The following is a 125,496-nucleotide window of genomic DNA, read 5'->3' on the forward strand; positions in this document are numbered from 1 at the left end:
TTTGGCACTAATTCATGTCAAGTACCTGATTCCTTTAGTACCTGATTCCTCAATTACTTCTCTCCTGAGTAGAAGGAAGCTATGGTTTGATTATGATATTTAAGTTCCATGAATTTGCATAAGGGGTTTTTTTAGATATATGAATCTCTTCTGTAAACTGTTTGTTAGTCTGGATACTGCTAATTCAGAGGGGCTTGACAGAACTCAGAGATCTGATATGGTCTTTGATTTGTCTTAATATGTGATATAATTAAGGTGACTCAGCATAGAGTGAAAGATCTCCTCCACCATTATTCAGAACAATGTTCTTCACCTGTGGTATAAACTCTGTGGCCTCTATAATCTTCTCCAGTCCTTTAGTGAACATGAGCATCTATCCTGGACATCTGATTTCTTTCTGCTGAAATGTTCTTACTGTCATTGTCACACCCTGCTTGGAAGAAAATTATGTATTGAAATGCCTCCCTCGTTTTCAGTAGGGATTTACCAAGAAAGGTTGTGATGCTGTCTAATCAACAAACCATATGTCATGTTCTGCTTTGTTTGAAGAAGCATGAAATAATAAAACATTCCTGGTGTGAGTCTCCAGAACTGAGTGATGTGTGGGGTCACAGGTTGACAATGTCTGTATTTTTAATAATTTACTGTTGTGGCTGAATGTGGATTTAAAGATATTTTGTCACAGGCTCAGCATCAGCTGGACTCATTTCTCAAAGCCCCATTCCTCTTTAGAAAAGAAAATTACTGTTGTCAAAATCTCTCTTTCAGTTTAAACTGTCATTATAAGTGAAATCCAGGTGTCAAAGATGATTTCTTCTTTTCAGACAGCAAGCTCAGCCAAGCATTTCTATGGAAAAAGAAACATTTGGTATTGCTGAATTCCCTGACATGTTGGGTATTGTTGGTAATGTATGTGTTTTCTTCTTTACCCTATATGTTCACGTCTCTGCCTTCTCCAGAAGTGACTAAACTCTAATTTTTATTTTGAAGCTACTTTAGAAATACCTCCAGGTTGCATGATGAGTCATCCAGCTTTTCTTGAGGCATTATATTGGTCTTCTGTAAGGAGCAGACAGCACCATTATCCTTTTCACATTGTTTTCAAAAGATTGCCTATTTCTTCACAGTCAGGAAAACTTCAGCCCCTGCAGTCTTCATTTTACTGCTAAAATGTCTTTAATTCACATTAAAAATGGCAATACATTTTGTTTTGGGAAGATGCCAGTCCTTATTAATTCTGTTTCTTACTTCCCAATGAGAAGAACCTGTGTACCAAGAAATTGTGCACCCATTTTCCGAATTACCTCAACTAAAAAAAACGGTGGGATTCTCATTTATGCCATCAAACAAGATATTGTATAAAAATTGTCCCTCCTCTGCTCTTGTCCATCAAGCTAGTCATCTCACTGTAGAAATGCAAAAGCATGCATTATTCTCTGCTTTGTATGCTTCAACTGGTTCTGGGTGGCCCTGTCTGAGCAGGGGGATTGGACCAGATGACCTCCAGAGGTCCCTTCCAACCTCAGCTGTTGTGTGATTGTGTAATTCTGTGAAATTCAGAATATTAAAGATCTTTCACAGACTTGCAATGCAATTCTACTCATTTCTCAGAATCTTTTTTCCCCCATAAACTGATTATTATTGTTAGAAACTCTGGTGGAGACATTTCCTGTTTTACATAACACACAAGAGTCTAAGATGCAACCACTGTTGGCACATTCTCGTCTGTGAATTTCAACAACTGAAGATCCTATCAAATTTTTTGTTTGTTTTGGCCACGAACCACATATACATGCAAAACACGTAATAGTGAGTGTAATTATGTCCCTTTTCCCAAAATGCTCATATCTTGGAAAATTCCCCTTTAGATAAATGTGAAATAATAGATTACCTTAATTTCCAAATTTGTAAGGAAATGACTGCAGGGCAGATGAGAGCATTGACACTCCTTTTCTGTAGTCTTTCAAATACTTTCACACTTTCTATAGTTATTTCAAAATGTGTGAGGTTTTGGGGGTGCGGGTGCTGGGAGGACCAGATATCAATCGAAGACTTACATATTTAAAGCATTCTTTCGTACTTTTCTGCTTGCTCAGTTTGTTCTTCACAATGAAATTTTATACTGAAGTATCAGATCATTCCTGGGAGTTTGGCAGAAATTCTATGAATGTCTCTGTTCTCTAGGCCCATCGTTTTTCTCTGAGGTGAAGCTATTGGAGCTGTACAGTCTGATTTCCCCCTTCACCAAATTTCAGATCATCACTGGCTGATACAATCCACTATTGGATCTGTCATACTGTGTTAGTGGTGGAAGATTCAGTTCTAATATTTTTCACATAACTTAACATTCTCTGAACTTTTCAAGTCCTGTTCCTCTTTCAGATGAGCAGTTAAGTTTCTCTTTGCTGGCACAAAGTGCAAGTACCTGATGTCTTCTTTCCTTTTTGCTGAATGGAAGTTACACAACATTTATTCCAGGTTTCCAAGTCATCAGCTGTAGTGGAATGAAGCTGGTTAATTAGCATTGATAATATACAACTGTGGGTTGGCTTCAGGGGCGGTGGGTTGGCTGATGTAGATAAGGTGCAGCTGTGGCTGGTTCTGTTAAGTGGTTGAGAGTCAGTGAAGAGGGAGCAGCCGAGGAAGAGAAGGTGAGAGAGGAAGAAGCAAGAGGGGAGAGAGCAGACACCCTGGATGAGGAGAAGGCAGCAGAGGGACTGTATGAAGAGTGTGCTGGTATGAAGTGGTAAAAGACCTTGTTACAGCTTGATACTTTGGAGAGTGCTGTGACAATCAACTTTCTTAATTTTCAACTGTAACATTGTAAAGAAAGGCTTGCATTGTTCTAGGCTAAATAAGAGGTAGATCTTGTTCTCAGTTCACTTTCTTTCCCATCCACTCATGCTTTCTCAGAGCTTCCACTGATGAGAGAACACCAAACTGGCAATATGTTTGTGGAAACACTTTCTTGGTCTGCATCTTCCATCCCCCACATAAACACAAGCATATTTCAGGACATATTTTGTTTGGTACTTTTTTGCTTCTGTGGAAGGAGGTAGATTGCAAGAAAAATTATTTCCCTATAGCTTGCCCCACCTTGGGTACTGAAACTTCCTTTTTAGTTTTTTGTTTTCAGCAAAGCAGTACAAACTTTCCTCATTACTGGTACTCAGGAGAAACTGCATGGCCCAGAGGAAAGCATGGCTGTAATTTTCATGCACGCAGCTGTTGCTTGCTGTCTTAGTGATGATGGCTGTAGGGCAGTACCAATCTGCTCATGGATCTTCTGGCTTCTTGTCTACCTCATAGAGACCAGACTTTGATACCCCCCACACCCTGAAAGGTGGGTACTGTGTTTTCCTGCACATACTATGCTCTTTCCAGTTGTCCTTTCCACTCTTCCACATCCTGAATAGGATAATGCATTTTTCTGCTATGTGGGGAAGGTGAGAAGATGACGACAATTCTGTGGTTGTTGCAATAGATTTCTTCTGTCTACAGGGAGAAAATTATGGTTTTCACCAGCTCCTTTAAACTTTGTCCTTGCCTCCATGCTGTGACTGATCTTAGCCCTAAAGCCTTGAATTTTCCCCTGTGATCCTACTAGTATATGTCCTCCCCTTTGCTTCACATTTTCTTTGTTTCATTCAAATTTCTTACAGCTAATTTCACCTAATTTCCAGTTCCCCTATAATGGCAGCAGAGACACAAAGTATCCCTCTGCTTCTGCACTATACCCACCTGCCCTTCCCTCCAACACTCACCCTCCCATGTTTTCTTTACCAAATCCTTCCCACGACTGAATCAGACTGACCATGTCTTCTCATTCAGGATTGGAGTGAGAAGTTGACTCCACTCCAGCCCTTCAGGTATGCATAGAAGAAATCTTCTCCAGTGTTATTTATCTACAAACATAGAATGGTAAACATACAATGGTGAGGCAGATGTCAGTTTTATTAACTTCATAAGAAGACTGTGTGCGGATGCTTTCTTTCTCCTGAACCAAATCAAATCTGTATGTTGCTGGGATTTAAAGAGCTGTCAGACATAAAATCTTCTCTTAAGATATTGTTTGCATCCTAAACCCATTTGATTTAAGACTACAGAATGAGAAACATGGTATATTGCAAAATATTCCCTTCCCATTTACTTAAAATATCCCAAAGTCCCATTTAGGGTCTTTTATCAGGTATTTACAAATGCTGTATGTGTTTGCACATAGATGCATGCTCAAGGAGGGTGTTTTTTTTCTTTTTTCAATAAGTGAGCACCAGGCCAGGTTCACCTTCTCTCCTTCCTAATGTCAGTATAATGACTGTGACTTTCTAAATTAACTTGTTTCCTAAATTGTCCAATATTAATGCAGGTGCAGTAAGCATCATGTTAGTCACCTCATCTCTGTCATTCCAGAAGGGTGTGGGTCTCCTATAGGTCCAGTGTCATATCTGTCTGCCCTGTATGGATATGTCAGATAACTTAGATTGTCTTAAATAGCAACAGATGCCTATTTTTAGGCACCCAAACGAATCCAACGGAGACAAGACCTGGATATATACTACTGAATAATTAAGAAACTGGCAAACTCAACAAGGTCTGCAAACTCACTAACACCTGCCTCAGAATGATAGGTGTCATTGCCCTCCAATTCAATCATTTACCATATTAGTAGGCTCTCTCCCAGCTGAGCTTATATGTTGCAGGGTATTACACTTAACACATCACTTATGATTATTCCTAGTTCCTGGTTCCTAACTAACATGAATTTAGTTTTTTAAAGAAAATTCTTGGTCTTCAAAATTGGAAATCCCTGTTGGCTGCTTCTTCTATGTTTTGTCTTCTGGGTAGTTTTTGATTAACTTGTTCCACTAAGAAAAAACACTGTTAAGTAGCACCTTGGGAGCAGAGATACTCACCCACTGTACGTAGCTGGCAGCTTCAGAGTCTATGACCCATCTGCCCCAGGGAGCAGACTTTATCAGTCTTGCCCAGCCACAAAGTTTGACTCAGTGGTAGATTTGGATTCATTTTTAGGACTATTTTCCAGTAGCAAGGATTACAGCATATACAGTTCATACAGTTGCTGAACGATGAATAACAGGGTTCAACTTCCCAGTAACTTATATTCGAAGAACCCTTGCCATGTCTTCCTTTTTTAGATATTTGATAAGTTCCCCACATTTTGTTATTAATTATTATTTTCCATTATGTGTCCGTTACAAACTTTTAGAATTCTTTAATTACTTTTTAAGTGTGCACTCACAGAGGGGTACTCCGGGATCTTCAAGTGCACTGACACATTCCTTCAATTGGATCCATTGTATCACAGATGTTCTGCCACTGTAAAATACTGTACCCATATAGCCCTGTAGCACAGGATAGCCATTGGCCATAGGCTTTGTACTGAGTTCGTAAGGTCTCAGGGCTCATGTTTGCTCTGTCTGAACTTTTCCTGACCCACCTGCAACTTTGTGTGACTCAGTTTAGCTGTGACAGCAATTTCTCTACTTGATCAGGTGCCTGTTGCTAATTTTTCTTTACTTTTGTTTGTAGTACAACTGTAGTTCTATACAGATAGCAGTTGTTCCAGGTAGAATGAGATATTTAAGACTAATACAATGCAGAGAAATTCTGGCAGGGGAGTGTAGGCAACAGATGGGGCACAGCCCAGCACTGTAGACCCCACACTATACATTCAGTAATAGTCGATTAAGAAAACTGCAGATCTGGGGCTGGAAAGAAGCGGTTTTAGTGGCAATGAAAAGAACAGGGAAATAACATATGTCAAAGGCACCATATATAGTGCATTTGGGTGTAACCTGGTACTGCAGACCAATGAAGAAAGAAAAGTGTGAATATGTATATACACACACATACAAAAGAGAAGCGCTTTCTTTTTGCCCATAAACAAGATTTTGAACATAACCATGCAAATATAAGGATCTATCAGAATAATAACTGGGACTCTGATCCACACTGCGATCAGCCGACAACATAGCAGGAGGCTTAGAATAGAAGTATGTTATTTCAATAGGAATCAGATAACAGTTATCCCTAGCTTAAATTTTGTCTGTTGTTCTGCTCTTAGCATTAAATAATGTAGATTGCTTTTTGCTTTAAGTCTTACTATAAAATAACTTCCAGTTAGTATGAATTCCTATGAACATTTTTTTCTGCTACACTGTCTATTCTCTGCCACTGTCTATGTTTATACTGAATCATGCATTTTCTTGTATGAGTACAGTAAAGATGCATCTATTATTGTGAAATAATTTGAAAACAGGATATTTATTGTTTGCATTTATTTTGGAACATCAAAGCAGAAGCATTTCTGATTGATTCTCTCAATTTTCTAAACATCCAATGCTGGGTTGCTTTTTGTAGTAATTTCTCCTCATTATTTGTAGACGTGAAATGCTGTAGTTTATTGTACTGACAAGATTCAATGGAATTTCCTATAATTTTGTCTTCCCAAGGGAAACTGTAATCCATAGCATTTTTTCACTGCAATTTTCATAAAAGTACTTGTCTAGAAAGTTTTTATGTAGTAGTCTATTCTAGTACATAGTTGCCAGTGTCATGGTTTAACCCCAAATTAACTAAACCAATTAAGTACCACACAGCTGCTTGCTCACTCCCCTGCCAGCCCAAGTAGGATGGGGAGGAGAATCAGGAAAAAGGCAAAATTTGTGGGTTGAGATAAGAACAATCCAATAATTGAAATATAATAATAACAACGATAACAATTGTAATGAAAAGGAATGGGGAGAAGAGAGGAATAAAACCCTAAGCGGGGGGGGGGGGAACCAACCAAAACAAGGAAGTGATGAAGTGATGCACAATACAACTGCTCACCGCCTGCTGACTGGGTCCCCGAGCAGCAACCGGCAGGTCCTGTCCAACCCCTGCAGTTTATATACAGAGCATGATGTTCTATGTTATGGAATATCCCTTTGGCTAGTTTTGGTCAACTGTCCTGGCTGTGCCCCCTCCCAGCTTTTGTTTCCCCCGTCACTGGAAGAACATGAGAAACTGAAAAGTCCTTGACTCAGAGTAAGCACTACTTAGCAACAACTGAAACATCAGTGTGTTACCAACGTTATTTTCATACTAAATCCAAAACACAGCATTGTACCAGCTAATAAAAAGAAAATTAACTATCCCAGCCGAAACAAAGACACAAAGAGAAGCAATAAAGTTACTTAAAGCTCAAAACTGCACACTCTATCTTCCTTCAAAAGAGCAGAGTAGGAAATATTATTTATTCCCTTTTACAACAATTAAGGAATCAGTCAATACCCAAAAAGCAAAACAGTAAATGTAGATTTCTCTAACTTATAAATAGTTTGTAGTAATCCACAGCAGAGATATCTGTCCCTTGTAATTATTTTCTTTCCTGAGATACATGTGCTCTAGGAGTATTTCATTAAACTTTCTGTGATGGGATGTTTTTATTGCTGTATTAGATGCAATTGTGAACTGAGCCAGAAAAACAAAGTAAAATTAATCTTTAGGTCAATTTTACAAGTATTTGTATGTATGTGTGTGAATCTGCAACTTATATATATTTATTACCACATGCATTCAGTATAAATTACCATACTATGGCATTGCAATTCTAGATATAAATCTTTCCATAAACCATTTTCTCATAAAGTATTCTACCTGTTTGTTTCAGATGTAATTTCAGACACTCCTAATGAATGCCACCAACTGCTGGGATCAGTCTTTGAATGTTCCAGTCCCTTGACTGGAACAAAGAGATAAGAATACATAATTTAATTTATATACAGGATAAGTATTTCAGTTTTACTTATTTTTATAGGACAATGTAGCATCTTTCATCTTCCTGGGGCTGAACAATCACTGACAACTCTCCTCTGCATTTTCTACTTTAAATACTGCTGTGAGATCCAGGTAGAAAAGAGCTTCCACTTCTTGTGGATGGTGAGAACCATAGATGCAACTATACAGCTGTTTCAGATGTTTTTGGCAGAAGCAAAAAGCATGGTGAACATTTCTTTGGCAATTGCCCTGGTCATCACAGTGGAAATGAGACTGAGAAGTCCATTGTCATTTGGGCCTTTATCATCTGGCATTTTGAGGAAAGTCATCAAGGAAATGAAAGTTAAGAGCTTCATTGTGAGTTAAACTTGCATATCAGCTGGGCTTTGGTTTAAACTATGCTTAAAAGAGGCATAATTCCAAGTTAAGATTAAGTACAAGATTAAGACACCTACCTTTAGGCTACATTAATGTTACCAAGTAATTTGTCATAGCAGGAGTAGATCAGTAGTATGAAACATGTCATACCCATCTACAAGAAGGGCCCAAAAGAAGACCAAGGAAACTACAGACCCATCAGTCATACTTCAACCCCTTGGAAAGTAATGGAATGAGTTCTTCTAGAAAGTATTACTCACCAAATGAAACAAGTGATTGGGAAAAAACAGAATGGATTTACCAAGGACAAATCATGCCAGCCTAACCTGATAACCTTCTACAAAAAAATAGCATCTTCTATTGACATGGGGAGTGCAGTGGATGTTGTTTATATGGTCTTCAGCAAAGTTTTGACACTGTTTCCCAGAGCCTTCTGGACAAACTGGCAGGATGCAGACTGGATGCTTGGCCTGAAAGTTGGGTAGAAATTTGGTTCACAGACCACACTCACAGGGTGGCAATCAATGGTTTTTACTCAGGCTGGTAGCCTGTACCAAGTGGGGTCCCCCAGGGATCGACACTGGGCCCCATGATGTTCAACATCTTCATAAAGGATCTGGATGTTGGTACTGAAAGCACCCTTACCCAGTTTGCTCATGGTAGCAAACTGGGTGGTGAGGGAACACATCAGAAGGGAGAGCCATCTTACAGAGGGACCTGGACAGGCTGGAAGAGTGGGCTAGCAAGAATAGCATGATGTTTAACAAAGACAAGTGCAAAGTCCTGCACCTAGGATGGAATAACCAGAGTCCAGTACAGGCTAGAATCTGTGTGGCTGGGGAACAGCTGTGCTGAAAGGACCTGAAGGTCCTGGTGAACAAGCTGAATGTGAGTCCCAGTGCACTGTTGCAGCAATAAAAGCAAATTGGATCCTGGGCTGCATCTGCAGGGATGTCATTAGTGGAGATAGAGACACAATCATCTCACTCTATTCAGAACTCAGGCTGCACTGGAAGCACTGTCTCCATTTAAGGTCCCCACAACTGAAGAAAGATGCAGACAGACCGAAGAGGGTCCAAAAGATGACCACTAAGATGATCAAATGGCTGGAGAACTGCTCTGTGAGGAAAGGCTGAAGAAGTTAGGTCTCTTCTCTCTGGAGAAGAGAAGGCTCAGGGGGGACCTCATACCAGTTTTCAGTACTTAAAAGACAGCTAAAAAGAGGATGGAGGCTCTCTCCTCACAAGGAGCCACATGGAGAAGACAAGGGACAAGAACAAGTTGCACCATGAGAAGTTTCATCTCGATGTAAGAAAGAAATTTTTTACAGTAAAAACAATCACTCACTGGAACAACCTCCCCAGGGATGTGGTAGAGTCCCCATCACTGGAGGTTTAAAGATGTGATTGTACAGGGTGATAGATAATCTCATACAGGCTCCCTTTCCCATGGAAGGCTTTACCAGATGATCTTTTGAGATTCCTTCCAGCCTAGGCTATTCTGTTGTGACAAGCACTTGCAAATTCTTGGATCTTACGCATTGTGACATAAATATTAGGTCATTCTATAAATCCACTTTACATTGCTTACATCTATAAAATGTTATTAATTTGCTGCACAAGCTAAAATGTATGCAGTCAAATTGATATACATAAATTAAACTATTGTCAGCCTGTGAAAGAAGGTAAGTAAACCAATAAAGTCCATGAGCATATGTAAGCAGTGAAATGGGCATAAACCTCTTTTACCCGTGCTGTTACCTATCTCCAGAAAGCAGTCACACCCTCTCCACAGACTCTCTGGTTTATCTACACACTATAAACACATTGTGATATTCAGTCCGCAAGACATTAAAAATGGTGTGGTCAACTGACAGCTGTTCTGTGTATATGAGGCCACATCTTAGGTCTACTGAAGTTAATCGGTACGTCTGTGGAGAGATTTTGAGGGTAAACTTTCTACCATTTTTGTTTAACATCATTCTCTTACACAGCCCTGTGTATGTGCATCGAAGAGTATTAACTCTAGCAAATGGGTTCAAGTATCCTATTTTTGAAATGCGTGAGACCAGCTGGGAAGAGATAAAACCATTGTTGATTGTGGAAAATTTCTTGATATCTTTCATAACAAAGTCACAGTTATTTTGGCACAGTACAAAATGATATTTTTCAGCTGTCAGTGATGCTTCAAATAGAGAAGAAAAAGAGTTGAGGCTATCATTATCACTGAATCACTTCAGTTTTACAACTCTAGCAACAATAGTTTACTTCATAATTTCTTTAACTAAAAATGAAACATTTGTGAAAGAATGTGCTCCTAGCTGGCTCCTGTCTCTGCATTTTCCATTTACAAAATGAAAGGAAGAAATATTCAGAAAACAAATTTTCTTTATAGGAACAAAGCATTCTGTCTGAAAGCATTACACATCCACATCTTGCAACTTTTCCCTGAAGACCTGCATATTACTTCTAAAGTAGCTTCTTGATCAATAATGAGTATTATTTTGCAAATTTGCATTACCTTTAAGTAGACCTTTTGCCATATGGAGGTAGCTCCATTCTCACCTATGAGGAAACAAATCTGTATCACACATTTTCATAATTTTTGCAAAGTCTGATGAGTCATAAGCAGATGTCCTCTGTCATTTGAACTGCCATCTGTTTTAACTGACTGGAAGATGTTTGGCTATTTCTGTCAAAGTGTATAAACTTTTTTTCTGAAAAGCCTATTCCTTAGACAGCATGTGTTAAAGAGTAGCCCTAGAAAGACAGCTGCTTTTTTTTTCAGAGCCTAGCAAGACTCTGTTTCTGTTAACTTTTTTCCTAGTCCTTTCAGAATGGAAACTGGTTGCCATTCTCATTCATCCTTAAAGGTTTAAGGACTGCCCAGGCTGTATAATTAGAATTTCTTCACCACCATCTTCTGCTGCATGGCTCACTACCATTGAAACAGATGGAGTCATAACAGCCCTCTGAGTCATTCTTAAGCTGGTACAATGTCATTGATGAATGTCTGTATGCGTTTGATGTGATTTTTTCATCATGTGGTCGTGCCTTTCTAGTTGAAGAAGGTACTGCGTTAGCTTGTAAAATGAGTTTCGTAAGCATTATGGTAGGTAGGCACTTTACGTGAATGGTATGTCTATTATTTGAATATGTCTATCCACATTATTTCAACCTTTAAAACAAGACTTTAGAGGTGTCACTAACTTTCTAACTTGCAGAGACAGCAATATAATTTTAGTATGTACCTGAGGTATTTTCAAAGTCTTGGAGCTTTCTGTATTGCGCATTGTTCTGTATGAAGCTTCTTACCACGACAGTGTCCACCCAGTCTGGGAGCTCTCAGGATTGAATTGCACCCATGTTACTGTTTTTCCCTCTACACAAGGAATGCATTTTCTGTGGTCTCCACTCATCCTGCTTTCTCTGCTTAACACCATAAATTAGATGCCAGGGAAAGATAAATTACAGTGGTACTTTAATTGTGAGTAAGAACACTTGTCATAAATATTGCCAGTTGCTTCAGAAAATCAGGGACAGAAGAAATCGTATCTTAACTGCTGCTTAAAACCTTATCCTAAGCTTTCACATAGCAGATGCTCTAAATACCATTGATCCTCTGTTCTTTTTAATCATTCACAGAAGTACTGCCCTGTGGTCCAGTGACTTTGCAGAGCTAGGATTTATGTTATATATTATATAGCAGTATTTCATTTGCTAACCCCAGGGAGTTACAGGTTATCACTTCCAAAGAGCATAGCTTCACACCATTCCCTCACATCAAGAGCTAACTCATCACTTCTCAGCAAAAAAAGTTGATTCTCTACATCAGGGAAATACTTCAGGGAGCTTGGAACTCACTTGCTTTTTGATTTCCAGCCCAGTGCATAATTCTGCAGCACTGTATTTACTTCTTTTCTGGTTTTAATTTCAAGTCTGTGTATAACGGAGAACATTTATGTGGCATATATTAATAACCAAAATTAAAATATTTTTAACACGATATTCTAATGTGTATTCTTCAGGTTTCCACATATGCCTATATACCTGTCAGCCCATCCATTTGTCCATCCATCCATCTATCTATCCATCCACCTGTGATGATGGAAGCAAATGCATACAACTTGGAAAGAGAAAGTTGTGTCTTTCTCATGTTTACAGAATATTATTGTATTTGAATAGGATTCTGAAAGATCAGAGTTCACAATAGCTCAGAATATTTAATACTGTATTACAAAAAATAGGTTATGAATAACATTTTTAATCCAATATTCATACCCACGTAGTCATACAGGTTTTCTGTAGGGAAGACTTTGTAATATGTTTGAAAGAACAGTAAACATAAAAATAAAGATATGAACATGTGAAACAGAGATACAACCTGAGAATTAAAAATGAAAAAAAGAAAGAGAAGGTAGAGAAGAAAAAAGAAGTTGGGAAGGAATAATTCATCAAGAATGGGAAGAACATATTTTGAAATTTTGTAGTATTTCTTCCTCCTGTTCATACTTCTATGTTAACAAGGTGAATCACTTATTCCAGGATCAAAATATTTTTGCTTTTGCATTGACAAAACATAGCCACAGACTTAAAGTTTAGATAACTTCAGACATTTTGTTTGAAGGAATCAACAGCAAAGAAGGAAGATAAACATCTGCAAGAGATCACAACTATGTATTTAATTTTGTAAGCCCTTTCCACATATGAGTGGCTAAGGCCTAGAAGTATAAAAGGTCACTAGAAACAAAACAAAAATACCAACTATAACTTCTTCACAGGAGTTAATGGAAAGATTTGCTTTCGACTCAATAGACTCAAGACAATGAAGAGAATAAAGAAGTGTGATGCATATGGCACTGACAGAACTGAATGTCCTTTGAAAGTGAGCCAGGCTAGTACAGCCAGAGAGAATGTTGCTGAAGTGACCAGAAGCAATGAAAAGTAGCAATGCTATTCTGGATCCTTACCAACCTAACCAAACCATTGCTTTAGCTTTCCTTAATTGTTATAGGGCAGAGGAGAAGTTCTTCCAAAAGCTCAGATCCTTCCTTGTGTCCAGAGACTTAAGAAAGGGTAAGATAATATGCTTAGCCTGTAAGTCACAGAAAGCTATCTGGGGACCTGAAGTGCTTTTTTTCAAGCCTCAGAAAAGTTGGGATGAGGATCTAAACACCTGCCAGCTGCTTGGATTTGTTGGGGTGCTGCAATAGCCTTTAACCATCCAAATCTCATATTGTTGAAGTGCAGTATCATTATTAACTAATTATATGCTTACCATCAGCCTGTGGCATGGATAAGCAGATGTGACAGCTTTTGTTTTGTCAGAGGAAAACCAGACTGTAGGGGAATAATGAGCAGTCATAAGTTTAGACTTTAGAGCTTTACAGTGAGTATACCTATGTTTCTGCTCATTTACTGTTGCTACTAAAGAAAGAGAGAAAATAACTCTTCTACCTTCAGGTCAAACACCTCAAGATTTTTTACAGCCTCTTGGAACTTACTTTACTGCCTTGCAGCATGCTGTGATAATAGAGTCTGTCTCTGATGCACCAAAGGTCAAGTTCAGTTGTAACTCTTCAGCCAGGTGGGTTTAGAGTTTATTGGTGGTGATGACCAGCACTTGTTAACAAAAACATTCTGTTGTCCTTCCTACAGTTTCAGCAGTATCCAAAGAATTGTTTAAAACAGGAGGAAAAAAAAGACTTTTTTTTTTTTTTTTTTTTTTTTTAGTTTCAATGTTACCATGAGCATCCTGGCAGAACTGAGAGAGCAGGGGACAAAGAGTCACTTTAGCGTCTCCTATTGTGTTTAAGCAGTTTCTAAAGCTTTGAAAAGATTAATGTTTTTTAATAAGTATTCATTTCTTCCTCTCAAATGCTGTGTTGATAAGCTTTTTAGATTAGCAGATAATGTATAGGACTTCAAAGGCTTATGCAGGCATTCCCAGTTGGCTTCCTGAATACAGCTGGGAGTCAAACTAATTGGCAGTCTGCAGCGAGGCAATTAGCCACAGGATGAAGTAAAATGGAGACAGAGACCTAACATTATATATGCATCATTACTTGAATATATGCTTTGTTTTGTGTGAGTGAAACTGTTACCAGAGTATTAAGGTAGATTTAATACACAAATAACTGAAATTCATCGGGGTGGGGAAGGGCTGAACCCTCCATTTGCATCCTGTGGGCAAACTGGCCATTTAAGTAGAGTAAACCCACTATTTTCTAAAAAGATCTATTTGCACTGCAGACTTCATACTTGGTAAACCAGTACTAAAGGAGGGAACTGAGGGAGGTCCTGATCTCTGTCACACAGTAAAATGCAAAATAATTCTATTGACTTCAATTATGTTTTTCTGGTTTTCTTCTGGGGTTAGAATCTAATTCATCTCTATTATAATCACATTATAGTCATACAGAAAGAGTGCTAAATAAATTTTCCTTGGGTATATACTGGCTGTAATATAATAGGACTCCTTTCCTTTTTTCCTCCTCTGAGATCACAGAGGCTGCAGCAAGCATTCAAAGAGTAATATTATTTTATAAATGTAAAAATGTAGTGGTACCATTCAATGTGACAGATTAAAGGATTCAAAATGTCATAAGACTGAAAACATTTTCACACTGTTATCAGCAATGTTCATCATAATTGTTCTCTGGTCTTCAGGGTATTGCTCTTTTGCAACGAGAGCAAGGATAGCACTCCTTGCTCAGAGACCGGACCGCAGAGCAATTGGACTCATTACCCTGAATCAGGCAGATTCAGCAGAACACAGAATCTCAACTTGAGACAACCGCAGAGGCTCAAAGGAAAATATTATTTGACCCCAAGGATTTTTTGTAAATAAGGAAACATCACTACTATGCAAGCTGGTTCTGTGGCCTCTAACTTCTTTGGCTTTTCAGGAATAATGTTTGTATTTTCCGTACAAACACCTTTACATTCCACTGGTAGGTGAGGTGTTTCTTGCATATGGTATGTGCAGGAACTTGTATCTGCAGATTTCCATGGGACAGCTGTGGAAGTCCAAGGAATTAAAGAATTTTTTTCCTCAAATTGAAGGAGACATTATTGATGCTTGTCCATTAAGTAAAAAGGCTGCAAATGCAGAAGTGGAAATCTGACAGCAGCTTACAGCTGAGAGTAGGACTGAGGCCCTGATCAGGGGAGCAAACACTAGAGCAGGAGCAGGAATTCCCTACTGTCTCATGGCTGAGTTACAACGTGTACTTCCCTCTTGCTTCTTCTCTTGCAGCTCTTCAGTGTTTTGCCTCCAAAAGAAGGTATGATCCATATTCTGCCCAATTCATAAATAAAAGTATGTGGCTGAATCTCTGTTTCTAAGCTCTGGCTATGATATAGGGTAAGTTCACTGCTGCTACTCCTCCCTTTCCTTCCCGTCCTAAGCTGAAATGAAGCACTCTTTTTGACCTCTACCTTAGACTTCTTGATTTCTCAGTGTATGCTTCAAGTGTATATCCCCTCTCTTCCTCTCTCAAAACTTTTTGGGATTTCAATATTTAAGTTTTCTGCAAGTTTTTTGAACTATCTTTCTAAAAATTTGCTGTCATAACTAGTAGTGAATAGATTCATACAGCTTTGCCAGTTTAGGTGGGAAAGAAGTAGTACAATAAACACAATGACATGTGGGTTGATGAGATTATGCACCATGTGGTGGCAAGTGATATTATGAGCTTGCCATCACCAGGAAGTTAACGAGGTTTTCTAGATATTATTCCACATCTAGTTTGGAATTGCCCTCAAATGGCCACTGCATTATGAAATCAAAGTGGTGTAATCCTGAAATAGACATTCTTCTCCTGAAGTGGCTTTGTACATTTCTGAATTAATTACTTTTATTTCAAAGCAGAAAGCCTACAGGGTTTGTACAGAGAGAGCCAAGTTGATTGCTTTCCACAATGAATCGTTAATATCCTCATTGCTTTTTCCCACCCATTTTTCCCCCTTGAAATTAATTTCATCTATTTAACATGGTTTCTAGGGTTGACTGGGAAATATAGAGTATTGGCACGGCCTTGCTGCCAAGGATAGGGAGTCATTCCTTCAAGCTGTGGCTTGTCCCATAGGTAGACTAAACTTATCTATAACAGGACAATGGAAGGGGAAAACCATGTTGTGGCATCTGAGGTAGATGTAATGTCATCCTCAAAAAGAGAAAATTAGTTTAAAAGTACAGAACTCTCTATGCATAAATGACTCCAGAAACACAAAAAGTTCTTTGCAGTGGTTTATGACTTCAAATTAAATTACGACTCTCTTAGTTGCTGCTTGAGTTTGAGGCATGACCATGCAGATTGAAAGTTAAAATGCTTTGTCAAAAAATGTTGTAATAAAATATTGGAAAGAACAGACAGGCAACATTTTAATGAAACTAAAATGGCACTATCGCTACAGTTCTGAGGTACCTGCTGTTTGAGTCCTTCAGTTTTGTGATCAATCACACAGGGAAGACATCAGCTCTGCCACCTCATTGGCTTTGCAATAGCACCTCAAAAGCTCTAATTCTACAAGCTCAGAGAGTTTTGACTGGTAAAGGAAACTTACACTTTGAAACATATCTACTTTTTCTCAAATACCTGATCTTAATTACACCAAATGCAATTGGTACCCAGAATTTTCAACCTGATATGATGGTGAAGAATGACATTGCTGGCAAAATTCTTTGTTCAAGGGGTAATCTTTAACACTCCCACACAACTGTGGGTTTTGTGACAGTGAATTGGGCCTTTCTAGGTTTACAGTCCTCCTAAACTATCATTGCAATATGTATACCACCTGTACATGTTACTAAGCCCACTTTACCAATCAGATCACATAGAATCATAGAATCATTTAGGTTGGAAAAGACCTTTAAGATCAAGTCCAACCATAAAGCAAACACTGCCAAGTTCACCACTAATCCATGTCCCTAAGTGCCACATCTACAAGTCTTTTAAATACCTCCAGGGATGGTGACACAACCACTTCCCTGGGCATGCAGCCACCACATCCCATTATGTCTAACTGCATTTATTAAAAAGGCAAATATACTTCTTTCTTTGTGCCTTTGAAAATATTTTATTACACCCTGAACACAGATATGCCATATGTGGAGTTGCACACATTAAAGGTTCCAATAGTAGATTAACTTGTGCTACACTTCCCCATTTAGCTTTTTAAATATTTGTTTGGATGTTTGTTTCTGCAGTGAACGGGATTTAAAATGATATAAAACCAATAATGAAGCAATAAAGTGCTCCCCTGTGCAGAGTTCATACCACATTTAATTGGCACAATGGAGCACTTTACGGCAAGTATTCTTGGGTGTGTGAAAGTTTACTGTTATTGTGCTGCAGATGTTTCTAGGTAACCTTTAATAAGAGTGGGAAATATAGATCTTTGAGATTGCTGCTTGTGCTTTATGAGCATATTTTATAGAAATCTATAGAGATGAGAATGACACAAAATAACAGTGACATTATTGCCTAAGAGCAGGGCACCATTAATGTGTCTCAATGGGAGTCCAATAAACCCCACAGTCATGGTGCAGCTTAGTGTGAAAATCAAGTTTGGGTTTTGCAGGCATGGAGACCTGCAGAGAATCAGCAGAGGAAAAAACTTACAGCCAAGGTTGGAAGAAGGAATACTGAAGCTAATTCAGAGACAAGGTAAGAGAGTGCATTAATTGTAATATTATTCTAAAATGTAAGGCAGCTAGCTATATGTATTTATGTATGTACACATATATAATGTATATAGTTCTAAATACTTTTTAAATGTGGTGCCCTAGCTGATAATGACAGCTGCTTAAAACCAGCTGTGGGATCAACTGGGTGAAAATGTTGCAACATAACTATCTTTTTACTTCTGTTGTAGTGTGGTCTGAACTGTTAGTAACTCCAATATAACCTGTCTGAAGTCTCTAGAAGTCACCAAACCTGAAATGATTAGCAATGGCTGAGATGTCAGCAGAAAAGATCTGCAAATGGAGTTGTCTGGGTATCTTAGGAGAGCTGTAAAATCTTCAGGTTTTGTTGGGCTTATCTCTTCATGCTTTTTCCCTATGGTGCTACATTTCCCTGCTAACCATCTTTGCCATATCATTAACGAACATCTTTACCAACATGGAGTCCAGGATGGCTCACTGGCACAAGGTGCAGCAGTCCAAACTCAGGTGCAAGGAACTTCAGTATGAAGTGCTGTAATCCTGGAGAATAGGTACACCCATGTTCTGCCACGGAAAAAGAAAAAAAAAAAAAAGGATAGAAGGCATTGGGGATATTAACAACTGGGTAGTAAGTCAGATATCTAAATATAGGTATCTAATGCCCTGATATTTATGCTTGGTGTTGTCTTCTTGGAAACAAGAGAGAATTGTTCAGTTTTCTTTGTGTGAGCAGGGATTTCAGCACGGGTTTCTCATGTTCTTTGGTTACTACTGTATGAGTAGATGTGGAGGTGTGTAATGCACCAACCTCTCTCTGTATTTCCTTGAATTTTATTACAAGTGTCACACAAACAAACAGACAAACAAAACAACAACAACAACAACAACAAAAGCATCACTGCCGGAAAGTCAAGGCAATACATTATGGATTTCTAAAACATTTTGCCTATTTTGTTTCAGCTGTAAATGCCCAGTAAATTTAACATGAATTTGAGAAATTCTGTGATTGTTCACAGACTGCAGCGGTTTAACATACGTGGCAAATAACTGGTTTATTATGGTGAACTTGCAGAAGAAAATGACCAACGTAGTTACACACAGCGTCCGCCTGAGAGAGTTTTCCTGTAGAAACGAAGTCCACAAGTCTGGGTTTGGATGCATTCCATTTGAGCTAGAGAACCCTCACAATAAAGGTACATTTAACTTTCACTACTTTAACATTTCTAACCTTATGGGATATTGCCTAAATCAAAAGCATTTTTCATTAGATTTAGCAGTGAAAACCATCCTTAATAGTTTTCATTGCATCTTTGAATCAAGATGAGAGAGATATTTTCTGCATGACTAGAGAGATCTTTGCTTTCAAATTTCCATCTCCCTGCAATGACATCTATGTTTCTGTTCCTAATTTCCTTCTGGAAATTTGAGTTAAATTTGCTAGGGGAACTAGTCAGGAAAGTGTGCAAGCATCTCTGCAGAGTAATTCAGGAGATGATTCCTGAATGTATCCTAAATGATCTTAAGAGAGGTAAAGACTATAGAGCCAGACTCTTCTCCAAGGTGCACAGTGAAAGACAAGGAGCAAATGCAACTTCCAACAAGGGAAAATTCAAAGTGAGGTGGTGGTGGAATTGTTTCAAAGCTAGAACTAGACAAGGCCCTGAGCGTCCTCTTTTAACTTCGAAATTAGACCTGATTTGAGGAGGCAGGTGGACTAAATAGGATCCAGAGGTCACTTCCCACCTAAATTATTCCAAGTAGGAATCTGAACCCTGACACAATGAAAATGTTTGCTTTGGCCAGGAATGGGCTGGTTATTTTCTTGTTGTTCCTCCCTTCAGAATTTCAAAGCCTCCACAGATATCGCAGTCTGAGAGACCTCTGTGCATGCTTTCAGCATTATCACACAACTGCCACACAGATTATTACCAAACAACCCTGTTCTGCTCAATTTTCAGAGTTGTCATAAAAATAAGTAGCTTTATTCTATATAATATTCTGTTCCTTTTCTGCAATACTATCCAAACTGAAAGACTGTAAAAGGTTTTATACATATAGGTTGCAATCACACATTTGGATGTACAAGTCGATTAGAAAAGGGATCGAATAGGGCTACAGGTAGTAAGAATTAGGTTTTCTTTGACAGCAACCGCAGTCATCCATTCCCTTAACACATCAGCTTCATGACTGAACATCTGTCCTGCATTATTTTGGTTCTGCATGAACAGACACTAACCAGCTAGATTAGCTCTGCACTAAACATTGCTTCATAGTCCTCCTTTTGTTTAAAAAGTTGAAGCATGCTTTTCTTCTATTACTTCAACACTTGCACTAGCTACCTTTAGAAAGTGAACAATAATGAATTGTTACACATTGCTAACTGACTTGTGTAGCTTCAGCAATGCATGTTGTATTTTCTGTGATGCCTGTTTGGGTTTTATCTTGCTTTTGTCAAAGGTAAATTCATCTTGTCTTGATTAAGTTTTTTTTTCTCCTAATGTCTACAATACTGACACTGATACTTTTTTCCCCCTAAGATCTCCATCATTTAAATAACTTCATGTACATTCATTTCCACAGGAAAAAATCAGGCATTTTAAAATATAAATTTATCTAGCTTTTTTTTTTGCTTTGTAAAGTGGCACACCCTATATTCAGTACATTCAATGAATATGCTCCATATATTCTACCTAGTTTAGCACTTCAGTCTGCCTGGCCAAGGGCTGTGACTTAGAGGTGGGATCCCTGGCTGGGATGGACATTAATTAGACGTGACAGCCACCCAACAGCCTGGCTCGGTGCAGATCCTCCAAGTGTCAGGAGCTCAACATATTACAGTGGGAGCTTCTGTCCTTGACAACAGAGAGTGGTGAATACTAATCTAACATGCTTGAAAAGGAGTTTGCAATATTCATTGCTTAAAATTGATGGGAGAAGTACCATCTCATTAAGAGTGGGATTCTTTAATTGTTTCTTGCATTTTTAATGTGATAAGTAAGACTCCCACAGTACAGCAAAACAGGAATATGTTAAGGCAGAAGTGATAAATGGCTCTGAAAGTCTGTCATACATCCAGCTACGCAGCACAGGCAAATGCAGCCAGATGTTTAAAATGCCTGTGCAGGAACACAGATAGAGATGCCTCAGCGGGAACTGCAAGCACAGGGTACCTTTCAAGATGAATTTATCCCTGGCCCAGTAGACCTGATTCAATGAAGCATTTGGGCGTATGATGTCTGGGGATGTCTCCAGATTAAACGTCTGCTCTGGGTCATCATAATATCACTGAGTTTTAAGTGTGGCTTTCAAAGTAAACACATTTAAAGGCACTGAGAAGTGGGTTTGTAGAGAATGAGAGGAAGAAATGAATGTCAGAGAGTATAAAGCCTGGAATCTTGATTTAGGAGAGCACTCAAATTTAAACGCAAGCCCAAAGCACTTTTCAGCACAGGATGTGTGGGATGAATCCATGCATTGCAAAGTATGGCATAATGCTTAGTAGAGTGTGAAATTAATAACAAAACATGACTATTTAACGCTTGAAACAAGTGTTTTAATCTTTTAATTCCAGCATTAATAATGGTTTAAAGCTTCACAGGTTGGAGTGGTTTCTTGTACTCTAGACTCCTTTAGTTACCTAATCTCAGCTAAGGAATGCAAAAAGATGCTAAAGGGAAGACAGCAGCACACCTTCTATTAACATTGGCAAAAGCATCAAATCTTGTGTAAACAATCCTGGTAAGAGTAAATATTTATACATGAAGAGACACAGCCAAGCGGAGGACAGCACACAGGGTGCGAGTCCTTCATCTTTCAGCATGTCTGTTGAGTCATATTTATTTAATATTTACAAGGTGAGCAGGGCATTTTATGCTTTTCATACATTACATCTGGTTTTATAATGTAGAAAAAATTAAATTTAAGAAATTTAGGAAAATTCAGTGCTGGATACTACGGAGGGTTTTCTAGTCTGTCACACTGGAAAGCTGTAGCTCCTTCCAGAAGGAACCGTCATGAAGACAATACAGTGCAGGACTACTGATTATTTGTTTTTCCCTGAAGTGATGCATGATTAGGAAAAAGGAGCCACACTGTGAAAGAAGACCACACACACATCTTCCTCTGAGACAGGGAGCGGAGGATTTGGTTGATTTTGAATGGAAATGATAATGGTTAGGAGCAAGAGTAAGGCTGAGTATGAATGTCCTTCCCTTCCATATTGACTCCTGTTTTCTTTTGGAGAGGTCTAATCAAGAAATAGTGTGTCTTTGGCAGCAATTCTGGTGTAAATTATCTCCTCTTTCCTCTAAAATTTTTATCAAATTACCTTTTTTTTTAACTTAAAGTCAATCACAACATTTTTCATTGAAGATTTTAGGGGGGGTTTGACCTTGGTATTTTTTTTTTCAGCTTGTGATATTTTTTGTAAGAAAAATGTAATCAATTGCAGGTTACTTTATACCATGAATCAGAAGTGCATTTTAACAGAAATATTATGAGGTGATCAACTTATTTTGAAAAAAAATCATATAGCTAGGCATGCATTTTTAAATTGGTAGAATGCATTATTGTTCTTTAAATGTTAGTTTCCAGTGTTCAGCACAGACTAGAAATGAGGTTCATTGTGGACCTGCAATGGTGCCTTGTATTAGTAACACAAAATATGAAAGAAAAATGAGCTGTAGCTATTTTTGTTATTATATAAAATCTGTTTTGCAGCAGCTTGAAGAAGCACTAGTCATAAACCAGCCATCTTTTGTGCTAGACTTGCTACAAAACCATAATAAACGCTCCCAAAAGTCTTCTGGATGCATTCATGCGTAATGTTTGAACACAGTGACCTAATAGGACAATATGTGATGTAAGATGTAATAGAATGGGAACAGATGATCCAAAATTTCCTGTCCAATCCTGTAATACATGATTTCCTCATATTAGCCTGCTTATGTCTCCATTTGTTACCTGTTTTTTTCAGGTGGACATTGCTTTTTACTGTGTGGTATAACCAACCCATAACCATGTTTATATATACTACAAAGGTGTTGTTATTTATATTATTATTTAAAATTATGATAATAATAGAGTGTTAATCTATTATTAGAAGACAACAACCATGACAAATCCATTAGCTCAGGAGTATCCTTGATAGTTATTTTCATGGCATGATGTCAATTCTGTTCTTCCTGTGTTTATTTTTCTTCCAATGATTTATTGGCATGGATGATACCTACTCAAAATGTGCACAATGAAACATCTTTAAAAAGCAGACCAAATTGGAGACCACTGCAATTAATCAGATGGTAGTCAGTTAAAGCAACCCAGTTTTATTTCTGAAACATGGTGTAAATCTAAATTTAGATACTTGTATGTGCATGGCTTGATCTTTAGATGTTTGGTGTCATTCAGTGTCATTTTATGCTATTCACAATTAGTATCATCTGGAAGAACTCGTATCTGTATTATTGTTCCTCTTATAAACCTCACAGAGTTTTATAGTTGTAATAATTGTGGAATGAAAAACATATTTTACGAGCCAAGGAAGACAATAATCTCATTTATAGAATAATGAAGATGTATCTCCTGCAGTTTGAAGACTTTGTGCTTTCTCCCCCAGACTGTTCAACAGCACACTGGATTCATGGTTAATACTACAATATGGTATTTGCTATACAATACTCTCACTACAATAGCAAGAGTGCCTCTGGAGCTGAAATTAATGCCCTGTACAAAGATTTTCCTGAAAGTTGTATCCATTAAGACAAGTAAATTCTTCACCATGGGAAATTTTTCTCTGATGATCCCGGGGCAACAGAAGGGTACTTTAAAGAGTTCCAGGTGGTTTTACCAGTTGTTCTTTCAGCAAGTAGGCTGCAATACTTTTGCTGACCGCTTCTTCATTCCCTTCATGTAGGAGGAAAAGAGGGGGTGTATGCTCATGTGTGATGTAGGAATAATATACAAGAGATATTCTCCTGCATTTCTCCACCCAAGTCAGCTTATTATCTTCAGATGCAGACTGATGATTTTGTCCATCTTTTTGAACATTGGTCAAACAACTGAATGTAGTTACTGCCTTTCACTCAAGTGCTGTGAGAAATCTTTGAGCTCCCTTGTGGAGGAAAGTCCCTGAAATATTGTGAAATCCTAAATATGGACACGTATCTCCACTCAAATCAGAAAGCAATGCAAGTTCACTGAGGAATTTTAATAATTTTGGAGGAGATGCTATGGGTTATTCTTGCTCTCTGTGGATAGAAAGGGGAAGGTGTAGGGGTGCTCCACAGCCACATCAACCACAGCCACAGAAGCACAAGAAAAGAGACCCTAAGAAAAAGCTCAGAGCTGGGGAACTGCCCAGCTGATTTGATTTTTCCTGTTTTCAAGATAACAGTAATTTGTACACAAACCAAAATATTCCTGTTTTTATCACCTTCTGCTAACCAGCACAACTCACAATTTCTGTATAGTGACCTTGGCTTTTCAAAGGGCCTGACGTGAAGCTTTGTGATGGCATTCAACATAACGGAGCAATCACCCAGAGAGTGTGCTAGAATGAAAGTGGTGCACAGTTAGAGAGAGAAAAGTTCCCAGTGGTGTCCTTTCTGTCTGACTTCTCATCTTTGATTGCAGTCCAACCAGAAAGAATAGACTATTTCTGTTAGAAGGGACCTGCAATGATCATGTAGTCCATCCGCCTGACCAATTCAGGCTGACCAAGTTCAAGCTCCCAGGGCTGCTCATTGTGAAACTATTCTGCCAAATCAGATGCAAATGGAGCATACAGGAAAGCCAGTAATCAGCTGAGCTAGTCCTTTTCATAATGCTTGTTTCTGTGATGACTAGTTATTTCTTTTTTATTATTAGAAATATGGCAAGATCTTTCAATTCATGGATGACATTGTTTGGAGGGAGGAAGAGGCAAAATCCACTGGCAGATCCAGCTTTTCTGGGATAAAGTGAGGTGGGACCTAACACATTAGGGATGAGGTCCCTTGCAAAGTCTCCGTTGCCTGTTCTGGTTGTAATGACCATATCCTTAGCAGTATCTGCTGATCTAGGCAACTATCCTTTTCCTCAGGAAGCTTTTCTCCAGCATTTTTTTCCTGAAGGTTTATTGTTCCCCAAAATTCAAATGTAATATGCTCACAAGAAGGCTCCTGGGGAAGTGTTGGAATCGAGATAGATCTAAAAGCAATTGTACTTCTTCCATCCCTTCCGCTTGCAGCTTAGAGGCAGTGCAGCACAGAAGAAAAGTATACTCAGTTCATTGTGAAAATGAAACTGTTTCAGTGGTTAAAACCTGTGGTGAACATAGGAGTGAGCTGAGCTCAATGTCTCTATGTGTCCTAGAAAAATAGCTCTTAAATGCCAAAATATGCATTCCCAGAAGCAAAGTGTGGGAAACTGGAGATTCCTTTAACACCTCACCCTAAAAAGACATGAGCACGTTATTCTATCTTATAAAGAGATTTCTCTTTCAACTCAGTCATCTGCTCTTCGTGACCTGATGGGAGCTGGACAGAGCAAGATGTATGTGGGTAGATCAAGCCCAAGAGGCAGATAATGAGAAAGCAGCACCCTTTCCAGTTTAATGAGGGCAGAAAGGAAAAGCTTATGAAGTAATCCATGTGATGAGTGTCATGAGAATGTCTTTTAAAAAATCCCACAATGTTTCTTGCTGCTAAGGCACAGTGGGAGTTAAAATCTGCATTTTAATATAGCTTGGCAGATCATTCACAGTGTCAGCATTTCTTAGTGTATGCTCTGTATCAAGATGTGTTTCTGCCACCATGCCTTTTATCTTACTGAGAAAACCACTACATTTTACAACAGTAGGTTAGATTGTTCACTTTACCTAGGTGCCCAAGTATTCCAGAAACACGTTTCATAATCTCATTCACCACACACAACATACATGGATACAAGACATTTCCTTATCAGAAAATACAGTGAACTAACATTTTAATACCATTAGAATTTTTGTAGGAAGAATAATAAAACCAGATAATTTGAAAGAATTACCCAAAATACCTGCAAAAACATTTTTTCCCACTAAGAATGCTCAAAAAATATTTTATCTAACGTACTGAAGTATTAAATTTTTTTTTCAAATCTCTGTGTAACAATAGTTTATCTTAAAGACACTTAAAACTGTGAAATCAGGTCCAACAATGAAGTGGGTGTGTAAGCTTACTGCTGTCACACTTGTGTGGCCTCATACATCATGTGCAGCCAGTAATTATACCACAAGTTCTTTGAGACAAGACCTGTAACTTTTGTTTAACACCTTTTAGGGCTACCTCCATCGTGTATAGCTGAATAATAAGAGATATTTTACCCCACTACAGCAGGCTGTTGATCCACCTAGTGAATAATAGCGTTGTGTTTGTGTATGACCAACTCTTGGGTCTCTGGAAGATTAGTGGATTTGTAAGCTTTGAAGCTCTGTTGCAAAGAAATTCTGAAAACTACCCTCAGGAAATCAGTACTTTTGCCGTTTCTAATTTACTTAACATCTGACTGGTGGCGTGTGATGGCAGAAGGGTGGTTTTCACTAGTTATAACCCAGTTCTTTCCAAATCTCCCCTTAATGACTCTATTTCTAGAACTTCTTGTTAGGTAGAACGCTGAGCATTAGAGAAACCACAAAGCAGGAGGATGCTAAATCTGACCTAAGAAGTGGTGTTGAAATGCAGGATAAGTGCAGTGAGATTCAGTATTGTGCTAGCTTGACTACATTTCTATCAGGTGCATGAAGCATAAGGAACATCATGTGTCTACTCAAAGTGTAACTCACACACCTGAGCTGATATTTATTCATGTAGTGCAAAGACAGCATACGACTTCTGAACTAATTATGAGGCTTAATGGTGCTGAGATTTTGTGTTCCTGTGGGAAAGGGTGCCTCCCAGCTGGGATTTCCATATGCATTTATCTTGGAAAGTCACACAAATCAGGCAGCTGCAGTGCAGACCTGTACATATGAAAGAAAATCTACTTACACAAATAAGCAGACATTACACTAAACTGTGGCATCACTGCATATAAATTGTTACAAAGTTAAGAAATGAAAAAGTTAATGTTCTTTACAGGATGTACTGTTAACAAAGGAGTCCAACCAAAAAATATCTGAATTGCTTCACGTGTCCACACTGAAGATTTTCCTTTCTTGTTTCTACTGTACTGAAGGAGAGAAGACAAAAAGATTTTCCAGGGTAAGGTGAAAACTGAGCATGTTTTATTCATCTTGATAAATATTCCAGGTCCCTTTCAGCACATAGGAAAAAGGAAGAACAACGAAGCTCTTCAAGCTTGCAGGCTGTTGTTACGTACTTCAGACTAGGAAAATTTACAATTCACTTCATTTGACAGCTACTGTGTTCATTCTATTTGCCTGTACTAAAACGAATGTTCTTTGGGCATGAAATATGCATATAATTTGGTTTTAACCTGATGGAAAAAAGGCTAAGTCTCTAGAAATTAGAAGACTGATTTCTAAAGAATAGAAATGAGTTTTGGTGGCTAAGGCTTTAGCTGAACCGATTGTTCAAAGGAGCTTAACATGTGGATATAATTTGCTAAAGGATTTCCCAGAGGGCTAATGTGGTAAAAGAAGTCAGATGTGTTACATGATTAATACAGCTGCTTTGTCATCATAATTCAAGTGGTCATCAATTAGATCAGTGTAATAGGGTCAACCACAAACTGTCAAAACTATACAGACCACAAAGAATACAACCACTAAGACAAAGAGGGGGAAAACCGGAATGCAACAAATGCAAAACTTACATCAATTTGTAGGCTGATAGAATGTTTTCTTATTATAGATTGACTAGCTAAAGCCTCATAAATGAGTTATGACACTATACTCTTGTAGTAATTTAGAAGTTGTAGTACACTTTCTATCAAATGACCTGGAAGGCAACATTTGCTGCAGCATGGATATTGGCTACAATTGGCAAAAATTTCATTTGGAAAGGAAAAAAAAAACATCTTCAACATCTATTATTGACTTTGACAAAAGATAAGATATAGGGAGGTAAGATATAGCCAAAGAAGAGTCAACTGACTATTAACAAAAAAGAAGCACTGGTAAACTCATATCTTACTTTGTCTTGTTAAAGGACATTGAAGAAGATGTAGGCAAGACAAGCTATTCCAAATACCAAAGGAATCTAGGAACAAATGGACAAGAAAATAGAAATCTGAACTCATCTGCCTCATATAAAATCTATAGTTCTTGGGGAAAAACAAGAAACACGGTCAAAATGAGGATGGGGCGGGTTATTAAAATGCTGTTACATGAGTTAATGTTAGCCTAAAATTATTAGAAGGCAAAGGATTTTTGTACATTATCTACTTTTCCACGTTTATGCTAGACTCCTTACCTTTTATAACATTTCACAGTTAAACTTTCCTAGGCTTCATTTCTGTTTGTTGAAGGCAGGTTTATTAGAACATGTAATATGCTTCTCACCCAAATTTTTGTCTAAAAGTCAACCAGCTAGTTATGCTGGTCATGTGTGCTTCTGCCACAGCCAATGTCAAATCATATCCAAAGACTGTTCATGATTCCCTAAGAGAGTTATCTAAACAAGGGAGATCTTCTCTTGGGATATCTGTCTTGCTTTCCAGAGTCTAAAGGAGAAAAGGAAACAAGCTTAGATTAAATGTTGACATCTTAGGAAACAGTAGCTGGTTGGGATAAATCCAGCCACTGACTGGAAGGGGAAAGGAAAACATAGACCAAGCCATTTGTCATGTCAGAGACAGGTTTATTTGGTTTACATGGCAAGGTTTTGGTAGCGGGGGGCTGCAGGTGTGGCTTCTGTCAGAAGATGCCAGGAACTGTTGCCATGTTGGACAAAGCCAATTCTAGCCAGCTCCAAGACGGACCCACTACTGGCCAAAGCTGATCCCATCAGCAACACTGTCAGCACCTCTACAGTTATTTAAGAAATGGTGAAACACACTGCATAGGAGCTGTGAGAGTGAGGAGTGAGAAAATGTGAGAGAAAGAACCCTGCAGACACCAATACATGGTGAAGAAAGACAGGAGGAGGTGCTCCAGGTGTCAGAGCAGAGATTCCCCTAGAGCTTGTGATGAAGACCATGGTGAAGTAGGTTGTTCCCCTGCAGCCCATGGAGGTCCACAGTGGAGCAGATATCCACACTGCAGCCCTTGGAGGACCCCACGCAGGTTGATGCGCCCTGAAGCAAGCCATGATCACCGTGGAAATCCTGTGCTAGAGCAGGCTTCTGGCAGGAACCTTTGCCGCTGGAGAGGAGCCCATGCAGAACAGGTTTTCTGGTAGGACCTATGGCCCTGTGGGGAAACCATGCTAAAGCAGTCTGTTTCTGAAGGACTTCACCTTATCAAAAGGACCACAGCTTGTGAAAAGGACCCATGCTGGAGCAGTTCTTGAAGAACTGCAGCCCATGAGTAGGACTCACATTGGAGAAGTTCATGAGGGACTGGGTGAGATCCTGCCGGAGCAGGGGAAGAGAGGAAGGAGGGGGAACTGGCAGACATGAAGCATTAGGAACTGACTATAAGCCCCATTCCCTGTCCCCCTGCACTACTTGAGGGGAGGAGATAGAAGGGTTGAAAGTAAAGCTCAGCCCAGTTAGAAGGGAGGGTTGTGGGCAAGGTGTTTTAAGATTTATTCTTATTTCTCACTATCCTACTCTGTTAATAACTGGAAATAAATTACATTAATTTCCCCAGGTCAAGTCTGTTTTGCCTGTGATGGTACCTGCTGGGTGATCTCCCTGTCTGTATCTTGACCCACAGGGTTTTCCATCACACTTTCTCCTCCTGTCCTGTTGAGGAGGAGGAGTGATAGAAGAGTTTGGTGGGCACCTGGCAGCCCGCCAAGGTCAACCCACCACAACATGTTATGCAAAGGAATATTTTACATGAGGCTAAGAATTAAAATGCCAATACTCAGGATGTCAAATCGCTTGGCTCCAAGTGATTACTGAAGAGAAGTTTTCCTAATGTGCAGTGTGATTCTTGATGAACACAGGCCAAAAAACCTGTTGCCCGATTACCCTGGTTTCCTACGAGATGAAGGCTTGCAGTCCCCCAAAACATTTTCAGCTGACTTCATTCCGCTTACTGCATGACATAAAAAGATTCCTCCTGAGTCAGATCAAGGGTTTAGTGCCCTATTTCCACTAATCATCAAACACAATGAGAGCAGAGTAAGAAAAGTGCAGTTCCTTGTTGTTGTCTCAGCTACCAGCTATTCTTAGCGTAAGAATCTCTCAAGCTGCGTGTGGTTCAGTAGATCCAGCTTCCACTAATTTGTCTTGCCTCTGAGGGCACATAAAGTCTTCCCTGGCTCTCTTGCAGTCTTGCTGCCCTGCCCTCCATTCTTGCTTCATTAGGGAGAAGCTCTGAGAGAAACTAGAAGAATGATCTGAGAAAAGCTTATTTTTATTGTCATTGTTACAAGCAAATGAAAAGATTTCTGATTAATGACCGCAGTCTTAGACAGCCTAATGACTCAATTGATTGCAATGACTTCTGTGGCTGCCAGACCACCTCTGGTTTTAGTGAAGCTTTCTGTGAGGCCAGTCATTATGTGGCACAGCAAAAACAGGCACAAGAAAAGGTGAGAAAAAGGGACTGAGCTGCTGGGTTGATGTGTGGCCTCAGGGAGATGGAGATTTAAGTACCTTACTGGTGGTCTCCTAGGGAATCGGCCTACGTGCTGATGGGCACACTCCAGGGGCTCAGCTGCTGAATCTTCCCCTTGGTATTTCTGTGTTCCTTACCCAGAAAAGATACATTTGGGACTTAGAATCTAAGAGGATGGTTTTCTTTGATCGTCACCCTATTAGAGGCATTGCTTTTGTATAACAGTCACCAAGGAATAGGGAAGAAACTATACTCCTCCTGCAGCATGCTGAGATTGATAAATTCAAAGACACTACAGTGAACTGTCCTTCCACACGTTTTGTGAAGGTGCTTCAGTCAGTGAGCTATAGTATAAAACACTGCCTTCCATTGATCCACCCTATATCTGCTTTCATTCCCTGGATCTGTCCTGGTTTTCTGCCTTTAGAGATCTGGCTGACTGGTTTTAGTCAGCACAAGCTCTTGCTAGGATTTTTAAGCCCGCCACAAAAGTTGTCCTACTAGGAGAAGCCAGGAAAGGGCAAAGCTTGGCCACCATCTGGGGTCAGTCAGAGAGCAGCCAGTCATGGCCGGCCAGAGATGGGGCCTGGCGTGGGCTGGCGGGGCTGTAGGACTTGGGCAGCACAGGGCACCGGGGCAATGGGCTGCGTAGCGAGGGCAGCTCTGAAGGAAGGAGAAATGTGGGAGGAATGAGGGAATTCTGTGATGGAAGGAAAGGTGGGGAGGAGGATGAATTCTTTTGGGGCTGTACCAGGGCTGCGTGGCCGGGTGTCGGTGCCGCGGGCAGCTCCCCCCGGCCGGCAGAGCCGCTGCCCCCCGGCTCCAGGCCGGGCCCGCCGCTGGCCGAGGCCGAGCCCCGCAGCCGCGGGGGCAGCGCCGCGGGGAGAAGGGGCTGAGAAGGGGAAAAACCCCCGCGGGGGGGAACAGCGGCGGCAGCGAGGGGGGCCGGGAGGGGCGAGCGGCAGCCCCGCAGCCCCCCGGGGCAGGGCCGGGCCGGGCCGGGCCGGGCCGGAGGAGGCCGGGGGGGCTCCGGGCGCCGCAGCAGAGGCTCCCCGGCAGCCCGCGGGGAAGGGCAGGGCAGGGCAGGGCAGGGCAGCCCCCGGCGGGGCAGGCTGTGCCCCTCAGCCCACGGAGCCCGCGGGGGAGCAGCTCCCCCCCGCAGCCCGGGGCAGGGGGTGCCCGCAGGGGGCTGTGACCCGCGGGAGCAGCCCACGCAGCAGCGGGCTTATCTGGCAGGAACTTTCTTTCCCTTTGGAAATTTAGCAGCCCTACATCTACAGTTGCACACGTATCTCTAACCGCTGTATGTTGTACTAAGTAAGCTGCATAGATAATACTGTACATAAATCACATATACTATATGTATGTATTCTTTCTATAAATACTATATATATACATGCGACTGTATGTTGTGATAAGGCCAATGTTTTCAGAAATGACAGTTGAATTTGGACAGTCACTTGAAGCTGCTAATTAACACAAATCAATGGCGATCCTTCTGCTGAGCTTTGTTAATCTCCCAGTTTCTGGAATCACATGAATCTGTGAGAATTTTGTCTTTCGTTGTCTTTTTTAGAAAAAGGATTGTTCCAGATCTTGCTTGATAAGAAAGGCTGGGAAGAAAAATGTATGAAGCCCTTAGTGTTCAGGAATCAGAGAAAAAGTTTTTATTTTGCTTTTAAAAGAATCTCATGACTCTGAAACCAACATGCCGTTATTTGGGGATGGTTTTCCTTATGACTTTTGAATACTTGAAAATCATTGTCGTCAACTTCGTGTTTGCTGTGCCTCCCTTGTGTGACAGTACCACACCGACTGGCAGCTCAGCAGGAGCTGCAGGGCTCCCAGCGTTCCTTAATTCAGGCTGGTTTTACTTAATTCTTTGCTGTAGGTACTCCAATGCATCTATTCTGTGGGCATTAAGCATATACAAATCTGAGACCTGGTCTAAATTGTTATGATTTTTGGTTGGCATTTGCAGTCCTCATTTCCCTTATAAATACCATACCTTCAGTAATTTGGTATTGCTGATATACCTTTACTGAATGTGTCACAAGATCTACAATGCCTTCTTGTTTACCTTGTGAGTTTGCAATGTTGTCTTTCTTTACCGTTTAAATAATTCTATCATGTTATTTCCTACTTTCTGCAATTTTTCTTCAATCATTTTCAACACATTGCTCCACTGTGTTTTTGCTAACAGCCCTTTGTGTTTGACATACGCTTTTATTCTGACTTGCAATTGTTTGCTTAATGAGAGTATACTTTTATGAATCTCCATTGTAAGATTATCTCTTATACTTCCTTAACACTTAAAAACATTTTGCGATTAATTTGTCCCGGTTTGCATTTTTTAATTTGCATTTTTTATTTTCTTCCTCAATTTCTTCATTAGGTGGTAGATCACATGACAGAGGCATTTATTGTTATCAGTGCAGAAGACCGATGTTCATCCAGATGTGTTTATAGGTTTTGCATCTCTTAAATCAAACCTGGCTTTACAGAAATGTAAGTGCAGCTATTTCATTTCTATTCACAGTTTACCTGTGATGCATAAACACACAGAGTCAATATATAAAAATAAGAAGAGACAGCTGTTATAAAAACACAGAGGATATTTAATAGATTTTACAGAACTTGCACCTGTAAACCTTGATTCTTAACTTTTCCCACAACAATCCTCAGATCACCAGGCGATGGGCTTTGTAAGCTGAGGCGTAAGGCTCATGAAAGCTACAGGGAAGGACATTCACCCTCTGTCAAGCAGTTCAGGATTTATTAAGGAAAAGGAAACCTGTGGCAATGTGGCTTTGTACCATGTTGGTTATTGCATCCAGCCAGGAACGGGAGAGATAGGAGTTCCTCTCCTTCTTTCTATTAAAAAATCCATGGATGTTGCGGTTTAACCCCAGTTAAGCTAAGCTTCACACAGCCACTCAATCACTCCCCACACCCATGGTGGGATGGGGAAGAGAACTGGCAATGTCAAAGTGACAAACCTCATGGGCTGAGATAAGAACAGTTTAAAAATGGAAATCAAATACTAATACTAAGAACAATAACAACAACAACAACAACAACAATAATAATAATATTGTAATGAAAAGGAAAGTAACAATCAGAGAGAACTAAACCCAAAGAAAGACAAGTGATGTAAATGAAAACTGTTGCTCACTACCCACAGACCAACGCCCAGCCAGTCCCCCAGCAGTGGTCCCCTGCCAACCTTCCACTTACTTTTATTGCTGAGCATGACACCATATAGTATGGAACATCCCTTGGGTCAGGGGGGTCAGCTGTGCCGGCCGTGTCCCCTCCCCGCTCCTTATGCCCCTCCAGCCCCATCGCTGCTGGGGTGGGGTGAGGGGCAGCAAAGCCCTTGGCTCGGTGTGAGCGCTGCTCGGTGGTAATGAAAACAGCCCTGTGCTATCAATGCTGTTTCCATCACAAATCCAAAACACAGCCCCATAGCAGCTACTATGAAGAAAATTAAGTTCATCCCAGACAAAACCAGCACAATGGTCTAAAATACATGAGAGTGTGTCAAACAGGGAAAGCAAGTCTTTGCACACTTTCCAAGTGAGTGTTTTTGCTTCCATATTTGATAATATTTTGACTAATTCAGTCTAAACCCTGATCCTAGAATGGTTTATTCTAGGTAGGGAACAGTTCTATTGCTTGCTCCACCTCAGGGCAGCATCAGCAGGGCTTTGAACCCCAGCAGGAAGAAAAGGTTGAATATTTTAACCAGTGGGCTATTACACAGAAAAGTGGGTGGCAGTAACACTTTGAAGTTGTATAAAAATGTGTAATGAGGAGCTGTGTAGCTGAGGATTAATTGGGTACTAAGCTGCTCACCACAGAGGCATCCATGAGCATGCCAGGAGGCAGAGCTGAGGCACCTGGAGCACTGCTGCTGCCAGGAGCTGAGGCACTGCAGAGCTGGGCATCTCAGGGCTGGCAGCTGCCTCTGTGTTTTGAGAACTGCAGTTTTGGATTTTGAACTGTATCCTCCACTGAGTGCTTAAGTCCTCTTTCACATCTGGCTTTCTTTTCTTTAAAGATTTCAAGCGGTGGTGGGCAAGGCTACATCTAAAGTGGTATGGGGCTGTAATAACAAAGCCCAGGTGGGACTTCACAGGAGCTGTAAACTGCTGACTTCCATGGCATGTTGAACCCATTCACATATGCTGGCTTCGTCAGAAGATAGGATTAATGTCCTCTTCAACTGCATGCTTGAGCTGAGGTTGTGTGGCATCCATCCTTGTTCCCATTTGCCAGGAACCCAGGGCACTGAATGGGAGCTGAATTTCCCCTGCACAAGCAAACGAGATGAGCTACAGCACAGAGAATCTGCCACAACACCCTGAGCCCCCGACTCTTTCCCAGACATGTGTTTCTAAGTGTGCTGCTCTGCCATCCCACATCAGACTGCAGCTTATGGTGTGAAGATGTAGGATGATGCAGTCAAAGAATGCACATGAGCTTATTGACAGGGAAATCCTTAAATGATGGTCTTTTACATAGAGCTAGATGAGTAAATGCTGCAGGAACGGGCATATAAAATGGGTAGATAGGGAAGTAGATCTAATCTATGTGATAAATGTACATCTAGCTTTCTTATGCTAGTCATAGAGTTCACAATATTTCCAATCACTGTCAATATCTTTTTGAATGTTTAGATTATAAGCTTCTTTGGGTCAGGAGATTCCACTGTGTTCTGTTAGTCTAACTAACAGTTGTACTTGGATGGAGATGGAGACAGGAGGAGGAAGCTCAGTTCTTGGCCTTGCAGACCTTAGGACCTCAAAGGCATCTACTGTAACGTCAGATTCTTAATATTGATAACTGAGACCTATGAAAAGGCAGACTTGCACCCCTACTTCTGCCAATTTGCTCTGTTTGTATAGTTTACAATAACCTCAGGGAACCCCACTCAGCAATTTCTGTGAAGGGTTTCTGCTGGCTGGATTTGTTACAGTCTGAACTACCTGAAATGAAGAGTTTTTATAATCCATTTGAGATAAGAGTTTCTAGAGACTGACCCCTTTCCTCCTCTCGGCTCAGCTCCTTCCTGAGTTTCATCACAAAGGTTGCTGGGGGAATTCCTCCCATTTCCATTCCACTGTGTCTGTGTTGAGAGTGTCACAGTTTCATCACCTCTCCCAGACAGTGGTTTTCCAAAGTGAATCTTTTCTGACAGGTTGAAGTTGAAAAGACAAGCAAAGGCATAACGAAATATCACTGATAGTTACCCAGAACCATTGGTGTAAAATAAGACATTTTATCAGACTCTATATTTATTTACTGGTTTGTGCACATGAAAAATGTAATGCAACAATTTCTCCATGTGTGAATATATATCCGGCAGTCTGATGTTACTATTAAGTAAATGTTAAAAATGCCACTATGTTGCATATTTTTTTCTTTTATTGCCCTTTCTTGCTTCTTTTTTCCTAACTGATCTGTGTGCCCAGATTGCCCCAGCTGCTGTTCCCTTTCTTTCCATATGCTAGGTCTCTTTCCTAAAATTATAAAATAATTGAGGTCAGAAAGGGCATGAGAAGGTCTTGTAGTTCAGCCTACTTTCCCTGTTGTCATCATCCTTCTTTGTTCCTTTGTCTTTTATTGCTAAACCCTGGTATCCTTTTGGAGTCTCTATTACCCCTAAGCTCCCACGTCTTACTCCTGTAATGCCATCTCCTCTCCACTGCTTACCTTCTACCCTACAGAGAAAGGGAGCTGAAATGCCTGAAGAATCCTGACTCACTCATTCTCTAAATTACAAGTATCGGCATGGCATTTTCTAGCCCTAAAGAAGACACTTGAGAAGTGAGCCCAGTGTCCTGCATCACCATTGGGCTTTTTGAGGTCTGTTATCTCAGTATTGTTCCATCAAAGCAGTGTTTATGGACCTGATGAGATCACATGAGACACATCTAGTTTTCACAGAATCATAGATTCGTGCAACGGTTTGAGTTGGAAGGAACCTTTAATGATCATCTAGTCCAACCTGGACAGGGACATATTTCACTAGATCAGGTTGCTCATAGCCCCATCTAACCTGATCTTGAACACGTCCAGTGATGGGGCACCCATAACTTCCCTGGGAGACCTGTTCCAGTGTCTCCCCACCCTCACTGTAAAAAAAGTCTGCCTTATAGCCAGTCTAAACCTGCTGTCTTTCAGCTTAAAACCATTGCCCCTTGTCCTGTCACTACATGTCTGGGTAAGAAGTTTCTCTCTTCTTTAGGCTGGACAATCCCATGTCTTTCAGCCTGTCTTCATAGGAGAGGTGCTCCAGATCTCTGACCACCTTCTTGGCCCTTCTTCAGACTCACTCCAACAGGTCCCTGTCCTTCTTATGTTGGAGGCCCCAGAACTGGATGCAGTACTCCAGGTGGGGTCTCACCACAGCAGAGTAGAGGGGCAGAATCCCCTCCCTTGACCTGCTGGCCACGCTGCTTTTGATGCAGCCCAGAATATGATTGGCTTTCTGCGCTGCAAGTGCACATTGCCAGCTCATGTCCAGATTTTTGGTCACCAGAATCCCCAAGTCCTTCTCCTCAGGGCTGCTCTCAATCTATTCATCCCCCAGCCTGCATTAATACTGGGGATTGCCCCAACCCAGGTGCAGGACCTTGGCCAGCACTTAGCCTTGTTGAACTTCATGTGTTTCTCATGGGTCCGCTCCTCAAACCTGTCACCATCCCTCTGGATGGCATCCCTTCCCTCTAGTGAATCAACTGCACTACTTAGCTTGGTGCCATCTGCAAATTTGCTGAGGATGCACTCAATGTCTATGTTGCTGAAGATATTAAATAGCATTGGTCCCAGTATGGGCCCTTAAGGGACACCACTTGTTTGACCTGCACAATGAATGTTTTGAATTAGTGGTCAGCTAAGTTAAAATACAACCAGACTCAGAAACTAGGGTACAAGTAAGCTGGAGTGTCACTCATGGAAGGAGGAGGAAACACCCACATGAAGATCTGCGCTCCACATACCCTTGTGCCTGTTTGCTCCTGGATTAGGTGATTCAAAAGAAGAGTTCCAGCTGGTGCTTGTAGGGTGATCACTGAATCTGGACTCCAAGGATATACCAGAACTCTGTTTTATTACCTCTGCTGAAAAATCACACAGCCAGTACTGCAGTGCTAATCCATGCTGGTCTGGAGCCTCCGTGCCATGCCATAGCAAGGAATATAGACTTACACACATGATTGCTTCTGTCCGTCAATGACCTGCTGGTCAAGCACAGAGCTGATTAGCGTGTCCTGCTAAACTTTGGCAAAGATGCTGCATTCCTGGGAGCCTCCCAGAGCAACACCATGACCTGGGATGCAGCTGGAGGTGCTATCCCTCACCATGACCCTGACAGAAGGCTGACTGGGCATTCTGTCCCCAGCTTGGAATCAAACCTCTCTCCATGCAGCTGGTGAATCTGGCGGTGCAGGCTGGTTCCCTTGTGCCATGCACATGTGCTTCCCGGCTGCAAAAGCGGTAGCTGCCAGTCAAGCAAACTGACAAAACAACTTCTTTTGAACTGCTAATTTCTCTCTTCCTTTCAGCATTTGCTTTGATTTGCTTTTCATTTAAATTCCCCCCTCATTCCAAACATGGTTGATTCTGTTTACTTCATATGTCTAAATAGCTGATGTACTGTCACAGCCTCCAAGGGCACCTTGGTAAGTTGTCTCATTTTAAAGTCACTTAGACCGAAACTGTGCCGGCCTAGCCTCCAGACAACCTTTGCACAGATGGAAAACATACTTTATTATATTCTGCATTTCAGGCTGGTTAAAAAAATTGTGGACCTTTGGTGTTGTGTTTTACAACAGAAGATTCATATTCTCACATGCTACTGAAAAGGTCTATTACTGTAAAGGTTAATTATTCACGTTGGCTACTTGTACAGTTCAGGCCTTAGGGTTTAAGCTGCCTAGGATGCGTGGATACACACACAGACACAAACACAAACACACAGACACACAGACACACAGACACACAGACACACAGACACACACAGAGACACGCAGAGACACACACACACACACTACCAATTATGTACGTCCTATTTATAAAACATCTAAAGAGAGTGAGTTGTTCTCATCATTTATTAACCCCTCTTCCTATTGCAGTGCTTAGGTGGAAGATACCTTTCCCCCTTGCCCAGTTAACCAATTCAGGCTACCTTTTAGAAAGAGAAATATATTAGCCCTAGCTAAAGAAATTAGAAGTTTATACTTTATGAAAAGCTATGCTTTATGAGCTAATTGACCAAATAAGCTAATAATGAGGTTTTTTAATGCAAAAAATAATAGGTGTAACTCCTGTTCATTTTTCACCTAGCAGATACAACTAAAGCAAAGTATAAAGCAAAGTCTAAGCTATGTTTTCTCTCCAAAGCGCAATGATATGCCAGGAAAGGTTTACTCCACCACAACAGGTATAAGAAAAAAACAAATCCCACAGCTTCCCTTTGTGTTTTAATTATAAAGGGCTCCAAAATTTGAAGACAAATCCAGGCTACATAGCTGTGTATTTGCTGTCATGTACCAAGCCTCCCATTGCATAATAAACACATAGCTATCAGAAAACAGGGAAATGAGGTGCTCTTTAACAATCTATCTGTGGTTTGAGACGTCTCTCTGGACTTCACAATATATGCTATAACTGGCCTCTCAGAGATTTATTTCTGTCTGGAAATAACTTTTATGCACACGGATCCCAGGGAAGATACAGGATCCTGTTAAACACTCCACTTCTGACAGAAGATTGTTTTTTTCAGGGGAAATTGAAGACATTCATATAATGATGCTGCTTCCCCCCACTCTGCCCATGCTGGTTTTGCACTGTGTTTTCCAACCTCTACATCATGCTCAGATGTGGAATCAAGGTTTTCCTCCCAGACTTACAATCCCCAGGCTAGATCTGACATGCTAACCTGGCCCAGATGAAGCCTTAAAACACCCATTACTTGTCTGCTGCCCAGCAGCAGACATAGACATCCAGGGGCAGTTGCCTTTGGGAAACCTCTTTTCAGGTTTCTAGCTTTTTTGGTTTATTCAAACACCAGGTACACTCAGATGAGGCACATTAACATACTTTGCCTGCAGACTCGTTTATGGATTGTTTAAAGTATCTTTTGTCTTTATCAGCAATGTGTTAGAGTAATATTGACTGTCACCGGTGATCAGAAATGCTAATGCAGGATGACACGGGGCCTTGGAGGCATCATTTGGATGAGCCTCTGTGCTGGTTTTGGCTGGGATAAAGTAAATTTTCTTCATAGTAGCTGCTATGGGGCTGTGTTTTAGATTTGTGATGGAAACAGCATTGATAACACAGGGATGTTTTCATTACCACTGAGCAGCGCTCACACCGAGCCAAGGGCTTTGCTGCCCCTCACCCCACCCCAGCAGCGAGGGGGCTGGGGGGGCACAAGGAGCGGGGAGGGGACACGGCCGGCACAGCTGACCCCCCTGACCCAAGGGATGTTCCATACTATATGGCGTCATGCTCAGCAATAAAAGTAAGTGGAAGGTTGGCAGGGGACCACTGCTGGGGGACTGGCTGGACATTATTGTTTCATTTACATCACTTGTCTTTCTTGGGTTTTAGTTCTCTCTGATTGTTATTTTCCTTTTCATTACAATATTATTATATTATTATCATCATCATCACAATCTTTATTATTGCTATTATTACTATTATTATTATTCAATTATTAAACTACTCGTATCTTAACTGCGAGTTTTTTCACTTTTAGCATTCCAGTTTCTGCCCACACATCCTGCTGGGTAGGGGAGTGAGTGAATGGTTGTGTGATGCTTAGTTTCTGCCTGGCGTTAAACCATAACAACCTCCATCCTAATGACTCTGTATCCTGGTTTCAGCTGGGCTAGAGTTAATCTTCTTCTTAGTAGCTGGTGCAGTGTGGTGTTTTGAATTTAGTGTGAGAACAGTGTTGGTAGCACAGTCATGGTTTTGGTTGTTGAACTTCTTAGTTTCTGAGCCTCTGCCAGCGAGGGGGCTGGGGGGGCACAAGGAGCGGGGAGGGGACACGGCCGGCACAGCTGACCCCCCTGACCCAAGGGATGTTCCATACCATATGGCGTCATGCTCAGCGTATAGAGCTGGGGGAAGAAGGAGGAAGGGGGGGACGCGGGGAGTGATGGCGTTTGTCTTCCCAAGTCCCCGCTGCGCGTGACGGAGCCCGGCTGCCCTGGGGATGGCTGAGCCCCTGCCTGCCCGTGGGAAGCGGTGGGTGAGTCCCTTTTGCTTGCGTGCACAGCTTTTGCTTTACCTATTAAACTGTCTTTCTCTCAGCTCATGGTTTTCTCACTTTTACCCTTGTGATTCTTCCCCCCATCCCATTGTGGAGGGAGTGAGTGAGCAGCTGTGTGTGGCTTAGTTGCTGGCCAGGGTTAAACCATGACACTGGTAAAAGTGCCTCACCAAAGTTTGAAGACACAGAGATGAGATGGTACCAAAGGCCAAAGAGAGAGAATTCCTGAAAGAAACCAGGCATTTTTGGCAAGGTAGCCAGTAAAGAAGCAAGTTTCAAGGCACACAAAGTAAAAATATCACTCTTTGTGCCCTAGAAAATTCATAAACATTTAACTGATAAAAGCTTAACCACTGCGTCAGATTTTCACTTAGCAATTTCTGCACCTTGCTGAGGAATTTGCTGAGCACATTTCATTGTCCTTGAGTGCTTCTTGAATTGGTCCCGGACCAGTCCCAGATGCTTCTGCCCACCCTGACTCTGGTTGCATTCCTTGCCTCCTCATTCATTATGTTCATCTCCTTTGCAGGACTTTGGATGTGGCTGAAACATCTCTGCCAGAGGAACATCTTGCAGTGACCCTTGCTGTGCACGGCTTGTGAAAGACAAAGGCATGAATTCACAAAACCAGAAGATACATGGATAGATTAACATGGGAGCTACATACCCAAAATTACCTGGTATGTACCCAAGGAAATATTTAGGCACCCCTGACTTTTAAACTTTTAACAAAGATGCCATTTCTGAAAGGAACTGTGGCTTGTCTTTTACAACTGCTTAAACTCCGTAGATGCCAGGTGCAAATATTACCAGTTGCTGTAGAACTGAGCTTCTATGGCTTAACTGAAATAATTTCCTGGAAGAAACCAGGCAAATATCACACTAGAACAACTTTCTCCTGCTACTGACATGCAAAGAAGTCTACCAGGAGATGTTCATTTGCTTAGCTCCCACTCTAGGGAGTCGCATGCTGTGGCTTTGCTCTCTTTAGTATCTTATGTTTGTAAACTACTGTTACTACATTTGAAATATAAAACGTGGAGATTCCAATCTTAATTAGGCAGCTGATGCACTGCAACTTTAAAGGAGGTGATTTTCAGGAAATGAATGTTCCCAAATTGTGCAAAGATATTTCCTTGTGATGAGCTGATTGCTCAGTGTAGCTGCAACAGTGTCACTCAGTGCTGGGGATTTGGTTGTGGGTCTTGAGGTACCTCCAGCCATAGGGTGGGAGAATGTCAGGTTGCATTATGAAAAAAGGCAATAAACCCAGAACGTAAATTTCTTATTTTGTTGTTTCAGAAAAGCGAAAAACTGTAAAATAAAGACTAGACTTACACTGCAGACAAGTACTTTTTTTAAAAAAAAAAAAAAAAAAAAATAAAACAACCTATATATTTCCAGGGAATCATAAAAGGTCAAGTGTGTAACAGTGCTGCAGGTACCAGCTTGCCCTGACAGCTAAAGACAAATGTAGTTACTACATCCTAGACATGCAGCTGCCCAATCTGCAAATGTAGGCCATTTATTACCCAGCCAGACTTCCAAGAATTAAGCATGTGGTTAATAATATGCCCCCAAACTGATGATACACCCATCTGTGAGCCAAAAATTCTGCCTGTAAAATCAGACTTTGAACTGAGGTTCTTTGAAGAGCTGCAGCCATAAAAGCTGCATCTGGAATTGCATATCAAATAGGATGATGAAGGGAGAAAAGGCGGAAAGTTTCTGTCTCAGATGTGTAACCCTTTAATCAATGTCAAACACCAACCTGGATGGTTTAAAAGAGAGGTTGTACAGAAAGTAAACAGTATAAATAAATATTAATATATATATCTATATCTCAGAGATTGACTACTTATGAGGAAAGCTACTTGTACGTGTTTACTTTGGTTAATGAATTAATTTTTCAAAACACTCATATTCCGTGTTTTTTCAGAAATATAATCTTTTATTACAATAGAACCTGCAGTCACATGCATAAATATTGTTGCAGTAAAATATATTTTCATTGATTGTTTCCTGGCAATTGACATAAAATTGCATTTCCTGCATGTATTTACCAATTTCACTTCATCCAGCTAGACAAGCTGTCGTAAGAAGTAAAACAAAACTGCTATTTAAACATGCACCTTCAGCCTCCCTCCCTCCTTCTCTCCCTCCCTCCCTCTTTCCCTCCCCTTTTATATGGTCAGGTAGGTTAAAATAGAAGCCCCCCCCTCAAAAAAAATCTGAAAAGATAATATTGATATACAACAATTCAAGCTGCATACTCAAGGTACTGTTGGGAAAAACTATTCCTGAATAGAAAAGTTCAATGAACATATGTGATCTAAAAAAAAATGGTGCATAAGAAGATACAGAGCCTGATTTTTCAGAGTCTAAGTGACTTTTGTTGAAAGCTCAACTTGGTCAAATAAAATATGATCTTTCTGTAATAATAGAGTAATATTTGCCTTTCACTCCATCCATTTTCCTATCAGTAGTAAGTATATGCTTCCCAAGGTATCTAGTTCAGTAGATCATGAGATTTTTTTTTTTTTTTTTTTTTTTGTATGGAGCTTCTAAGACGGAAAATGAAGTACATCCTGTTGTTACTTGTGTTGTGGATGAGCTGGAAAATGAAGCCTTCGGGTGGAGATGCTCAAGCAGCACTTTTCATGAGTGTTTCAGGCTGGTGTCTCATGTCTGGCACCTCATCTGCCCATCAGCTTGTGGTTCTAGGTGCTGGGACTCTCAGAGGGTTGGTTACGGAGAAGTAGAATGGAATCTAATTTTAAATCCACTTTGCAGTATCTTTGCCCACTTGGAAGGCAATAGAGACTTGTGTCTTCTATTACTTATTGCAAACAGAAGGGGAAAATATTTAATTTTGAAATCGCCATGCAATTAAGATACCTGGTCTCTAATGATGAGCAAAGAGCACATAACACAGAATATATCAATAAAAACTGAGGAAATCCAACCTGTTAGGGACTGACAGAGTATAATTAAATTTTATATTTGTTCCTGAAAGGGTACTGGCACAAATTAAAGTTTTTATTCTGGCCTGCCTATGACAACCCCTTCTAAAAAGGCTCTGTTTGCTAGATACCCGGGTGGCATTCACACATTTATTGCATTATAGAAAGAGACTTGACAGATTTTTATCACTTCAGTACAAATAAAAATGAACATTTGGAATTATGTAACCTCCTAAGGAGGCCTGATTTTTCACGAGACTGTTCTAATACTTATGGTGTAAGTATGTATAACTTCAGAACTTACAGCTTATACAATCCTTAGTGTAGAAATTAGCCAAACTCTGTCCACCATCTCCCAGAGGTGGAAATTCTGCCCGACAACTGTAACTGCAGTGAAACCTGACACATCAGAATCAAAGGGAATAAATTATGAGTTCATAGTTTAAAGAAGGTTTATACAATAGAGTGAAGAAAAAAAAAAGTTCTATATTGTGGTGTTTTATTTATGTGGGGTTTTTAATTACTGTTATACCAGATCTTTAGCCATAGCTGTCAAAATGAAAATGAAAGTTACCATTATGACTAATGAATATTGGCTACAAGCCACAAAAGACAAGTGATCTGAAGATAACTAAAACACATTAGCAGCTGCTATGCTCATTGCAAGTTGAGCAACAAAATATTTTTTGGAAGAAATGACAACTTTGTCTGCTTCACCTGAGGCATCCAGATTTATAAGTAAAGTACTGGGTTCAAATGATGAAAACTTAACCCTTTGGAAGACATCTGAGGTGCTGGTGTTCCCCACAGTGTTGGCTCAAGGTATGAACAGTTACCCTTCATAAGGCATCCATACAACTTGACTTAAATAATGCTTTATATTTGAAATTACTGACCTGGCACTACTTCTGAATTGCAGCTTTGTTACTGACATTTTGAAACTAGTACCATGACATCTATGCAGCCACAGTTTCTGTTTGCAACCCATCTGCAGTTAATCTAATGATCCCATGCAATCACACATCGCTTTATAACCTCGACTAGGTTAACCGAGGTGGAATAATTGAAGCTAATTGTTGCAGCACAGAGAAGCCAGCCCTGGATAGATTTAGAACATTAAGGCATTACAGCACCATGTATTTATGCTAGAGGGCACTCATATTTCATTCTGAGCAGTAACAGAGCTTGGCATTTGTATAACATATATCTTCAGAGCACAATGCCAACAGCAACTTTCAAAGAGTGCTGTGAGGTAGGTGTGTACATCAATCCCTATTTTACAGATGAGGAAACTGAGGCAGAAAGGTTATTTAACCCACATCACAGCAGCTGTTAAAGGATGTTTAACACAGGTGTTAAAGGACAGCACTGCAATCAAGACAACTTGAAAATTACTCTCTTCAAAGGAAGCCAGCTCATGATATATATGGATCCTTACATGTATATGTGCATGTGGATTAATTTTCAATGTCGATTTTTACTTTTAAAACCACAGATCTTGATCTCTTATTCTAAAATTCTGTGACAAGCATATATTGATGTAAGGCTTTAGGAAGAGCACATAAAGGGCTGTCTCTGTCCCTGGCTCTCCTCTGCAGTGCCTCTACAGTAACAGATCAGTTAGTGGTATAATCATAGCATCGTTTAGTTTGGAAAAGAACTTTAAGATCATCAAGTCCAGCTGTAAACCTAACACCACCAAGAATGGGATGAACTTCAGAGGCACACGAACCCCATAGCTCTTACAGGGTAAGGACATTTTGAGGATTTTAGTTGGGTGTTTTTTTTTTTTTTTTTTCATTTTTCCTACCCAACACCTATTTACTAGCCTTTGAGAGTTTCACTCCTTCAATTCCAGCTAAGTGTTCAGTGAAGTATTGTACTGACGCCTGCAAACACAAGACACCAGGAGGTTCTGCCTCTTCCCCTCCACAGTGTTACACACCTCTAAGGAGAGAAACCCATCTCAGAAGACAGCTCCTGCCGTTGAGATTTCACAGCTTAGGAAGGAAAAGGCTGAGTAGGAACAGAAAATGCAAGTGATTTGTCTGTGGCAGGAGACAGGCAAAGTTTGTCTTGCAGGGACTTGCAACCAGATGTCAAGACTTCTTGTCTAGGCACACTTGTCTGAGCTGCCCCACCAATCTGCATGTTTTGTGAGGCTCTGAAAATCAACCATTTCATTTCCACAGCATAGCTGAGCAAATTCTGCACATATTCCAGGAGTGTTTCTTAGGACTGTTTCATTTTGCTTCCTGTGATCATTCATACAATTGTGGGGTTTATGTTCTCAGAAAGCAAATACCCTACTATTCGACAGATGCATTCCTGAAAAGTTCCGCTATTACTTTATAGTGTGGATCGTGAATTTTCCCATGAGAATCAATGTAATGGAGGGATGCATTCAGGGACCTATAGAATATACATAGTTTAAACACACAGAGAAATCTGTGGCATGATGGATGGAGAGGCAGGAACAAAATCAGTGTTTTTCAGAGGAAATGCTGGCTTTATAGAATAGATAACCTTTCTGAGAACTCTCAGCTGCTTCACCTATGAGACTGTACCCCTGATTCCCCATTTTGTCACCCCTCACCCTTAACTTGTTCCATTTTGCTTCATCTGAAGACAATGCTAACAACTATGAGAGTGTAACTCTTCAGAAAGAGGGAGCCAATACTGCATCAAGGTTCAGTCTCAGAACTTGGTATCTTCTGGAGAACTGAATGATGTGAAAAGTTGCTTCGTGTTCAGTCCTGCTACTTCATCCAGGAGACTGAACTTGCAATGGGAAGATTTCAGTGTGGGCATTCTTGTCGCCTCTTTCTGAACAGCTATATTTTCATTGTCGTCATCTTCCTTATACGAAACAAGATCACTCAAGTTTGAGGGATGACAAAATGGTATAATGATGATGGTTGCCTGGTCAAGGTACTGAGAAGACAGGCCAGAGGACCAATGGGCAAGTAGGGTCTTGCTGCAGTCACATCACAGATAGGAGCTTTCAGGAACCACACTGCAAGGAAATAGGTTTTGTTATCACTGGTGGTGCTACCCAACTGGGCAAACACAGCCGTCACCGTGAATCTTATTTGACCAATAGCCAAAGACAGTTTTGAATAGTTGCTATCAAAGAACAGCTCATAATAAATTTTAGCTGTCAAAAAATTACAGAAAAAAATTAAGTATATTTTTGAGAAAATTACAATCTGCTTATGGAAAATCTGGACAGGATGGGTACGTTGGATAAAATGTAAATTCTGAATCATAGCTGTTCAGGTTGTGTAATAGTCTGGAAGTCTCTTAGGATTTAAAGCAAGCTGAACAACTGACAATCTTGGAGGAATTCAAGTGTGGTTTTATAATATCTGGTTCAATAGACTGAACTGGATCACTCTCACTCGCAATTATGTGTTTCACCAAGCATCTGGAAGCTTCATTGATGTTTATATTTTCCTGCAAGTGAAAAAGAAAGAGAGGTTGATTAGTCAATATTAATTACACCATGCTGCATATTTCCTATGCATAATCAAACTTTTCTCTAGGCAACATCAAAAGTTTACTTTCCTTAATAAACAGCTTTCAGAAATTGACTGTATTAAATAATGCTTACTGTAGTTTTTAAGTTAGTTAGTTTTTACATATATTATGATTCATATCTCATTGAAATTATACACAAAGCTCATTTTAAATTACCCCAAACTCTTGGTGATTTAATTGCTTTAATAAACTAAACAAACAAATGCCAGAGGGATGGTAAAGACAGATGCCTGAAGTAAAGCTCCAGATTCTGTATTTCACTGCTTGAATAACTGTTACTCTGATGTTCAAATTATTAATTACCTATCAGCAACTACAGCCATCGATAGCACTTATTTTTTAAAGCCTTTTCTGCAGTTTCAAGATTTCTGTATGCAGTGCTCACAATGAAACTAGATTCATTGAATAAATGGATCAACTGAAACAACCTCAAGTTATTCACAAAACAGTAAAAAAAGTTCTGTATCATTTGGAGTCCTCATTTTTTGTTGAGGCTGACCTATGCCAAATGTATTGCTTCAGAAGTGATATACCACTGTTGGCTTCATTTGTAAGACTGAAATCCTCAGTCTAGGGGTTTGGAATTCAAGGCAAAGCACATCTTTTTCAACACATGGCTTACTTCAATAGCTTATTTAACTTGCAGCAACCCTTACTCTGTAGAATAAGCAAAGCTGAAGCAGCCTGACCAGTGAGACACAGCTCCACACAGCATATAAAATAAGCAGTAATACGGAGTAAGGATTTTTTTTTAATGACAGCCACTGATTTGTTTGGATTTGCTTTCAGGCATAAAAACACACTCTTCTACTATCACCACTGATAACTTATTTTATGTGACAGGAGATAGAAACCTCACTGTAGCGTCAATCCTCAGTGAAATCGTAACACACACCCACATATATACATACAGAAATGCATACCAATATATATCTGTATGTATTTATGTATATGCACATACTTCTCTTGCTCCATGAATATTATGTTTTTATTTGCAATTGAAGACTACCCAGGTTTCCAAGCTGAATGTTCCAAGTCTGTTGTACTGAGACCACAAACACCCATGCACACAATGCCATCAAGTCTACCTTCACCAAATGCTCAGCATCAATTCAGCATCATTAATAAAATAACCTGTAAAATTTAACATGTGAAACATCTTTTTTAATGTGTATGTTCAAAAAAAGTCAGATGAAATGTTTAAATATGAAGTTCAGCTATAAAAGAAACTAGAGAACATGTCTGTGTGTGTTTCAGTACAGATGGTCGGAGTTATATGAAGCTCAAAGTCTGAAGTAACGGACTCTGTGAGGCTGATTTCTAGTCCCCTTGAAATCAATGGCAAAGCCCCACAAATTCCATTAACTATCCCTTTGCACCACCTGGGGATCTAAATGAGAATGTTAATTAGTGCCAAGATTTCATAGGTTTCTTCAGCTACACAAGTGAACTTAAATATTTGATCTTTGACCTGTAAAGGTTATCAGTTGGTTGTAAAAATCCAAACCTTTAGACAAGTCATTTACATACTAACCCCTGGAAAGTAATACAGAGCTGGAAAACAGCTCTGTACTGAGATGTTAAAATGTTGCTGTATCACATGGCACTTTCAGACCAGACAAGCAAATTCCTCAAGCATGCACCAAATGTCTTTTTCAGAACACTGTGAAATTTTATTAGAAAGAATAAGCAGTGAAAAATATCTCTCGGTACTGCTTAGAAAACTGAAGAGAAAACAGGATTGTTAAATGCACAAAAACACACACATAAGAATCTTTTGAATTGTGTTGTACTTTATCAGTGGACTGATAACCCTTTAATTTACCCATGTGTTGATTCTTGCTTGGGACGCCAGCATGTATTTTTTCAATAACGTCTTAGGGACTATCTGAGATTGTGCCCATATTGATTAATGTTCAGATGTATTAACAGCAACCCTCTTTGTTAGATTTAAGGCCAGCATTTTATAGGAGTGGGAAAGGGGGAAAAAATCCAAGCCCACAAAAGCATAAAATAGGTATAGGTGTACATCCCTCTAGAAGTACATGTGTCAGAACCAAGCCTAAAAATTAAGAAGGAAAAAAAAATGTTGTTTTTTTTTGAGCCAGAACTCAAAGAAAAATGAAATGGGATTATTAAACTTCTTTTTAAACCTCTATAGCTTTCTGGGGGAAGAAAGCCAAATTTGAACATGCAAGTATTGTTTTGACATAAAAAGTCAAAATATTTAGGTTTGGGAATAGGTAAATTAAAAGCTTCTTTTTTTCTGCATTGATTTTTCTCCTTTTAAATAAAATTATTTACCAAATTTGAGCCATATCCCTTATTACAGTGTTAATTGCATTTTAGATTGAGTTTACTGTTTCCTTGGTAGGTGTCTGCCTAGATCTACTGAACATCTGTGAAGTGGGATTAGACGCAGATAGAGATCATCCCCAGCTCTGGCCATTCCACCTGAAAAGGCTTCTGCTTTCAGTCCGTGCCCACCTTCCTCTCTGCCAGGGTATCATCCCTTCAGATGCGCCTGCTGAGCTCTCACCTCTTCAAGCAAAATGTGCTGGTTTGTGAGAATTCACTATTTAAAGCATTTGCCCCCATGAGACTCAATTTCTGCCTTTTGTTCCGTATGAGAGAAAAGGAATAAAAAGTCCTGCCCGTAGTGTGTGTTGGATCAGAGGCATTTTCTCAGCCTGAACGTTTACATGAACTGCCTAAGCTGTGTGGGTGAAAATTTCTGCCAGGGTGCAAGGGGAGCAGAAAGGCAGGGTGACCCGGTAGAGAGCACAGCTGGTTTTGGGCTTGTGTCTCGCTCCAGCCTTCTCCCATGGTTCAGACAACAACTGGTACATGGTATGGAGGAGAAGTGACACATTAAGTCACTTGCTGCAAGGAGCCTGTGCTTGTGCCAACGAAGCAACACCTGCTGTCCCAGCTCCATGCCCTGACCGCTTCCTTTCTCATGCTACTAGTGCCTTTCGTTACAACGCTGATCCCACGGTGCCCACTTCGTGTCCTAGGTCTGTGGATCAGGCATTGCTGTATTCTGGTCTGTCTAATGAAATATTGATTTCTGCACCTCTCCTCCTCCAGCATGTTTTGCAAAGGAAAAATCAATATTCTGCTAGGCAGCAAAGCAGCTGCAGACAGTAGAAGGTGATCTGCTATCCAGACACAGACACCCAGAGACCTGGTAATTTTAGAGAGCAGGAGGTGTTGAAAGGCAGTCTAGGGAAGGACAGAGAAAAAGGAGCAGGTGAAAATCCACCCAACAAATACAAAGAAACCAGCAATCACGGTGTAAGATTGGACAGAGAAGAGTAATCACAAACATCTTACTAATTGTACTGAAACACGGTAAAAGCCCCACTTATGTCTAAAAATAAAATGAATTATGTTTCCAAAAAGAAAGATAATATAGGTGAGACAACAGTATGAAACAATGTCATTCAGAGGGTCTCTAAGTTGAAATGCCTTAACTGTCATCTCCCTTATAGCGCTTTTGCTCTACACAAAACACCGTAGGAGTTGTCATGACTGCTGCAGTTCACTTTTTCTTTTTCCTCCTCTCCTCTCCCTCTCCTCTCCTCTCCTCTCCTCTCCTCTCCTCTCCTCTCCTCTCCTCTCCTCTCCTCTCCTCTCCTCTCCTCTCCTCTCCTCTCCTCTCCTCTCCTCTCCTCTCCTCTCCTCTCCTCTCCTCTCCTCTCCTCTCCTCCAAAAAGGATCTTACCTGTATCATGGTGCCTTTGTTGCTATCAGTCCTCTCTTCCTGCTTTTGCTCTGCTTCTCACATTGACATCCTGATTTAGCGTGCTAGTTTTTATGAAACCCTTTTCTGAGCATCTCTTCTTACCCTGTCCTCTGAGGTGCCTAACCCATTCCTGTGACTTTTGTGCCTCAGTAGCCCCAGCACCTGAAACACACTGTCACAGTCAGCGATGCAAGAGCTAAATCACGAATCCAACCCTAAGTGACTTACCCCACCTGTCTGCCAGAGCAAGGACCTGAACCCAGCTCCTGTGATGATGTTTGGCCACTTGAGTCAGTCTTTCACTTGACCCCATCAAGAAGGAATGCAAAAGTGAAAATCAGCACATGCTACTCCTTATTGTATTACCAAAGAAAGCAAGGCAAAGAAAATTACTCTGAGCAATCTCCGAAAGCCAGAAAGGAACGCTGAAAGACACAAATGAAATTATAGTTTGCTCTGTAGATCGATCTCCTTCAGATGTGTTGTTCCGAAGGGCAGTTTTATGGAATGGATAGCAACTCAGTGCAGGGAGGGAGAGCTGAATGATTTAAAACCTTTGAACCTATTGCTATGGGAAATAATGTCACAGTCTTGTAATGCAACAATCAACAGGAAGGAAAAGAAATACTTCATTGAAAGTGTCTCAAAGCAGTACAGAAGCTCAGCAAGCTTCTTTGCATTCTGGATTGCCTTCCCCCTTATCTGTCATCTCCAATGCAGATGCAGAACATTAACATTTAGAACATTCCATTTTAATATATGAAATAAATCCCCACAGACTACCCTGGCTCTTAGTTCTTTACAGAGAGGGAAGGCATTTGCTAGTTTTATGGGCCTGTTTCACTTCCAGATGAACCTTTTCCTTCTGTGCCATGCAGGTATCTTAGATTTGTCTGTCTGGTTGTTTTCTGGTACAAAGCTGCTCCCTTTCTGCATTTGGGTAGTTTCTTTCTCTGACTGAATCTGATGCTTCTGCATCTTACCTTGCAGTCAGGGTGAACAACAACACGTATGCAGGCGCAGCTGGCTAACATGGACACTTGGGGAGGTCTGAGCCAGCACTGCTTAGAGACACAACCTTGGGCTCTACTACTGGAGTTGAAGGGAATCTAGTTCCCTTAAGTAAACATTTAAAAATTCTGAAATATTCAGGTATTAGATGCGAGCCCAGTGAGAATCACATAGCTTCCACCTTTTTTTTTGATTCTATAATGTGCTAAAATCTAGAAGCAGGGAAATTACTTTCAGGATGTTTTAACCCTGGAGCAAGGAATCTGAGGGAATGGCTCCACATGCACACTTAGCAGAGCTCCCTTGGAAATTGCTGGCAGCAGCATCTTATTCAGATGTGCCATATTGCTGTGGTAATGTTTTCCTAGAAACACAACCATACGAGTTAAAAACAATCTAGATGAATGAACATGAAATTCACGGATGTCAACTTCTGTGACTGCAACTCTTTGAGAACGAGGTAATTTCTGTGATCGAGTTCTTACAGCTGGGTGGATATTCTGCGACAAAATTGTTTGACTAAATGACCTTCCAAACTCAACCATTTTGTGATTCTGTGAATTTCCAGCTTTTGGCCAGCACTAAAGAATTTATTTCATAAAAGTGATCCAGAGAGCTACAGGACAGCTCATATGTTTAGGATAATCTGAATCAACTTCTTTTAGTTACAGGAAATGAACTCTGCAGAGGATTCCACACAGTGACTGTATATCTGAACTGAAAGCGCCTGCCTTAGGTGTCAGCTTCATTTCTTGGTTTATGGCAGAAGCTTAAATATTTGCCTCGCTGTGTGCAGTGAGATTCATTAGACTCTTTTTTTCTGAGTAAATTAAAAGGACACTGTGAGGAGCCATACCTCTCTAAGTGGGTCTGGCTGTATCAGATGGATTGCTTTGGTTTCAGTTACCAGATCAGCAGATCAGCTGTAGTGTGTCAGCCTCATTCAAATAAATGTCCAAACCTCAGATATCTTTATGGAAATCAAAACCGTATATCCTGTTCTTCTGCAAGTCTACCATATAGATTATTTTTTTTTCAACTTTTATAATAATTGCCCAGTCAGAAGAACTGAAGAATTTGTCATTTAAACAAGGGCTAACAGAGTTTGGTTTATTCACAGAGCTCACTGGTAAGATGAGCAGAATTGCTGTCCTTGCTTTGTGGAAGAAGAGGCTGGACCAGAGGAGAGAGTGACTTTCTGAAGGTCACCCGGTAGATCAGTGATGGAGAGGACTCCTGATTCCTAGTCCAGCATTTGGGCACTATGACAGACTGTGGACTGCCTGTCAGACAAGAGCTGGAGGAAGGACATGTTATTACCCACTTTTCCAAGAGAAGCAAAGAATCTATAACTTTTTCCTCATCCAAACAGGATGTATCCAAATAGCCCAGGGACTCGGTGTTTATTCAGTCTCCAGGCTGTGATGCTCAGCAGACAACAAGCTGTGTGCTTAAGCTAGTTTGGTTAGGATCTGAAAGGCACAGCTACCACCCCTTCTGGGGAACTGGGACAAAATGTGAGTGTCTTTTCACCTAATTCTTTATTTCTAACAGCTGAATTACAGCAGGGAAAAGAGGAACTTGGGCACAATCACAGCACAGCTGTGGTCGGTTGTAAGGCATTTCAAGTTATTTCTGGAGTAGGTGTTTTCAAGAACATTTAGTTTTGCCTGACTTGTCTGTTTTGATGCATAATTTCCATTTTCTTCATAAAGTGATAATAAGCTTGAAATTGCTGCTTTTCTAATCCAAGTCAAAAGGTCACCTCTTTGAACTAGAAATTGTGGTGAGAACAATTTAAAGGCTTGGAAATGTGAGTGGACCTCTCAGCTACTCTGGCCCCATGCTGGATAATCAGATGTGTGACAGGAAGGAGAAACTTCCCTCCTTTTTTTAAAAAATGCCTCTTTCACGGTTATTCCATTACTATCTGGGTATGTGCCTTTCAGACTGCAATCCATATGAGCAAACTAAATATGTATATATAAAAAAGATCAGGCTCTCGGCTGGATGTATGGTGATATGTATAACTCGTGACGTGATAACGTTGTGCTATTGCCCAGCAAGTCCTTTCTTACATGGCAAACTACCAGAACAAATTCTTCTACCTTCGTAGGGAGCAGAAGATTGGAACAGGCTGAGTATTTCCTTCAGATTAATGTAAGAATCAAAACTAATACATGAGAATGCATTAGGTGGCTCAAATGTTTTATATTGAAGTCGTTAACTTTAGAAAAATAGCACCAGGGAATAATGCAGTGATGGGTTTTGGTGTAATCTGCCAATGCTACAGACAAAAATCTCAGACCGTTGACAGCTTGAAATATGGTAGGTACATACACAGCATGCTACTCTGCAAGGGAACCAGAACTAAAAGATGTATTTTTGTAAGTAATCACCTTTGTTTTTCCAAAATGCATAAATCATATCCAGTTTGCTCTGAAGGCAATAACATTTCCAAGCACGTCTGCAGAAAACCTCTGGAGATCTAATTATTCCAGGATACCACAAAAAAGAGTTATTTCTTATTTGAACTGCTAAAACTGCTAGCTGCAATATGATGACTTCTCTGTCAGTATTATTTCGCTTCAGAAAAGGGTTTCTGTTCTCTACAGCAAACATAGCTAGGTTTTTATTTTCCCCAGACCCAAGTTCAATTATTTAATATACCCTAGGCTGAAAGAATACCAGGTACATGTAACATCCAATATTCTAAAACAGCACTAATAATAATTCTTGTTTAAAAAAAAAAAATGTAGGCTTTAGTTCAGAACTTAGACCAGGTGGGAAAATTATTCTGATCTAACTTAGCCTACACATTGTGATTCTACCGTCTTTCATAGAATTATTCTTCTTTACATCATTTTAAAGTCAGGAGCCTCCAATTCTCGGTGGAAATCAGGTGTGGGGATTGCAGAATAACAGTTTCTAGCCTTTAGTCTATATCAGCAGTGAACAGTCTGATAACAGAGTTATGTGTTCTTAACTCCCACTGCTCCCTTCACAGTGGCTTTTGAAGACCAGTCTTGTCATAACTGGATTTCTTTCTGTTCCTACATGATTGCATGGATAACCTGAGGACACCTTGGGCTTCTGAGTTAAATAAAGTAGGAAGAAGCTAGATATTTCCTTCATTAAAAATAACTCAGAATCTGAATTCTACGTGGCTTAGAAAGACTTGGTAAAATTTTCCTCTGTTTTTAAACTTTACATGTCCTTTATACTTCCATAGTTTTGCCCAAGACTGGATCCATCCTCACAGTAAAACCTCTTTGTGACCTTTGAAGTTGTTTGTACATTCATACCATGTCATGACCTGCAACGGCCCTTGGCGCAATAAATGTGGCTGTTCTTTTAAGAAGTGGACAGATGCTTGATGTATGGAATTCAATGGACAGATTCCCTTCTCAAAGGCCGAAGAGCAGTGACCAGCTGCATGACTTTGCTAATCCAAACCTAGAATAATGAAACTATAGCCCTGTATCCTTTAAACAATGGTCCATCCTGTTCCCTCTCATTCTCTCTGAAGGTCTTTTAGATGCTAGCATTTTAAAACAATTTGCGATTCATATCTCTGCACATGATTTTTGCAGTGGTTTTGCCCTCAGGCCTCAGTTTTCAGTGAATTAGTTCTTGTCCTAGGAAATGTCCGCTCATGTACATGTCAGAAATGAAGAAAAAGTAATGTTGAAGAAAACAGCCATATACAGTGCTACACATCACTGGTGAACTGGATTCTAAATATTAAATTCTAAATAAACCAGATATTTCCTGTTATTTGTGGCCTGAAAGACAATTAGACACCTAATAAAATATTGGAAAGGGCCAGAATACATATATATATATATATAAAGAAATAATAATAATTTGTGCTGTAAACCCCTAACTCTCCACACCTTTACTGACAGCTGCCATTCCAAATGCTTCACTCTCTGGGTTTTCTTTTTCTTTCCTTTCTTTTTCTCCACTCGCCCCATCCCCCCCCCCTTCCCCCGCTCCCCCCCCCCCCCGCGGAATAATTAGCTTTCTGCCTTAATTATTATGAAGAACCTGATGTAAGAGAGCTTGGCCTGTTTTGTAAACCAGAACTAGACACTTTGAAATATTAGTGCTTAAAGAAGGAGGGAGTCAAGACTAGAAAAGTAAAATACAAGTATACACTCCAAAGTTTCTTAAATAACTCTAATAAAGTGTTTAAAAAAAACTGAACAATTGAATGTAGCTTTCAGCCTACTAACAATCTAGGTCAAAGCAGACTTATAGATTGCTTATATTTATAACATCCAAACGTTCCCCAGAGCTGTTAATGATGACACCAACTTTCATTATCGAAGAAGACAATAAACACAATATCCATTGAATTGTTGTGTTCAAATCAATATTTCACATGCCAGCTTTCCAAATCTTGCATGTGCTGAGATTATCTGAGAAATCCCAAATTGATATACAGGATCACTGTACCTTGGGCCTTTATACTCTAAAAGTCTCAGTGCCCTTTCTAATTTTTATCTCCATTTTCTTATAGGTGCCCAGGAAATCTGTGCCAAGGCAAGGAATTGAACCTCAGAGCAGCTCATTCGGCACTTTGACCACTGAACTTTCCTTCCTCCCCAGATATGTGATTTTTTTCAAAGGCTGTTGAGAATGAGAGCTCGTTAACAATAGGCATCGTACAAGTGCTACAGTAGACTGACTTTTTTTCTGGAAGATAGTACAATAAAGCTATTGACTCTGATCAGCATTTCTCAGGCATAGTGGTTATATAAATATTTTGAGATAATATTAACAGTTAAGAATTATGAAAAATATCCTCATATCATTCATAAGAGGTAGCTTTTGTGCCTTGCCAAAGGTCATCTTCCTCCCCAGGCTATTATGCAGTAAGTTGTTGACCAGATACATATTTTACTGCTGACCTATGATTAGAGCAGCAGCATTTCAGAATGTCACATATAATTTGCCTTGCAATAAAAGGCCTAAAAGAAATAGAAATGTGTTAATTTAAAAGTTCACCTTTAATTAATTCCATCAAAGAGGAGCTTTGCAAGGTACACATTTCAATTGAGTGAAGTATTTTACAAGCTAATTTCTCTGTGCTTGGAGAAACATTCAAAAAGAAATGGAAACATTACCTTGGCTGATGTTTCAAACCAGCCCACGAACCCATTCTCTTTGCAGAACTGATCCATCTTGATGCCGTTGTTCATAAGAACATCTATTCCCTGGTCGCATTTGTTTGCTAAGAGGACTGTCGGCACAGGTTTTCCATTTGGAAGAACCAACTTAGAGTCCAAATCCTCCTTCCATTTTGTCACTGCTTCAAATGTTGCAGGTCTCGTAACATCAAAGACAATAAATGCCCCCATGGCCTCTCTGTAATATACCCTGGTCATGTTTCCAAATCTTTCCTGACCTGTGATAAAGAAAGTAGGAGGGGGAAAAAAAAAACACCACCTTGTAAAAATCATTGCTTCCAATCTAGGTCAATATTTCACATAGCAGGTTTTCTAAGAGAACGTTACTAAAGGTAGGACTTAATTTTGTAAGTCTCTGGAAAGCTACTCTTTGTCTAAATAATGACAAGTACCATGCTAGGCTCATTTGTATGAAAACGCAAAAGATTATATAGCATGAAAAAGGAGTTAGAAAGCGAACAGCCGAGGAAATTCAATAACTTTATGACAAGCTTGAACTTTAGTGTACAGTCTTATTAAGCTGCCAGATTTCTAGAGATGTGGACAGTACCAAGGGTCTTGGTGTACATTATAGGGATTTAAACAGGAGTCACAAAAATATCTAGGTACCAGATTGGAAACTCGTTGATGTTGTGGTATTTTGTGGGAAACATCTAACAGCCGATCTGCTCATGCACAAAGAGGATACTGCACATTCTCATGCAAGTGATAATAATCAACAGTAACATAATTAAGCTCTGGAGCCATACCAGGCATTACAGTCATTATGAATTTGCTTGTACTGGCAAACTAAAACACAGAGGTGAGAAAGGCAAATTTAAAGCCTTACAAACATGGAAAGTGTTCTAAGAAATAGCAGAGCAGCAGCAATATGAAGAGCTGTATTGCTCCAGTGAAAAGATCTGGGAGGAGATGTTTCACACTAGATCTGTTCAGAAGCTTCATGGGGTTTTTTCTAAATTCAGAATGTTTTCTGGGAAGTTTTTACAATATTTTTGTGAGCTAACATCATATTGTATTCAAACTTGGACATTTGTAAATATCTATCATTTTATATGATTAACAGTGTAAAAATTAACACACTTGAGATCAGGATGTGGTATGTTGATCAGCTGTGGGTTTGTAAATATATAAGCTGTTTTCATGGGAACTTTGAAAAAATGTTTCCAAGAATGCAAATAAATTACACAGAGTTTTTCTTGAAGTGAAAAAATAGAATTTCCATGGATGTCTACTGCTGAGCTGTGATCCGAAAAAGTAGAATTGTAAATTCGTGAAACATCTCACAACAACAGCAGTCTTTAAGCAAGACAGCTCTTGTATTTCGCCATATGCTTTTATAGCTGAGAAAAGGTGCTATGGAAATAGACAACATTCAGTGGAAACGTGTTTCTAGCTTTATTTTCTCAACGTGCATAATCTTGAATAAGTTAGGAAGACGAGAAGATTGGCAGTCTGCTTCAGACCCTGGGAAGGTTACCTGTGGAGGTTTTATCTGATGGAAACTGTGCTGTCAAATGTAAGGCTGGATTGAGAATTGAAGAGTGCTGATTACTGGGCTTCCAGACCATGCAGTTTCAGTTAATGGAAATAGCACTGAACGCACTTATGGGGTCAAGACCATCTGTTTGTGATGTTTATCTTTGGTGTCATGCACCAGCTGTTGCAGGAAGGAGAAAGTCATTCACATGATACAGAAACCAAAAGCGGATGTCTGTCTGCTCCAAATTCATGTTAGATTTTTTTTTACCTTAAACAAACACTGTGTCCCATTGATAAAGCAAAACAGAAATATATAATTCCTGGGAAATATGAGGTCATATTGAAAATTTCTTATGGCTATGCTTTATTAAAATGTCTTATGATACCTATCAGTGGGCTAATCAGATAAATGGCTAAGTCATGTGCTATTCAATAATCTCCTTGTTGAGCAACTTTTTTTCATCTGCAAGAAGGTGCCTTCAAACAAAAGTCAAGGTCTGGTAGAAACTTAGCAGTGAGGCAAGCAGCAACATAACAAGCAGTTTTTGAAGCATATTATATTTCAGTTATACTTTCTACTTCTCATGCAAAGTTTGAGAGATGCTTGCACTCTAGATGAGATGTAGATGATGTAAGAACAGCTAAACTTGGGCTTTACACATATTTATTGGGACACAGATCTCTAAGACAGGTGGGACACGTCATGGAACATGAACTAAATTACTAATACGCATCATAAAATCATTAATCACAAACAAAGTTATTAGAGGAATAAAAGGCTCTCATGATGTGGTCTTCTGGCTAGTAGTGGCCCACAATGTTTGCACCTCCTGCTTCCAGCTGCTTTTGCAGGTACTTAGGTTTTTCACTGCACAGAAAAGCCACCATGTTTGTAAAAGCAGCCTTATGCAGGATGACAGGGCTCACCACTTCCATTATCAATGCCTTCAAAGAAAGAGAAAGAATGGAGCTGCTGGCTGAATAAACTGCCTAACCCCTTTCTGAAGTGGTCTTCTTCCCCATCAGTTGCAATTAATACATGAACATACTTGGCATAAAGACATCGTGAAACTTTGAATGGAAAAAGAGGTGATTTGAAAACCAGAGACTTTTAGTTCTATGTCGTTTGCATAATTGCTTTACTTTTATTTCATTTTAATTGTGAAAAAGTGATCTCTAGCATTTGCATTGTGTTTGGAGAGCTACATATTTTGTCAGAGGGTCCAGGACAACTCTTTTTTTCCCCAAAGATTCTTCCTTATGTGAACAAACCCCTATCTTAATAGATGAGGTTCCTAAAACCTTTTCATTTAGCAGAATTACTCATGAAAATAGGCACTGTTTGATGTATTAAAGGTGTCAGAATCTGGCCTTAGGTTTTCAGCAACACAATGGCTTAGGCAGTAATTAGGCTACAAAATAGATCGAGCATTGGGTATTCAGTGCTATCTCACAGGCAGCCTTGAGCATTAGAGTCTGTTTTATTGCAAGAGAGGTGGAGGAAGATGGGGTTTGCTTTTCATTGGAAAGGTAAGAAACTTGTGAAATGTTTGCTTGATCCGGCCCATGGTATTTTACTGCATCCCTTGCAAGGCCACTGGCATCTGGCATCAAACCCCACAAGTTTAATAGCCTTTGCCCACTGGGACAGTGCTTTACATGGGGATTCATCAGCCCTAATTTAGGTTCAAAAAAATTAGCTGGGTGTATCTAAGATCCTTTTGTACTCGACTGAGAAGAGGTATCTAGGGGCATCTTCTCAGCAAGGATAGACATTTAAGAGTGGTCACAAAAGCTTCATTATAGAGGTATTTAACCTCTACCCTCAAGCCCCTGGTGAGCACGGGGTGAGTAGCTTATACTCAGATGGTTCCGTACAAGATGTCTATTTGTTAAACCAGATGAATCCCAGCCCATCTTAAAGTGAACCCAGTGAGACCGAGATGCTAAAGCAACAAGACTTCCATTAAAGGACAGGATTCCCTGTCTGAATGGCACCTTCCTGAACGTTTATCCCAATCCAAGTGGCACTTCTGCAGCAGGGAAAGGTATTATTTTATGGGCTTAAAGCATCAAAAGCTGAATTATCATGGTTTATAAAAATACACCCCACATAAATTTGCCAGCATGGCTCGTACAGAAATCTGCAGATTTCACTAACCACTATGATCTCTGATAAAGTTATAAAAACTAATGATAAAGTGCTAAAACTCAGATAATTACCACCATCTTGCCCACCGCATCTAAAATGTAGTGCAAGATAAAAACTGATTAAAATTGCCTAATGCCCAATTTTACAATGAGATTTACTTCTTGCCATCATCCTTCATCCTAAGAGGCAAAAGTTTCTGGGAACTACCATGCATTTACAGAGGGCCTTTAGCCAATGCTGAGAAGCTGGAAATTGTGCAGAAAATTTAAATATTTTTTACCTTTCACTTCAAAACAACTTGCAAAATTTTCACCTTTAAATTCAAGTTATCTTTACAGACTGAAACCTAAGCAAGCCTTGAGGTGGTGTTCACCACCCCAGAATGTGGAAAAGCAGGCTGTCAGCAGGATCAGGCCCATGGGTCCCACTGCAGATCTATACTGAAATAAACCCACCACAGCCAGGGACTTATTTGTGTTTGCAGAACAGTAATTTCAAGGTAACTTACCCTTATAAATCACCATGACTATCTCATTTATGCATATGTACTGCAATGCTTAGCAGCCACTAAAAGCCTAAACCGCTGAGGATGTGCTGTGCCTGGCACTAGTGAACGGTCCATTTACTCCTTCTGGAGCATAACAGTCTTAAAATCTTTACAACTGCAGAGGCATTTGCCTATATCTGTGCAAAGATTACTGTTTCTGAAGGTGAAAGTTGCAGGGGAAGGAAATGAAACTGTTCTTTCACTACCAGTATCATATGGACACCTTCAATGCATTGGTCCAACTCTTTATGAGATGAGAAGCTTTGTAAAAGCAAACCACCATATTTTTGGTAGCAATGAATAAGCCAGCTCACACAGACTCAGCAGGGGGGATAATGGTGATGCTGACACTGCTGTGAAAAAGTAGCGGGGGGGGGGGGGGGGGAAAGGTTTTGAAGTGCTGCTCTTTGCCCTCCGCTGCACTCCCAGACCTGCTCCCTGCAGTAAATCTGTAGCTAAAACTGGTCTGCAGAGAAATCTTGGGGCCATGTGGACATGAAACACAGACAGCAGCAGTGAGAGCAGCCTTGCAGAGAAGTGAATAGCAAACACACGTGGATTTACTGCCTGCAGTAGCTGGTTTCTTCAAAAGCGGTCCCAGCCTGCATCTGCAGGGCCCAGCAGCCTTGTTCAAAATATGGTTAAGAGTTTCTTTTAAAGCTTTCTTTCTAACTGTCTGTTAATGAATTTAAAGGATGCTCATGCAGAGGCAGCAGAAAAGATAAGGAAACACCCCCGCCCCCCAAAAAAAAAGAAAATGACTGAGGAGCAAGATTTAAAGATGTAGGACACAGCAGTAGAGGTAATGGCACGCTTTAAAAGGGACATGAACACCAAAACTAAGAATTTGGGACATTCAGTGAAATAAAGTGGAACTGCTTTGTGGACATTAAAGACAAGGAGGATTCTACCACATACATGTCCTCCCACACACTATAGTGAAAATTCAGTCACTTCAAACAGGCACGTCGCTGAATCAGACATAAATTCATAGATTTTAATGCCAGTGCTGTTACAGATATCATAACATCATAAACCATGAAGTTTTGTCCAATTATTCCTGTTTAACACACATAGCTTCAGAAATACATTATTTGTTAAAAAGCCCTCAAGCCTTAATGTAATAATATGCGACGCAGAACCTACCTTATCCCTGAATTAGTTTTTCTAATGCTTAGTTATCCTTATTGTTCAGCATTTATCTCTCATCTAAATAAATGCAGTTTCATCATTTAGCTATTAGATCTTACTGTAGTTTTGTTTACCAAATTAAATGATACAGAAGAATACGTTACAGAAATATATACTACATTAACTATGAAATTAGATGGCACCAAATGAACTAAATTTGCTTTTCTTCTCATGTCTGTAAAGGGTAAACAAGGGTAAACTGCTTGGTCCTACCACAGATGGAGTATCACTCCTCCAGTGAAGTCACCACATATGTAAATCCTACTAATACTGTAGATAAGCTTGACACTAGTTTTACTCACAAGCTTTTTGAGAAAATTATTTCTAGATTGTCAAACAATTTACTACCCACTAATGTACATAGTGAAGTGCAATGAAGAGTACACATTACACTTAGTAGTAAGTTCACTGGCTGTATAATGTAGAGGGGGAGGAGAGGATGTAAGAGCTAAAATGATACCTAATATATCTATATACACACTCACACACGTATAAATATATATCAATACATAAATACTGACATGAAACATTATTGATACATTTGCAGCATTTGCTTCAATTCAAGATGTCCTGAATCCTAAGCCAACATCCTTCAACTTGGTCAGAGACTGGAAATTTATTCCCTTACCCCGAAAGCTAAACAGGACCTAATAACAGAGATTCTCCCAAAAAAGAGAAGATGCTCTGAGACCAGAGGTTTTACTTTCCTCCCTCTTCTCCTTGCATATTTGTGTTTTGCAAGTGGTGATATATGACTAGCCACAGCCAGGATAAAACACTTCCATTCCCTCCATATTTCCAAACAGTTTTATTTTGCTTTCATTTTTAAACAACTTTTTTCTCACCAGCCAGATGCCTTACGGTAACTTCTACGCCAACACCACGCTGGTGTGACTTCAGTGTGCTGCTTACAAAACTTGTTTTCTATGTACAGCCATCAACAGCCAAAGCTCTTTACACAGAAGTCATTAAAACTGAGACAGCAACTCTTTATATTATCAGCCACTGTCTTGACCTTCACAGAGATGCTTTGAATTGAGCAATTCATATGAAATTTAGGACTGTGTTGTAATTCTCTCTGTCATGTGTGATAACTCAGAAAGCATGCTAGTCATTCAGTACTACAACTTGGTGTAATTGCTCCTGCAGCCTGACTGAAAGCTACATCATATGATCCACCAGCACATGATTAGTAGTGTAATAAATCTCTGAAACAAGGCAGGCAAAACACATTCGCTAAGTCCCTGATGCATTCAGAATTTACTATTAAATGATTTTTCTCATGCAGAACAGTTTTGCTGGATGTGTATGTATTTATTGTTGTAATTGGTCACTGGCGAGCAATAAAAGTAATGCTCTCCCCATTATTCCAACTTTTAATAAAAAGAAAACCGAGCATAAATGTATTGAATATCATAAACCCACAAGACTCTACCGATGTGTAAAAAAGCTGAGGTTATGCATGTTTTGCATAAAGCAGAGTCGTTGCATAAGTTTTAGTGCCTTGGTGCCAAATTCAGAGCCCAGACCCGAGGCAGCTCAGCGCAGAAGAAAGGCGCTCCCTCCTCCAATAAGAATGTCAAGAATTTTCTCATTTCACTAGTTTTGCTCAGTGCTGTGCCAGACTAGATCACTGAACCCCTAGCTCAGGCCACCGGCTGGCACAGTTGCCTAACAGCTGATATAATGTTCACCTTTATTCCCTACTTAACAAAGGTTAACTCTTTTATCGAATTCAAATTTTGAAATGCTCTCGCTTTTGCCGTAGGCCGTTGTGTTAGACCTATACATGGATTCCTACCAACGTTAAATGAAAAATGATTACTTATAGCATGCAAATTATGCCGCCAAGATAAACTTGTATTTTGCAGACTGAATCCAAATTAATTGCTAGTAAGGGGGGGTGGCAAAAAAATTGTTGTGGTTTTAATTGGAGGCCAAAGATAAAAACTCCAAAGCACTGGCAGTAACAGTGACAAATTCTATGCTTTTTAATTATGTACGCATGCAAGGATAGCTGGACTTCTTTATTCTTTCTCTCCTGGCACAGAGTAAACCATTTTTTTTTTTTTTCTTGACGTTTGAATAAGGACAAGTAAACATGAGTGAATACATTTTTAACAACCAGGATTATTGCCAAGCAGAAACACTTCTTTCTTCAAAGCATGTCAGAAGTTGTTTACGTTTCATTGGAGATAAGGAAAGAAGGTAGGAGAGAGAGGAAGGAAAGGAAGAAGGAAGGTGTTCTGAGAAAGAAATTTAGTGACACTTTTTCCTTATTTTTTTAACAATGATTTTAACCATTTTATTGAATGCTGCATCTCTTCCACTAAATTAAATCGATGTAACAGGAAATTCTTGTTTCTCTCCTGTCAGAGATCTGTTAGTATAATGAGGCAAGCTGAACAGCACCAGCTGCAGGGGAAGGATTGGGGCATTTGGAGAGAGGTGCCCGTGTCCCCACACGTGTTTAAGGGCTTGGGAGAAAAAATCAGACACAGCAGGTTTCACTTTGACACCCCTTGTTTGGGGGGCTGCTAGCTTTAGGGAAACTCCAGAGTGTTCATCTGCTCTTTTTCTCTTTTAGAAAGGTTTTAGAAGGCTTTAGAAAGTTTTTAGAAAGTTTAGAAGTTCTCTCTCCTCAGTCTCCTCTCCCTCACTGCACAGGCACTGGTAGTTTCCAGCAGAAAGACCAGTACAAATGAATTTGGGTCTATATTTTGTATCGTCTCTGGATGGGTTATGAGGCAAATGGTTCTCTGTACTCACCCGCAATATCCCAGAGCTGCAGCCGTACCACGGTGTCAGCATCCCAGCTCAGCACCTTCAAGGCAAAGTCCACTCCAATGGTGGCCCGGTAATGGGGGGAGAAGTTCTGGTGGACATAACGTTTGATGATGCTGGTTTTGCCCACTCCCAGGTCCCCAATCACCAGCAGCTTGTAGAGGTGCTCCTTCTGATTCTGCTTCTGCATCTTTCCTGTGGCTGCGGCTGCTCCCTGCGAACTGATTGCATGCTCTGCCCCAGGAATCCTGCCAGCCCGAGGGGGAGAGAGGGAGTGAAGAACTGGGGAGGGAAGGAGAGCAAGGTAGGTGGAGGCTCTTTCCCTTTGTACAGAAGCAGGATCACCAGGTCCAGCAGGCAGCCCTGCTGAGAGATGAAGTAAGCAAGGGACTGGGGGAATAAAGTCTCCCAGAAAGTTTTGTGCGTATGTGTGTAAAGGTCAGCACGAGGTGTGTCTGGGATTAGTCTGGCTACCAAAGACTTTGCAGGAAAATTCATGCAACAATCCTGTTCCCGGTTTCACCCCCACTGGAAGGACAGTGATTCTGTTCTGTACTAGTTGTACACACTCATTTTTAATCACTGTCTGCTCGGTGATAAATTATCAACCTATGCTTGTTTTCAGACATCTTTGAAGTGTCAGTCACTGTAAAAAAAAAAAAAAGCAGAAATCTCCTTTCAGAGGTCTCACACCTCCATTAAAGTGCAGAAATTAAATCAGTGTGACTTTCACTTTGGATGTGATTTGGTTTTAATCAATGTAAATCAGCATTAATGCAGTTCTATCACTAGAAGTGGCAGTTAGAGCAATATAAAGTGTCTTTACTTGTATCCACACTAGGAGAGTTGTATTAATTTAATTATAACAGATACATATTTTTTAATTTCGTTAACATAATTGTGATTGTCTGCCTGTACCGATAAGCACACTCACATCTGTTGAATGCAGCATGTAGCTTACACTTTGTTTTTTCATACAATTGGGCTCTCAAATGCAAAAAATCCAGATTTATCCCATGACTCTGATAATCAGAAGTTATGAAAGCATAACAGCATTAAAGCATACGAATGCCAGTGTCTCAATGGTCCTGTTTTCTAAAACAAGCGATATCAAACCTGCAAACAATGGAACACATTTGAGTAAATCATTCCACTGAAATGACTGACCCTACATTTTAAACAAAGAACACAGTGACAGTTTCAAATAAACAGATTATCTGGAGACCCCTATCCTTTGCCTAGAGGCATCTGATTCTTTTAACAGTTTTGATAGCAAACCCCCAGAATTTTAATACTGCATGGAACTCATCCATGAATGATTTTTACATTTATTGATGATCTTAAAATGAAAACTCATTTCACACTTTCTGAAATATTATTTGACGGAGGTTTTATCCAAATGGGCAGTGAAATGGCATTAGAAATTTGTCATCTATCCAAAATCTGGATTTTAGTAGACAAAGAATTCAGGGCACATGTTATGCAATCTTTTATAATCAGTCTTTAAACTCCAAACTTTAAATTTTGTATATATACAGACACACACAAAGTGGAAATGAGTAATTTGTGGAGAAAAATGTTTTATTTTCTTTGTTTTATATAAAAATTATTTAGTTATTTTACATAAAAATAACTTTTTATTTTTAATAAGAGAACCTTTTCCAATAAGATAAATTCTCTTTCCAAAAACAAGCTATCATTTGCATACTTCTGTTTGGAGAGAAAATTTTAAAGGGCTTAGCCTTATTAGCTATGGACAGCATAAAAGGCTATAATTTGAAAAGCAAACGAGTTCAATCAGTTACTACCTTTACATGATTTAAGCTTATTATTGTTGCTCCTGGTAGTGTGCGGTCTGTGAATCTTACCTTCACAGCACTGCCATTTTCAGAGAGGGTCCAATACCCAAGCTCTTCTTAACACTCACAGTTCCTCTCTATTGTTGCTCTTCTAAACAGTCACAATTCCTCTCTAGTGTTGAAGGTTTCCCATCTGAGATGCTAAAAAAAAGAACAGGCTGAGAGGGCTTAGCAATTTAGGAAATGACAAAATTAGTGGTTTGGATGAGGTTGAAATTACATCTGATCTTTTATCCTTCTTTGATGATGGCCAGCTGTCAGAGAACGCCGCATAGAAGATCACTGTGAGCAGAAATTAGGTAACCAAAGGTCTTAGGCTATTAGCAAGCGTAGTTAGAGATTGGCCTAGACCCAGAAGCATGAGGCTTTACCTCTCTTCCAAAGTTTTTGTTAGTATTAGCTATAATAGCTCTGGATAATTGTGCTGCTTGTTTAAGTTTCCAATTCTTCTTTGAGTCTGGCTAAATTCTTGGCCCCAGCAGCACCCTGGTACAACGAGCTCCTCATAGGCTTAATCGAGGTCACCCCAGGATGGTGCTGGGGCAACAAGGGAGGTGTTCAGATGTGGGGTAAGCATGCAGGAGGCTTCATTGCATTTAGGGGGATGATTCGCTGAGGTAAAGTGAAGCGTGAAGTGTTTTGCTGAGTGAAAACTGTACCCAGATCTCCTAGCTCCATGGTGAATTGGCTTCTGTAGACACCATCTGCTGGATGTTCTGGAGGTGGGAGAAGGCCCTCAGGCCTGCCTTGCTCCGTCTTTTTGGAGGACTCTTCCCACATCCTGAACTATGTGTCTGTGCTGGTTTAACTTCGTTATCACCTGAAGGCACCGGGGCAGGGAGGTGTGGATGCGTTGCTCATTTGCAGCTCTGCTGTAGGAGCGGTAAGCACTGTCATGGGGAAAGGTGGATAATTTGGGCTGGTCCTGTCTTAAGTGATCACTGCAAGACTTGTTTGATGATGCCAGCTGATCCCTTCAGGCAATCAACCAGGTGGCTGTGACTCAAGGATCTGCTGCAGGCAGAGGTGTCCAGGGAAGTGCGCATAGACTGGAGTGGATGCAATGCAATCTTACCTGAGACCACAGTTAAGGGCAGCTAATGCAAACCGTATTAGCTTGCATTTGCCACCCACTGGTAGGTAGTTAGCGAGGCTCAGATGACACAGAGTAACTTGTTAAGCTGGGGGAACCAGACGGTGTCTCTGAGCCCTTATTCTGCTGATTCAGGTCCTTCAACAATGTCCAAGCAATAAGAACATGTAAACATGCCACCGATATAGTTGATATCTCAGCATTTAGATTTTGGTTGTCTGTGTCTTCTCTGGTAAAGACATACATTTTAAACTTCATTAAAGGATTGTAAATAATAATTGAAATTCCACATGACTTTATTATAGAATCATAAAATCATAGATTCATCATAGAATCATCATAAAATCAGAACATGGTTTGGGTTGGAAGGGACCTTAGAGAACATCTTGTTCAAACGCCAGATAGGGACACCTTCCACTAGACCAGGTTGCTCAAATCCCCATCCAGCCTGGCCTTGAACATGTCCAACGATGCGGCATCCACAGCTTCTCTGGGACAACCTGTGCCAGTTTCTCACCACCCTCAGAGTGAAGAATTTCTTGGGTTTATATCTAATTTTATATCTACCCTCTTTCCATTTAAAGCCATTCCCTTTTTCCTGTCACTACAGACCCTTGTAGAAAGCCCCTCTCCAGCATCCTTGTCAGCCCCTTTAGGCACTGGCAGCTGCTATAAGGTCTCCTCGGACCCTTCTCTTCTCCAGGCTGAACAACCCCATCTCTCTCAGCCTGTCTTCATAGGAGAGGTGCTCCAGCCTCTGATCATCTTCATGACCCTCCTCTGAACCCACTCCAACAGGTCCATGTGCTTCTTATGTTGAAGGCCCTAGAACTGTACACAGTACTCCAGGTGGCATCTCACGAGAGTGGAGTAAATGGGGAGAATCCCCTCCCTTGACCTGCTGGCCACGCTGCTTTTGATGCAGCCCAGGATACAGTTGGCTTTCTGGGCTGCAAACACACATTGCCAGGTCATGTTGTGCTTCTTGTCAACCAACACCCCCAAGTCCTTCTCCTCAGGGCTGCTCTCAATCTATTCATCCCCCAGCCTGTATTAATACTGGAGATTGCCCCAACCCAGGTGCAGGATCTTGCATGTGGCCTTGCTGAACGTTATGAGTTTCTCATGGGTCCACTCCTTAAGCCTGTCAGCATCCCTCTGGATGGCATCCCTTCCCTCCAGCATGTCAACCATACCACACAGCTTGGTGTTGTCAGCAAATTTGCTGAGGGTGCACTCAGTCTCACTGTCTATGTCACCAACAAAAACATTAAAATAGGGCTGGTCCAAGTCCTGACCCCTGGTGAATCCACTTCTCACTGGTCTCCACTTGGACATTGAGCTGTTGACCACAACTCTTTGAGTGTGACCATCCAGCCAATTCCTTATCCACTGAGCGGTCCATCTGCCAGATCTGCATGTCTCCAATTTAGAGACAAGGGTGTTGTACAGACAGTGTCAAATGCTTTGCACAAGTCCAGGTAGATGACATCAGCTACTTTCCCCTCATCCTTCAATGTTGTAATGCCATCATAGAAGGCCACCAAATTTGTCAGGCATGAATGCCCTTAGTGAAGCCATGTTGGCTGTCACCAATCACCTTCTTATTTTCCATGTTCCTTAGCACAGTTTCCAGGAGGATCTGCTCCATGATCTTTCCAGGCATAGAGGTGAGACTGACCAGCCTGTAGTTACCCAATTCTTCCTCTTTTCCCTTTTTAAAAATGGGGTTATGTTTCCCCTTTTCCAGTCAGTGGGAACTTCACTGGACTGCCACAACTACTCAAATATGATGGATAGAGGCTTAGCCACTTCATCCACCAGTTCCCTCAGGATCCACAGATGCGTCTCATCAGATGCCATGGACCTGTGCACCTTCAGGTTCCTTAGATAGTCTCGGACCTGGTCTCCTCCTACAGTGGGCAATTTTTTATTCTCCCAGTCCCTGCTTCTGCCTTCTGCAACTTGGACAGTGTGGCCGGAGCACTTGCAAGTGAAGACTGAGGCAATAAAGTTGTTGACTACCTCAGCCTTCTCCATATCCTGGGTAACCAGGTCTCCTGTTTCTCCCAGAGAAGGCCCATGTTCTCCCTAGTCTTCCTTTTATCACCTATGTACCTATAGAAGCTTTTCTTGTTACCCTTGATGTCCCTGGCCAGATCTAATTCTATCAAGAGTTTAATTTTCCTAACCTGATCCCTGGCTGCACATACAATTTCTCTGTATTCCTCCCGGGTTATCTGTCCTTGCTTCCACCCCCTGTAGGCTTCCTTTTTGTCTTTGAATTTGCCCAGAAGCTGCTTGTTCATCAATGCAGGCCTTATGCCATTTTTGTTCAGCTTCTTCTTTGTGGGGATGTATTGCTTCTGAGCTTGGAGGGGGTGATCCTTGAACATTAACCAGCTTGTTTGGGCCCCTTGTCCCTCCTGGGCTTTGTCCCGTGGTTCTCTACCAAGCAGATCCCTGAAGAGGCCAAAGTCTGCTCTCCTGAAGTCCAGGGCAGTGAGCTTGCTGTGCGCCCTCCTTGCTGCCCTAAGGATCTTGAACTCCACCATTTCATGGTCACTGCAGCCAAGGCTGCCCTTGAGCTTCCCATTCCCCACCAGCCCCTCCTTGTTGGTGAGAACAAGGTCCAGCATAGCACATGTCCTCATTGGCTCCTCTATCACTTGGAGATGGAAGTTATCCAGGAACCTCCTGGATGGCCTATGCCCTGCTGTGGTGTCCCTCCAACAGATACCGGGGTGGTTGTGGTCCCTCTTGAGGACCAGGGCTTGTGAAGGTGCGGCTCCTCCTACCTGTCTATAGAGGGCCTCATCCTCTTGGTCTTCCTGGTCGGGCACCCTGTAGCAGATCCCCACTGTAATGTCACCCGTCCCTGACCTCCCTTTAACTCGGACCCATAAGCTCTTGGTTGGCTCCTCATTATACATATGTATGCTGTTTTGTTTTTGTATTCCCTGCCTATCCACTATGCTACCTGCCACAATAGTGTCAACTGATGCTCGGCTATCTCTATTTTAATACCTATACTAACATTAATAGAGTATACTAACACTATTTTGATTGGCAGGGATTGATACAAACTCTACACATCTCCATTGTAAATAACACTTAAGGAAATTCCCTCACTTAAGGCATTACAGACCGTGTTGGCCTCAGCATAAAAGTGAAACTCATTTCACAGTGATAATTTGCAGGAATTTGCCACTATTCCTCTGTCATTAGTAAAGATATTTTGCTCTGAGAGAAGTGGTAAAACGAAGATGCAATTACATTTGACAGGAATCGAGGATAGCATAAGTCATAACTGCATCCTGGATTTTATCACTGATCTTTGCACTGCATATACCACAGAAAAGGACATCAATCGTGACTGAGCACCATGGTTGTTACCAACACACCTTTTAAAAATTACAAAGTTGCCTGAGATATTGAAAACACGAGGTCATATTTTTTTGTGCAAGGAAACACATTCAAATTATTAGAAATGTATGTGTTCAAAGCATTGCCATCTAATTACCCAGGGTTTTTACACCACAGCTATAAATGTTATATCTTGTAGCCTTGAATGTCTTGAAGGGATTGGCCTATGCCATCATATTGATCTTACTGAATATAATAGAATATATATGACACTGCAATCCAGAGAAATGCTAAATATAACATCTCTGTGTGTGTATGCAATACATGTATAACCACCCCACCACCACCACCCCCCACCCCCCCGAGAAATTAATGTGATGGATTAGGAGAATTTTTTATGAACTGTCCTGCTTTAAAAAAAGATACAGAACATTGACATTCTACACAGTTTTTTGCCAGACTTCTGTATACCAATTAATCCCTGGGTATGGAATAAATACTAAGCTGTTAGCTACACAGAAGACTTTTCATCTTTTATTAATAGATTGTCTTCTTCACTCCAGTCATAGCATATTCAGTGACTTCATTAAGGGAATGGTCAATCATGACAAGAATAATATCTTACAGACAAATAGATTGTTTTAAGGAAATGGTGCATTTCCCCCAATTTTATTTTCACACTAGAAAGACTTAATTAGTTTGGATTTTTTATTCTTCCATTCCAGCAGTTCTTTTGATTAAGACATTCAGTTAAAAATTACTATTGACTCATCAAACGTACCCATAGTGGAATGGTTATTGACTTGTCAAACATAGCTATGGCTCCTCTTTGATTAAATTATGATCTTCTTAACTTATAATTAACTTAGCAGAAAATACACTTTATCAGGAGAGATCCCTCAAGGAATATCTAAACAAACGTTTATGCAACCAACAGAAGTACCAGTTAGCTTTTATGGTCAGATGTCACGGTTTTGTTCTGAAATGAGTTATAACTCCTGCACTTAATTACTCTCACCCATTAAAAGTTCAGTCTAGACCCTGGCTGAAAGCACTCTATATCAATAACAGAACAATATGGATTTAATGGGCATGCCCAAGTGTTACCTCTTGGGAATTGTGCTCCAGCTGTCCTCCAAAACAAGATCTGGATGGCAGGGATAGTCTATGGTAGTGTCTGTTTTATCTCAAGAACTACAACTTTTGAAAACAGCTAAAAGCTTACAATTACAGCGCTGCTATAAAAGTCTTAAACAGGCACGAGTTACTAGCTGAAGGTACAGTTTTGCCCCCTAGAGCAACGGATCTTTTTCTAGGGTTAGAGATCCCACAAGATCAGATCTCAGGGCAAGAAAGGATTCGGGGCAGAGAAACAGTGAGAACACAGGGAAAGAGATTCCAAACGTTAACAGCCCATGGGTGCATGAACATGTGTTACAGGGGTGAGAGTCTGTGTCTTTTTCATAACAAAAAATCCTTAGTGTGATAAAGGGACCTGGCTTGGCTACTTACTCCACATTCCAATACACCTTCCGTACCCACCAGCCCTGTACAGAAGCCTCAGAGCATCTCAGGTGGTTTTAGTTACCTGCATGAGTGCAGTCAGTGCTAGATGCAAAGGCATGTTTCTATTCCACCACAATCAAAAAAAAAAAAAAGATGTAATTTCCTTTCTCAAGGCTGAACTTTTTTTTTATTATTATTATCATTTTTGTATAGATCCACACAGCTTAATAAAATCCAAGTTAAGGTCTATCCTTTGCAGCCTGCAGCAAAATCTTAGATGGGTTGCAGTGCATTTTACACCAGGTGCATTTGATCAGTCACCTGGGAATACATGAATACAGTGCAACTCAAAAAGCAATAAGAGACAGGCCCAGAATGTCTGCCATGGGTAAAATCTAATAATGGGGGGGTTATAATACTCTGGGAAAAGTAAAATGGGTTGTCCCTGAGGACAGACGGCAACGAAAGCATCATACAGCACGGAATTAGCCTGAAGTGTGCCGGTTCCAAATGAACACCGTTGTGTCTCAGATTCAATAAGCAAGGTGTAAGAGCTCTCACTGAGGTTGTAGGCTGAACCATCACACTCGTTGCAGGCTTGCTGCTCTGGAGCTACCAACAAAAACCTGGACCAAACTGACAGCGCAGCAGTTTTAACCTTCTTTCAGGTACTGTGAGTTATGTGATGAGGATCAAACAGTTACAGTGCTTCAGAGAGGTATGTCTAAATCAAGCTAGAAAATGTCTGTTAATTAAACTGTATTATGCCCTCCCATGAGGGTCCATATGCCATCTTCACAGCAGGAGCTTAGAGACCAGAGACCACTAAAAAAGTGGGTTTCGGGTAAGTCTTTTGTGTACTGTTTTGCATCTGAAAATGATTGTGATCTTTTGCCTCTCCATTCTGTTCCACATCCGTGAAGCATTAGGATCGCTTATTAAAGTATCTAGTCTTTTTACCTGAAAGCTGCTGAAAAGGATTTGTCCTTTTCTTCTCACCATCACCTTTTATAGGCATAGGTAGGGGATTTTTCCTTTTTTTTTCTCTTTAGATTGCCCCTTCTTTTAGGACATCCCTTGCTTTAGGTTACACTTTGTTACCGGTTCTGGGTGTCCGGATGGATTTTCCGCAGGTGTGCTGGGAAATTTGTTACAGTGCCAGCCCTGCTGCCACCAGCATCTGCCTTTCCTACAGCCCACCTCCTGCCAGCCCCCCTGGTTCTTCCACACCCAGACAGTCCCGTTCATTTTCCATTTAGAGCAGTTTTAATACTGTTTTTACAAACCTCTACAATACTAATGGATAAGACAGAACTAACATCAAGTTCTGTTTTTCCAGCCTCTTTAATTAAAAAAGAAAAAAAAAATAATCACCCTCTCAATGTTACAGCTGAGAAATCAGCCCCCAGCAATCAGGAAGATGAAATCACCCCATTTCTACTTCTTTCCTCAGGGCAGCACACATGGAAAACAGACACATTTTGTGAAAAGAAGTATTGCATTGCTTATATTTTATCATCCCACTGATGAGCTTTATGAATTTGATTTGGCCTTTTACTCAATTTCTTGTAATTGATTTTTTTTCTGCCTCAACAACTGGATGTGGTTTCCTGTAGTTATTATCCTGCTGAAATTTAAACCTGTGCATATAATCCCAAGGTTAATTGAGGGCTCAGAAAAGGAGGGAGAAATGTAACTGAGTGACAAAATTCACAGCCTCAGCAGCCTTATTAATATATGAGATTTAGGAGGAAATATTTGTGCAAAGCAACAGTACAGTACAGACTGGACTTAGTCACCCAATTTGCAAATGTTGATCTTTTGGAGTATTCCTATTTGTACCTAAACGCCTACAAGGTGGGGCGAGTGTGTCCCACAACAGGAGCAGGGGTTTAAGTGGGCTCAAGAGATTTCCCAGAACTGTGACGCAGAAGTGGGGCTGGGAGCAAGAAGTGGCACAGTCAGACCAAGAGCAGAGGAGCGAGCCAAAAGTCAGGAGACTTTGGGTATCCCGGGTCCCAGGTGAAGTAATGGCCTCTCAGGGGACACAGCATGTCTGCTTTCAGGAAGATTTGTCTTTTGAGATACTTAGCTTCCTTCAGTCATCAGTGCTAATGAGAGGAAAAATCTTAGGGAATCCCATGTGCAGTACACACCAAAAATCCTATTTATTCTGGCTAAATGCTAAATGGAACAACAGAGGAGGTGATCATTTTATAGTATGTTACTGTCATAAGTGATAAGACTAATAGAAAAGGTAATTAAATGAGGTCTTAAAAAATCCACATGCTGTATATATTATATTTCCTTTGTTAAACATAATCAGAAGGATTCTGTACAGTTAATATTCTTGGAATTTTTTCCTATCTTACACGCAGATCATCACGGTTGGAATTGCTGGACATTTAAGAATGCATAATGTTTTCCAAACTTCTGAAATCCTCCTAGGGCAAAGACAGCACTTCTAATATCTTTGGTGCTCATGACGGTACTTAAAATTTATAACCTGTCATATCGCTAAAGTAATATCAGCCTTTCTACACAGCTCTTAAAAATATTCTCTACTTAATGAGGTAAGTCAAAGGTCCTGTGGATCATTTCAAGTATAAACATCATATGTATCTTAAAGTGCAAATAGCAAAATGTGCCTGGAGAAGAGCTGAACTCTCAGCCTAGTGAGATGTTACCATGAGAAAGACAGAAATTTAGCTTGTGCTTCTCATGCTGAATAGCATCTGCTGGATCAAGTCAGCTGATCGAAATGAAGCAATTAGGAGTAATTGGCAGAAGTACATGTCAGTGTATTTCCTTTTACAGATGTAGAAAAATTCTGCATTTGCACACACCTGTTTCTCTATAGCCTGTACAGAAAGGCTTCAACTTCTCCTCCTGCCCCACCTGTCATGCAGAGGGAACTGATAAAAAGTGATGCTCTGTCAACATACTGCCCCTGACCACCTCTGAATGTTACAGGTTAATAACTTCCCAGCTGCCATTAAATGCTTCTTGTTTTTCTGGAAACTTAAACACACACACCCGCACACATGCTCACGCACTGCTTCAACCCACAGCACATCCAGAAGCCATAGCAACCAGCAGAGAAACCTCAGCTTGCTTGAGCTGCACTCCCTGACACCTTTTCCTCATCACACAGATACCCTGGCTCTCAGACAAGCAGGGTGCAAGGCTTTGCACTTAAAACTCACTGTTCAGAAAGGGTAGCCAAATACGTTTTATTATTTCATACTGTAGTCAAAGCGTCCACCTTTTCTTTGGTTATCGCGTGCTGCCCATATCATTCAGGGTATGGAAAGGAGCTGTCGAGTTTCTCAAACACACTTGGGCTCTCCCTCGAAGTTTCAAACCCAGGGTTCAAATTGAGACCAACTTATTTTTAAAGGAAGCTAGATACATCTACACGCATAACACACTGCAGTGCGGGAAACCAGTTAGCCATGAATCGGCCTGGGTACAGGCGTTAGCACCCACAGGCTTTCTGACTTCATTTTACGCTTCAAGTGCCACTTCGCAGCCAGTGGAAGCGGTGCAAATGAGGGCATGAATAGGGCTGCGCTGTGAGACGCGCAGTGGGGACAGTCACCTCCGCACAGTGGTTCAGGCCACCTGTGACCCGACCCCCCCCCAACCATCCGTGCCCCATCCCTGCAGCACCCGCAGCTCCCACAAAGGCATGGGCAGACCTGGGCACAGACCCCCTCCACCACCTCTCATCACCTGCTGCTGCACCGCATCCCTGAGAGGCTCCAGGTGTTATGCCGTGCTCTTCATCACATCTCTACATTTGCTACATGACTTCAGGACAAAGTGAGACAGTCCCAGCTCTACCAGGCAGCTCTATCCCTGCTGATCATCTAAAGCAGAGTTAAGTAAATCCTGTCCATTGAGATGAAAGTGAAATCAGTTATAGATTTGATGTGGTAAAGGGAACTTTTAACACATACCAGAAATTGCTTTTCTGCAGAATTATTGGGGAGGGGGAAAAACTGCCATGATATTTACAAGGGGAAGGGAAGAATGAGAAAGTGAAAACTGAAAATCTTGGTAAAAGATGTTCTTTTGTCTACCAAAACCACTGGAAAATGCTTCTTTAGTCCATCATCTTTTTTTTCCTCTAAAATATTTAAAAAAAAAAATAAAAAATCAGCATTTGTCCCTTTTTAAATACAAAATTTGAGAAAAAGTGCTTTTCAAAATTCTCCATTTAACATCCCTGTACGTGTTCCATTAACAACATCTACAACCTTGTTTTAATCACACCTTGAAAGTCACGTAGTTGAAAAAAACCACATCATATTTTGGGAGGTCATAGGAAGTCTGATGTTAGCAGAACCTTTTAAAGCAGTCCAATGGTCTTAGCTCCCCTTTACAAACTAGTTCTTAGCCTCCAGCAATGGAGAGGAAAACACTGGATGAAGCGTAGGTCATCTAAAAAACCACAAACCTACCAGCTATCTAAGTATAATGTTCTTCTGGGTTTGCTATTTTAAGCTCCATTGGTGCACACCATAATTTTTGCTGTCTTCCCAAGTCCCCTGGACCAATACAATTCTAAAATTACTCAGTCCCAATTTCAGCAGTTTGGAAATCGAGGAAAAAGTCTCTGCTGTTGCTTTTTATGTAGTTTGCGCTGCAAAGTTATTCAGACAGCTGTGGAAATTAGAAGTCAGCTTGTTGTTTCGAGTTCTCAGATCGCAAAGCAAGAATAATTCATGATGATCCGGCCACGTCTCCTTCAGAAACCAATTGCAGGATTCCCTGAGCAATTCCTGTGCCAGGGGAAGTGCTCAGACTGGAAAATTGCCCAGCTCCAATGACGGAGATTCCACCGCGGCCCTTGATAGATTTTAAGGATTTGTTATGCTCACTGTTAAAACAGCTATAGCTTATTTGACCTGTGTATGTATCAATTTTCAAAACACTGAACTTGTAATATCTGTTTGCTGGGCTGATGATCAGCTCTGTTTCCCCTGTAAGTATTTATCAGCCATGACATTAACTATTAACCTTCCCTGATAAGTTAAATAGATCGGGCCCTATCTGTTCCCTGCAAGGCATATTTGCCAAACCTGCAATTATTCTCCTGAGCGACAGATTATTTCCCATTTTAAGCTACTTCAGATAACACATGTATAGGTAAAGCCATATAAACGAAATATAGCCTCTTAAGAACAGGGAATTGCAGAGTCACCTCTCTCCATTTTGTCTGTTTTGTGGGCAGTAGTTTATTTCCAGTCTTCTCTACGCCTTACAGCCAAGCTTAGCCCCATTCCTCAACTTTGGAGGAGCTGGAAGGAAACCAGGAGGTGAAGCTGTGTCACAGCCTAAGCCATGACAAAGTGGAACAGTACTTCCTCGCTCCTAAGGTTTACCAGCTCTTGCAGTTGCATCCCTTTTGGCCATTGGTAATCATAGAAACATTGAGGTTGGAAAAGACCTTTAAGATCATCAAGTCCAACCATTGACCCAGGACTGCCAAGCCCACCACTAAACCGTGTCCCTAAGCACCACACCTACAAGTTTTTTAAACACTTCCAGGGATGGCGATTCCACCACCTCCCTGGGCAGCCTGTTCCAGTGCTGGACCACCTTTTCAGTGAAAAAATTTTTCCTAATATCCACTCTAAACCTCGCCTGGCATAATTTGAGGCTGTTTCCTCTTGTCCTATCGCTTGCTACCTGCAGAGAAGAGACCGACCCCCACCTGCCTACAGCCCCTTCCAGGCAGCTGTAGAGAGCGATAGGGTCCCTCCTGGGTCTCCTCCTCTCCAGATTAAACCACCCCAGTTCCCTCAGCCACTCCTCATCAGACTTGTGCTCCAGAGCCTTCACCAGCATAAAACGCTCTGGCTGGTCTTCAGCCTGTGGCTTTTGAATATACTGTCTGTACTTGGCCCACAGTCCCAAATAAACTTTAATAAACAAACTTGCTTTCTCAAGTACCTTATATTGGCCACATACTAGCTGTCAGGCTGGCTGACATTTCTCTGTGCAGCTCTGAAATACAGGAAACAGGGGCATTCACGTACAGCAGGCAGCCAGAGGCAAACAGACACGTCTGATGACAGCCGATGGGGGCAGCGATGGTGACAAACTGCTCTGAGAACTCTCCCCTCCTCACGTTAGCAGCAGCCACACACAAGCAGTGACAGATAGACAGGCATGGGAATTTCTAGGATAATAACACACCATCTTATTCAAAACACATGCAGCTAACACGATACAAGGCAGTGAATAGCTAGTATTTTTATAGTCAGAGAGCCACAAGTGTCAGCAGCAGTTTGATGATAGAGTTGATTTCCTAATGGCTGAAAGTAAAAATATTAATACCGAGCTTTTATATTGTTATTCTCAAGCTAATCTCAAGTGCTACAATTGTTAAAGAAATCCAAGAACGTAACACATCCATACAAAGCCATAACTTCAGGAAAATACCTGCTTGTTAAGAACTGACAGTTCCAAATACACGGGATACTCAAAACACATTGTATCTGCGTAGTGAAAACAGGTACTCGCAGGTGGCAGGACAAGCCTGCAGACCACCTACTACACAAAGACCATCTTCTGCACCTCATGTTTATACTGGTGCCAACATGGCTGCTTACGTAAGAGAAGCTGTCACCCCAGCCAGGTCAAGCTGCATAGCTGCAAGATCAGCACAGCAGCAAGCTTGCTGCTGGCATTGCACTGCAGCCAGCCTAACTCTTGTCTTCCAAAATGAAAGCACGGGTAACAATTTCTTCCATACTTCATAGTTCCACACATTTTTCAGCTTTAGTTTTATTACTATAAATCAAATCAATTTCTGGAAAAAGGGTAGTGGGTGACCTACTGAACATTGTTTATCAGCATGTGATCTGTCATGCCTTTATTATGCCCACTAACACAGCAGACAAACCACACACACTGTCAGGGGAAAGCAGTATTGCCTCTCCCACACCTACATTTTCCACTCGGGAAAACACTGTTGGGAGAGAAGGAGGAAGACTGGGAGAAGCACAGGAGAAAAGGTGTGCACTCGCTTGCATATTTTAGGTGAAGAGGTGTGTGGAACAATTGAACATCTTCATGATGTACTGCAGCTGCTGCCAAGGGGTTAAGTCCTCATGGGACTCTCAGTTTTAGCAGTAACATCAAATAATCCAAGCGGGAAGGAACAAGTGCCCTACTTTCCCTGCCCCCTCCCTAATTTCCTCAGCTAAAACAAGCCAATGCAGAATACAAGTAATTCCAGAGGTCCTTGATGAAATTCTGGCAAAACACAAGTTCTAAATTTCCAAATACAGCTTGGTATTTTTTGGCAGAGGGTTCAAAAACAGAAGTGACACTACCTTTCTCCTATCCCTCAGTTTGAACAAACCAGAATCAGGCAATTCTTGTGAAACTCCGCTACTGAAGTAAAAGGGAGTTCTCCTTTCTAATTTAAATGGAATATTTTGCTTACAACCATTCCATTTTTCTGTATTTTATAAGTTTCCCTACACCCTAAAAAAACCCACCCCAAAACCTAAGATTGTATTTTGTATGTAAAAATAATAACTACTGTGGTCGTGTATTATTTTAACAGAATATTACCAAAGAAGTCCTCTTCTACCCATGAAATTGGGACTCACCTCTAAGCCACTCCTATTTATCCACAATGAAGAGCAGAGACCAGTGCTGCATTACAGTTTCATCGGGAAAGAAATGGTTAATTCCAAGTGCTGCTGCCCCCCCCTTCCCCAACTCTGGTTTTCTACCTTGCATATTTGAAAGGAATAGGGCAACAGATTAACAGAGAGGACTTAACAGGATTACAGGGGAATTAGCCAATTTACTCAATGAAATGTCCCATATCCTGGACTCCCGGACAACCTTGCTTGATGCTGCTGTGAGAATCTTGATGTCAGCTGGATGATTCCTAGCTCCTCTCCCTTCTCATACTCCTTCCCCATCTGTCTGGATCTTGACAGGAACTTCAAAACTTAAGACAGGCCACTGAAGGAACCAACTACTTCTGCAAGTACAAACTCCTACAAAAGCTTGTAATGTTTATTGAACTCCGCTATGATCAATTGCAAAGCACAGCAATAAAATCCAGAACTGGAACATTTAGTTACAGCTTGAAATGTAGAATTGATTTTTATTGTCATAAGGGTTTGACATGCAGTTTTTGCAGGACACTTCAAGCTTTAAAATTTCCTTTTAATCAGTGTAATTGCCCATTCCCTCCCCAATTTATGTTCTAAATTGCAGCGACTTCCTGCTTTCTGAGAAGTAAGGCACTACAGTGTCCTTTCAGAGTAGTTACAGATTATCATTAACAGATGCTTCCCTCTGAGATATGAAGTTCAAGACTGTCAACGGAAGAAAATGTAACTGGCGACTGAAGATGTATATCCAGTGGTGAATAACTATCACCACTATTACCAAAACCACCACAACATTCTAGGTGGTTTACTGCCAAATTAGAGAGGAAGCCTTCAGTGCACAAAGCAGAGCTAACTACATTCATCCTCTCACCTAGGGAAACTGTTAGCTCTATTCTTGAAAATTTCATTAAAACTCCCCTGTTCAAGCTGGGGGACAGATTTTAACTGCAGTTTCTAACAATATGTTCTGATGGCTGGGGACAAGGCACTGGATGAAGACCTCCACATTTATAATTTTGGAATAGGAGTTGCAGCCACTGCAATGCTTTCAATCGCACATTCATCAGTGCCACGGCGGATTCTGAAGTAACCATCTTCTCCCCACGAGGTGCCCCAGCTGTTCTTCACAATCCAGAACTTCTCACCACTTTCTGGTTCTGTACCATAGCCCACCAGCAATACAGCATGATTGGTCAATTCAAAAGGATTTAAGTCATCCTGCAGCCCAGTGTGATGGTAGATCCCCTCTTTATAAAGCATGAAATCACTATAAACCTCAAAGGCAACAGCCATTGGCCCATGCAGAACAAGCTCAAGCTTCATCAGGGCTTCATTGCAGCCTCCATAGAAACCACCAACATAGTGGTACTCAGAAGTGTAGTAGTGGTAACAGCTGCGCTTGAAGGTGCATGGAGAATCTTGGGCTGTGTAAGGGAAGCAGTCCTCTTCCACCACACCAAAGTCCTGGACATACTTTCCAGCAATGAGGTATGGGAAGCCACCATCGCAGCCTAAACAAAACCAAAAAAAACTCAACAAAAAAGAAAAGATATCTCTGCTTATTCCCTTGAAGAATTATTTAAGGTGAGAGACTCTTCAACTCAATTTTTTTTTTTAAGAATACTTTTAGGTACAGTATCGAACAGAAACTACATTGACCAGCTAACCCTAGTATTCCAGTTAGCTATAGCTAGTTTTGAAACACAAGACAAAATTCACATCAGTGGGAGCTGTACTAGTAACACTAAAATGCATGGACCACCTTCTCATCCAATTGCTCCTGACACTCCCTTTTACATCCAGTAGCGAGACCTGCCCTAACACGGGTACTGTTCTTTAGAAAGCTTTAGTCTTTGCTTTTGCTCATCTACCCCTCTCAGTATGCTCCTTCTCCCTCTGAATATGGTTTTGGGAAGATATTTTAGTTCCACTTTTCTAGGTATGCATTGCAATTTAGCTGTATTTTTAGCCCTGCTCCTTGGACACCCCCCATCTCCTAGGCAGACCTACCTAAAATCCAATAGCATCCTGAGCATGAGGCTACCTGCTCCTGGTTCAATCCCACCCCTATAGGAAGCTGGGCTGACAACTCTGGAATATTTTCTGCCATCTTTCAAAAAACAGAAGTACAATAAACTGTAGCTTGCCAGATACTTTATGAAAAAAACTGAACTGTGGGTGATGGGGAAGGCATGGAATTTTTTAATATATGGTCTTCTTCTGCAGCATTACTGTTACCAAGTTATCTTCGTATATACCAGTGTACTTACCCTGAGAATACTGGCTGCAAGACACAATCTGTTGGGGACTAAAGATTGGTTTCTGAGTGTTGTTTGTGAGGATACGTATTCTTGCTTCCAGCATGCCCATGGAGGAAAACGCGTAACAGCTGCCACACGAGCCTCAAGAGTAGAAAAAAGAACCATGAAAAGGAGTCAGTAGCATAAACAAGGCAAGTCACCTGCATTCAGGTACAACTACTGTTAGAGCCCACTGAAAACAGTGAAAGCCTACCTGACAGTGATCAGAAATTGAACACCGATAGAGCAAAAGAATTTAAATATACATTTAGCTTTTAAACACACAATTCAAATAACAGTTCTAATAACTTCTGAAGGAACAATGAGCTTATTCAAGAATAAGAAATATATTACTCTTCAGTGTTTTCAATAGGATCATTTAAGAGCTATGCTGTTCCTACAGAATGCCCCTACAGGAATCACATTAGCAGGGCTGAGAAGGCTCATGACCTACTGCCTCAGACCATAACCCTTTATGGAGCATGTATGCTAAGGGCGCATAGACATATTTTAAGTGAACATTGACAATATTGTTCCAGGTTATTTCAAACTACCAATGAACTTAACTCTGTAATTTCCAGTTGAAAAAAATATTCCACTTCTAGAGCTACCCCTAAAATAACTGACTTCTGAGACACTAGCGGTATAAATAGCAGGTTTCATACAGTGGATTCATCCCAGCTCGCTTTACTTCCCAAGGGCATGTAATTGTAATCTGGCTTTTCAGAGGCACCTTAATTTCCCTTCTATTTCCTGGCAGAGTTAAGTCTCCTTACTTCTGCATCAAAATTTAGTGTTGCTTCTAGCTTTAGGCCCCTTCACTCCCTAGGAGCTTCCTGTAACACTTAAAAACTTTTGGAAGTAAAATGACAAGCATCACAGGAAAGGACAATTACTTGGATGAGGTCCTATTTTATCTACTGATTGTCACCAAGGTGCCCAATTTCCTTTTGTTTCCTGACAGTAGGAAACTCAAATTTTGCAGAGCTATGAAAATGAGGGAGGCTTGAGGAACAAAACAAAATATTTCCTCCTGAACTGTGTAGGTGTATAAAAGCAGAGCTATTACAAAGGCAAGTGAAATTGCACCTTCACTCAGTTAGATGTAACCCTGAAGAGAAGGAGCAAAATCAGCCTGAACATGAACACTCTTTGCCCAGCAGGGCAAACTGAAGCAGTGAAAGGTGCCTCCCACTCACTGTAGTCACAGCACCCAAGATGGGCCATGCTGAAGAACACTTTGTTACATTTTGTGTGACAAAGTGTAAAAAAACCCCCACAATTAATGCAACCGTTTCGGTCTGAAGTCCGTTGGGGGTTTTGATAGATTTCTTTCCTGCTACCACAGTAGTATTTGTGAGGCCCATAGCATGACAACATTGTAGCAGCAGAGAGCCAACACAGCTGCAATAGTTATGAGACTTCCCACAAATTCTCTTCCAGAGTCAGTTAGAGCTTCAGCCACACCAGATCCCACTCACTACCACAAAGGGCTGTTGTATTATGAGTAAGGAGGAGATGCAGCACATGTAGCAAAAAACTAGCAGACCAAGCTTTTCACCTATTTTGACCTGCAGAAAAAGCTTGCAGAATGTAGTCAGCAAGAAATTGGAACTACACACTTAAAGCTAACAAAATCCATAGGTTCCCCTCTTCTACCCTCTGTAAAGTCAACAACAAACAATGACAGGGCTGTCTTCAAAGACTACACATCTCTTGGTTCAAAGATGCAGTTACTGCCCTATAAACAACCCAAGAGCTCAACCTTTACTTTCTTGACTACAGGAAATGCTAGCAGGGATGCCAATATGCTGGCAGTAAATATTACAATCCAAGTTGCATGAAGCCTGCCATGTCTCAAGGTATTCTACAGAGTATACACATTTCCCTTTTAATTCTTGTCCCCTTCAGATGCTGTATTTTTTTCTCCTTGGGTAAAGGACAGTGACTCCACAAGCATGCAAGATCTCAGAAGCCACGACCTTGCAGTTCATACAATTCTCTCTGTATGTGCCAGACAATTTGCATCTTACTGCTTGCAGCCTTTTCCCCAATGGCATTTTCTAATTAGTCATCTAATAATCTTAATGATATACAACTAAGACTTTCTAATCATTTTAATGAAGCATTGATATCCAGTGCCTTAGAAAATCATACAAATTAAGTCTTGCTTATGATAGCTTGTATGTCAGCATTATTTTGCATGAGGCCATCTTTTGAAGAGTTTTTTTTTTTTTTTTGGTGGGATTTTTTTGTCTTTTTCTAAAGCCTGAAAGCTACAATTCTAATTTAATGGAGCAGAATGCATATTTCAGACATTTAACATACTCACCATGGATTCTCAGATGACAGGAAAAGTGTAGGCAGTTTTGTTATTGGAAGCAATAGATTAGTTATCCTTTAGAGAAACTCTGAAGCAACACAATGGAGAAAGGAAATTTGGGACCAAGTGTTCAACAGTTTGGAAGATAAAAGAGCCCTCTGGATGTTCACACCAGGAGAAAGTACAGGACTTATACCTACACAGGTCCATATCATTTCCTGTAACCACCTTTCAGTGATGCCACACGTCAGCTTGTGAGCTAGAACTTCCACAAGCTTTCCTATGCTTCCTCTGCTACCAGGAGTCCAGCTGGTAGCATCTGACAGAACTAAGCCATAAATGAGGGACCAGTGATTTAAATCATCCACTCCCCACCATGCTAGTGTTATGTTCCCTTCCCCTCAAAGTTGCAGCCAGACAGCTACCAGTAGGTGCAAGTTTGTTTGAAAACAGTGGAGCAGGGAAGGGACATACTAACCAACTCCACTCCTGACCTCCAGTATGTAACTATCTAATTGAGGTGTCTCACGCCAGTGTCATAAAAGCATTTCTTGTAGAATAAAAAAGAGGGTACTATTCTGGTATATGTAAACAAAGGAAAAAAATAGGTTTACAAGTATTCTATATTTATCAGTGTCCATACTTTTCATAGCGACTGACACGTCCTCTTGCAACTAGCCATTTAAATAACTCCTGAAGTTATTGGGGTGATAATATTTGGAAGCAATATAAATTTTTCATGGGTTTATTCATTAAAGCCACATGGTAATTTGCCATCAGCAGAAATTAGGGAAAGAATTAAATGCACGTCAGTGCTGTCAGCATGCAGAAAACCATGACTAAGACTGGACAAAACCCGACAGCTGTCTTTATGCAGGGCACGGTGGTAATTTGCTTTCAATCCAGCAAGAGACATTGCTGTTTGGATATGCCAGTACCACCACCTATTTTTGCATTTTTGGCACTGTGTTGTCAGCCAGGACTCCACCCGATTTCCACAGGTTATTCATAGTGAAGGTGCAATCTGTCAACTGCAAGACACTTTGTTAACAGCAAATAACAACATACATCAAAGCAGCTCTACAGGATCTCATTCAGAGTTGTGATTTATTTTTTTTTACCTTGATTCCGAACAGGGCTGACATAATTGACACCATTCACATTTCTCCAGTCCCAGGAATCTGGCAAGCTTGAAACTTTTTTGAGTAACTCGGGTGTTAGAGGTGCAGGCTTTGGTCTAAAGAGGAGAAAATGCTTCTGAGTAGTTGCACTTATTTCACACTAAGTAATTTGAAATAGTCTCCACATAAACTAGATGGGTGTCAATCTCAAGAGATTAGTTTCAGCAGGATGCAAGACCTACTCGAATCCCTCCCTAAGGGAACTATATTATGAACTATCCGCAAGCTGGTAAGGTCAAATACCTTCAGACCAACCTGAAGTGCCAAGGTAACTCTCAGTGACTGTGGCAACACAGCTCTGCAACAGCTATTTGACACTTCTGCCATCACAGGGTATGTAGAATATCCGATTGCAGAGGCACCCCATCTTGGCAGCACACACTGACAGCAGCTACAGACTGCTTAACTGCAGACACAGCTTACATCAACACTCCAACAACTGCAGACCCACTTGCCCCGGAGACTTCCCTGGAGCAAGTTTTTACTGTGGAAGTAAACATTGAATGTTACTTGTCCTCGTCTACCACTTGCAGCCACATAGCGCTCGTATATCAGCAAACCAAGAGCTTCCTGCATTCAGCTTTCACTTAACCTGATGCTCGTCCCCTAAGTCATGCCATCAAGTGCCATTCACAAACACCAGACCCTGGAGTCTGTTCTGAAAGCATGACAGGGCCAAAAAAATACTGTCATGACACTGCATGGTGCAACAGAGCTTCCAAATTGGTTACTGTATTTAAGACCATCTACAAGTTGACTTCTGTCTGTAGGATGGCACCATGATAATCTGCATGATACTCCCATGCAAATCAGAAGTTTTGTTGTATAGTAGGACCTTCTACAAACATACAACTGCCACAGTTTGGAAAAGTGAGTAGCATTCCTACCCACAGCAGTATCAAGAGTGGAAAAAGCAAAAATACAAAGAAGGTAAAACAGCTGTGAAGAAGGGAATCTTCAGATCAAAGAACTCCAGTTATCAAATTACTGTAGGTGACCAGGCATCCATCCCCATTACCACTCTGCCATGTGATCTGTGAGACCCTGAAGGTACTCTCAGGGCTACTTTATGCCTTTTCACTGAGACACTCTACCCTTGGTAGAGGACATTGTTTGCAGGCATGGCAAGTTATCAAAGTAAGCAGGAAATTCCCAAAGAAAATCTTTATTATTCATGTTTAATAGCAGAATGCTGTTCACTACTTTTTATTGCAATTATAAACTAGCAGAACCAGTAAGATGGTCAAGCAGAAACTCCTGACTACAGCAAGCAGCTGATGTAGACAGGAAAAGTAACATGACAGCTGAGACTGTCCCGACTTCCTCCCTGCATGTATGAATTCAGCAGTGAGTTACTGAGCAAGATTAAAGGGTAGCTGACCCTATTTGCCTCAACTGCTTGAGACAACAGATGCTCAGAATCATCATTCAAATGAAGAAATATGTTGGCACTCCATGAAAGTGAGCTGGAAGGCCTTGATACTTAATTCAACATCTGAACTACAAGCCAAGACACAGCTAGGAAGAGCCAGGAAAACAAAAGCAGATTCTTTGCAGCAGTGGGGTTTATGGCAAAACAAAAGGCCTTAGTACCTTGGAGCTCTGGAATAGAGACCCCCAGCTCTTCTAGTTAGTTCTTCCAGGGCAAAGTGCTCATACTCCTTGTATCTTGTTGCTCTCCAGGACTTCTGGTGAGTATTGATAGCATTCACAAAGTCAAAGTTGTGCACATAAAGTCTGCAAACAAAAGCAACCAAATAAAACAGTAAGAAAAGACTGGGACTGAACACTAAAGGTGTTCTCTAAACTGAATATGGAAAAGACTAACTCTGGAAATGTCTTCTGGCAAGTACTGATAAAGAAACGTGCAATTACTGGATCAAGGCAAGGTTTCTGAAATTTCAGATAGACTAACTGTAAGAATATACTCATCTTCTTTAGACATGCCATTTTTGTAACTGGACTTCACCAGAGACTGAAGAAGAAACCGTGATGTGACAGGCAGCGTCCTGTTTTCGTGCATTCAGGTTTATTTCCAACATTATGAATGGCATTAGCTTTGCCCTCAGTAACAAAATTTGTCCATATGGTTTTAGATGAAGCCTGAAGAACAGTTACCAAATGTTTTAGTCCAGTAAAATGTCACTTATCTGTTGCTTACCTTCCCCCGGGCTTCTGGAGAGGTAGCTCCTTTATGTGAACATCTGAGGGAGATGAAGAAATCTTGTGTCCACTGAAGCAAGCCCAATTGTGGCCAAGTACATCATGCACCCATCCTGGTAGAGTCTCATTACAGTAGCTGGTTACATTCTGGCCTTCCTTTTTGTACTGTAATGTACAGAGATTACACTTGCGTTGAGTACATGTATTTGTTAGCATAGCTGTAGTCCCCACCCATCCAGCTGCTGCTTGCTTATGTTTCAGGGAAGTGGCCAACATACACTCTAGAGGTTAAGCAAATGGAAGAAACTGATCAAGACAAACAGGTTGTGACTTGCACTTTTACAAAGTATGCATTAGTATCAGTATCAACTAACAGGTGCTAATTGTTTGTGTTCAACAGTTACTTTCTAGATAAAATGTAGAAGACCTGTTACTTAGCCTTGTCTTCCAGACCCTATGGTTTCTTGCACCAAATTTGTGATTAGCCAAACCAGCCCTGGAGTGCTACAAAAGTTTGAGAAACTAAGACTCATACCAGCACGAAAAGTAAACACAAGGGGGATAGCACCTCCTTGTGTTCCTCTTCCAGTAACTTCTCATTGAGAATTGCGCTATGGCATTTCTGTTTTATAAATCAGAACAAAAGATGAAACTTCCTGCAGCTGCTTTAAGTTTGAGCTGTGGTGGAAGAACATCACAAAACAATTTCATGTGAACTATCAAAATAAAACAATAAGAAAGGATGATCCACCGAGAGTCACTCATTTGAAGCTGACAGTGAGGCGAGTGTTACTAAAGCCTGAAGTCCCAAGTCCTAATACTTCCTCATTCAGCCACACAGCTCTTCATTTATCACTGAAGTAATAAATTAATCTATTCAGTAAAATGTGTCTTTATACAACAGTTAGCACTAACACTTTGCCCAGCTGCAGAAATTTCCTGGATTTGCAATTCTTTGACATCAGAATGTCCTGGGGCAGAGGAAAGGATCTTTATTCATCTCAAGGTTAAAGTCTCTTTTGTCATAAGCTACAGAGGAGCCTGAAAACCCCACACAACAAAAGCTTTAACTTCTCTAATCACACAAATCACTTGGAATCAAAGTTTTCTAGTCCAATGGTATTAACTCCCACCCTGTTTGAGTTGTACATGTACAATGTAGAGAGATTTTGTAGCTATGTTTCAACAAAATGCTTGCTCAGCCTCTTCACTAAAGGTGGTGGCTTATAGTGATGGAAATGCCTCTAGATTGAAAATAAATAGACTGAGAGGTTTGTGACTGTCAAGGCTCTGTGAAGAACCAGAAGAACACATAGTGAAATTAAGTCTGTCATCCCAGGGATAAAATTAAAGGTTAATGCTCTGTTTCAGAACAATGGGTATTTGCTTTGTCCCCAGTTCAGAGGTTGCAGAGGCATTTTATCTAGATCCTTGCTTGTCTAGTAAGGCAAGCATATTTGCTGACTGAAGCAGGATGGGGGCACCAGAAGGCTGAGCTGTCACCTTGTTCTACTCACCCTATCTTACTGTTCAAGATTGTGCAATGTGGGAAATAACTACACTTGGCCAAACACCAAGGGCAACATCCAGAAATTACTTTTAAGAAATACTCTCTTCACAACAGGTTACTGACTTTATATTGGAAAGTTACTATGACAGCAGTTTAATTTACAGTGTCATGTAGAACCAAATAATACCTACTTGTCTTTTCTACCTAAAAGCTGCCACAGATTAAAACAAGACCAAGCACAACCATTCTTAAGTATAGACCTTCAGTCTGAATACTTGACTGTTACTCAAGGAACAGGCCTGCTTCCTGCAACAATCAGATACAGACCCTGCCTAGCATGGAGAGTTATATTGAATCAAAACAAGTGGAACAGACTTGGGACATCTTCACAGAAAAAAGGCACCGAGTTACCTGCTAACTAGCAAATTAAAACAACTTGCCTTTTATTTTTCCTCCTAGAAATCACTCTCCTTTTCCTGGAGATTAAATCTATTGCTTTTTTTAAGATTTAGCTGGATAATTAGCAGAATAGTATTTGTACTGTTTGTGCAACTTCAAGGGAAGTGAATTTAGCAAGTTTCTTATGCTGTTTTTTCAGTTCAAACATATTAGCAAAACCAGGAAGGTGAGGGGACAGTTACTGGTGATGCTCAAGATAAACAAGAGACAAAAGCCCGTTTCAAACAGTCTGTGCAGAAGCTAAAAATTAAGCTATTCAAGTCCTCTGTAGCTATGTTTTTGTAGACTAGCAGACTGTAAGCTACTACTAAACTGGCTTTAAAAAGTAGACATGAAGATTTCAAAACCATGGCCCGTCAACGACACCTGGATAAAGGGAATTTGAAGTCCAAAAGCCATAATCAGCTAGTAAATTAAAATATACCCATAAGGTCCCAATTTTATTTCTCCACCCCCCTGACTTTTGAGAGCCACTGATATAGAGAAGTGGCACAGAAACCTTTACAAACCCCAATACTTACAATTAATTTCTACAAGCTAGGTAACTTCCCACTGGGCCACATGTTAGAGGAACCAAAACGTCATCAGTGCCATGACAATGACACCCACCGCTTACTACCAGAAGGTACACAGTTAAAGATATGCTTCATTGTGAAACCCAAGTGCTGCATTTCTTATCGCTACCAGAGAAGGGCTCTGACAGACTAGACCTAGCAAGTCTAACTGCACTGGTTTTAGAGGACCTATCATGAGTATGTCTGCCTGACTAACAGTCATACAGGAGCATGGTACCATTGCACTGAACAACCACTGACTGGTGGATGTGAATTACAACACAGGATTCAACTGAAGCCACCAGCACAGTACCCAGCACATCTGCAGAACTCATCATAAAACAGCATCTTGTCTTCTTCATGGAAGACAACAGCCACACAGCTGTGACCACCCGTAAGCACTGGACAAGCAGTGCACACATTTCTTCTGCAAGCTTAAAAATGAAAACCATCTTGTTAAGTTAATAAAAGACCACTGCAGCCATGTCACATGATAGTTTTAGTCAATGCTCACATCTGCAACATTAACTAAACTCCATCCAGTGGTCTGACCAATCTGGAACAACTCCTGTAGAAAGGCACCCAAACTATATTCACAATTCAAATTCTGAGTTTTGAAAACTTTAAGCTTCAATTTAATTTCAAATGCATATTTTTCTCAAGTCTGACAACTCATGTGACTCTGCCTCATGCCAGAATTTAGCCAAGCAGCTCCAACATTAACCTTAAAAGGCTTCATGTACCTAAACTGAAAAGCTTGCTATTGTGTACCTGACCCTAGGTAAGCTTTTTGGTACAGTATACTTTTAGTAACATCTTTACTGTGTTGGTCATCACAACATAATCTAATTGCATGTTCAATTCTAGTCCAAATAAAGTATAATTGTTTAAAGCTTTCTTTAAATTTTTTGATCTCCATAAGCAGAAAACAGGAAAGGATGGAGGCCTTATTGGACACAGCATTTAACAGGGATTCAGTAGTGCTACACACACAGGCTGCCATCCCATTTTCTTTTTACATCTTTTGTTCTCAATTTAAGCAATGCTCAGGCAGTAAGCCAACTCAAGTTTCAGGAGGCAGGACTACCCTATACATTAAGACTTACCACTCATTTGTCATCAAATCTACAAGTGTGCTGAAGCATTTGTAATATGCAAATCACCTTCTTAATTGAAAGAGGATAGCAGACACCCTACTGTACAAAAATACAGAAGGTATCAGAATAAATGGCTTCATCTTGCTACCCAAACGCAAGCAAATATAAACTACAGATGCATTTTCTTCCCTCTAGGGAACATTCTGCAATTCAGAGATTTATGCTTTCAGTTCTACACTTTAGGGAAGCAGCAGTCGTGCATTACCAGTTAGAGTAAGCCCAACTAAAATAAAAGTTATCCTTCAATTGATTTGCAGGATGATTAAATAGCATCAGCAACTAACACCTCTGCTTATTTTAGCAACATGTAATAAAATGCATTCAGATGCAGTTTTTTTAATATTCTGAAATTTAAACATTAACAGCCAGTCTAGACAAGTGATTGTAATTTCAGAACAGCAGTCCTTGGTTTTAACCAAATTTGGGGGGGTGGGGGGAGTAAAAGGAAAAAAAACAAAAACAAAAAAAGTAAGACATATGACAAAGATGTCACCAAGTCAGTCTGGAAGAGATTAGTAATTTAGTGGAATATTCTATAATCAATTTCTTTCTTTTTGCTGAAGTAGTGCTAATGTTTAAATGTGAGAAAATGCCAGACTTTTGATTTTTGCTAGAGGGCATCTCAAAAGTCAGAAGTAGTACCATTTAGCTTAAGGGACAAACTGAGAATATTACAAGTCTGTCTCCCTTCAAAGTGGTAGCCTTCATGTTAAATAAATACTACAAAGATATCAATTGAAACAAATCAGCCTCAACTTTCCTTTCAGCCTCACTCTAGCTTTTTATGTTATGCTGTTCCTATTTCTTTTGCCCTTGGGGGGAAAAAAATAATCTTTAAAGCCTTATAACAATTCTGTAGGACTGTGCAAGATATATCATCCAGCAGAAGCACATGCTCAAGCTTCTGCCAAGAGTCAGTATACCAACTTCACATCCAAGTTCAGTATAGGGATGTTTCAGCAGCACACATTAAATAAGAAACAAGAGCATTCCCATAAAACAAACAAGTTATTTTGTGCTGCAAACAAACACCTGGCAGAGTAACTACAGCTTGCGAGAAGCAAAATGCAAGAATGCAGTAGGATGCTGCATTTAACTTGACAAGCCTTGAGGGACAAGTACAACAATAGTTAGAAATAAAACAGTTAAAGCTTTTTACTTAAGCTATTAAAGCAAACTGAGAAAAAAATACATCAATATGCTCACCCAATCCACTCCTTTTGTGTGGGAAGTCATTTCCCTGCAGCCCCCAGCTGAAAGAACAAATAACTTATAAAGGCAGTGAGGCCCTATGAAATTTTTAGTAGGTGTCTATTTAGTAAGCCACAGGAACAAAAGGCTATTAAAAACTCACTGAAACATGTATCATCATCAAACAGGCTGTGTCTCTATCCACACAGCGCAGTAGCTCTGATAAAGCCACCGTTTAGACAAGCCCATAGCATTCTTGTTAGTAATTAATAGTTGCATTCTTCAACATTAAGCAAAAATACGCTAGAAGTTCAATTAGCACCAGTTGCACTTCTGTGCTTGAAACACGTGAAGTCCTGCATTGGCTTAAATACTGCTCGCTGTTAGTTTTGCCTAGCAACTCCATCCTCCGTTGGATGGCAGAATATAAGGAAGGCATTAAAGCATCACTGTAGGTAAATCAGGATGCTTTATCTGCCCTGTCACCATGATGGTGTTTTAGCCACATAATTTAACTTTAGTGCAACATAAACAGAACTTGAAATTTATGAGGAGCCTTTAAGTAATGAATACTTCCCTGACAAGCCCAAACCCATAGCCACAGAAGATGTGTAAAGCTTTCTGCATTATGGCTGTTCCACCACCACAAACTGCTCTATGAACCCAAGAGTCATTTCATAATCAAGCAGGATGTCCAGAATACTGTTGACACTGGAAGACTATTTCAGAGTGAAACTAAGTAATTTTACTAAGTAGTAAAACCAATAGCAAATTACTTCATATTAAACATACTAGTTCTATACCTTCTTGCTGTAAACAAGAGACTGCCAGGAAAGATAATTCTTCTTTTCTACAAATTCCAAAGGGGCTTTGTCTAAGACTTTCCACAGTCTCAACAGCAATCAAGGCCAAGCAATCTAAGTGATTGCTTTCATGCTTTCCTCTTGCAGCATTTCCAGGGAAGAAGCCCTCACCAGTTAGCATTCTAGTTTACCCTATTTTACACAAAGGGCTTCTAGATTATGACCAACACGAAGCCAATTTAGCCTGCTATGTTTACATTACTTTCAGGTAAAAATCTGCTCAGTGCATGCTTTAGAGAACACATTACTTGTCCCCTAGAAGCTTTATAGCAGAAGATGATGGAATAGATCCTAGCTAGCTGCATTTGATAGAAGAAACCACATTTTTTTAGTTTATACCAGGGCTTGGTATTTTGTATGTCTATTTGTATGTCTACTTACTGGATTAAAAGTAAACAGATATGCATACCTAAATACGTCACAAGGTCAAGCAGTTCATAAGAAACCACTTCTCCCCCAAGTCCCCACTAGGACTAGTAAAGTAAGTTTTGCAGAAAGACAGTATTGCAAGTCATGGCCTAACAAAGTCAGCTAGTTGTCTGCAGCAAAAGCCACATTTCCCAAGTAAGGTGGTGTTTCCTCATACTTATTGGCCATTATACTTGCATCTTGGTGATCTGTTCTTTCCTTTACAGCAGTAAAATTATAGAGAGTAACTGAATTGAGCTCTAATCCTCTCTAATATTTAAGGAAAGAAGCCTTTAATTTAAGCATGTCTCACTGATGGATTGCCTACTACTGAACAATGACCCAAACAAGCCTGCTATTTCTTAATACGAAAAACAACTTGAAAACTAACAATTAATCCATTTGCCTACAAAGGGCTAAGAGATATTCATGACCGTGAAGTGCAAGCTACTGTGCACTGCTACTGCTCAGGTGTATATTCAACTTGTTTTGAACAGTAAGATGGATCAGATTACCTCCAGAAGCTCCTTCCAGCCTAAGTTATTCTGTAACACAGTATTGGTATACTGTTTAAGAGTACTATTGCAAATCCATGCATTTACATTTTCACACGTACAGAGGAATACACAAGACCAGCACTTAGTCACTTGACTTAGTGCTCATCTTCCCAGGATATATTTCACAAGGCATAGATAGCAGCAATAGAGCCTTCAGTGACCCTCAATTGTCTTCAAGTTGGTGCCCAACAGATCCATTTACATTCCAGAACAGGCCACTCACTGTTACTATCCCTCACATTCTAAAATTAGTTTAAGTTAGTTTTTTTTAGTCCCCTCCACTGTCCTCAGAGAGGCAGCAATTCCTGCCACTTTTGAAGCAGGCCCTCCCACTGTAGGGAAGCCTGCAGAGGTGTCCCTGCCTGAGAAGTTTCAGAGTAATTCTGCCCAGTTAGAGTACCCTTCAGCATCTGTAGCTTTTGCTGTATCACCTGCCAAACCTATAAGGACTGTACATCACAGCAATTTAGTGTCACTACCCTATACAGATGAGAGGATGTCAATCAGTTATTTCTCTCACACTTTGCTTTTGCTCAAGTATAAGACCCTGTCTTACACAATAGCATTCTTATTTTTAAAATGTACTATAGTAAGAGTGCTAGTTTTGGGAGATAGATAATTTCATTTAGAGTAGCTCTTAAAGTGCCAGGTTTTGGATTGGTGATGAAAACAGTTTTGATAACACAAGAACGTTTTCATTATTGCTGAGCAGTGCTTACACAGCATCAAGGCCTCCTCTGCTCCTCAGAGTGCCCTGCCAGTGAGTACATTGGGGCTGCACAAAAAACCTGTGAGAGGAGACAGCTGACCCCAACCAACCAAAGGGATATTCCATACCATAAAACATCTTACTCAGCAATAAAAGCTGGGGAAAGAAGAAAAGAACATTCAGAATTACAGTATCTGCCTTCCTAAGCAACAGTTGTGTGTTACAAAGCCCTGCTTTCCTGGAAATTGCTTCACACCTGCCTGTTGGTGGCAAGTAGCGAACAAATTTCTTATTTTGCTTTGCCTATTAACACACCTTTACTCAAGCCTTGAGTTTTCACACTTCTCTACCCTTCCTATTCTCTCCCCCGCCCCACTTTGGGGGGAAGTGAGAGTGGCCACATGGTGCTTAGTTGCCTGCTGGGGTTAACCCAGTTAACAACAAAGAGCATGTAAACAACTTCACCATTAGTCTTGTAAAACAACCTACACAACCCCTTCTCTTAAGTTAAGTGAGCTCAAATCAGCATGGAGGAAGCTGCATTTAAATTGGAGCCTCATATACCATTTCTATTCAGTAATGATTACAGGTGTCCCGGAAGAGTGGATCACTCTTTTTGTAAACAGCTGAAAACACCGACTTGAAAATAGCTGCTGTGAAATAAACCATCTACCTCGGCTCCCAGAAAGACAACTTAAAGCAGAAGTCACTTCTTCACCCTCCTTCCTACCAGTCAAGGTTCAGAGATTTTTATGCTTGGCCAAGGCCTGGGTATTTCCTATCAGCTCATCTGAAGCTAGACACAAGATCACGCTTCCTGAAACAACCAAGAAATGTATTCACTGCTCCTGCCTAGGGCTGCACTGACCAACTGGGCAGTCTTACTGCACAAAAACATCTGTCTCCCAGGTAGCAAAGTCATCCTGCAGATATTGCCCCAAACCACCCTTCAGATTCATAATGCCAGTCATCAGGACAGCAGCAGAGCACTCCTTAGCAAGTGGGTTTTCTCCTGTCTACCCCCTGCCTACCAGCACTGTTTTTCAGCTTCATCTAAAGTCATTAGCAGGGGACTGGAAACAACAGTATTATTCCAAAAGAAAAACTCTAGGCAGCAGAAATATTGTCTGGATTATTAAAGTTGTATTCTGGAATGAAATTTAAAGATCCTAGAAATCCTCCAGCAAGGAGAACAGATGGCCTTTCTAAAGTTTTTATGCATTTGAAAACATCTTTAAGGAAAGATAAAAGCAATGATGTTTGCCATTTCACTTGGGTCCATGATGTCAGGAAGAAAACTGGAAAAAAACCCAACTTCCAGACTACTGGGAGAGTTAGCTTCACAAAGGCCTTCAATTGCATTAAGCATGCCCAGAAGGGAAAGCAGCACCATCTGTAACAGATTTTTCAGATAATGCCCAGTGTGGAATATGAATACCTCTTCCCTCCCTTTGCTCCCTACTCAGCCACTGATCCAGGCAAACCTTAGAGCCAAAAATAACCAAGTGTCCCAACTGCCCCGCCACACCAGCCAGGGACTAAAGAAAAGCCAAACTATAGGCCATTTTAGAAACAGTCAGTGATACAGAACACACCAAGTTAACTCACCTTAAAAAATGCAAACCACTTGTAGTCATTTATCACAATTTCAAAGCCTTGATTGTAAATCAAGGTGAAGAAACCATAGTTGCCCAGACTATCCTGAGCCACATCTAACTTCTGAAGATCCACAAGCACCCTTCTTTCCACAGGCCCTACAAGAAATACAAACATTATTGCACAGAAGAGATAAAAATAAATCAATCGGTACAAAGACGGTTGTAACATTTATTTTATTCCAAAAGATGCTAAAATATACTTGTTGAAGAGCCTTCTGCAAAAAGGCACCAAGCAAGCACACTTCAGGGACATCACTTCGCTGTCAGTGGGTCTACATGGTTATTTTTCCACTGCTAGACAGTTATTTGCACATTCAATTAGCAGCAGCACCAAACAGCTGTTACTGGGAGACACCAGCTGATTTAAACATAACTTGCTATACAGCCACACAGGACTCAGACGCTGTGTCACTCAGGCACTGTGTCTGCAATGACAAATCTTCCCCTACAACACCTGGGATGAGGCATCTGCCACCCCACGCTCCAGCTCCCTTCACCTCTCCCGCTGGCCTCACCCCATCAAAAAGATGATTTAGAAAAATGGAAGCATCTACCTTTTTTTTTTTTTTTTTTTTTTTTTTAATACTGGCACGCAACCATTAACAACTCCCCACTACAACCACTCCTTCAAGGGGAGTAATACCAGCACTTCTCCTGAGGCGGTCAGGCCCCCTCAGCAGCCGGCAGCTCCAGGAGCAGGCCCGGGGCCCCCGGCCCGGCCGAGGGCGGGAAGGAGCCGGCGTGCTGAGGGGGAAGCGAACCGGCACAGGCCGGTGCTGCCCGTGAAGAGGCCTTGCTGAGACCAAACCGAAACAAAAGACAAAAAAAAAAAAACAAACAAAAATGAAGCGTGAGGGCAACAGCGCTGCCCGCAGAAGCCACTTAGCGCCAGACGAACGCGAACCGCTCGATTCCAATTAACCTTTTTCTGCCTTAAGCCCCGCAGGGACGCCCGCCACAGGGCCGGCCGCGGGGTGCGACCCGCGGGTGACGGGGGCCGCTACGGCCGAGGCAGACGCCCGCCGCCCGCTTACGGTTCTAGGGCCTCAGAGCACGGAGCAACCGCCCCACTCCCCCCCGCAACGCCCCACTGCTCCCTCAGGCTCCCAGGGGACCACCCCCCAGCGAGGCCGGGACGACCCCGGGGAACGGGAACGGGGCAGAGCCGCCGGGTCTCACCCCCCTGGGAACAGTTGCCGTGGCGGCCGCCGCTCCGCCAGACGCGGAGCTCCCAGGCGCCCAGCAGGCCGGCGAAGGAGCAGTTGGCCGGCGTGTCGGCCCGCAGCGCCGCGGGCAGCACCACCAGCAGCACCAGCGCCGCGGCCCGCAGCGCCCGCGCCGCCATGGAACCGCTCCCGCCGCCCGCCGCCGCCGCCGCTGAAATGGGCCCGCGCGCCGCGGCCTCCCCGCCCCGCCGCCTGCCCGCCCCCGGGCCCGGGCCCGCCCCGGGCCAGCCGCGCCGGGAGGGGCCGGGCCTCCGCGCCTGCCACAGCTGGGGCTCCTGGGCCGGGCTGCGGGTCGGGGGGGCCGGGGGGAGGGCGGTGGTTCGGCCGTGTGTGTGCCCCAGCTGCGGGGGGGGAGGGAGGGCGGTGTCCCCCCTGAGGGCCGCGACAAGGAGATGGGCTCTCACCCTGCGTGCAAAGATGGCCTCCTCCCCAGAGGGGGTCCTTCCCAAAGGGCGTCCTCTCCTGCAAAGGGCACACACCTCCCCGAAGGGCACCTCACTGCCGTCCCCGATAGGGCGTCCTTCTCACCGAGAGGCATCCCCCACCCCAACAGATGTCCTCCTCCCCAAAGGGCTCCTCTTCCCCAAAGCCCACCTACCCCCCAAAGGGTGTCCTTCCCTGCACAGAGCAGCTTGCTGCCCCCATCCCCTTCCCGGCCACCCACCGTCCCTGCACTGGGAGAAGTCCCCTGCGGAGAGGGACAGGCCAGTGAGGCTGGTCCCTGGTGTTACTTCAGGCGGGTGCCTTGCAGCCGCAGAGGATGCGGCCTCTTGTCCGCCATGGTTTTAGTGGCACAAAGTGACTCAGAGTTTCTGCAGCAGCCATGTGTCACAGCTGGGAAACCATGCGGTTACCTGTCCTGCACAGGGTGTAGTTGCTGAAAACCTATGCGCTCTTTGAGACCCTTTGTACACAGCAGCAGTCGGCAAAAAGTGCAGAAAATTCCACCAGAAGGTGGAAGCTTTAGTGACATGCAAAATCTTGCACATCCAACAAGGAGAGTGTTTGCAGGGGAGGGGTACTTGTTGCACTGGCTCTCCAAATTCAAAATGTGTATGCTTTCACATCCCCAAAGTTATATATGCAAGCAAGAAGGCTAAAAGACTTACTAATGAGTAAATTTAATTCATTTAAAAAAATTAAATTTAAAAAAAATCATTTAAAAAATGAAAATTAATTTCATTCATTTAAAAAAACCCTTTTATATAAAAAATAACCCCTTTCCAGGGAAAAATAAATGCATATATATGTATATTATATTGGCTATGAAAATGACACACTGCATTAACTATGGATATACATTTAAAATAATTTTGTTAAACTGGTATAAATCTACATGTAGATACTCTTATTGCAGATTTCAACAGTTCAGCTTTAAGTCACTTCCGAGCTAAACTAGGTTTAAACTGTAAGCGTCTTAATTCATTTTTGTACTGATTTAAATCAGGTTAGTAATGACATCAGTAAATTTTATCTGTTTTAAGTAATACATTATTTTATCACTATCACCTTCCTTTTATGCCATCTTCTCAACCTTTTGGAGAAGGATTAATTTGGCATTGTGTGGCTGATTCTTAGATCAACCAGCTAATAGATGCTCTTAGTCAGGCCATCAAAGAGACAAAAACATATGGCACTTGTTTTGGGACAGTCTTTTAAGGATCCTGAAGCACTGACTTTGTAGTAAAAGCAGAACTTCCTCTGTGTTAACAGAAAAGAAAATAAGTGTTCTTTCAGTTCACTGAGATTGTGTTGGCCAACAGTGTTGTAGGCATTAAAAAACAGAGAGCCCTAGGGTTGTTGTTTTTTTTTTTTTTTTTTCCCAAAGGCAGCTACAGTTTGCTGGATTTGCTGTACAAGCGCATGTGCCTTGCTATTCCTGATCAAGCCTCTCTATGAAATGTGGCTACACAGCATCATCCTGTCTCTTTTCTTTACCAACAAGATTTGGTTTTGGCCTCACACTTTCAAAAAGCAACCCAAAAGTTCCCAGTGACCTTAGCAAAAAGTCTGTGTTACAGTTCATGTTTTACATGCAGGAACAGAAAAGGTCCATGATTATCTTAATCTCATCACTGTGACATTGGTTGAGTGATCCTGCCTCTTTGCATTTTGCTATGCTTTGAACCTCAATTTTCAGTGTCAATTTGTAGCCACTGCAGGCTCACATTGTGCAAAACCATATGGGTTTCTCTTTAATTGCCTTGAAGTCACAATAGATTATCACAAATTTTACATAATGAGGTTGTGAAATCATCACTGAGACCAGGCAGAAGCAGTTTCAATTCAGTCTGGCCTGTTGAGTTCACTCTGCTTCTGCTCTTCAGCTGTAGTTGATTTTACCTGTTTGAGCAAGGTAACAATTCCTTGTGCCTTGTCTCCAATAGCACTTCTGAGTTAATTACTTCCAGGGAAGAAACCTTCCTGGCTCACAAGGGCTGGCACACCTGGGTTTGTCAGTGAAATATAGCCTTAAATCGGTGTGCATAGAGACACATGGGGCCTCACCTGTGTTTGGTGACAGGCTTGTCCTTTCATCACTACACTCAGGTAAGCTGTTAACAGCTCTTTTGAAGGCAAAATTGTATGAAATCTCTTATAAGGCTTCCTTAAACTGTGTTTTATTAGTGTTTATCAAAGCTTCTGAGACTGAGGGCAAAGTTGCTCGAGGAGGGGCCAAGTCCATGTGGTGGTTTATTGTCCCCAAGGGGAGTGACCGGGCTAGTAACCTCCTGAGAGCTATAGTACACACTGGTCTCTTTCATAAGGTAATTGAAGTTGCTATCATGGGGAGGAAAACTCCTCAAAAATAAACAGTGAGAATCCTCCAGAAAGTGAATAGCTTTCTGCTGGGGTAGTGTGTTGAATCAGCTCAGCAAAGGGTCCAGGGCTCACCGGAGCTTACTCAGGGATCGGCACAGCCAGCAGCAATTGTGTAGGGAAGAAGAGAGATTTTCCTTCAGTGACAACAGATGTGAAGATTAACTCATCACATGTTGAATGCTTATAAACAGAATTTTGGCAAATAATGGCAAATGAAGCTTTTCTTTCTAGCCTGACCCAGTCCTGGCCATTTTGACCTGTCACTGCCTAGGCAAGTAGAAGTGGTGTGTGACCGTATGGTGAAGCGGTGTGAGGAAATGATCTGGCTGAAAATAATATTGGAAGCAAAAACCCCAGGGGTGGTGTTATTCAGTCAGGTCAGTTCCCCAGTCCGGGAGCTAACCATGACCTGGGTGGTAATGAGCTATCCACTTTAAAGGAAAGAACACGAGGCTTACGTGCTTAGAGTGCTTCAAAAAACCCTAATTTTAGGGAAAACTGAAGTGAATAAAGGATCCTTGTGCACAAAAGCTATCCACTTATTTCAGCTGTGTCTGTCTGATAAAAAAATGGTATCTCCTTACAAACCCTGCTGCACTTTTATTGCTGTATCATCACCCCCACTGCTGATGAAGCTGTTAGCACAGTATAATGGGACTAATTTTAAAAAAATACAGAACCTAAACATAACCGAGGACTGCCTTTTCCTTTGCCTGTTTTGGGAAGGTGCAAGAATATGAGCATTTTTATGGTCCTGTGTAGGCTCTGCAATTAAGTCCTTACTGAGACAGTTGTCGCTGTTCCTCAGATGGCTCTCTGCAAGAGCAATGCCCTAATTACGTGCCTTTAAAAAGTGAAGAGCTGTACTCAAAGACTTGTTTTTCAGAGCATTAATTCATACATGATCATTATCTCACTATAAAATATGACCATTTTTTTTTACTGCAGGGTACTTAAGCCAGCTTAGCAGCATATTCTTTTATGCATGATTGAACTCACCCTGTTTACTTCTCAGTGAAACTGCAGAGCCCGCCTCAAGGTCTTTAGGATAGGGGATGGCTAATACGTATTCATTTGTTGCACCTATAATTTTGGGTTTTTTTGAAGGAAGACACTTGCTGTATGAAACAACTCAAAGTCACTAGCAATTACGGGAATTAATTTTGAGACCAGAATGAGCGGGATGGTTTCTCAACCGTGTATGTACAGCTTGATGTAGAGCACTTTGCCTAGGAGATCTAAATTAATGGCTGAAGCTTGTAGCTGTCTGGGAAAGAACTGTTGTTTTTCAGAAAGTTGGTTTGGGTTTTTTTGGGGGGGATTTCATTCTTTATTCCAATGCAGGGATTAATAATAAAACAAACAAAAGCAGTGTGGATGAATTCTATTTAAATTATTCTTTTTAGAAACTGTCAGTGTGTTTCCTGAAATTCTTTCAGTGTTACCTTATGTTTTTCTTCATTGGCTCTAGTGGGCGAAAGGTAGCTTTCTGAAGTGCTACCCCTGTCCAAAGCCTAAATAATAATAATAATAATAATAATAATAATAATAACATTAATAAATAGTATTAGGGTGGGCTTTAAGCACAGTCTGAGCCTGCAGATTAATGATCTGGTCGATTCTCGGACTGAAAGCATCATTTCTCCCAGGTGGACTAACATGCCTGTCTGCAGTACAACTTAGTGAGATGTGCTGGGAAAATGCTACAACCAAATAAAAAACCTGCAAAACAAGCAGGGAAGAAAGGGAACAGCAGGTTATCTTTAATTCAAATCAGTCCACTGAGTTGGGCTTTAGCATGTCTCCAAACCTGTTGTGCTGGTCCACCTGGAAGACCATCTTGCTGAAGCGTGGGTCTGGGAATAGCTGGAGGTAATGGGAAAGAAACTGTGTTCACTGCAATTGCTGCTGAAGCCCCCACACTGTAGAAGAAGATTGGTGGAGGCTGCTTTTTCTTACAGCACACTGCAAGGTCAGAAATCACAGTGGAATCTGATCCCATAAGTCAAATATAAATATCACCTTTCAGTTAGTTTGCTTGGCTTTTGTCCACTGATGACTTATTTTTTTCTGCCAATTTTTTGTGAAAGATGATACACAGAATACTTGACTGCATCTCATGTGTGTGTGCACATGCACGAATATAAATCCCTTGTTCCTGGAAAAACATGTCTTAATTTAAATGGTGTTTTCACTCCTGTTTAGAAAGCTAGGAAATTTGGGTGGAGGCTTCCTGGAAAATGTTATTTTGATTATTGTAATGACTATTAAAATAACAATGTTAATTCCGTGTTGATTAAGACACTATTAAAATATCCCGCTAATGTTCCAATTAGGGCAGAATAACAGGAAATATTGCAGTAATTAAAAGTGACATGAAAATCTCATTATCTTCAAAACTGCCAGGAGTTCAGGAAGTTTTAATATAGGGAAACCTGGATTTAAAATCTTCTTTCTCTCAGGTACTTAAATCTGTGGAATATTACAGCATCAAGGAATGAAAAAGGTGTGAGTTGGATGGTTGGGTCCAGTTTGGTATAGCCACCCCCAGAAAGATACGTCCGAGCTGGTGAAAGTCCAGAAACATCTCCCCAGAGCACATTTAGCCTGTACTGGGAGAGAGAAGCTGGTACTGAGTGAATGGTAACTTCTTGGAGAGCCCTTCAGTCCTGTGGTTCAGTGAAAGGAGGTGAGGAAGATAAAAATATTTAAGTGACCTACTCAGAGTTTCCTTCACTGAAGAGAAATACCATTTTTCAGAAACCTCACATCTCATACAAACAGCTTTTCTGTCTAGGTGCTTGGTACATATGAACATTTTAATCTTCAAAAGATAAAGGATTTTACAAGCCTGAACTAATTAATTATCTACACATCCCATAAGTAAACACTATTATTTTCACTGTCAGGAACTGGGGGGAAAAAAAAGACAAATTAATTTAATCTAGTGTCCTGCATGTTGATGTTACAATGCGTGGGGCAGGTGGGAAATTGAATGGCCATAGGAAGTAGAAACCCTGATACCAATAGAGCTGTATCGTGTTGAAATAAAACAAGAAAATCCATTAGATGTAGGCTTTCCAGTCAACTTGCAAACAAGTAAACAGTTAAAATGGTAACTCCTTCCCCTTTTCTTGTGTTTGTTTGCAGTTTGATGTTCTGCTTTTAGTTGGTGTAATTGCAGGCTGCCAATGCAAAAAACAGTATTGCTCTGCCTCTTCCTCCCTCCCAGCCCAGCAGGTACTCCTGCAGCGTCCAAGCCAAAGACTGAGCAGTCACAGGTGAGCAATGTGATCAGACCAAAAAAACCTAATGTGCCACCTTCCCCCAAAAAAGGAATATTTTTCCATCACATCAGCTCACTGAACCTGTGTCTAGACAGTCTGATGGAAGGCAGGAGAGAGGCAGGCAGGAGCTGGAGGAGAACAGCAGCATCTCTTTCGCTACAGTCACAGCAATGGGTTTGTTGCAGTGCTGAACTGCACCCCATAACAGGACTAACCATTACCTAACCCACTTCTCCCAGGTTTCCAGCACATTCTCTTATTCTGAGGTGCAAGTCAGCAGTTTGCTGAAAGCACTGGTTTGCACAAGGTTCTGCCTATTCCAGATGAAAAGATCATCCAGTCAATGCTGTTCTGAGGCAGGGTTTATGTCCCAGTTCTTGAGGTGTGCTCCACTGCCCGTTGTGAAACCAAGTCAGGTTTGTGGACTGTGCAGTTGAGTGCTGCCTCAGTCACAGTCATGCAGAGTTTGGCCATAGCACACAGGTCCTCTGTGCATGCACCTGTGTGACTTTTGGGAGCCTGAATCATCCAGAAGGCTGTTACTGGTGCTTGCCCTGCCTGGATGAGCTTCCTCAGAAACTGTTGACAAAGACACGTTCAGTGCAGCAAGAGGTGCTGTGGTCTGTGGAGCATGTTTACCTGGCAGGTGGAAAGGTATTTCCAATGCACTGCAGACCATTACTGCCCGCTAGGAGCTGGTGAACTGAAGACACCCGTAAGTCATCCCTGTGCTTTATCATTTGCTAAACTGAGACTGAGCAAGGTAAGTTACCACTCAAATACCAACTCTTCTCTGTTTATTGCTATGTATTACTGCCTGCAGACCATGAGAAACCTTTCAGCACTATATCAGGTATCATCCTATTTGAGAAAGAATGAAAAACCAAAGGATATTTGCAATTATAAGTGCTTAGCAGACATCTTTTCTATTATTACGACCTATAACAGCTGAAGTCCTGCCTAGTTTTAAAATGGGGCTGCATAGGGTGGATACACATATGCAGCTGTGTGATGTGACCTCAAAGCCAAATGCCAGCTAAACTATGTGTGTACCAAAGAACCGTATGCATATGCCAGAAATTCATTACTGCTTTTCCACCCTGAGTTTTGAAAACAAACACTGGCTGCTTTTTCTCATTTTTCTTTTTTTTTTTTTTTTTTCTTTCTTTTTTATTTCTTCGCTTGTTCCTCCAAGCTGCCTTGTGGATTGTACAACAGATGCATTTTAAAGTGTGTCAAGAGCTTGTCAGTTTGTAGCACTTTTTCTGAAATGCTGCCAACCCAAAATGTTCCATTTTTCGATCAAACCTGAAGGCTGGCAGGGAAAAAAAAAGTAATATCTTCTCCCAGAAAACTTTCTGTAATTGCCTTCTTGTTTATGACCAACTTCAGTCTCTAATTGGTTTTTACTCCTTCAACACTGGGGCCACGAAAAAAATGGAGTCTGTCTTGGACTCTCTCTCACCTGGTTTTACATATGAAATTAAAAAGCTTTTTATCTGAGGCTGTTCCTCAGCTCTTTTGAGGCATAGATGCAATCACACTTCAATTCAAATTGCAGGTTTTGCAAGTGCACTTTGGTTGTCTACATTTAAAAGAGATAAAGAAGTTTATTATCAGCTCTGCCATTCACCCCTTGCATCCAGACAATTACAAAATGCAGGACACACCATTGCTGGCTATTAATGCCCTGGGGGAGGTGACACCAGAGCTGAGGACTTGTGTAACCTAAAGCCAAATGGCTGCTGCCAGAGCAGCAGATGGGCACACACTGGCCAGGTCAAAATTCAGTTTGGAAATCAGAAGGCGACCCCTAACCTGGAGCAGCTGGGTTATCCCAGAGAAGGGGGGGAAAACTGGCAGTGCCCCTAGGCTGGAACAGGGTGAAAGACTACAAGGTGCCTGTTTGCCAAAGGCCAGTCTGAGCTCAGGGACCCAGAGGCACATCTCCGGTCCTACAATTCTGCAAGAATAAGTAGGCAAGTATATAAAACATATTGAGTACTTTAAGGAGCCTAATTTAGAGTCCTGTTTTGAATTGTCCTTTGAAGGAGCCTCTGTCTTTCTGTTGTTTCACACAGTGGGAGCCTAAAGAATTGCACTAACATATGCCACCAGGTTTAAAAATTTCTGAATTATGTTAAACTAAGAAAATAACAGGTTTTCCCTATCTGTTATTCAATAGCTGATCATTTTCTTTCTTTAAAGAGAGCAAAGTTTCCCTTCAAAGAAAATCTTAACTGAGTTAGTGTTGGCTTTAATAGAGTAAATTGAGTATCAGAAGCTACTGCTTCTGGTTTTAATCTATAAATCCACTAAGTCAGTTGTCTTGCATCTATCTCATCTTTAAACGTGTGACTTTTAGCTATGAATACATTTGAGAATCTTGCATCAAGCCATCCAGTGCATATTCATTCATTTTTCTTAGAAGAAAAGGTGTTCCCATAATTTCCAAATGTTATTTTCTAAAATATTGTTAACAAAAGTGTTATACCCAAGATACTAAAAAGGAATTTACACCTACTTTGAGATGCCTTAAAACATGCCAGTGCTCTGAAATTGCGCCACAATACTCTTTGGAACGTCAGCATGCAAATACACAACACTTTGAACATCATCCACATGAATAGGGATGCTTTGATGACTTTTAAATACAAAATTCCAAGAATGAGTTGACTTGGAATACTCTGAATTGTCATACCTATATTGTGTGATGTGAGATAATTAACATGAGGCAAAGGTGATTTGCTCTGACTGAAGTTGTCATAAACACAAAATTTAGCTTACAAGCACAAAAAGCTGGTCTGTTCAAATCAACCATGTTAGTTAGTCAAGGGAGGAGGGGCAAGTGATGGACAAAAGGATGCTCCAGGGCTCCAGATTTGAGCCTCTTTTCCAACTCATGGCAAGTGCAAGCTGGTTTGTGCCAGTGGAAGTGGTACCATGTTGAAAGCAGAGGGATATGCTGCGAACCCTCACTTACCTGTAGTGCAGAAATGTCTTAATCACCTCAAAACAGATGTCACTCATGTTGACCTAGACCCCTGCCTTTTTTGCATTCACATTTTTTAGAAACAAAGGCAACAATTATGATTTTTACATGTAATTTTCTGCCAATAATAGAGACACATCACAGCATCAACTAGGCCTTAAAAATTACAAAATTACCGTCTCTATTTTTTCTTCCTCTTCTGCCCAGTGTGTTTTGTTTTATGCTTTCTTTTTATCTTGCTGTTCTCAGTTTTCCCCTTCTCATTTCTGCTTTGATACCTTTTGGCTTGTTCCCTCTTGCAAGCAATTTTTACTTTATTGGAAGCAATATCAGACCTATTACAGAGCTGCAGGGCTCACTGGCATTAACGTTAAGATTGTTTCACACCACTTTGGGTAAGAATCCGAGGGCTGGTTTCTCACTATATCTTTGTTTGTACTCCCCATCTATCGTCTCTAGTTATTGTCTTGTCTAGCACATGGATGATCACAGAGCACAAGGGTTTGGAGTTTCTTTATTTTGATTTTGTACCAGACCTACCCCAATAGAGTCCTACAACTCCTAGGTACTGTTGCACTATAAACAATGCATCATTTAACGCATTTAGTTGATTGGATAACCTAATGTAAGTTTGCAAATGCCAAAGCAGGAAAAGGAGGCTTCTGTAAGACTGAAAATCCACATTTTCTCCAGCTTTTTTACCCTGCAGGCCTGACAGTTTTCATAGTAATAATGTTCCCGTGTTGATCCACATTTGATGGAGACTTTGCATGGCATCACATAGCAGGAACCACACGGTGTCCTCTGGAGATGTGCAGTGATGCTTTTGGAGGAAGGTTACATTTATTTACACTAGCCCTAGTTTCTAAAACAGCAGAGGTGGGAGGAGAGGAATGAGGCCTGAACCACTGAGCCACACTGTGGTATATTTTCTTTGCATCTAACCTCCATTTTCTATGAGTATAAAAAGATGCATGAAACTGTGATCGGGAGCAGGGTCTGGCCTACCTGTTTAAGAGATAGTGTAAATCCATCTTCTCACACTGCCTCACAGTACACGGATGCTTTGAGAAGTTAAAAATGCAGAATACATTCATGCAATCCTGAAGTACTTACCATCAGAGAAACCTGGGAAAGACATTGAAGAGAACATCTTTCAGGCTTGCATCAAGTATCACTTGATTCATAGTTACCCAAAATGATGATGACTTCAGTACAGTAATTCCAAGGTCACAACCAATTTTGGCACGCACAAGTACAGTGGTGGAAAAAGTCCTTTCCTGAACACTGACACTGGTTTATGCAGCATGACAATTTTTGTTTTGAGTGCTGATGAAAACAAGCCTTGTTTAAACGATGTGGACATAATTTCTGGTTTTGCACTGCGTACGTCAAAGTCCCCCTCTGGTTTCCTGGTCACTGAAGCAGTAAGGAATCAGTCATTCTGCCCAGGTAGCCCAGGATACTGCTGAAATTGCTTCCTCAGAGCATGTGAAAACAACTTTCTTTTGTGGTGCTGAATGCTGGTTGAAAGGGCACTTTCAGATTTTGATGTTATTTGGAATAATCTGGAATAAAACTAACAATCTTCAGTTTGAGAGGTAAAACTTCTAGTCTCCTCTGACCTGCTAAATACCTCTTAGCACCTGCTCGAGGCACCATCGACACCTCTTCAAGGAAGTACCAGCAAAACTTTGCTTCACATACAGCAAAGGTACTCTGTGTGCTGGAGCTCTGGCACATGCAGCCTGAAGTGTGGGCACCGCCTTGGACTCCTTCTGCTCCACAGCAGCCCCAGTACATGGGACATGCGGACTGGCCCAGGGCTGGCAATCACACTGCTCAGGGCTTTGCAGCAGGTGAAGGTTGCCTTTTCACCCCCACTCCCATGATCTTACTGCAGTTTTCTGTTCTTGCTTTTAAATCAGGTGTCTGCCATTACTCAGCACAGCACATACACAGCAATGGGACCAATCTTTTCTATATGGAGTAGACAAGTTGAATGTCCTCAGAAGATGGACTGCCTACCTGATTGCTCAATTCAAGACAACAGCTAGAAATTTACATCCAACATGTAATTTCTCACTTATACGGATGTAAGGCCTCATAGGGTATATTTCAGAAATGGCCATTTGAAGCTTTATTTGGGTTTTCCTTACTGGATTTAGCGTTGTTGTGATGCCACAGTTTATGAATGAGATAATTTTAAAGAGCAGTCAAGCTCTGCTCACAAATTATGTGCATACAAGGAAGCACCTGCTTGCTAAACATGTGTATGTTCACCACCTCAGAACAATACTTGCATTCCTATATGCACAAGGATGTGCCTGTGCTTTTTGCAGTTGTGGCTCAAAGACCCTGCTATCTCTGGGAGCAGTGAGTCTCTTTCTAGAGAAACACAAAAAGCAAGGAGAGGTTGTGTTGTCTTCTACTGACTGCTGCTGAAGTTGCTGGCTCTAGGAGTTGTGAAGGTTTGAACTAGGTTGGCTTTTCCTTGTCCTTCCTTCCCAAAATAAATTTAGCAAAGACTTACTTGGCTCTCTGCTTCAACACCATGGTCTCCCCAGCATTCTTCAGGTAGAGAGGAAAGTCTCTAATGATAGGTTCCTGCAGAAGCAGAAGACCAAGTCCCTGCACAGGGAAGCTCATCATTCTGAGCAACAGCACAGAGCAAGGAGATTGCAGGCTTTGATGAACAGCACTTGGGAGCTTTACTTCTATTCCCCTGGAGAAGAAAAGGTCTAAAGCATGTAGGATCATGGGATGATTCGGGTTAGGATGTGTAAGGGCTCTTCCTGAAATCCGTGCAGGCTTTTGCTGCTTGCTCCCGAGCCCTGGATGTGGGGATAAAGAAAAGGCTTTGTTGGCTGTCTGGGTGCCAGGCTGCAGTGATTATGCCTTAAAATGTAGTGAGGAAGCAACTGGCACTGAATCTGGCTCTGGGAGCTCACCTGCAAATCAGTTCTGTGCACACCTGCCTGCAGTGAGGGGCTGCCCAAAGCCTCCCACAGCTTAAATCCTGGTCTGGGGAGAAGAGACCTCCTCAGGTGAGCATGGAGGGAGCAAACAGCTCAGTGGAGTGTGAAGTGGCTGCAAAGGTGCTTTGCTGCACGTAGGCACATTCCAGGGCAGAACTCGGGTGGATAAGTGATTGTATATAACCAATGTTTATGTATGCAATAAAGGATCTCTCATGGGGTCTGTGGTATCATATGCTACAAGGAAGGACATTAGGCAACCCCACTCCAACAACCTGGCCAAAGCAGGATCAGATCTGAAGGAGGTTAGGTTGCTCAGGGCTTTATCCAGCTGGGTTTTGAAATCTTGCAAGGACAGAGAGTGCAGCAACACTCTGTGCCCCTCCCCATCCCACTGCCTGACTGTCCTTGTGGTGAAAAAGCATTTCTTAATATCCAGTCTCATGCTGTCTGTCACCCTTGTAACACAACACCTCTGTGAGGGCTTTGGCTCTGTTTTCATGATGACACCACAGGGGAAGCCTTGCCCAGCACCTTTCTACATTGCTGTAAGGGGGCAATGAAACCATATTATTTACCCCCACCCCCACCCCCCCCCACCCCCCAAATGCAAGGGTCATATGATGCTTGCCTGATTAGAACTTCAGTCATTTCTTTACCCGTTATCCATGGTACAGGGGCAGGCTGGATATAGAAAGCGACTGTGAGAAGTCTTGTGAGTTTTAAACAGTCCTGAAATGGCCTGAGGATGTGTGAAAGCAGTCAGCCCTCCTTCACTGGTGGCACCCCATGGGCAGGAGAGAGCTTTCTCTGGCGCTGGGAGTGGAGCCAGCAGACACCCTGACATACGCTTGGACTGCTGGCACTGCTCTGTCCCCTTTCTGGACAATGAGGAGTCCAGCTGGTACTCCTAAAGCACAGCTTTCTGGAGTGATGTAGCGGGGCTTGGTCTGGGTAAGTCGAGGTTCAGCCAAAATAAAGTGGCCTGTAGCTGTCAGAAGAGTGCAGAGACCTGTGGTCAGCACAAATGCGTCTGTTTTCTGTTGCGTCCTTTCAGCCTGGTGGGGTTATCTTGTGTGTGCTGCTTTGCTTTTTGGCCAGCCTGAGGCCTTGGGGTGGAGGGGATGTTGTAAGGTCCCTGCTGCCAGGATTTTCTGCCTGACCGTGAGTGTGAGCAGCTTTGTGTGTTTGAGAAAGGAAAGGTTAAACCTTCATGTGATACAGTTGTAAAAGGAAGAAAGAAACCCCAGCTGGAAGGTTTGTACTGAGATTAGCAGTGTCAGCAACCGTGAACCTGCAGCAGTTTTGCAAACAATGCCCAGGTCTCCTGCGGCTCAGGGGCAATATTGCTGCTGCAAGGTTGTCCTCCCCCATTCACAGCAATGGCAAAGTACAGTCCTTGCTCTGGACTCTCCAAAGGCTCGTTTATAGCAGAAGGGAGTGAATACAGCTGTGTACTTAATTTAAAAAAAAAATAAATTACACTTCTGTCCAGAGAAATGTTGGGCAAATATCAAGTGATCCTATCACTTCCTTGCTAACCTGCAAACGGAGCTCAGAAGAGCTTACCCTTCTCTTTCCCAGTGTGAAGTGCCTGTTCATTGCTCTTCACTCTCATTCTTGCTCTGCTACTTGTTTCTCTACCTCCTGAGTTCACAACCTCTCTCACTTACATCCTCTCCTCTTCTGGGCAATTACCTCCCTGCCTGTGGAAGAACTGCTGAATGCAGACTGAACACTGTGGCAAAGAGCTTCCATTGCTGAGTGTGCAATGATATCAAATCCTATTGCAGGCTGGAGGTTAACATAGATACCCAAAAATATGATGCACATGTGTGTGTGATATTAGAATACTTAAGCAGTCAAGATTGCTTTTACAGACCTGTGATTGCTCCTTATCTATTAGGAATAATTTGTTCATTGTTAGCATTAAAAACTAAAATCCATAAAATCCAGCACTTGCCTTCAATTTAAAAAGATCATAAAGAAATTTGTTAGCCAGTTGGATACATACTGATAGAGCAAGAGCCTGTCTAGAAACAGCAGCATATTGCAAAATAAGGGCTTTCTCATAACTAGTTTTGCAATATATTTAATTTGTTTTCTCCAGAATGACATTCAATTCCTTGTTTTCACTTCACTTTTTTTGCAGCAGCTGGTTTTGTTCTGAGCTTTGTTTTTAAGTAAGTATGAAAAAACAAAATCAGGAGACATGGAAATGTGTTATCATGGAAATGTGTTCTGTGATTCTATTCTGCCAACAACAGAACAACTCCTTCTTTACTGGTCATTTATGATTTTGCTGGCTGTTAGCTTACAGTTGAGGTTTTGGGGTGGTGGTTGGGTTGCATCTCTGCCTAAGTTGTCCATGCAGAAAGCTCGCTACATATGTCCAGGGGAGAGCTACAGAGTCAAGGTCTGAGTGGTTTCATGAGGCACAAATGAAGGAAACCAGGAAATCCTGTAAGGGCAGGATGAGAAAAACAGCGGGGTTTTTTTAGATACAATCCTCAAAGAAGTATGAATACTGATTATTAATATCTTGACAGAATCCGGAGGCTGCAGGCAAACTGAGGTGCTCAAATACCTCATTACCTAAAAAGACATTTGGGACAAATAACAGGTGAGAGAAGAAAGGAAAAAGTTATAATTTAGGGCTCTGACAGATCTCATCTCACTGGTGTAAATGTTGCTATCTCAGCTGAGCTGGCAAGACAGATCACATATGATACACGTGTCCAAACACACATGCAGTACAGCTTGAGAGATGAGCTGACAGCCCTGAGGCTGGAGGGGCAGGGGTGGGTTACCCAAAGCAGAAGGTTTGCCACAAGCATCTGGGAGAGTGGCTGTAGGTCCACGTTCATGAACACAAACCATGGGTTTCAGACAATCCAAGTGCATGTTAAAATTTGCAACTTATCAGCCTTTGGCATTTGCTTAAAGCTTGTAGACAGATGTGAACCCAAGCATGTTTCCATGGATTTAATGTTTCATATAAGTCTCCTTCTCAGGAAGGAGGTACCTATGAGAGATTTGTTTTCCTAAAGCAGTCAATAAGAACGCTATGCATTTTTTTCTCCCTAAAAAACTCTGTAGCACTGAAATGCAAAAGTGATACTGAAAGATACTTGATACCTGAATTCCTGAGTTTTTCAGGCAGGTTGACGAGCAGCCCTTGAGAAGCACACTGATATTTATGTGAGCAGAGGGTTCCCCATGGCTTGTGGGCTTTGGCTGTAGAGATGTTCTCCCTGACTGACCTGGGCTGTCCTGTTGCTCCCTCCTTTGCAAGAAAAGCCCAGTGCATGCAACGCTAAAACAGAGAGCAGTGTCAAGCACTGTTCAAAAGTCTCAGGCAAAGCAGAGTGCATGGGGTTTAAAATACCATCCTCTGACTGTGGAGAGGGCTGGTGATGAAAGGGACTAAGCAACAATTCATCCTCTAACACCCCCTGCTTTTGTGTTCTTGGCTTGCAAGAAGCAGCCTCCTTACCCAGCAGTTAGGCTGGACAAAGCATATTAGGTTAACATAAAGTTAACATTTGCGGGGTGTGTGGGTGGAAGCACAGGGACTTGGAATCACTCATTACCACAGAGTAAAAGATCTCAGTATGAGGACTAATACTGAAAGCCTTTTTTTTTTTCTCTTTGTACACAGGAAAAAAAAATAATAGTTCTGAAACAACATTAATTCTAAGAATCTCTGATTTTATTTCATGCAATCTTGCCAAAAGGTTTTCTACTCGGACTGAATTTTGGCAGGATATTTGATAGAACACAGACTTCGAAAGGAAACACACAAAGAAGAATCTGGGCTATATTAGAGCATCTGAACTCTTTCCAGTAGTACATGAAAGCATGTAATTAACCTCTTCCCTGAATTATTTCTCTTTCTAGTGATTACCCTTCCTCTGGCATGAAGGTTAACTGTGAACGTTTGTTTTGGTAGAGTGTTGTTGGCTTTTTTTGTAGAGAAAAACAGCACTTGTTAGGTAAAAGCACTATTGGTCTGGACGCTTCTGTACTTTTTCCTTTCACCAGTACAGAAAGAATATGAAGCACCAGTCCACTGAGATTTTACATTCCTGTTGCTCAAAAACAGAAGCAAAAGACTACATGAGTATTATATTCCTGGTGCAAACAATTGTGCATGAGGTTTCCTGTTGCTACCCTGCTCATTTACTGCCATCTCATTTTGGGAAGAGGTGGAGGTCTGTGTGATTTTACAGTTCATGGACCTTGCTGAGAAGGTCTTGGTGCCCTGTTTGCTGCAGGATCTTGTCTCATAACCACCAGTTATGTATGGGTCTTGCTGACTCCTGGGATACTAAGAACATACACTAACCGTTGGTCCCAGAGTACAACTGGGAAAGACTGTTTCCAGTTTAAATGTATTTCACTACTTTTATTGCAAAAAATGAACATGAACATATGTTTTTCTAAAGAATAAGCTGCCAGACAAGACTCTAATGACAAAATTATCTCGTTTTCAGATAAAATGTGCTAAAAGGATAAAAAGAGAGTGTCATTTGAGTTTTGGAAAACAAGTAAGAGATAAAACCTCAGAGGATTTCTTCCTCCTTTGAAGTGCTCATGCAATTCTCATTCACTATAGTGAGAGCTACACACACCTGGCAGAGGGATGTGTTTAGCAGAGCACAGCTTCCATGGCAACTTCATACGTAGTGAAGTCACCAAGTCTGGATGGGTGGAAGCAGTGGGTAGTGGAAGAAGGAAGTCTGGCTAAGCCACAGACTCTGCATGTGACTTTGTACAACTCATATATAAGCATGCAAGTTCACCCTCTGTGGAGCTGGGCAGTGCTTTAACGTTTTGATTCATCAGGGGAGAAACAAAAGCAATTATCAAGTAGAGGTGATCTTGTAGGTGGTCCCAAACAGGGAAAAATGACAGGGGATTGTGAACTCTTCCTGTTACTTGAGAACCAAAATGTTCTCCAAAGATGTATATTTATATAGCATAGTCATCCAGCTACAGTCCTATAGGTGCATTACCTATACCTCCCAGAGACAATATTTAGCATTTATGGTGAGAGCCAAAGGGCCGAGCTGCATACATTCATAACATCTCCACTAGCCAAGTCTGTTCAATACTGTTAATAGAGTTTCTTGGGCAGTTGCCTATTTGTTTTTCAAGCAACATTCAGCTGTTTTCTGACTGTGCTAACATAAAAGATAATGAAATTTATTCATTCCCCAATGCTTCATGCATATACAGGAGCCTAGCTGCAAATAAAATATTTCTTGGAACCTGACAACTGCCTTCATGCACGCAGATGATCACTACTGGAGACTGTAACAAGGGGTAAGCTTTAAGTAGGAAATACAGAGCAGAGATTTATTGAAGTAGCTTTGTAAAATGAGGGTTTAGTAATGAACTGGGAAAAGAGGCAAGGTAATTGCAACCAGAAAGCAAATATAATAAATATGTTAGTGTTTCTTTTTCAAATAGTTTTGCAGGTTTTGTTCAAAAAATGAAAAAAAAAAAAAGTGATGCATGCACCTTATAACCCCTGCACTTACAATCAATAGGTCTAATGACATGGAATGTTCCTCCTCAAGTCAAATGACTTTGAATAGGTAAAGGCAGTTATCTAACTAGCGGCCAGATTCAGAAAAGGTCTGTGAGCTGAGGCATCTAAACCACACTTTAATGACTAGTGACTTCAGGAGGATGATTAACTCTTGATTCACAGTTCTGAGAACAGCAGCCGCAGCCACTTCCTCTTAAATAGTGCTGGTATGCAGCGCACTGCCTTCAGGCAGAAAGTCTCTCTCTTACATGCTACCCCAGAAATTTTGCAAGTGCTTTCTACTGTCCCTTGCACCGGTTCTGTTCATACACTTGGACCGAAGAACTTCTTTCTTACGCTTATCATGCGGCACAAAACTTGTAACACTGCTGGCTGCTGGTTGCATGTTCAGTCTAGGGCATTTTCTGCCTATAATTTTGATGAACATCCATTAGCGAAATGGGGAGATGTTATCTATGCATTTTTTTGCCAGTATATTGCTAACAATGTGCATGCCAGGCTGTAGGAAGCTACAAGTTTGTGTGCTTAAATGAGCTACATAGGTTAGTAAGGTACATTCCTACCCTCTGTCAGTGGAGAAGAAACCATCAGACAGAGGGCAGCTCAGATCCCAGAATTCAGAGGTTGTTATTGGCCGTAGCCAGCATGCTGACCATGTGCCTAACTTCAGTGGGTAAATTAAACTGTCTGTACTGCTAAATCAATTATCAATTACTCGCTCATTTTCACATTGTTTGGAGTTGGCCTTCTCTGTAGCAGATGTTTCATATGCAGAGCTAGTTGGAATAGCAAAAAACCCCCAAACAAAACCCCAAACCAAAAAGCCCAACCAAACAGGAGGAGAGGGAACTAACCAGCAGCACAAACCATGTATGTCCAGTGCTTCAACTTGCTTTTTAGCCCTTTGTTTAGCAGTACAGACATATTCTTACATGCTTGAAGACGGATGAGATGGATGCCGGGTTCATTACCCTGTGGGGCCCTGTCCTTCTTTATCTAGGTGTAGTGTTTGCAGATCACTCCATCCAGGGGCTTTTTGCTTCTCATTGAACTCTACAAATTGTGCTAATAAATACAGGATGTTTCTGCCCATTAGAGCTATTCCAGGGGGATTTCTGGGACATTCCATTCTAAGGAATAAAAATAGGTCACCCCTGAAGGTCTGATCTCATAATTATTGAACCTGCTACTACTGGACCAAGCGGCAAACACTTCGTGCAGTCATACTTTTGCTGAATCAACCTGAAAGCTTGTTTTGAGGACTCTGGTTTTTTTTTTATTATTTTTTTATAACTTAGTCTGTGGAAGATACACAGTACCTCTTAACACCATGGTATTAGTGATGTGGTAGATAGAAACCACTCAAGGCCTGCTGATACAAAATTAGCCTACCAGTATTTTGTGAAGAAATGTGAATTGATAGAAAGATTTTCCTTACACTTACGCCTGAGGCTGTGCCGGTTATCTGATAACAGGAGTCTTATAGCTGTCTGTTCAACCCCTGTTCAAAGAGAGGAGAAACAGAGAAGTGACATACAGTGAAAGAGCAAGAAAAGCCCTAATCAGTGGTTTTAAGGGCTCTTGTTGTTCACTCATGCTTCTTTTCTTACCATTTTCCATCACGTGTTCCTGTCAGTTCTAAATCTTCCCCCTAGAAAGGGCAAAGTACAGCTAAAATCTTATCTTCTGATGTCAGGCAGCTTCATGACTGTCTCATTTCTAAAGATTAATTTACCTTTGACCCTCCCTAAAGGCCAAATCAGCCCCCTTCTTTCTGTTGACTTAAAACCAGACCTCCCCACTTGCTTCATCTATTTTGAGTCCAGTGCCTAGAAACTGGCAATTATTATGCGATGCATTTCAAGTCTTGCACATCCAGGACTGAAGGAAAAAAAAAAAAAAAAAAAAAAAAAAAAAAAAGAATCCAACACAATCCAAACAAAAATCCAGGAAACATTAAAACATATCACTCTCAAGAAAGTCCCAACAAAAAAAGATTTAAAAAATGAACTTATGTGTTGTATGTTAACAGTGCAAAATACATATCAGTAAAAATCAGTTGCAAAGTGTATTGACGTGTTTTTCTCAACACTATAGGTACAGGTGATTCACAGTTCGGTTTAGCATGAAGAGTTTGCAGTTCTTGCTAGATTTCTTGTTCACTCAGCCAAAGTGGTATCTATCATACTGATGAGTCTCACCTAGCATTTGTAGCAGAGGATACCAGATGAGAATAGATTAGGGTACTAGACGAGAACTGCATCAGCAGAACCTCACCCTGCACAAAATGGATCTTCCTGTATATTTTAGAATTGCTGAATAGTCGAATCAAGGAAACAACATAGTGATTAAACACTAGGATCTTGTGGATCCATCCCTGCCTCCTCTCAAAATCTCACCTGTCATTGCTTTAGATTCCCAGCTGGAAGATAAGGGAATAATAACTGATTAATTGTGGTGCTGTGAATCTGAGGCTTACTAATTAATAAATTTACAAGTAATATGCTTGGATCCAAGTCTTTTGTTTAAGGTGTAATGTCTTTGCCTTTTCAAATAAAAAAAAAACTTTAAAATGACCTGGAAAAGGACCAGTAGATGGGCACATGTGCCTAGAGGAAACACTTATCCGCAGATCTTGAGTAGGAATTTTTCTGTCATGTTTTGCAAGAAGTACAGATTTACCTTCCAGCTCTGTATATTTTACATTGTTACATTGTGGCCCAGAGGTAAATGGTGTTTACATTTGCCTGACTGTCCTAAAGATAGATGCATAGACACTACAGTAAAGAAAAACCCCAGAGAGCACTCCCCCCCCCCCCCCCCCCCTCCCCAGCCCACCTTTGTGTTTATCTGTGCTGGAAGACAGGGAGAACATGAAAGCTTATGTTGCAGGTTCTTTCCCACACGGGTTTGAACTGGATGTGATTCACTTTTAGCCATACATTTCACCTCTGGTTTTGATCAATTTACAAGTTGAATGTGTTGCTTTATTGTCTGGGAGATCTTGCAGTCTCAAAGAAAAGAGGACCCTTTGCTAGAATGTGAAAACTGCGTCATGGTAATCTTTGGGAGATTAATCATGCTTCAGGCAGAGCGTGGAAATGCTTTACTGGGGAGACTGGCTGACTTGGGAGTTCATTTGGAAACTCTTCTAAGATGCTGGGCTGGAAAAGAGAAAATTCTGTGACTTTTGGTGCAAGAAACTTGGTAGAAAGTGCCTTCTAGCTTTATATAATTTTCCCTTCATCTAGCTTGTATTTATGAACTTCTGTCACTCAGAAGGCCCACTGGATAGTTTGCTATAACAATAGAGGTTAAATAAAACATTCACAGTTTGAAACATGAACACCGATGGCTGGAAAAGAAGGATTCTGTCCTGCAAGAAATGCTGATGCTTTGAACTCTTAAAATACAGAACTGTTTAACAAAACAAGTGTTTCAATAAAACAAAATTTCTGGAATAATTCAATTGCTGAATCATTAAAATACATAAAATAAATTAAATACCGCTTTTAATAATATATTAAATACATATTTTAATTAATAAAAATAATATTTTTAGAATATAGAAGCCATCAAAATAAGTCTTAGTTAAGAAGTGCTTTCTAAATGTCAAGATAAAAACTACAATAAGGGACTCAATGGGCAAGTTCCTAGCTTTTTGAATATGTAATTTTGATCATGTGGAGGGCAATCAAAAGTGCTCACAGCTATAATTATTTGGCTGACTTTTCATCTTTCCTGAGCATCCCCCTAATGTCTGTAGTCTCTAGTTGCTTTGATTACAATCCGCTTGCCCTGGAGGGTCACAGCTCACTTGGGAAGAAGTAACTTCACAAGATAGAAGTGTTGCTACAGGCAGGTCTGCTATTTTTGTTTCATGTGTCCAGATCAAATTATTCACAGTCACCTTGTATATTATCTACAAACTCTGCATGATGCATTTTCTGTCCAGCATGGTAACCATGTGGTTACTGTAACTGATGGATTCATTTCAGTGGAGTAATTTTAAGCTTGAAATGCAATTCCTCCAGCAATTAAACCAGGTATTCTGAGGATTCCACTATGCAAGCAGTATGAGTGCTCAAGATTTGTACAAAATTATTCCTGCAAAGCAAAGAATTTGGGAAAAAATTTAGGAGTGTCTTTCAAAGCTAAAACTGCAATCAAATCTAGATGATGCATCATTTACCTGGAAAAAGTAGTAAGCAGAAAATGACCTCAAATTAATATTTGCAATGATTAAGATGACTAATCAGTCCTGAATGCACTTAGGGTTGAGTTCATGGCATCTGAGATCACTTATATAAAAGGTATATGTCAATGTAAATTCCTTTCAGAGGATTAGTCAATGTGTCTCTTAAGGCACTGCGGATAGGATGGGATCAAATCAAATCTGAGTTGTCCATTTTTCTTCATTACCTATAAAGAATATACAGGAGTCATCTGGATTTAGCCCATTTATATTACTTATTTCTGAGTATTTAAATGTAAGTGAGATGAGTATTGCCCTTAACATAGCCATTTAACCTGCCCATGTCAAGGATATACAATAGTACTGTATGCAGAAATCTACCTGCAGAATACTCTTTGTCAAAAGAAACAAGCAATTAAAAGTAGGAAAATTAATCCTCAAAACTGGCTCTTCATCAATAAAGATGTCCTTTGTGAGGTGGGCAGGCTGATGACTAGGCTCTGGCCTGAGGCTTAGCTAGCTGGACAGACCATGTGAAGCTGCTGGATGTAACTTACATGGTGAGAAGGTGACAAAAGTCACTGCTAACACCATAAGGGATGGAAAATTTTACAGGCGTTTAAGGGGGAATTGTGTGAGAAACAGCCAGACTGCACCAACACCTGGAGAAGAGCACTGGGGATCTCCGAGGAACTGAGGGAAACTGCTTCAGCAACAGCTGGGATGGCTGAGATGATCAAGGTAACAGCATCAGAAATACCAAATCTGGGCACAAAGGTAGCAAAAGTGGGACAAAGAGGCAAAAGTAACTGTCAGTGTTCTTTATTTGGTGGGATATGGGGCCAGAAAAAGGGGGACATGAAGATGGATTGAAAAAACAGAAAGCTTGGGAAAATGGGGAGAAAGGAGAATAAAAGGAGCTTGTTAAGTGTAAGCGGCTGGTTAACACCTTTGACCAAACCCTGTGCCCCATCTTGCAGTCTACCCTCTCTTCTTAAAATCAATTTTAATTTTATGCACGAGCACATTTTCTTTCTGTACATGAGAAGTTCACCAACTTCACTAACTAGTGAATAGGACAAAGGGTCTTGCCCTATTCTAAAGAAAGTGAAGACATGAGCCTAAAGAAAAAGAAGAGGTGAGACAGCTAAGGTAAGACCTATAGACTGCTGTCAAAAGGTAGATCCTACTGCATATGGACTTTATATTACACCAGGTGGTGGCAGCTCCAGGGTGCCTGGATCATTCACCTTGTTTTCTGGAACTGAGCAGGCACCGACTTCTATTTGAGCTCCTTAAAAAATAGTTTACTACAACCTCAGTCAGCTAAAACTTCAGCTTTTGATTCTACCTATTCTTCAAAGTCTGGCTGCGATGTTTTCTCAGGAAGGACAGCAGCTTCTTGTGCTTGGGCCAGTTCTGATCCAACAAATAACTTCTGTAAGTCACCAGGATTTAGGAAATTGACTGTTCTGCGAAGTAAATGAGTTCTCATGACAATAAGAACAACTAGAAGAAGAGAAAGGTATTTTACAGCATGGAAGGATCTCAGTCTGAGATGAAATGACTTTTTAGACAAGTTAACAATCTACCTCAATATTCAGTGCTCATTTATTTTCTTTTTTTCTGGAATATTCAGTTTTGAGTCTGACCTTGAGAGGTAAAGAAAAGCACAGAGGAAAACATCAAAGACCACAGATAAACCTTACAAAGGCATAGTGCTTCTATCCTAAGCCAGTTATTTTCTAAGACAGGATCTTACCCTTTGGTTTCTTAAAGAAAAAAACCTACTGCTAAAACAAATGACATCAATAGGATTATATAACAACTAATTAGTCTCCACAGGCTTATTTCACCAAAGTTCTTAAATATGCCTTTTTCAAAAGTGCAGAAACAAGCTATCATAGCATTAGTTGAAGAGACTTTTCTGTATAGAAGCACATTTTTGTCACCACTGTTCCCTAAAATGTGATGTCTTGCTAACTTCTATTCTAGGACTTTTAGGGTTATTCCAATATTATCTTCATGGGAGATGGAAATAATTTTGCACTACATCCTTCATGCAGTGAGGTAGCACCATTCAGAGGCTCTGGGTGCCCTTGGGCTCTTTCTCTAAAGAGCAGAATTTGTGGATTGTTGCTGGCTTGGGAAATTTATTTTGCAATCTTGAGGCGGTAACCCACTCTGACTTAACTCTAAGCAGGGACTCTAACTTGTTATTGGGTCCAGCTTTTAACTTGTAAACTACGCTTTAATTTCAGTACAATGTGTTACCAGCACACAGGCCAGATCACTGTAAAATTCAGAGACTTGAGATAAAGCCTTGTAAAGACACTCCTAATTCACATCAATGATTATAGCACCAGCCTGGGATGCAGGTGTTCAAAATGCTCTAACTGTCTTAGACAGACACTTTTGTTGAAGCTTACAGGTAATATACCATTATATTCCAAGCAAAACAAACATCAACAGCAATCACTTCCATCCAACTGAATTTATAACATCAAGATGCTCTCTTATGTGTCAGGTCCACAGACCATGTGGATACTGACATGTTCCAGTGGGAGGAAGAACTGCAAGGCACTTTGTTCCCAGTGCTTCATGTTTCAGTGGCAGACAAATCTTTTTATACTTTATCTTCAGATGATGCTTCTAAATGCACTCATTTTGAAAAGAAAACATGGAAATAGAATAAAGTGATTCCAGGTCATCTTGGGTGTTAGGTATTTTGTCAAGAAATTAGGAAATGTGCATAACTAAATATGAAGGATAATGATAATTTATGACAAGTTTATTAGGTCTATGAAGCTCAAGGAAATGAATTTCACTCTTTTGCATGCGTTCTTAAGCTGATGGCCTATTCAAGTTTGAAAAGTCATGCCACACAGAAAGGAGGCATCGGGAGCTGGAAAATAAAGCCCTGTTTGAAGAATGTGGGTAGGATTTTAGCTTTGGTCCAGGGTTTTGTAATACAGGTAGCTTAACTTAAGCATATCTCTTTAAGCACTGAAATATGGGTGATCTGATACTCAACGCTTACTTAGAGTTCTCATTAACCTCGATGTGAGACCAAACAGGCCGTTTGCATATTAATGACAAGTTCATGCTCATTATGAGCTTTAATTTGGATGTGTCTCAGTTTCCAATTGTCTGGTAGGACTACTTACTCACTTCTGTTTAATGTGTTGAATAAATGGAGACTTTGGAGTGGCTCTTTTGTACCACAGACACCTAAAAGTAGTGAATCCCACCTATGGTGTCCTGTTAGAATCACTTTGATAATGTCCTGAAGAATTTACAATATAAGATGAAAAACCATGGGGACATAACAGATGGGGAGAATGCAATATGCCAGTGAGTCAGGATATTACCTGTATTTCAGCTAAGTTATTTAGAAAATGTTTCATATGTAGAGGTGACCTTTAGTAAAACGTTTGCCACACTTCTGGTGCTTTGCAGAGAATTGATAGTTACGCTTAATTAGACTTCTAAAGTTCATGGTAAAATATTGAGTGCTCTGCTCTATATGTTAGCTTTAGAAACCAGACTTGCAATAATCATTCAGCAAACGCATCTGTTCACCATCAATATTTTTCTATCACATTCTGGTTTCTTGATTAGTGGGATTGACTAGTAGAAGAGACAGTGTGTTTATATTGTTTTCCCTGAGGGCTGCTTATCAACCCTTGATGACCACGTCAAGCTCCCGTTGGTTTTTGCGATAGCCATTTCCTATCCAAGGGTGTAATTTAACCCAGGGAATTTATCAGCCACAAAATAGACATGAGTAGCTCAGAAGAGGCATTAACACCATATTTTAACCCATCCCGTCATCATTATGCTTGATGAGCTATTTCTAAGTCTGTCACTAAGGGAAATGTCATTAAAACTGAGAGGCTCCAGATGCTTGGGGAAACTCTGTAAGATGACTTCAAAGAATCAAATCAGTCCAGACGTTATGGGACAACATTTTGTGGTACCTAATTCAACAAAACTCTTACTGAACCCAAAGGCATAATTCATCTGCGAAGAAAACTCACTCCTTCCTTCACCAAAGAAGAGCCTACAGCTCAGACCCTGGAGTTGGCAATCACACAGCACAGCCATTTTCCTTAACTGGATCTGGCTGCAGTTGCTGCAAGCTCTGGGCAAAGACAGCTGGAAAGGCTAAAGCCAAACTTCTGGTCTTGCAGGTAACAAAAAATAGAAATTGGGATATGGTGCTGAAATCCAGTGCCCACAAAGAGAAACAGGCTTCTGGAGAAGTATCAGTAAGCTGCCTAGACAGTAGAAATGTATAGAAACCAAAGTGGTTTCTTTATCAAATCAAACTGAGAGTGAGAATAATCGGAGTTATAATAATTGGTCTCTGTGAGAGATGCAGCCTTGGTGGCTTCCTGGAGGGGTGAGTTCCAAAGTGCACTGGAGCCAGAAAATCCTCTATAGCTCAAAAGAAGATATGAGGTTAAAAGGAGGTGAGCAACTGTGTTAGCTTGACATATTCAATTCAGCCCCTGGGGTACCGCACTAGTGACTGGTATCTGGCTGGACTT

General features: G+C 41.0%; 3 protein-coding genes and 1 long non-coding RNA gene across 4 annotated transcripts; 1 reads left to right on the forward strand and 3 right to left on the reverse strand.

Moving 5' to 3' along the window:
• Positions 1 to 42,139: 42,139 nt before the first annotated feature.
• RAB38 (RAB38, member RAS oncogene family) lies at positions 42,140 to 65,697 on the reverse strand. Its single transcript, XM_080376154.1, has 3 exons — positions 65,365 to 65,697; positions 57,161 to 57,441; positions 42,140 to 47,185 (listed from the first exon to the last, which is right to left on the reverse strand). The coding sequence occupies exons 1-3, from the start codon at positions 65,567 to 65,569 to the stop codon at positions 47,033 to 47,035; spliced, it is 639 nt and encodes a 212-aa protein (XP_080232280.1). The 5' UTR covers positions 65,570 to 65,697; the 3' UTR covers positions 42,140 to 47,032.
• Positions 65,698 to 65,799: 102 nt separating this feature from the next.
• LOC308059179 (uncharacterized protein) lies at positions 65,800 to 72,030 on the reverse strand. The gene is made up of 2 exons (XM_080376153.1): positions 67,248 to 72,030; positions 65,800 to 66,025 (listed from the first exon to the last, which is right to left on the reverse strand). Exon 1 carries the CDS (start codon positions 71,262 to 71,264, stop codon positions 70,353 to 70,355), a length of 912 nt encoding a protein of 303 aa, XP_080232279.1. The 5' UTR covers positions 71,265 to 72,030; the 3' UTR covers positions 65,800 to 66,025; positions 67,248 to 70,352.
• A 4,678-nt stretch (positions 72,031 to 76,708) lies between these two features.
• On the forward strand, positions 76,709 to 81,989 carry LOC308059183. The gene is made up of 2 exons (XR_013926159.1): positions 76,709 to 78,455; positions 78,486 to 81,989. It is a non-coding gene; the product is annotated as an uncharacterized lncRNA (long non-coding RNA).
• CTSC (cathepsin C) lies at positions 81,232 to 99,305 on the reverse strand. The gene is made up of 7 exons (XM_080376156.1): positions 99,065 to 99,305; positions 97,836 to 97,981; positions 88,818 to 88,984; positions 88,250 to 88,393; positions 86,597 to 86,712; positions 83,123 to 83,254; positions 81,232 to 82,363 (listed from the first exon to the last, which is right to left on the reverse strand). Exons 1-7 carry the CDS (start codon positions 99,228 to 99,230, stop codon positions 81,861 to 81,863), a joined length of 1,374 nt encoding a protein of 457 aa, XP_080232282.1. The 5' UTR covers positions 99,231 to 99,305; the 3' UTR covers positions 81,232 to 81,860.
• Positions 99,306 to 125,496: the final 26,191 nt, after the last annotated feature.

Source organism: Falco punctatus (genome assembly GCF_963210335.1).
Source record: "Falco punctatus genome assembly, chromosome: 2".
Taxonomy (NCBI): domain Eukaryota; kingdom Metazoa; phylum Chordata; class Aves; order Falconiformes; family Falconidae; genus Falco; species Falco punctatus.

Excerpts from the sequence above, each read along its gene's own strand:
- RAB38 (XM_080376154.1), bottom strand. The coding sequence starts at position 65,569 with ATGCAGAAGCAGAATCAGAAGGAGCACCTCTACAAGCTGCTGGTGATT. Across the intron at positions 57,442-65,364 it reads GCAGCTCTGGGATATTGCGG|GTCAGGAAAGATTTGGAAAC; the intron begins GTGAGTACAGAG and ends TCTTTATCACAG. Across the intron at positions 47,186-57,160 it reads GGTTTGAAACATCAGCCAAG|GAAAATATAAACATCAATGA; the intron begins GTAATGTTTCCA and ends TTTCACTTGCAG.
- LOC308059179 (XM_080376153.1), bottom strand. The coding sequence starts at position 71,264 with ATGTATAATGAGGAGCCAACCAAGAGCTTATGGGTCCGAGTTAAAGGG.
- CTSC (XM_080376156.1), bottom strand. The coding sequence starts at position 99,230 with ATGGCGGCGCGGGCGCTGCGGGCCGCGGCGCTGGTGCTGCTGGTGGTG. Across the intron at positions 97,982-99,064 it reads CGGCAACTGTTCCCAGGGGG|GGCCTGTGGAAAGAAGGGTG; the intron begins GTGAGACCCGGC and ends TATTTCTTGTAG. Across the intron at positions 86,713-88,249 it reads CTCTATTCCAGAGCTCCAAG|ACCAAAGCCTGCACCTCTAA; the intron begins GTACTAAGGCCT and ends TCTCCTCTTTAG.